Source organism: Crinia signifera, chromosome 3 (assembly GCF_055691185.1).
Source record: "Crinia signifera chromosome 3, ASM5569118v1, whole genome shotgun sequence".
Taxonomy (NCBI): Eukaryota; Metazoa; Chordata; class Amphibia; order Anura; family Myobatrachidae; genus Crinia; species Crinia signifera.
The window spans coordinates 332,773,082-332,911,791 of NC_139219.1; the positions used below are offsets into that span (position 1 = coordinate 332,773,082).

General features: G+C 51.2%; 1 protein-coding gene across 2 annotated transcripts; it reads left to right on the forward strand.

The window, feature by feature from the left end:
- The first annotated feature begins 12,810 nt into the window (after nt 1-12,810).
- ASXL2 (ASXL transcriptional regulator 2) lies at nt 12,811-100,849 on the forward strand. 2 transcript variants are annotated; one of them, XM_083178907.1, is made up of 12 exons: nt 12,811-13,004; nt 43,460-43,542; nt 43,893-44,001; nt 44,946-45,111; nt 69,841-69,956; nt 80,112-80,241; nt 81,912-82,052; nt 89,471-89,634; nt 91,480-91,576; nt 91,820-91,925; nt 92,140-92,824; nt 93,140-100,849. In XM_083178907.1, exons 1-12 carry the CDS (start codon nt 12,828-12,830, stop codon nt 95,363-95,365), a joined length of 4,200 nt encoding a protein of 1,399 aa, XP_083035033.1. In that variant the 5' UTR covers nt 12,811-12,827; the 3' UTR covers nt 95,366-100,849. The 2 variants fall into 2 exon arrangements, with proteins under 2 accessions (XP_083035033.1, XP_083035034.1); XM_083178908.1 differs by lacking the exons at nt 12,811-13,004; nt 43,460-43,542; nt 43,893-44,001; nt 69,841-69,956 and having other exon boundaries at nt 45,000-45,111.
- Nucleotides 100,850-138,710: the final 37,861 nt, after the last annotated feature.

Genomic DNA, 138,710 nt, shown 5'->3' on the forward strand with positions numbered 1-138,710 from the left:
TGTCCAGGATCTGCTCTAGATATACAGTATAATGACGTGTCCGGGTCACCTCTAGATATACAGTATAATGACGTGTCCGGACCTGCTCTAGATGTACAGTATAATGACGTGTCCGGACCTGCTCTATATACGGTATAATGACGTGTCCGGACCTGCTCTAGATATACAGTGTAATGACGTGTCCAGGATCTGCTCTAGATATACAGTATAATGACATGTCCGGGTCAGCTCTAGATATACAGTATAATGACGTGTCCGGATCTGCTCTAAATATACAGTATAATGACGTGTCCGGATCTGCTCTAGATATACAGTATAATAATGTGTCCGGATCTGATCTATATATACAGTATAATGACGTGTCCGGGTCAGCTCTAGATATACAGTATAGTGACGTGTCTGGATCTTCTCTAGATATACAGTATAATGACTTGTCCGGATCTGCTCTAGATATACAGTATAATGACGTGTCTGGGTCTGCTCCAGATATACAGTATAATGATGTGTCTGAGACTGCTCTAGATAACAGTATAATGACGTGTCCGGATCTGCTCTAGATATATAGTATAATGACGTGTCCGGGTCTGCTCTAGATATACAGTATAATGACGTGTCTGGATCTGCTCTAGATATACAGTGTAATGATGTGTCCGGATCTGCTCTAGATATACAGTATAATGATGGTGTCCGGATCTGTTCTAGATATACAGTATAATGACGTGTCCGGATCTGCTCTAGATATACAGTATAGTGACGTGTCTGGATCTGCTCTAGATATACAGTATAATGACGTGTCCGGGTCAGCTCTAGATATACAGTATAATGACTTGTCCGGATCTGCTCTAGATATACAGTATAATGACGTGTCCGGGTCTGCTCTAGATATACAGTATAATGACGTGTCTGGGTCTGCTCTAGATATACAGTATAATGATGTGTCTGGATCAGCTCTAGATAACAGTATAATGATGTGTCCGGATCTGCTCTAGATATACAGTATAATGATGTGTCCGGATCTGCTCTAGATATACAGTATAATGACGTGTCCGGATCTGCTCTAGATATACAGTATAATGATGTGTCAGGATCTGATCTAGATATACAGTGTAATGACGTGTCCGGACCTGCTCTAGATATACAGTATAATGACGTGTCCGGATCTGATCTAGATATACAGTATAATGACGTGTCTGGGTCTGCTCTAGATATACAGTATAGTGACGTGTCTGGATCTGCTCTAGATAACAGTATAATGACGTGTCCGGATCTGCTCTAGATATACAGTATAATGACGTGTCCGGATCTGATCTAGATATACAGTATAATGACGTGTCTGGGTCTGCTCTAGATATACAGCATAGTGACGTGTCTGGATCTGCTCTAGATATACAGTGTAATGACGTGTCCGGCTCTGCTCTAGATATACAGTATAGTGACGTGTCTGGATCTGCTCTAGATATACAGTATAATGACGTGTCCGGATCTGCTCTAGATATACAGTATAATGACGTGTCCAGGCCTGCTCTAGATATACAGTGTAATGACGTGTCCGGATCTGCTCTAGATATACAGTATAATGACGTGTACGGGTCAGCTCTAGATATACAGTATAATGACGTGTCCGGGTCTGCTCTAGATATACAGTATAATGACGTGTCCGGGTCAGCTCTAGATATACAGTATAATGACGTGTCCGGGTCTGCTCTAGATATACAGTATAATGACGTGTTCGGGTCTGCTCTAGATATACAGTATAATGACGTGTCCGGGTCAGCTCTAGATATACAGTATAATGACGTGTCCGGATCTGCTCTAGATATACAGTATAATGACGTGTCCAGGCCTGCTCTATATACAGTATAATGATGTGTCCGGATCTGCTCTAGATATACAGTATAATGACGTGTCCGGACCTGCTCTAGATATACAGTATAATGACGTGTCCGGATCTGCTCTAGATATACAGTATAATGACGTGTCCGGACCTGCTCTATATACAGTATAATGATGTGTCCGGATCTGCTCTAGATATACAGTATAATGACGTGTCCGGATCTGAACTATATATACAGTATAGTGACGTGTCTGGATCTGCTCTAGATATACAGTATAATGACGTGTCCGGGTCAGCTCTAGATATACAGTATAGTGATGGGAGCCAGGACCTGCTCTAGATATACAGTATAATGACGTGTCCGGATCAGCTCTAGATATACAGTATAGTGATGGGAGCCAGGAACTGCTCTAGATGTACAGTATAATGACGTGTCCGGATCAGCTCTAGATATACAGTATAATGACGTGTCCGGATCTGATCTATATATACAGTATAGTGACGTGTCTGGATCTGCTCTAGATATACAGTATAATGACGTGTCCGGGTCAGCTCTAGATATACAGTATAGTGATGGGAGCCAGGACCTGCTCTAGATATACAGTATAATGATGTGTCCGGATCAGCTCTAGATATACAGTATAGTGATGGGAGCCAGGACCTGCTCTAGATATACAGTATAATGACGTGTCCGGATCAGCTCTAGATATACAGTATAGTGATGGGAGCCAGGACCTGCTCTAGATGTACAGTATAATGATGGGGGCCAATAGAGTGTAAGTTGCTGGGTATTGTGTACAGCAGGGTGACACCACAACAGGACACTTATATTATGTAATGAGTAAAGGTAGGTATTTCGGTAGAATGGTGATGGATATTGCTGTATGTCCGATCCCGGTATCACGGCTGTATGCAGGGCCGGCGCCACCACTAGGCAGGTCTAGGCATTTGCCTAGGGCGTCGGCTACTGGAGGTCGGCAGTGCTCCCCTCGCCCCCCGTGCAAAGGAGGTACCTGCTGCTCCATCTGGGGAGCGGGCAGGGGGGTCCATGCCGGCTTCTGACAGGAGCCTGCAGTGGTGTCCTTGACGCATGGGTACCTGCTGCACTTTGTATAAAGCTGACGGCGGTGGGGGTCCCTGCAGTGAATAAGGAATAACTAGCGCTATCCACCGGCGCGGGAAACGCTGCCGGGTTTGAAAACACTGGCCGTACGCTGATTGGCTGAGATTCAGCCAATTAGCGTGAGGTCAGTGTTTTCAAAACAGAAGCGTTTCCCGCGCCGCCGCATAGCGCTAGTTATTTCTTATTCAATGCAGGGACCCACCGCCGCCAGCTTTATACAGCGCCGCAGGTACCCGCACGGCAAGGACATCACTGCAGGCTCCTGTCAGAAGATGGCATGGACCCCCCTGCCCGCTCCCCAGACGGCGCAACAGGTACCCTCTGCCCCCACCCCCCCCCCCCCCCCCCCCGGCACCGGGGCGCCCCCACCCCGACTCGCCTGGGGCGCTCCGGTGCTTTTCACCGGCCCTGGCTGTACGTGTAATAGCCAGGCTGTCTGCACACTACACCTGGACACTATAACATACTGTAGTACCATAGACAGCATGTACTCAGCAATTCTACAGGAACCGCCAGCACAGTGCTACACTGCCACCTGGTGGCCAGAACTCACAGTGCAGACACTTATATGGGATGCCGCCATGCACATGAAAAAGGTTGACATGAGTCTCTCGTGTATTTTTTTCTTTAAAAATTGTGTTGGTGGTCAACATAGACACCAAAAACATGGAAAACTCATGTCAATATTTTTCATGTCGACCTAATGACCATGTCGACCTATTTTATGTGTTTACCTAATGACTGTTGACATAGTGGTCGGCATAAGGACTATCACCCTAAGCTTTGAGGACCCTATGACCCATACCCCATGCTGTGTACAATAAATGCAGATGGCCACATGAAGTCAGGAATAGGGGTGACCATCAGAGCACCATACCTCAATGGTTAACATCGATGGTCATGGTTCAGTGGATGTGATGATGTAACACCAGCGATGGTAGTATTTGTCATCAGTGGTACACTGATTGGTGTAACGGCTGGTGCCAGCAGCTAACATGACAGGCTCAGCTATCTGCCAGCAGACCAGCTCCGCCCCCAGCGCTCACTCACTCTGCGTAGGAGGGGAACCATCCACTCCACGCAAACTATTCGGATGTCTGCCATCGATGGTTTGTGGTGAACCCTAGTACTGGGTCTAAGGCTAATCTCCGTCCATCCATTACTGCCTACCGAATGTGTTGTATTGCCCTCAGCTCACATTGTGCCAGACAGAGGCGCCAAGTCAGGTTATGGCACAGTACCCCCACGTTGTTGATGTAGCTATGAGAGAATGCAGCATTCTGGGACATCGGCCGGCTGAGTAACACTCAGGTGAGTGTAGATGAGCTGCCGCAGCTCGGTGAGGCCAGGAAATGGCTGCCAGATTCTGGACAACCTGGCCTCTCTGCTCCCACAAAGGAGACCATCCCATCCCTCAATATACAGAACACCAGGAAATTGCGACTTCACCAACCGGTCAGGCCCTATGTGTGCATGTGACATCACAAATGTGACTCAGTACGGGACGCAACTAGGGCACACTGGGAATGCTTGTGCGGTACAACATAGGCATAAAATCATACAACATTCAGTCTGTGTGGTCCAGGGCCTTAGTATCAGTCCTAGTAGACAGTGACAAAAGTTAGACAGGCATTAGTCAGACATTGACAAGAGTTAGACAAGCATTAGTCAGACATTGACAAGAGTTAGACATGCATTAGTCAGACATTGACAATAGTTAGACATGCATTAGTTATACATTGACAATAGTTTTTTTTTTTTTTTTTCAAAACATTTTATTTGAGAAAGTCACATAGTAAAACTTGACAAACATCAAGGCGACAAATCACTCCTTGTTAGACTTAAGTTACACCACGCAGGGTGACCACATTTTCATTATTTTCTCCTTCAACATAATACAAACACACAAAAATATAAACATACAGAATTGTGTAGGCTTATGCGTAAAGAAGTATGTAGCCACAGTAGATATATTTTTGTCAATACATACTGATTTTACTTTCCATAGTACCAAATATATTGCTCGCCTTCTATTCCAATTCCGCATAATATAAAGACTAAGATTCTAAATTGGACAGACTAGACAGGACAAAGGGAAAGTGTGGGGGGGGGGGGTGGGGAGTGAGGATACTGCTATTAGTTTCTAAGAGATACTTCTAGGCATGATGCTATGCTTTACTTAAACATTTCGGGCCACCTAATTCCATTTATCTTGATTGGGTGAACTGTTCATGTGTGACTCAGTTGTCGCACCAAATACCATGACGTGTTTTCATACAACTTTAGGATTTGTGATTGTGTGGTACTGGGTAAGGTCTCGATATAAGGGCCCCATTTACGATAAAACCTCATAACGCCTGTTTCTATGTCCGGTAGTGTGGCCTGTCTCTCCATGTATAAGATACTCATTATTGTGTTCTTTGTTTCAAGAATGGAGGGCGCTGATTTCTTAATCCAGTATTTCATAATTAATTTTTTTGCTATTCCTAAGATTACTGTTATCACAGGCAACAAGGATTTTTTCCGGCCTCCCCAATCCCATTCTGTCCACACTAGGAGTAGACATGCTGTAGGGTTTTTAATTATGTTCAATTGGAAGGTGTTATTTATGAACATTATCAATTTATTCCAATATGTGGATATCTTGCCACACTGCCAAAGACTGTGAAAGAAAGTGGCCCGTCTCTGACCACACCTGGTGCAAGAGTCTGGTGCATCAGGCATCATGTGTGCTCTTTGTATCGGGGCCACATATGCCCTGTTTAGTACTTTCCAGTTACATTGACAATAGTTAGACATGCATTAGTTATACATTGACAATAGTTAGACATGCATTAGTCAGACATTGACAAGAGTTAGACATGCATTAGTCAAACATTGACAAGAGTTAGACATGCATTAGACTGACATTGACAAGAGTTAGACATGCATTAGACAGACATTGACAAGAGTTAGACATGCATTAGTCAGACATTAGTCAGAAATTGACAAAAGTTAGACATGCATTAGTCAGACATTGACAAGAGTTAGACATGCATTAGTTAGACAGTGACAAGAGTTAGACATGCATTAGTTATACATTGACAAAAGTTAGACATACAATAGTTATACACTGACAATAGTTAGACATGCATTAGTTAGACAGTGATAAAAGTTAGACATGCATTAGTTATACATTGACAATAGTTAGACATGCATTAGTCAGACATTGACAAGAGTTAGACATGCATTAGTCAAACATTGACAAGAGTTAGACATGCATTAGACTGACATTGACAATAGTTAGACATGCATTAGTCAGACATTGACAAGAGTTAGACATGCATTAGTCAGACATTAGTCAGAAATTGACAAAAGTTAGACATGCATTAGTCAGACATTGACAAGAGTTAGACATGCATTAGTTAGACAGTGACAAGAGTTAGACATGCATTAGTTATACATTGACAAAAGTTAGACATACAATAGTTATACACTGACAATAGTTAGACATGCATTAGGTAGACAGTGACAAAAGTTAGACATGCATTAGTTATACATTGACAAAAGTTAGACATGCATTAGTCAGACGTTGACAAGAGTTAGACATGCATTAGTCAGACATTGACAAGAGTTAGACATGCATTAGTTATACATTGGCAAGAGTAAGACATGCATTAGTTAGACAGTGACAAGTTAGACATGCATTAGTTATAAATTGACAATAGTTAGACATGCATTAGTCAGACATTGAAAAGAGTTAGACATGCAGTAGTTATACATTGGCAAGAGTAAGACATGCATTAGTCAGACATTGACAAGAGTTATACATACATTAGTTATACATTGACAATAGTTAGACATGCATTAGTCAGACATTGACAAGAGTTAGACATGCATTAGTTAGACAGTGACAAGAGCTAGACATGCATTAGTTATACATTGACAAAAGTTAGACATGCATTAGTCAGACGTTGAAAAGAGTTAGACATGCATTAGTCAGACATTGACAAGAGTTAGACATGCATTAGTTATACATTGGCAAGAGTAAGACATGCATTAGTTAGACAGTGACAAGTTAGACATGCATTAGTTATACATTGACAATAGTTAGACTTGCATTAGTTAGACAGTGACAAAAGTTAGACATGCATTAGTTATACATCGAGAAAAGTTAGACATGTATTAGGTATACATTGACAAAAGTTAGACATGCATTAGTCAGACATTGACAAGTTATACATACATTAGTTATACATTGACAATAGTTAGACATGCATTAGTTAGACAGTGACAAAAGTTAGACATGCATTAGTTAGACAGTGACAAAAGTTAGACATGTATTAGTTATACATTGACAAAAGTTAGACATGCATTAGTCAGACATTGACAAGTTAGACATGCATTAGTGAGACATTGACAAAAGTTAGACATCCATTAGTCAGACATTGACAATTTAGACATGCATTAGTCAGACATTGACAAAAGTTAGACATCCATTAGTCAGACATTGACAAGTTAGACACGCATTAGTCAGACATTGACATGAGTTAGACATGCATTAGTCAGACATTGACAAAAGTTAGACATGCATTAGTCAGACACTGACAAGTTAGACATGCATTAGTCAGACATTGACAAGAGGTAGACATGCATTAGTCAGACATTGACAAGTTAGACATGCATTAGTCAGACATTGACAAAAAAATAGACATGCATTAGTCAGACATTGACAAGAGTTAGACATGCATTAGTTATACATTGGCAAGAGTTAGACATGCATTAGTTAGACAGTGACAAGTTAGACATGCATTAGTTATACATTGACAAAAGTTAGACATGCATTTGTCAGACATTGACAAGAGTTAGACATGCATTAGTCAGACATTGACAAGAGGTAGACATGCATTAGTCAGACATTGACAAAAGTTAGACATGCATTAGTTAGACAGTGACAAGAGTTAGACATGCATTAGTCAGACATTGACAAGAGCTAGACATGCATTAGTCAGACATTGACAAAAGTTAGACATGCATTAGTTAGACAGTGACAAGAGCTAGACATGCATTAGTTATACATTGACAAAAGTTAGACATGCATTAATCAGACATTGACAAGAGTTAGACATGCATTAGTCAGACATTGACAAGAGTTAGACATGCATTAGTTAGACAGTGACAAGTTAGACATGCATTAGTTATACATTGACAAAAGTTAGACATGCATTAGTCATACATTGACAAGAGTTAGACATGCATTAGTCAGACATTGACAAGATTTAGACATGCATTAGTCAGACATTGACAAGAGGTAGACATGCATTAGTGAGACATTGACAAAAGTTAGACATCCATTAGTCAGACATTGACAATTTAGACATGCATTAGTCAGACATTGACAAAAGTTAGACATCCATTAGTCAGACATTGACAAGTTAGACACGCATTAGTCAGACATTGACATGAGTTAGACATGCATTAGTCAGACATTGACAAAAGTTAGACATGCATTAGTCAGACACTGACAAGTTAGACATGCATTAGTCAGACATTGACAAGAGGTAGACATGCATTAGTCAGACATTGACAAGTTAGACATGCATTAGTCAGACATTGACAAAAAAATAGACATGCATTAGTCAGACATTGACAAGAGTTAGACATGCATTAGTTATACATTGACAAGTATTAGACATGCATTAGTTATACATTGGCAAGAGTTAGACATGCATTAGTTAGACAGTGACAAGTTAGACATGCATTAGTTATACATTGACAAAAGTTAGACATGCATTTGTCAGACATTGACAAGAGTTAGACATGCATTAGTCAGACATTGACAAGAGGTAGACATGCATTAGTCAGACATTGACAAAAGTTAGACATGCATTAGTTAGACAGTGACAAGAGTTAGACATGCATTAGTCAGACATTGACAAGAGCTAGACATGCATTAGTCAGACATTGACAAGAGTTAGACATGCATTAGTTAGACAGTGACAAGTTAGACATGCATTAGTTATACATTGACAAAAGTTAGACATGCATTAGTCATACATTGACAAGAGTTAGACATGCATTAGTCAGACATTGACAAGATTTAGACATGCATTAGTCAGACATTGAAAAAAGTTAGACATGCATTAGTCAGACATTGACAAGTTAGACATGCATTAGTCAGACATTGACAAGAGTTAGACATGCATTAGTCAGACATTGTCAAAAGTTAGACATGCATTAGTCATACATTGACAAGAGTTAGACATACAATAGTTATACACCGACAATAGTTAGACATGCATTAGTCAGACATTGACAAGAGTTAGACATGCATTAGTTAGACAGTGACAAGAGTTAGACATACATTAGTTATACACTGACAAAAGTTAGACATGCATTAGTCAGACATTGATGAGTTATACATACAATAGTTATGTCACAGCCCGTTCCTGTCGCTTACCAGTCCCAGTGGTACGGCGGGATCTGGTCCAGGTGCGTGGTATCTGATGCTTGAGAAGGGCGCCAGGGGAGTCTGGGCAGTCACCATTGTGCGTGGGTGACAGTGCCCGCTCTGACTGGTCGCCTTGTGCTAGCGTGGAGTGCCCTGGTCTGGATTCCGGCTCTGCCTCCTCGCCCTGGATGTCGGTAACGGCGGAGCAGCACTTGCAGTGCTTCCAGCCGCCTGTGGGGACTTCTCTAACTCAGGGCATACTACCTAAGCCGCAGCGTCTGCGCAAAGGCGCCATCTTGTCGAAGTCCTCCAATAACAATCCGGGCTGAAGTCAGCAGCCTATCAGAGACTCTCCAGGGGGATAAAAGACTTATGTTTGAAACAAGCTGGCGCCAGTGCTTCGCTTGTCACTCCTTTGGAAACACCAGCGTCCTGTGCTCTCCTGACTACCTGTGCACTTCCAGCGTCTTGCTCCAAGTGCAATCAGTCCTGATTACCTGTGCACTTCCAGCGTCTTGCTCCAAGTGCAATCAGTCCTGATTACCTGTGCACCTCCAGCGTTTTGCTTCAAGGTGCAATCAGCCCTGCTCATCTGTGTACCTTCAGTCCGGGTGCAACCTGCAAGCAACCTCCTGTGCACCTTCCATTTGGGTACAACCCCTGCTATCACCTGTGTACCTTCTGCCTGGGTGCAATCTGCAAGCAACCTCCTGTGCACCTTCCATTTGGGTACAACCCCTGCTATCACCGGTGTACCTTCTGCCTGGGTGCAATCTGCAAGCAATCTCCTGTGCACCTTTCGTTTGGGTACAATCTCCTGCTATCACCTGTGTACCGTCAGTCTGGGCGCATTCTGCAAGCAACCTCCTGTGCACCTTCTGTTTGGGTACAATCTCCTGCTATCACCTGTGTACCTTCAGTCTGGGCGCATTCTGCAAGCAACCTCCTGTGCACCTTCTGTTTGGGTACAATCTCCTGCTATCACCTGTGTACCTTCAGTCTGGGCGCATTCTGCAAGCAACCTCCTGTGCACCTTCTGTTTGGGTACAATCTCCTGCTATCACCTGTGTACCTTCAGACTGGGCGCATTCTGCAAGCAACCTCCTGTGCACCTTCTGTTTGGGTACAGTCTCCTGCTATCACCTGTGTACCTTCAGTCTGGGCGCATTCTGCAAGCAACCTCCTGTGCACCTTCTGTTTGGGTACAGTCTCCTGCTATCACCTGTGTACCTTCAGCCTGGGTGCAGCCTGCAAACAACCTCCTGTGCCTTCCGATTGGCTACAACTTGACACAGTCTCCTGCGTACCCCCTGCCTGGGTGCTATCAGCTACAGTCACCTGTGTACTCCGGTTTGGCTACAACTGGTTCCTGATTCCAGTCTGTCACCTGTTCCTTCATTATCTACCCCGTGGCTAACTTCTAAGACTCATTCTATACGTCAATGTCCTCAATCTCCGGGCTTCTCCCACGTCCCATATGAGAAGGACCTATATACGCCTTGCTATCCTTCAAGCTGCACCTGTTCCTGGTCGTCACCCGGGACCACAGAATTCCAAGGTACTGACAAGTTATACATGGACAATAGTTAGACATGCATTAGTTTGACAGTGACAAAAGTTAGACATGCATTAGGTAGACATTGACAATAGTTAGACATGCATTAGTTAGACATTGACAATAATTAGACAGTGACATTAGTTAGACATTGACAATAGTTAGACATGCATTAGTTATACACTGACAATAGTTAGACATGCATTAGTTAGACAGTGACAAAAGTTAGACATGCACTAGTTATACACAGGGCCGGCTCTACCACTAGGCAGCTTTAGGCAGCTGCCTAGGGTGCCAGGATCTGGGGGGGGTGCCACTGAGTCTGCATCCTGGGATAAAGCCATTTAACTATGTGGGTGCACCATAGAGCTCTAGTGGACGAGCAGTGGTCACACATGGATCCCGCTGTGAACCGCACAGGTGCTGCTGTACATGCACGTGCCCCTCCAGGGCTGTTAATCTGGAGGATGGCGTCTCCATTGGCTCTGGGAGTTATGTCCCTGAGGGGGCAGAAGGTTGATGTTTTGCCTAGGGTTCTGAGAAACCTTACACCGTCCCTGGTTATACATTGACAAAAGTTAGACATGTATTAGTTATACAGTGACAAAAGTTAGACATGCATTAGTCAGACATTGACAAGAGTTATACATACATTAGTTATACATTGACAATAGTTAGACATGCATTAGTTATACACTGACAATAGTTAGACATGCATTAGACAGTGAAAAAAGTTAGACATGCATTAGTTATACATTAACAAAAGTTAGACATGTATTAGTTATACAGTGACAAAAGTTATACATACATTAGTTAAACATTGACAATAGTTAGACATGCATTAGTTAGACAGTGACAAAAGTAACAACACAAGTAAAATGTCGCCATTGGAAATATGTGTACATGGACACAGTATAAGTGTTCTGCATTCCCTCGCTGCGCTCGCCATGCTTCCGTCACGATGCCTCGTTACGTGCAGCACAATATTATATTCTCCCTCTAATCCCACTGAAATGGTAAAGTATGAACAAGTCATTGTAAAAAAGGTTGGTTGTCCGGGCATTGAGTGCATTGGCATGTCTAACTGTCTGACTAGACATGGAACCCCCAGTGGCAAATGCAGGATTTCTAGAGGGGGGTTTTCAAATTCAGTCATACAATCACCCACTCTGCAACATTGGAGCAATGCGGTAGTCCGGGAGAGTGGTAGAAGAACCAAGTAACGATCTCCGTACATTAATGTACACAATGGTCTCTTTATACACGGGATACTGTATGGCATACACTAATAACACTATAGATCGTCTAAAGTAAAGGCTGTATCAAACATTTACATCATATAAGTGGTCAAGAAAAGGTTAAATATACAATTATAATAAATACACAAACATAATATAACTAGTACTGCACTTTCTAAGCTCACGTTCTCCCACCTCATGGCAAGGCTCCTGTCTCTTCTCCCTGGTAGCTGCTCTCTGGCCTACTGCACTCATGGAGGACTCAAATCAACGCACACAGGAAACGTGTTGGAAGCTGCTACCACTGGGCATGTGCAGCAGCGCCCCTCTGTCCCTCATACTGCATAATATTGCTATTGTTGTCATAGTTGTAGCCACTTGCCAAGAGGAGGGGGGCTTCCCCCTGGGTGGAGGCAAACCAGTGCATTAGAGTCCCCAGGTGACAGATACAGAACTATAGAACTAGGAACACTGCGCATGCGTACTAGGGGCGGAGACTGCGCACTGGCTGTGGCTTGAGGATGAGCGAAAGGATATTGCGCATGCGCCCTGGCACTGTATTGAGGATGAGTGACAGGCAGCGGCGACCCGCCCCCCCCCCCCCCTAGTCTGACAGCCGGTACAGTAGTGACGTCACCCCGCGTCACATGACCCGCGCCCTAAGTACAGTAACGGCTACAACATGGCGGCTGCGGGGAGCTGAGCGCGGAGACACCGAGCACCGGGCCCAGATGCCGCACACCATGAGGGACGCGGCCCGGAGGAAGCGGAGACGGCGGCGGAGGAAGAAGAAGGGCAGGACGTGGGCAGAGGCCGCCAGGACGGTGAGAGAGCCGGCTGTGTACAGGTGTCAGTGACGTGTCCGGCCCTGACCGGGGCATGGGGGGGTCAGAGCACCTGACCGGGGCATGGTGGGTCGCACAGGGGTAACAGCACCTGCCGGGGCATGGGGGGTCACACAGGGGTATCAGCGTCAGACCGGGGCATGGGGGGGTCAGAGCACCTGACCGGGGCATGGGGGGGTCAGAGCACCTGACCGGGGCATGGTGGGTCGCACAGGGGTAACAGCACCTGACCGGGGCATGGAGGGTCACACAGGGGTTAGAGCACCTGACCGGGGCATGGGGGGTCACACAGGGGTAACAGTGTCAGACCGGGGCATGGGGGGTCACACAGGGGTAACAGCTCCTGACCGGGGCATGGGGGGGGGGTCATAGCACCTGACCGGGGCATGGAGGGGGTCAGAGCACCTGACCGGGGCATGGAGGGTCACACAGGGGTAACAGCACCTGCCGGGGCATGGTGGGTCGCACAGGGGTAACAGCGTCAGACCGGGGCATGGGGGGTCACACAGGGGTAACAGCTCCTGACCGGGGCATGTGGGGTCACACAGGGGTAACAGCTCCTGACCGGGGCATGGTGGGTCGCACAGAGGTAACAGCATCTGACCGGGGCATGTGGGGTCACACAGGGGTAACAGCTCCTGACCGGGGCATGTGGGGTCACACAGGGGTAACAGCTCCTGACCGGGGCATGTGGGGTCACACAGGGGTAACAGCTCCTGACCGGGGCATGTGGGGTCACACAGGGGTAATAGCACCTGACCGGGGCATGGGGGGTCACACAGGGGTAACAGCTCCTGACCGGGGCATGGGGGGTCACACAGGGGTAACAGCGTCAGACCGGGGCATGGGGGGGTCACACAGGGGTAACCGCGTCAGACCGGGGCATGGGGGGTCACACAGGGGTAACAGCGTCAGACCGGGGCATGGGGGGTCACACAGGGGTAACAGCTCCTGACCGGGGCATGGGGGGTCACACAGGGGTAACAGCGTCAGACCGGGGCATGGGGGGGTCACACAGGGGTAACCACTCCTGACCGGGGTATGGGGGGTCACACAGGGGTAACAGCTCCTGACCGGGGCATGGGGGGTCACACAGGGGTAACAGCGTCAGACTGGGGCATGGGGGGTCACACAGGGGTAACAGCTCTTGACCGGGGCATGGGGGGTCACACAGGGGTAACAGCATCTGACCGGGGCATGGGGGGTCACACAGGGGTAACAGCTCCTGACCGGGGCATGGGGGGGTCACACAGGGGTAACCACTCCTGACCGGGGTATGGGGGGTCACACAGGGGTAACAGCTCCTGACCGGGGCATGGGGGGTCACACAGGGGTAACAGCGTCAGACCGGGGCATGGGGGGGTCACACAGGGGTAACCACTCCTGACCGGGGTATGGGGGGTCACACAGGGGTAACAGCTCCTGACCGGGCCATGTGGGGTCACACAGGGGTAACGGCATCTGACCGAGGCATGGGGGGTTACACAGGGGTCACAGCACCTGACCGGGTCATGGAGGGGTCACAGCACCTGACCGGGGTATGGTGGGGTCACACAAGGGTTAACAGCGTCCGACCGGTGCATGGTGGGGGGGTCACACAGGGGTAACAGCATCTGCCAAGGGCATGGCAGTCACACAGGGGTAACAGCGTCTGACCGGGCATGGGGGGGGTCACACAGGGGTAACAGCGTCAGACCGGGGCATGGTGGGGGGGGGGGGGGGGGGGGTCACACAGGGGTAACAACATCTGACCGGGCCATGGGGGATCACACAGGGGTAACAGCGTCAGACCGGGGCATGGGGGGTCACACAGGGAAACAGTCTAATTGGGGCATGGGGGGGAGTCACACAGGGGTCACAGCACCTGACCGGGACGTTAGGGGGTCACACGGGGCTAACAGGGTCTGACTGGAGCAGGGGGGGGGTAACAGCATTTGACCGGGGCATGGGGGTCACACAAGGGTAACGGGCGTGGGGGGGGGGGTCACACAGGGTTAATGGTCTGCTCTGTGGCTGGTTCTGGGACTTACAGGGTTAAACGGTGTGTGTGCTGTCAGTCAGGATGCACAGGGTTAATGGTGTGCGCGCTGTCAGTCAGGATGCACAGGATTAATGGTGTGTGTGTGTGTGTTAGTCAGGATGCACAGGGTTAATGGTCTGTTCTGTGGCTGGTTCTGGGATGCACAGGGTTAATGGTCTGTTCTGTGGCTGGTTCTGGGATGCACAGGGTTAATGGTCTGTTCTGTGGCTGGTTCTGGGATGCACAGGGTTAATGATGTGTGTGCTGTCAGTCAGGATGCACAGGGTTAATGGTGTGTGTGCTGTCAGTCAGGATGCACAGGGTTAATGGTGTGTGTGCTGTCAGTCAGTATGCACAGGGTTAATGATGTGTGTGCTGTCAGTCAGGACGCACGGGGTTAATGGTGTGTGTGCTGTCAGTCAGGATGCACAGGGTTAATGGTGTGTGTGCTGTCAGTCAGTATGCACAGGGTTAATGATGTGTGTGCTGTCAGTCAGGACGCACGGGGTTAATGGTGTGCGCGCTGTCAGTCAGGATGCACGGGGTTAATGGTGTGTGCTGTCAGTCAGGATGCACGGGGTTAATGGTGTGTGCGCTGTCAGTCAGGATGCACAGGGTTAATGGTGTGCGCTGTCAGTCAGGATGCACAGGGTTAATGATGTGTGTGCTGTTAGTCAGGATGCACGGGGTTAATGGTGTGCGCTGTCAGTCAGGATGCACAGGGTTAATGGTGTGTGCTGTCAGTCAGGATGCACAGGGTTAATGATGTGTGTGCTGTTAGTCAGGATGCACAGGGTTAATGGTGTGTGTGCTGTCAGTCAGGATGCACAGGGTTAATGGTGTGTGCGCTGTCAGTCAGGATGCACGGGGTTAATGGTGTGTGGGCTGTCAGTCAGGATGCACAGGGTTAATGGTGTGTGTGCTGTCAGTCAGGATGCACAGGGTTAATGGTGTGTGTGCTGTCAGTCAGGATGCACAGGGTTAATGGTGTGTGCGCTGTCAGTCAGGATGCACAGGGTTAATGGTGTGTGCGCTGTCAGTCACGACGCACAGGGTTAATGGTGTGCGCGCTGTCAGTCAGGATGCACAGGGTTAATGGTGTGTGTGCTGTCAGTCAGGACGCACGGGGTTAATGGTGTGTGTGCTGTCAGGATGCACAGGGTTAATGGTGTGTGGGCTGTCAGTCAGGATGCACAGGGTTAATGGTGTGTGCGCTGTCAGTCAGGATGCACAGGGTTAATGGTGTGTGCGCTGTCAGTCAGGACGCACGGGGTTAATGGTGTGTGCGCTGTCAGTCAGGATGCACAGGGTTAATGGTGTGTGCGCTGTCAGTCACGACGCACGGGGTTAATGGTGTGTGCGCTGTCAGTCAGGACGCACGGGGTTAATGGTGTGTGCGCTGTCAGTCAGGACGCACGGGGTTAATGGTGTGTGCGCTGTCAGTCATGACGCACGGGGTTAATGGTGTGTGCGCTGTCAGTCAGGACGCACGGGGTTAATGGTGTGTGCGCTGTCAGTCAGGACGCACGGGGTTAATGGTGTGTGCGCTATCAGTCAGGACGCACAGGGTTAATGGTGTGTGCGCTGTCAGTCAGGACGCACGGGGTTAATGGTGTGTGCGCTGTCAGTCAGGATGCACAGGGTTAATGGTGTGTGCGCTGTCAGTCAGGACGCACGGGGTTAATGGTGTGTGCGCTGTCAGTCAGGATGCACGGGGTTAATGGTGTGTGCGCTGTCAGTCAGGACGCACGGGGTTAATGGTGTGTGCGCTGTCAGTCAGGACGCACAGGGTTAATGGTGTGTGCGCTGTCAGTCAGGACGCACGGGGTTAATGGTGTGTGTGCTGTCAGGATGCACAGGGTTAATGGTGTGTGCGCTGTCAGTCAGGACGCACAGGGTTAATGGTGTGTGCGCTGTCAGGATGCACGGGGTTAATGGTGTGTGCGCTGTCAGGATGCACAGGGTTAATGGTGTGTGCGCTGTCAGGATGCACAGGGTTAATGATGTGTGTGCTGTTAGTCAGGATGCACAGGGTTAATGGTGTGTGTGCTGTCAGTCAGGATGCACAGGGTTAATGGTGTGTGGGCTGTCAGTCAGGATGCACAGGGTTAATGGTGTGTGGGCTGTCAGTCAGGATGCACAGGGTTAATGGTGTGTGTGCTGTCAGTCAGGATGCACAGGGTTAATGGTGTGCGCGCTGTCAGTCAGGATGCACAGGGTTAATGGTGTGTGCTGTCAGTCAGGATGCACAGGGTTAATGGTGTGTGTGCTGTCAGTCAGGATGCACAGGGTTAATGGTGTGTGTGCTGTCAGTCAGGACGCAGAGCCATATGCTGCTTGTTTACATAGTGTAGCTGTGTGGCTCCCTCTAGGTGGACTTGGTGTAACTGCTGTATACATTTTCTGCAGCACATTACATCACACCAGTCCTTGTCCCAGTGAGCTTACACTCTATGGGGCAGATTTACACCTCTTAAGCCCTGGCTTATTACCCCTTTTATGCAGCCCTTCATCCTGGGTTGAACTCGGGTCTGCATGACACTGAACCTGAGTCAACCGTGCTTTTCCCTGTATGGGTGACATTTTAGGGCTGATAAGCTGCCAGCCAACTTCTACTCAATGATTTTAAATAAAATGTAAATGAAAAGACCTGACGGGTTAGCACTGAGCAGCAGACAGCATCTCCCATGTGCTCCCCCAGCCCCCTTCCCCTGCAGCAGCAGACAGCATCTCCCATGTGCTCCCCCAGCCCCCTTCCCCTGCAGCAGCAGACAGCATCTCCCATGTGCTCCCCCAGCCCCCTTCCCGTGCAGCAGCAGACAGCATCTCCCATGTGCTCCCCAGCCCCCTTCCCCTGCAGCAGCAGACAGCATCTCCCATGTGCTCCCCCAGCACCTTTCCCCTGCAGCAGCAGACAGCATCTCCCATGTGCTCCCCCAGCCCCCTTCCCCTGCAGCAGCAGACAGCATTTCCCATGTGCTCCCTCCAGCCCCCTTCCCCTGCAGCAGCAGACAGCATCTCCCATGTGCTCCCCAGCCCCCTTCCCCTGCAGCAGCAGACAGCATCTCCCATGTGCTCCCCAGCCCCCTTCCCCTGCAGCAGCAGACAGCATCTCCCATGTGCTCCCCCAGCCCCCTTCCCCTGCAGCAGCAGACAGCATCTCCCATGTGCTCCCCCAGCCCCCTTCCCCTGCAGCAGCAGACAGCATCTCCCATGTGCTCCCCCAGCCCCCTTCCCCTGCAGCAGCAGACAGCATCTCCCATGTGCTTCCCCTGCAGCAGCAGACAGCATCTCCCATGTGCTACCCCAGCCCCCTTCCCCTGCAGCAGCAGACAGCATCTCCCATGTGCTCCCCCAGCCCCCTTCCCCTGCAGCAGCAGACAGCATCTCCCATGTGCTCCCCCAGCCCCCTTCCCCTGCAGCAGCAGACAGCATCTCCCATGTGCTCCCCCAGCCCCCTTCCCCTGCAGCAGCAGACAGCATCTCCCATGTGCTCCCCCAGCCCCCTTCCCCTGCAGCAGCAGACAGCATTTCCCATGTGCTCCCCCCAGCCCCCTTCCCCTGCAGCAGCAGACAGCATTTCCCATGTGCTCCCCCCAGCCCCCTTCCCCTGCAGCAGCAGACAGCATTTCCCATGTGCTCCCCCAGCCCCCTTCCCCTGCAGCAGCAGACAGCATTTCCCATGTGCTCCCCCAGCACCTTTCCCCTGCAGCAGCAGACAGCATCTCCCATGTGCTCCCCCAGCCCCCTTCCCCTGCAGCAGCAGACAGCATTTCCCATGTGCTCCCTCCAGCCCCCTTCCCCTGCAGCAGCAGACAGCATCTCCCATGTGCTCCCCAGCCCCCTTCCCCTGCAGCAGCAGACAGCATCTCCCATGTGCTCCCCCAGCCCCCTTCCCATGCAGCAGCAGACAGCATCTCCCATGTGCTCCCCCAGCCCCCTTCCCCTGCAGCAGCAGACAGCATCTCCCATGTGCTACCCCAGCCCCCTTCCCCTGCAGCAGCAGACAGCATCTCCCATGTGCTCCCCCAGCCCCCTTCCCCTGCAGCAGCAGACAGCATCTCCCATGTGCTCCCCCAGCCCCCTTCCCCTGCAGCAGCAGACAGCATCTCCCATGTGCTCCCCCAGCCCCCTTCCCCTGCAGCAGCAGACAGCATCTCCCATGTGCTCCCCCAGCCCCCTTCCCCTGCAGCAGCAGACAGCATTTCCCATGTGCTCCCCCCAGCCCCCTTCCCCTGCAGCAGCAGACAGCATTTCCCATGTGCTCCCCCCAGCCCCCTTCCCCTGCAGCAGCAGACAGCATTTCCCATGTGCTCCCCCAGCCCCCTTCCCCTGCAGCAGCAGACAGCATTTCCCATGTGCTCCCCCCAGCCCCCTTCCCCTGCAGCAGCAGACAGCATTTCCCATGTGCTCCCCCCAGCCCCCTTCCCCTGCAGCAGCAGACAGCATCTCTCATGAGCTCCCTTCAGCCCCCTTCCCCTGCAGCAGCAGACAGCATCTCTCATGTGCGCCCCCCAGCACCCTTCCCCTGCAGCAGCAGACAGCATCTCTCGTGTGCTCCCTCCAGCCCCCTTCCCCTGCAGCAGCAGACAGCATCTCCCATGTGGCCCCCCAGCCCCCTTCCCCTGCAGCAGCAGCAGACAGCATCTCCCATGTGCTCCTCCTGCCCCTTTCCCCTGCAGCAGCAGACAGCATCTCCCATGTGGCCCCCCAGCCCCCTTCCCCTGCAGCAGCAGACAGCATCTCTCATGTGCGCCCCCCAGCACCCTTCCCCTGCAGCAGCAGACAGCATCTCTCATGTGCACCCCCAGCCCCCTTATCCTGCAGCAGCAGACAGCATCTCCCATGTGCTCCCCCAGCCCCCTTCCCCTGCAGCAGCAGACAGCATCTCCCATGTGCTTCCCCAGCAGCAGCAGACAGCATCTCCCATGTGCTCCCCCAGCCCCCTTCCCCTGCAGCAGCAGACAGCATCTCCCATGTGCTCCCCCAGCCCCCTTCCCGTGCAGCAGCAGACAGCATCTCCCATGTGCTCCCCCAGCCCCCTTCCCCTGCAGCAGCAGACAGCATCTCCCATGTGCTCCCCCAGCCCCCTTCCCCAGCAGCAGCAGACAGCATCTCCCATGTGCTCCCCCAGCCCCCTTCCCCAGCAGCAGCAGACAGCATCTCCCATGTGCTCCCCCAGCCCCCTTCCCCAGCAGCAGCAGACAGCATCTCCCATGTGCTCCCCCAGCCCCCTTCCCCAGCAGCAGCAGACAGCATCTCCCATGTGCTCCCCCAGCCCCCTTCCCCTGCAGCAGCAGACAGCATCTCCCATGTGCTCCCCAGCCCCCTTCCCCTGCAGCAGCAGACAGCATCTCCCATGTGCTCCCCCAGCACCTTTCCCCTGCAGCAGCAGACAGCATCTCCCATGTGCTCCCCCAGCCCCCTTCCCCTGCAGCAGCAGACAGCATCTCCCATGTGCTCCCCCAGCCCCCTTCCCCTGCAGCAGCAGACAGCATCTCCCATGTGCTCCCCCAGCCCCCTTCCCCTGCAGCAGCAGACAGCATTTCCCATGTGCTCCCTCCAGCCCCCTTCCCCTGCAGCAGCAGACAGCATCTCCCATGTGCTCCCCCAGCCCCCTTCCCCTGCAGCAGCAGACAGCATCTCCCATGTGCTCCCCCAGCCCCCTTCCCCTGCAGCAGCAGACAGCATCTCCCATGTGCTCCCCCAGCCCCCTTCCCCTGCAGCAGCAGACAGCATCTCCCATGTGCTCCCCAGCCCCCTTCCCCTGCAGCAGCAGACAGCATCTCCCATGTGCTCCCCCAGCCCCCTTCCCCAGCAGCAGCAGACAGCATCTCCCATGTGCTCCCCCAGCCCCCTTCCCCTGCAGCAGCAGACAGCATCTCCCATGTGCTCCCCCAGCCCCCTGCAGCAGCAGACAGCATCTCCCATGTGCTCCCCCAGCCCCCAGCAGCAGCAGACAGCATCTCCCATGTGCTCCCCCAGCCCCCTTCCCCTGCAGCAGCAGACAGCATCTCCCATGTGCTCCCCCAGCCCCCTTCCCCTGCAGCAGCAGACAGCATCTCCCATGTGCTCCCCCAGCCCCCTTCCCCAGCAGCAGCAGACAGCATCTCCCATGTGCTCCCCAGCCCCCTTCCCCTGCAGCAGCAGACAGCATCTCCCATGTGCTCCCCCAGCCCCCTTCCCCAGCAGCAGCAGACAGCATCTCCCATGTGCTCCCCCAGCCCCCTTCCCCAGCAGCAGCAGACAGCATCTAACATGTGCTCCCCAGCCCCCTTCCCCTGCAGGTACAGTTGGGTATATATCCCTCATACAGTCACTGTAGTGGGAGGCACATCACGCACCCTCCTCCTTTAAGCTCGTGGTCCCGCTACTGCCTGTCAGCGCTGCTTCCTAGTGCAGGATAGGACTGTGGCAGGTGCCAGGTAGCAGGGGTGCCCGGATCCTGTGTGTGCTGTCCGCTCGAGGCCGCGTCCTTCCCAGCTACTGTGCAATGCACTGTGGAACACATGGTGCTGACTTCCGGAAAGTGCGTCCCACTCTTCCAGTATCCTTTCAGCGCTACCTGGATGTCCCAACCTGGGTTGGGGCAGTGTACAGAGAACACTACCCGGGTCCTACCAGGGATTCCCATGTATATGGACCTGGGTTGGCCCCTTTTTACACCACCGCTGACACAGGTCCACGAGGCAACAACCAGGTTTTTTCGGCAGTGTAAAAGGGGTGATATTAAGCATGGTGAAGTGATAAGGTAGCAGTCAATCAGCTCCTAATTGTCATTTTCAAACTTCTGATTGGCTGTTGCGTTATCATGTTCCACTTTATCAAGCTTAATACATCTGCAGCATATGTTCCCTACAGCACACACATACTAGGGGGCAGCTAACCTACCAGGGTATTTCTGGTGTGGGGGAGCACATACAAACCCCACACAGTTAGGACAGTGGTGGGAATCCATCCCAAGTCTCTAGTGCTGTGAGACAGTAATGCTAACCACTACACCAACCATGCTGGCAGCTTACACCCTGTCACACCGCACCTCTATGCCGGGTTATTGCCAGGTGAAGATGCTGTGTGAAAGCATCGGACATTATTTCCTGGGTTGACCAGTCCGGCAGGAGTCATAGATTACAGTGATGGAGACATTGAACAGCTTGGTGGTCGGGGATTAGACAGTATTATGTGCTGCAGATGAGACTCTCTCTGGGGGGAGGGCAGGGGGGGGGGTGTCTGGGTTATGAGGCTACAGTATACCAGGGTGCAGACACAGTTACCTGGGTTACATCTGTGTACACTGTGGTAGGGTGTATATATGTCCTACGGATTAATGCGGTGTGATTGCCGGCTGTATCCTTCCCTGTCTATGGGCAGACGTCAGCAGGTCAGGGGACGCAGAGCTCTGTGCTGTGATGTAGTCACATGACCCAGGTAGCTGTGCTGTCACATGACTCGCTCACCTGTATTACCGGCTGTATCCTTCCCTGTCTATGGGCAGACCTCAGCAGGTCAGGGGACGCAGAGCTCTGTGCTGTGATGTAGTCACATGACCCAGGTAGCTGTGCTGTCACATGACTCGCTCACCTGTATTACCGGCTGTATCCTTCCCTGTCTATGGGCAGACGTCAGCAGGTCAGGGGACGCAGAGCTCTGTGCTTTGATGTAGTCACATGACCCAGGTAGCTGTGCCGTCACATGACTCGCTCACCTGTATTACCGGCTGTATCCTTCCCTGTCTATGGGCAGACGTCAGCAGGTCAGGGGGCGCAGAGCTCTGTGCTGTGATGTAGTCACATGACCCAGGTAGCTGTGCTGTCACATGACTCGCTCACCTGTATTACCGGCTGTATCCTTCCCTGTCTATGGGCAGACGTCAGCAGGTCAGGGGGCGCAGAGCTCTGTGCTGTGATGTAGTCACATGACCCAGGTAGCTGCGCTGTCACATGACTCGCTCACCTGTATTACCGGCTGTATCCTTCCCTGTCTATGGGCAGACGTCAGCAGGTCAGGGGACGCAGAGCTCTGTGCTGTGATGTAGTCACATGACCCAGGTAGCTGTGCTGTCACATGACTCGCTCACCTGTATTACCGGCTGTATCTTTCCCTGTCTATGGGCAGACGTCAGCAGGTCAGGGGACGCAGAGCTCTGTGCTGTGATGTAGTCACATGACCCAGGTAGCTGTGCTGTCACATGACTCGCTCACCTGTATTACCGGCTGTATCCTTCCCTGTCTATGGAGAAACGTCAGCAGGTCAGGGGACGCAGAGCTCTGTGCTGTGATGTAGTCACATGACCCAGGTAGCTGTGCTGTCACATGACTCGCTCACCTGTATTACCAGCTGTATCCTTCCCTGTCTATGGGCAGACGTCAGCAGGTCAGGGGACGCAGAGCTCTGTGCTGTGATGTAGTCACATGACCCAGGTAGCTGTGCTGTCACATGACTCGCTCACCTGTATTACCGGCTGTATCCTTCCCTGTCTATGGAGAAACGTCAGCAGGTCAGGGGACGCAGAGCTCTGTGCTGTGATGTAGTCACATGACCCAGGTAGCTGCGCTGTCACATGACTCGCTCACCTGTATTACCGGCTGTATCCTTCCCTGTCTATGGGCAGACGTCAGCAGGTCAGGGGACGCAGAGCTCTGTGCTGTGATGTAGTCACATGACCCAGGTAGCTGTGCTGTCACATGACTCGCTCACCTGTATTACCGGTAGTATCCTTCCCTGTCTATGGGCAGACGTCAGCAGGTCAGGGGACACAGAGCTCTGTGCTGTGATGTAGTCACATGACCCAGGTAGCTGTGCTGTCACATGACTCGCTCACCTGTATTACCGGCTGTATCCTTCCCTGTCTATGGGCAGACGTCAGCAGGTCAGGGGACGCAGAGCTCTGTGCTGTGATGTAGTCACATGACCCAGGTAGCTGCGCTGTCACATGACTCGCTCACCTGTATTGCCGGCTGTATCCTTCCCTGTCTATGGGCAGACGTCACCAGTTCAGGGGATGCAGAGCTCTGTGCTGTGATGTGGTCACATGACCCAGGTAGCTGTGCTGTCACATGACTCGCTCACCTGTATTACCGGCTGTATCCTTCCCTGTCTATGGGCAGACGTCAGCAGGTCAGGGGACGCAGAGCTCTGTGCTGTGATGTAGTCACATGACCCAGGTAGCTGCGCTGTCACATGACTCGCTCACCTGTATTACCGGCTGTATCCTTCCCTGTCTATGGGCAGACGTCAGCAGGTCAGGGGACGCAGAGCTCTGTGCTGTGATGTAGTCACATGACCCAGGTAGCTGCGCTGTCACATGACTCGCTCACCTGTATTACCGGCTGTATCCTTCCCTGTCTATGGGCAGACGTCAGCTGGTCAGGGGATGCAGAGCTCTGTGCTGTGATGTAGTCACATGACCCAGGTAGCTGTACTGTCACATGACTCGCTCACCTGTATTACCGGCTGTATCCTTCCCTGTCTATGGGCAGACGTCAGCAGGTCAGGGGACGCAGAGCTCTGTGCTGTGATGTAGTCACATGACCCAGGTAGCTGCGCTGTCACATGACTCGCTCACCTGTATTACCGGTAGTATCCTTCCCTGTCTATGGGCAGACGTCAGCAGGTCAGGGGACGCAGAGCTCTGTGCTGTGATGTAGTCACATGACCCAGGTAGCTGCGCTGTCACATGACTCGCTCACCTGTATTGCCGGCTGTATCCTTCCCTGTCTATGGGCAGACCTCAGCAGGTCAGGGGACGCAGAGCTCTGTGCTGTGATGTAGTCACATGACCCAGGTAGCTGTGATGTCACATGACTCGCTCACCTGTATTACCGGCTGTATCCTTCCCTGTCTATGGGCAGACGTCAGCAGGTCAGGGGACGCAGAGCTCTGTGCTGTGATGTAGTCACATGACCTAGGTAGCTGTGCTGTCACATGACTCGCTCACCTGTATTACCGGCTGTATCCTTCCCTGTCTATGGAGAAACGTCAGCAGGTCAGGGGACGCAGAGCTCTGTGCTGTGATGTAGTCACATGACCCAGGTAGCTGCGCTGTCACATGACTCGCTCACCTGTATTACCGGTAGTATCCTTCCCTGTCTAGGGCAGACGTCAGCAGGTCAGGGGACGCAGAGCTCTGTGCTGTGATGTAGTCACATGACCCAGGTAGCTGTGCTGTCACATGACTCGCTCACCTGTATTACCGGCTGTATCCTTCCCTGTCTATGGGCAGACGTCAGCAGGTCAGGGGACGCAGAGCTCTGTGCTGTGATGTAGTCACATGACCCATGTAGCTGTGCCGTCACATGACACCTGTATTACCGGCTGTATCTTTCCCTGTCTATGGGCAGACGTCAGCAGGTCAGGGGACGCAGAGCTCTGTGCTGTGATGTAGTCACATGACCCAGGTAGCTGCGCTGTCACATGACTCGCTCACCTGTATTACCGGCTGTATCCTTCCCTGTCTATGGGCAGACGTCAGCAGGTCAGGGGACGCAGAGCTCTGTGCTGTGATGTAGTCACATGACCCAGGTAGCTGCGCTGTCACATGACTCGCTCACCTGTATTACCGGCTGTATCCTTCCCTGTCTATGGGCAGACGTCAGCAGGTCAGGGGACACAGAGCTCTGTGCTGTGATGTAGTCACATGACCCAGGTAGCTGTGCTGTCACATGACTCGCTCACCTGTATTACCGGCTGTATCCTTCCCTGTCTATGGGCAGACGTCAGCAGGTCAGGGGACGCAGAGCTCTGTGCTGTGATGTAGTCAGATGACCCAGGTAGCTGCGCTGTCACATGACTCGCTCACCTGTATTACCGGCTGTATCTTTCCCTGTCTATGGGCAGACGTCAGCAGGTCAGGGGACGCAGAGCTCTGCGCTGTGATGTAGTCACATGACCCAGGTAGCTGCGCTGTCACATGACTCGCTCACCTGTATTACCGGCTGTATCCTTCCCTGTCTATGGGCAGATGTCAGCAGGTCAGGGGACGCAGAGCTCTGTGCTGTGATGTAGTCACATGACCCAGGTAGCTGCGCTGTCACATGACTCGCTCACCTGTATTACCGGCTGTATCCTTCCCTGTCTATGGGCAGACGTCAGCAGGTCAGGGGACGCAGAGCACTGTGCTGTGATGTAGTCACATGACCCAGGTAGCTGTGCCGTCACATGACTCGCTCTCCTGTATTACCGGCTGTATCCTTCCCTGTCTATGGGCAGACGTCAGCAGGTCAGGGGACGCAGAGCTCTGTGCTGTGATGTGGTCACATGACCCAGGTAGCTGTGCTGTCACATGACTCGCTCACCTGTATTACCGGTAGTATCCTTCCCTGTCTAGGGCAGACGTCAGCAGGTCAGGGGACGCAGAGCTCTGTGCTGTGATGTAGTCAGATGACCCAGGTAGCTGCGCTGTCACATGACTCGCTCACCTGTATTACCGGCTGTATCTTTCCCTGTCTATGGGCAGACGTCAGCAGGTCAGGGGACGCAGAGCTCTGCGCTGTGATGTAGTCACATGACCCAGGTAGCTGCGCTGTCACATGACTCGCTCACCTGTATTACCGGCTGTATCCTTCCCTGTCTATGGGCAGATGTCAGCAGGTCAGGGGACGCAGAGCTCTGTGCTGTGATGTAGTCACATGACCCAGGTAGCTGCGCTGTCACATGACTCGCTCACCTGTATTACCGGCTGTATCCTTCCCTGTCTATGGGCAGACGTCAGCAGGTCAGGGGACGCAGAGCACTGTGCTGTGATGTAGTCACATGACCCAGGTAGCTGTGCCGTCACATGACTCGCTCTCCTGTATTACCGGCTGTATCCTTCCCTGTCTATGGGCAGACGTCAGCAGGTCAGGGGACGCAGAGCTCTGTGCTGTGATGTGGTCACATGACCCAGGTAGCTGTGCTGTCACATGACTCGCTCACCTGTATTACCGGTAGTATCCTTCCCTGTCTAGGGCAGACGTCAGCAGGTCAGGGGACGCAGAGCTCTGTGCTGTGATGTAGTCACATGACCCAGGTAGCTGTGCTGTCACATGACTCGCTCTCCTGTATTACCGGCTGTATCCTTCCCTGTCTATGGGCAGACGTCAGCAGGTCAGGGGACGCAGAGCTCTGTGCTGTGATGTAGTCACATGACCCAGGTAGCTGTGCTGTCACATGACTCGCTCACCTGTATTACCGGCTGTATCCTTCCCTGTCTATGGGCAGACGTCACCAGTTCAGGGGACGCAGAGCTCTGTGCTGTGATGTGGTCACATGACCCAGGTAGCTGTGCTGTCACATGACTCGCTCACCTGTATTACCGGCTGTATCCTTCCCTGTCTATGGGCAGACGTCAGCAGGTCAGGGGACGCAGAGCTCTGTGCTGTGATGTAGTCACATGACCCAGGTAGCTGTGCTGTCACATGACTCGCTCACCTGTATTACCGGCTGTATCCTTCCCTGTCTATGGGCAGACGTCAGCAGGTCAGGGGATGCAGAGCTCTGTGCTGTGATGTAGTCACATGACCCAGGTAGCTGTGCTGTCACATGACTCGCTCACCTGTATTACCGGCTGTATCCTTCCCTGTCTATGGGCAGACGTCAGCAGGTCAGGGGACGCAGAGCTCTGTGCTGTGATGTAGTCACATGACCCAGGTAGCTGTGCTGTCACATGACTCGCTCACCTGTATTACCGGCTGTATCCTTCCCTGTCTATGGGCAGACGTCAGCAGGTCAGGGGACACAGAGCTCTGTGCTGTGATGTGGTCACATGACCCAGGTAGCTGCGCTGTCACATGACTCGCTCACCTGTATTACCGGCTGTATCCTTCCCTGTCTATGGGCAGACGTCAGCAGGTCAGGGGGCGCAGAGCTCTGTGCTGTGATGTAGTCACATGACCCAGGTAGCTGTGCTGTCACATGACTCGCTCACCTGTATTACCGGCTGTATCCTTCCCTGTCTATGGGCAGACGTCAGCAGGTCAGGGGACGCAGAGCTCTGTGCTGTGATGTAGTCACATGACCCAGGTAGCTGTGCTGTCACATGACTCGCTCACCTGTATTACCGGTAGTATCCTTCCCTGTCTATGGGCAGACGTCAGCAGGTCAGGGGACGCAGAGCTCTGTGCTGTGATGTAGTCACATGACCCAGGTAGCTGCGCTGTCACATGACCCGCTCACCTGTATTACCGGCTGTATCCTTCCCTGTCTATGGGCAGATGTCAGCAGGTCAGGGGACGCAGAGCTCTGTGCTGTGATGCAGTCACATGACCCAGGTAGCTGCGCTGTCACATGACTCGCTCACCTGTATTACCGGCTGTATCCTTCCCTGTCTATGGGCAGACGTCAGCAGGTCACGGGACGCAGAGCTCTGTGCTGTGATGTAGTCACATGACCCAGGTAGCTGTGCTGTCACATGACTCGCTCACCTGTATTACCGGCTGTATCCTTCCCTGTCTATGGGCAGACGTCAGCAGGTCAGGGGACGCAGAGCTCTGTGCTGTGATGTAGTCACATGACCCAGGTAGCTGTGCTGTCACATGACTCGCTCACCTGTATTACCGACTGTATCTTTCCCTGTCTATGGGCAGACGTCAGCAGGTCAGGGGACGCAGAGCTCTGTGCTGTGATGTAGTCACATGACCCAGGTAGCTGCGCTGTCACATGACTCGCTCACCTGTATTACCGGCTGTATCCTTTCCTGTCTATGGGCAGACGTCAGCAGGTCAGGGGACGCAGAGCTCTGTGCTGTGATGTAGTCACATGACCCAGGTAGCTGTGCTGTCACATGACTCGCTCACCTGTATTACAGGCTGTATCCTTCCCTGTCTATGGGCAGACGTCAGCAGGTCAGGGGACGCAGAGCTCTGTGCTGTGATGTAGTCACATGACCCAGGTAGCTGCGCTGTCACATGACTCTCTCACCTGTATTACAGGCTGTATCCTTCCCTGTCTATGGGCAGACGTCAGCAGGTCAGGGGACGCAGAGCTCTGTGCTGTGATGTAGTCACATGACCCAGGTAGCTGTGCTGTCACATGACTCTCTCACCTGTATTACCGGCTGTATCTTTCCCTGTCTATGGGCAGACGTCAGCAGGTCAGGGGACGCAGAGCTCTGTGCTGTGATGCAGTCACATGACCCAGGTAGCTGTGCTGTCACATGACTCGCTCACCTGTATTACCGGCTGTATCCTTCCCTGTCTATGGGCAGACGTCAGCAGGTCAGGGGACGCAGAGCTCTGTGCTGTGATGTAGTCACATGACCCAGGTAGCTGCGCTGTCACATGACTCGCTCACCTGTATTACCGGCTGTATCCTTCCCTGTCTATGGGCAGACGTCAGCTGGTCAGGGGGCGCAGAGCTCTGTGCTGTGATGTAGTCACATGACCCAGGTAGCTGTACTGTCACATGACTCGCTCACCTGTATTACCGGCTGTATCCTTCCCTGTCTATGGGCCGACGTCAGCAGGTCAGGGGACGCAGAGCTCTGTGCTGTGATGTAGTCACATGACCCAGGTAGCTGTGCTGTCACATGACTCGCTCACCTGTATTACCGGCTGTATCCTTCCCTGTCTATGGGCAGACGTCAGCAGGTCAGGGGACGCAGAGCTCTGTGCTGTGATGTAGTCACATGACCCAGGTAGCTGCGCTGTCACATGACTCGCTCACCTGTATTACCGGCTGTATCCTTCCCTGTCTATGGGCAGACGTCAGCAGGTCACGGGACGCAGAGCTCTGTGCTGTGATGTAGTCACATGACCCAGGTAGCTGTGCTGTCACATGACTCTCTCACCTGTATTACCGGCTGTATCCTTCCCTGTCTATGGGCAGACGTCAGCAGGTCAGGGGACGCAGAGCTCTGTGCTGTGATGTAGTCACATGACCTAGGTAGCTGTGCTGTCACATGACTCTCTCACCTGTATTACCGGCTGTATCCTTCCCTGTCTATGGGCAGACGTCAGGGGACGCAGAGCTCTGTGCTGTGATGTAGTCACATGACCCAGGTAGCTGCGCTGTCACATGACTCGCTCACCTGTATTTCCGGCTGTATCCTTCCCTGTCTATGGGCAGACGTCAGCAGGTCAGGGGACGCAGAGCTCTGTGCTGTGATGTAGTCACATGACCCAGGTAGCTGTGCTGTCACATGACTCGCTCACCTGTATTACCTGCTGTATCCTTCCCTGTCTATGGGCAGACGTCAGCAGGTCAGGGGACGCAGAGCTCTGTGCTGTGATGTAGTCACATGACCCAGGTAGCTGTGCTGTCACATGACTCTCTCACCTGTATTACCGGCTGTATCCTTCCCTGTCTATGGGCAGACGTCAGCAGGTTAGGGGACACAGAGCTCTGTGCTGTGATGTAGTCACATGACCCAGGTAGCTGTGCTGTCACATGACTCTCTCACCTGTATTACCGGCTGTATCCTTCCCTGTCTATGGGCAGACGTCAGCAGGTCAGGGGACACAGAGCTCTGTGCTGTGATGTAGTCACATGACCCAGGTAGCTGTGCTGTCACATGACTCTCTCACCTGTATTACCGGCTGTATCCTTCCCTGTCTATGGGCAGACGTCAGGCGACGCAGAGCTCTGTGCTGTGATGTAGTCACATGACCCAGGTAGCTGTGCTGTCACATGACTCGCTCACCTGTATTACCAGCTGTATCCTTCCCTGTCTATGGGCAGACGTCAGCAGGTCAGGGGACACAGAGCTCTGTGCTGTGATGTAGTCACATGACCCAGGTAGCTGTGCTGTCACATGACTCGCTCACCTGTATTACCTGCTGTATCCTTCCCTGTCTATGGGCAGACGTCAGCAGGTCAGGGGACGCAGAGCTCTGTGCTGTGATGTAGTCACATGACCCAGGTAGCTGTGCTGTCACATGACTCGCTCACCTGTATTACCGGCTGTATCCTTCCCTGTCTATGGACAGATGTCAGCAGGTCAGGGGACGCAGAGCTCTGTGCTGTGATGTAGTCACATGACCCAGGTAGCTGTGCTGTCACATGACTCGCTCACCTGTATTACAGGCTGTATCCTTCCCTGTCTATGGGCAGACGTCAGCAGGTCAGGGGACGCAGAGCTCTGTGCTGTGATGTAGTCACATGACCCAGGTAGCTGTGCTGTCACATGACTCGCTCACCTGTATTACCGGCTGTATCCTTCCCTGTCTATGGGCAGACGTCAGCAGGTCAGGGGACGCAGAGCTCTGTGCTGTGATGTAGTCACATGACCCAGGTAGCTGTGCTGTCACATGACTCGCTCACCTGTATTACCGGCTGTATCCTTCCCTGTCTATGGGCAGACGTCAGCAGGTCAGGGGACGCAGAGCTCTGTGCTGTGATGTAGTCACATGACCCAGGTAGCTGTGCTGTCACATGACTCGCTCACCTGTATTACCTGCTGTATCCTTCCCTGTCTATGGGCAGACGTCAGCAGGTCAGGGGACGCAGAGCTCTGTGCTGTGATGCAGTCACATGACCCAGGTAGCTGTGCTGTCACATGACTCGCTCACCTGTATTACCGGCTGTATCCTTCCCTGTCTATGGGCAGACGTCAGCAGGTCAGGGGGCGCAGAGCTCTGTGCTGTGATGTAGTCACATGACCCAGGTAGCTGTGCTGTCACATGACTCGCTCACCTGTATTACCTGCTGTATCCTTCCCTGTCTATGGGCAGACGTCAGCAGGTCAGGGGACGCAGAGCTCTGTGCTGTGATGTAGTCACATGACCCAGGTAGCTGCGCTGTCACATGACTCGCTCACCTGTATTACCGGCTGTATCCTTCCCTGTCTATGGGCAGACGTCAGCTGGTCAGGGGACGCAGGGGACGCAGAGCTCTGTGCTGTGATGTAGTCACATGACCCAGGTAGCTGTGCTGTCACATGACTCGCTCACCTGTATTACCGGCTGTATCCTTCCCTGTCTATGGGCAGACGTCAGCAGGTCAGGGGACGCAGAGCTCTGTGCTGTGATGTAGTCACATGACCCAGGTAGCTGTGCTGTCACATGACTCGCTCACCTGTATTACCGGCTGTATCCTTCCCTGTCTATGGGCAGACGTCAGCAGGTCAGGGGACGCAGAGCTCTGTGCTGTGATGTAGTCACATGACCCAGGTAGCTGTGCTGTCACATGACTCGCTCACCTGTATTACCGGCTGTATCTTTCCCTGTCTATGGGCAGACGTCAGCAGGTCAGGGGACGCAGAGCTCTGTGCTGTGATGTAGTCACATGACCCAGGTAGCTGTGCTGTCACATGACTCGCTCACCTGTATTACCGGCTGTATCCTTCCCTGTCTATGGGCAGACGTCAGCAGGTCAGGGGACGCAGAGCTCTGTGCTGTGATGTAGTCACATGACCCAGGTAGCTGTGCTGTCACATGACTCTCTCACCTGTATTACAGGCTGTATCCTTCCCTGTCTATGGGCAGACGTCAGCAGGTCAGGGGACGCAGAGCTCTGTGCTGTGATGTAGTCACATGACCCAGGTAGCTGTGCCGTCACATGACTCGCTCACCTGTATTACCGGCTGTATCCTTCCCTGTCTATGGGCAGACGTCAGCAGGTCAGGGGACGCAGAGCTCTGTGCTGTGATGTAGTCACATGACCCAGGTAGCTGTGCTGTCACATGACACCTGTATTACCGGATGCAGACTATACGTTGCTGTTATATCTGTAATGGTAACTTCCTGTGACACGGTTACTGCCTGTGTACCGATGGCGGATACTCTGCGCAAGGTCCCCTACAAACTAAACAAGCGATGGTTGGCTTTATTCACAGGAGACCTTTAGGCCTTTTGCAAGCTGATTGACAGGCAGCGAATGTTTGTGGGCATCACCCCAGTGGTTTTTGGTAGTAGTGACGACGTCAGCAGCAGCCTCAATCTCCCAGCCCATCGCAGCGTAAGTCATGGCCTACACGTCCGCTGCACACAGGGGCTGGGGAATCCAATATGAATGGACCCCCCCGCCTCCCCCATCACATGGATCCTTCCTCCCTTCCTCCTTCAAACACGCTCTTGTCTCCCCAATTCTCAAAAAAAAAATCTGGACCCCAACTCTCCATCCAACTACAGGCCCATCTCCCTCCTCCCTTTTGCCTCCAAGCTCCTAGAACGTCTGACCTATAATCGTCTCCTAAACCACCTTACTGCTATCTCCATTCTAGACCCCCTACAATCTGGGTTCCGCCCTTTACATTCCACTGAAACTGCCCTGACCAAAGTCACTAACGATCTACTATCGGCTAAATCCAAAGGCCTCTTCTCTATCCTCATCCAGCTTGATCTGTCAGCTGCCTTTGACACTGTTGACCACCCTCTCCTGCTCAACACCCTCCGCTCCTTTGGCATCACTGGCACGGTCTTCTCCTGGTTCACCTCATACCTCTCCGATCGCTCCTTCTCCGTCTCCACTCCGAGCTCCTCCTCTCCTACTACCCCACAGCCAGTCGGTGTTCCCCAAGGGTCTGTCCTTGGCCCTCTCCTCTTCTCCCTCTACACCACCTCTCTGGGCACCCTCATCAGCTCCTATGGTTTTCATTACCACCTTTATGCTGATGATACCCTAATCTATCTCTCCTCCTCCGACCTATCCCCATCACTCCTGTCCAAGGTCTCCGAATGCCTCACGGCCATCTCAGCCTGGATGACCCAACGCTTCCTGAAACTAAACATGGCTAAAACTGAACTTCTAATCTTCCATCCCCCGAACATCCCCTCTTCTCCCACTATCTCCATCAGCATTGGTGAAACCGAGATTACCTCCACCAACCAAACGCTCTGTGTCATCATTGACTCCTCCCTCTCTTTCTCCCCCCACATTTGTGCTCTCTCACAGTCTTGCCGCTTTCACCTACGCAACATCTCACGCATCAGACCATTCCTCTCCACTGACGCGACCAAAATTCTCATTCACTCTCTTGTCATCTCCCGCCTTGACTACTGCAACATCCTTCTCTCTGGGCTACCTCTCACCCGCCTCGCACCTCTCCAATCCATTCTTAACGCTGCTGCTAGGCTCATCTTCCTCTCCCGCCGCCTCCCCCCTCTGTCTATCTCTTCACTGGCTCCCCATTCCTTTCCGAGTTCTCTTTAAACTCCTCACCACCACCTACAAGGCTCTCTCCTCCTCCACAGCTCCCTACCTCTCTCCACTGATCTCTATCCACACTCCCTCCCGTCCTCTTCGCTCCATCGCTGACCGCCGACTGACCTCTCACCTAATCACCTCCTCCCACTCCCGTGTCCAAGACTTCTCTCGCGCTGCCCCCCTGCACTGGAACAACCTCCCGCCACCCATCAGGCTATCTGATTCCCTTACCTCCTTCAAGCGCTCCCTCAAAACCCACTTTTTTTCGACTAGCCTATCCCCCCTCCTAACCTCTTTTGATCCTCCTATCCTGCCTCCTTTCCCCTCCGTTCCTACTTATCCTATTGTATTTCGTTCGTCCACCCACCTATTTTTAGTATGTTAACTCTTATGTGCAGGGCCCTCCTTCCTCACGTACTCACCCTACCTCTTTACCTCACCTGTGCTCCTGTCCTGTTCTTCCCTTCCTCTACTTTATCTTCAGTCTCCTCGACAATGTTGACACCTACTTCAGAACTGATGCTGATTTAGTTCTACCAGCTATACCCCTATTTATACTGTATTTTATCAACACACCCTGTACGTTACCTTGTCATTTGTTTTTTGTTTGCTATGTACAGCGCTGCGGACACTTTGCGGCGCCTTATAAATAAACGTACTACTACTACATGGATGCAGCCATGTGACGGGGTGGTGGATAACTGATCAATGCAGCAGCCCAGCGATCAGGTCTGAATCAGGCCCATTGTGCGTCTGCCCCAGTAGTGATACATGCCTCACTACTATACTAACAGTGCCCAATTCCTGCCCATTTAAGTAGGCACAGTGCCATGATACCTGGGAACGTCAAAGTGATATATGCAGTCACTGGGATCAGTCTGCTTTCCCTGTTTATGCCCACTGAGGACCACGACGGTGTCTCCACTCCATATCGCAGGGAAAAAATAAAATCTGGGAGAAGAAATGATTTCCTGCTATTGTGCCTCTCATTCTGTGGTAACATAGAGCACCCCGCGATGGTGGTGGTGAGGGGGCAGCAGACAGGGCTGGGAGGTACATACACACACTGAGGACATGCTGGCACTGCACACAGCTGACCCAGTGACGGGTTACATAGAATGCACAGAGGAGGGGGGGAGCTGGTAACAGCAGGTGGCCCTGCACAGATCACATCAGATTAGTTGCACTGGTATTAGTATACTGTAGGCGGGGTAATCCCATGTCTGTCCCAGCAGCAACGCTCCGTTATCCTGGGAATCTCTGCACTGGGGACCAAACAGAAAGTGTGACGTTCAGCACAGAGAGCCCTGCTTAGTACATAGCTGCTGTGTGTGACTTCTACTGTTATTATGGGTTATTTATATGGTGCCACAAGGGTTCAGCAGCGCCTGACAGCACATAGATGAGGAGAATACTGCGGTGTATATGTGTGTGTGTATATATATTATTATGGGTTATTTATATGGGGCCACAAGGGTTCTGCAGCGTCTGACTGTACATAGATGAGGGGAATACTACGGTGTATATGTATGTGTATATATTATTATGGGTTATTTATATGGCGCCACAAGGGTTCTGCAGCGCCTGACAGCACATAGATGAGGAGAATACTGTGGTGTATATGTATGTGTATATATTATTATGGGTTATTTATATGGGGCCACAAGGGTTCAGCAGCGCCTGACAGCACATAGATGAGGAGAATACTGTGGTGTATATGTATGTGTATATATTATTATGGGTTATTTATATGGGGCCACAAGGGTTCTGCAGCGCCTGACAGCACATAGATGAGGAGAATACTGTGGTGTATATGTATGTGTATATATTATTATGGGTTATTTATATGGGGCCACAAGGGTTCTGCAGCGCCTGACAGCACATAGATGAGGGGATACTACGGTGTATATGTATGTGTGTATATATTATTATGGGTTATTTATATGGCGCCACAAGGGTTCTGCAGCACCTGACAGCACATAGATGAGGGGATACTACGGTGTATATGTATGTGTATATATTATTATGGGATATTTATATGGTGCCACAAGGGTTCTGCAGCGTCTGACAGTACATAGATGAGGGGAATACTACGGTGTATATGTATGTGTGTGTATATTATTATGGGTTATTTATATGTGGCCACAAGGGTTCTGCAGCACCTGACAGTACATAGATGAGGGGAATACTACGGTGTATATGTATGTGTGTATATATTATTATGGGTTATTTATATGGCGCCACAAGGGTTCTGCAGCACCTGACAGCACATAGATGAGGGGATACTACGGTGTATATGTATGTGTATATATTATTATGGGTTATTTATATGGTGCCACAAGGGTTCTGCAGCACCTGACAATACATAGATGAGGGGAATACTACGGTGTATATGTATGTGTGTATATTATTATGGGTTATTTATATGTGGCCACAAGGGTTCTGCAGCACCTGACAGTACATAGATGAGGGGAATACTACGGTGTATATGTATGTGTGTATATATTATTATGGGATATTTATATGGTGCCACAAGGGTTCTGCAGCACCTGGCAATACATAGATGAGGGGAATACTACGGTGTATATGTATGTGTGTATATTATTATGGGTTATTTATATGTGGCCACAAGGGTTCTGCAGCACCTGACAGTACATAGATGAGGGGAATACTACGGTGTATATGTATGTGTGTATATATTATTATGGGTTATTTATATGGCGCCACAAGGGTTCTGCAGCACCTGACAATACATAGATGAGGGAATACTACGGTGTATATGTATGTGTGTATATATTATTATGGGTTATTTATATGAGGCCACAAGGGTTCTGCAGCACCTGACAGTACATAGATGAGGTGAATACTACGGTGTATATGTATGTGTATATATTATTATGGGTTATTTATATGGCGCCACAAGGGTTCTGCAGCGTCTGACAATACATAGATGAGGTGAATACTGCGGTGTATATGTATGTGTGTATATATTATTATGGGTTATTTATATGGTGCCACAAGGGTTCTGCAGCGTCTGACAGCACATAGATGAGGGGAATACTACGGTGTATATGTATGTGTATATTATTATGGGTTATTTATATGGTGCCACAAGGGTTCTGCAGCACCTGACAGTACATAGATGAGGGGAATACTACGGTGTATATGTATGTGTATATATTATTATGGGATATTTATATGGTGCCACAAGGGTTCTGCAGCACCTGACAGTACATAGATGAGGAGAATACTGTGGTGTATATGTATGTGTATATATTATTATGCGTTATTTATATGGTGCCACAAGGGTTCTGCAGCGCCTGACAATACATAGATGAGGGGAATACTACGGTGTATATGTATGTGTATATTATTATGGGTTATTTATATGGCACCACAAGGGTTCTGCAGCGCCTGACAGTACATAGATGAGGGAATACTACGGTGTATATGTATGTGTGTATATATTATTATGGGTTATTTATATGGTGCCACAAGGGTTCTGCAGCGCCTGACAGTACATAGATGAGGGGAATACTACGGTGTATATGTATGTGTGTATATATTATTATGGGTTATTTATATGGCGTCACAAGGGTTCTGCAGCACCTGACAATACATAGATGAGGTAATACTACGGTGTATATGTATGTATATATTATTATGGGATATTTATATGGGACCACAAGGGTTCTGCAGCGCCTGACAATACATAGATGAGGGGAATACTACGGTGTATATGTATGTGTATATTATTATGGGTTATTTATATGGCACCACAAGGGTTCTGCAGCGCCTGACAGTACATAGATGAGGGAATACTACGGTGTATATGTATGTGTGTATATATTATTATGGGTTATTTATATGGTGCCACAAGGGTTCTGCAGCGCCTGACAGTACATAGATGAGGGGAATACTACGGTGTATATGTATGTGTGTATATATTATTATGGGTTATTTATATGGCGTCACAAGGGTTCTGCAGCACCTGACAATACATAGATGAGGTAATACTACGGTGTATATGTATGTATATATTATTATGGGATATTTATATGGTACCACAAGGGTTCTGCAGCACCTGACAGTACATAGATGAGGGGAATACTACGGTGTATATGTATGTGTGTATATATTATGGGATATTTATATGGTGCCACAAGGGTTCTGCAGCACCTGACAATACATAGATGAGGTAATACTACGGTGTATATGTATGTGTATATATTATTATGGGATATTTATATGGGACCACAAGGGTTCTGCAGCTCCTGACAGTACATAGATGAGGGAATACTACGGTGTATATGTATGTGTATATATTATTATGGGTTATTTATATGGTGCCACAAGGGTTCTGCAGCGTCTGACAATACATAGATGAGGAGAATACTACGGTGTATATGTATGTGTATATATTATTATGGGTTATTTATATGGTGCCACAAGGGTTCTGCAGCACCTGACAATACATAGATGAGGGAATACTACGGTGTATATGTATGTGTATATATTATTATGGGTTATTTATATGGTGCCACAAGGGTTCTGCAGCACCTGACAATACATAGATGAGGGGAATACTACGGTGTATATGTATGTGTATATATTATTATGGGTTATTTATATGGCGCCACAAGGGTTCTGCAGCACCTGACAGTACATAGATGAGGGAATACTACGGTGTATATGTATGTGTATATATTATTATGGGTTATTTATATGGCGTCACAAGGGTTCTGCAGCACCTGACAATACATAGATGAGGGGAATACTACGGTGTATATGTATGTGTGTATATTATTATGGGATATTTATATGGTGCCACAAGGGTTCTGCAGCGCCTGACAGTACATAGATGAGGGGAATACTACGGTGTATATGTATGTGTATATATTATTATGGGATATTTATATGGGGCCACAAGGGTTCTGCCGCGCCTGACAGTGCATAGATGAGGGGAATACTACGGTGTATATGTATGTGTATATATTATTATGGGTTATTTATATGGCGCCACAAGGGTTCTGCAGCACCTGACAGTACATAGATGAGGGAATACTACGGTGTATATGTATGTGTATATATTATTATGGGTTATTTATATGGTGCCACAAGGGTTCTGCAGCACCTGACAATACATAGATGAGGGGAATACTACGGTGTATATGTATGTGTATATATTATTATGGTATATTTATATGGGACCACAAGGGTTCTGCAGCACCTGACAATACATAGATGAGGGGAATACTACGGTGTATATGTATGTGTATATATTATTATGGGTTATTTATATGGTGCCACAAGGGTTCTGCAGCGCCTGACAGTACATAGATGAGGGAATACTACGGTGTATATGTAAGTGTATATATTATTATGGGTTATTTATATGGTGCCACAAGGGTTCTGCAGCACCTGACAATACATAGATGAGGGGAATACTACGGTGTATATGTATATGTGTATATGTATATTATGGGTTATTTATATGGGGCCACAAGGGTTCTGCAGCACCTGACAATACATAGATGAGGGGAATACTACGGTGTATATGTATGTGTGTATATTATTATGGGTTATTTATATGGGGCCACAAGGGTTCTGCAGCGCCTGACAATACATAGATGAGGGGATACTACGGTGTATATGTATGTGTGTATATATTATTATGGGTTATTTATATGGGGCCACAAGGGTTCCGCAGCACCTGACAGTACATAGATGAGGGAATACTACGGTGTATATGTATGTGTATATATTATTATGGGTTATTTATATGGTGCCACAAGGGTTCCGCAGCACCTGACAGTACATAGATGAGCGAAAAATAACGAGTTACAGTACACGACAAGTATATGGTAAATAAAGACTGTTCCATCAGGGGACAGGACACTGACACCGTTATCAGGGTGGCAGAGATCTATTCTAAAAAAAGGAGAGAGGGCCCTGCTCGTGAGACATTCTAAAGGGGAGGGTCAGACAGACAGGAGTGCCACAGAAGGGGAGGGTCAGACAGACAGGAGTGCCACAGAAGGGGAGGGGCAGATAGACAGGAGTGCCACAGAAGGGGAGGGGCAGATAGACAGGAGTGCCACAGAAGGGGAGGGGCAGATAGACAGGAGTGCCACAGAAGGGGAGGGGCAGATAGACAGGAGTGCCACAGAAGGGGAGGGGCAGATAGACAGGAGTGCCACAGAAGGGGAGGGGCAGACAGACATGGGGTGCCACAGAAGGGGAGGGGCAGACAGACATGGGGTGCCACAGAAGGGGAGGGGCAGACAGACATGGGGTGCGACAGAAGGGGAGGGGCAGACAGACATGGGGTGCGACAGAAGGGGAGGGGAAGACAGACATGGGGTGCCACAGAAGGGGAGGGGCAGACAGACATGGGGTGCCACAGAAGGGGAGGGGCAGACAGACATGGGGTGCCACAGAAGGGGAGGGGCAGACAGACATGGGGTGCCACAGAAGGGGAGGGGCAGACAGACATGGGGTGCCACAGAAGGGGAGGGGCAGACAGACATGGGGTGCCACAGAAGGGGAGGGGCAGACAGACATGGGGTGCCACAGAAGGGGAGGGGCAGACAGACATGGGGTGCCACAGAAGGGGAGGGGCAGACAGACATGGGGTGCCACAGAAGGGGAGGGGCAGACAGACATGGGGTGCCACAGAAGGGGAGGGGCAGACAGACATGAGGTGACACAGAAGGGGAGGGGCAGACAGACATGGGGTGACACAGAAGGGGAGGGGCAGACAGACATGGGGTGACACAGAAGGGGAGGGGCAGACAGACATGGGGTGACACAGAAGGGGAGGGGCAGACAGACATGGGGTGACACAGAAGGGGAGGGGCAGACAGACATGGGGTGACACAGAAGGGGAGGGGCAGATAGACAGGGTTGACACAGAAGGGGAGGGGCAGACAGACAGGCGTGCCACAGAAGGGGAGGGGCAGACAGACAGGCGTGCCACAGAAGGGGAGGGGCAGACAGACAGGAGTGCCACAGAAGGGGAGGGGCAGACAGACAGGAGTGCCACAGAAGGGGAGGGGCAGATAGACAGGAGTGCCACAGAAGGGGAGGGGCAGATAGACAGGAGTGCCACAGAAGGGGAGGGGCAGATAGACAGGAGTGCCACAGAAGGGGAGGGGCAGATAGACAGGAGTGCCACAGAAGGGGAGGGGCAGATAGACAGGAGTGCCACAGAAGGGGAGGGGCAGATAGACAGGAGTGCCACAGAAGGGGAGGGGCAGATAGACAGGAGTGCCACAGAAGGGGAGGGGCAGATAGACAGGAGTGCCACAGAAGGGGAGGGGCAGATAGACAGGAGTGCCACAGAAGGGGAGGGGCAGATAGACAGGAGTGCCACAGAAGGGGAGGGGCAGACAGACATGGGGTGCCACAGAAGGGGAGGGGCAGACAGACATGGGGTGCCACAGAAGGGGAGGGGCAGATAGACAGGAGTGCCACAGAAGGGGAGGGGCAGATAGACAGGAGTGCCACAGAAGGGGAGGGGCAGATAGACAGGAGTGCCACAGAAGGGGAGGGGCAGATAGACAGGAGTGCCACAGAAGGGGAGGGGCAGATAGACAGGAGTGCCACAGAAGGGGAGGGGCAGATAGACAGGAGTGCCACAGAAGGGGAGGGGCAGACAGACATGGGGTGCCACAGAAGGGGAGGGGCAGACAGACATGGGGTGCCACAGAAGGGGAGGGGCAGACAGACATGGGGTGCCACAGAAGGGGAGGGGCAGACAGACATGGGGTGCCACAGAAGGGGAGGGGAAGACAGACATGGGGTGCCACAGAAGGGGAGGGGAAGACAGACATGGGGTGCCACAGAAGGGGAGGGGCAGACAGACATGGGGTGCCACAGAAGGGGAGGGGCAGACAGACATGGGGTGCCACAGAAGGGGAGGGGCAGACAGACATGGGGTGCCACAGAAGGGGAGGGGCAGACAGACATGGGGTGCCACAGAAGGGGAGGGGCAGACAGACATGGGGTGCCACAGAAGGGGAGGGGCAGACAGACATGGGGTGCCACAGAAGGGGAGGGGCAGACAGACATGGGGTGCCACAGAAGGGGAGGGGCAGACAGACATGGGGTGCCACAGAAGGGGAGGGGCAGACAGACATGGGGTGCCACAGAAGGGGAGGGGCAGACAGACATGGGGTGCCACAGAAGGGGAGGGGCAGACAGACATGGGGTGCCACAGAAGGGGAGGGGCAGACAGACATGGGGTGCCACAGAAGGGGAGGGGCAGACAGACATGGGGTGCCACAGAAGGGGAGGGGCAGACAGACATGGGGTGCCACAGAAGGGGAGGGGCAGACAGACATGGGGTGCCACAGAAGGGGAGGGGCAGACAGACATGGGGTGCCACAGAAGGGGAGGGGCAGACAGACATGGGGTGCCACAGAAGGGGAGGGGCAGACAGACATGGGGTGACACAGAAGGGGAGGGGCAGACAGACATGGGGTGACACAGAAGGGGAGGGGCAGACAGACATGGGGTGACACAGAAGGGGAGGGGCAGACAGACAGGCGTGCCACAGAAGGGGAGCGGCAGACAGACAGGAGTGCCACAGAAGGGGAGGGGCAGACAGACAGGAGTGCCACAGAAGGGGAGGGGCAGATAGACAGGAGTGCCACAGAAGGGGAGGGGCAGATAGACAGGAGTGCCACAGAAGGGGAGGGGCAGATAGACAGGAGTGCCACAGAAGGGGAGGGGCAGATATACAAGGGGTGCCACAGAAGGGGAGGGGCAGATAGACAGGGGTGACACAGAAGGGGTGGGGCAGACAGACATGGGGTGACACAGAAGGGGAGGGGCAGATAGACATGGGGTGCCACAGAAGGGGAGGGGCAGATATACAAGGGGTGCCACAGAAGGGGAGGGGCAGACAGGCAGGAGTGTCACAGAAGGGGAGGGGCAGACAGACAAGAGGTGACACAGAAGGGGAGGGGCAGATATACAAGGGGTGACACAGAAGGGGAGAGGCAGATAGACAGGAGTGACACAAGGGGAGGGGCGGACAGGTATAACACAGAAGGGGACGGGCAGATAGACAGCGGTGACACAGAAGGGGACGGGCAGACAGACTGGGGTCACACAGAAGGGGAGGGGCAGACAGACTGGGATCACACGCAAGGATAGGGGCAGACAGACTGGGATCACACGCAAGGGGAGGGGCGCTCATAGCTTGAAAAGAGTCACTCATAGACAACCATGGGATACGTTTCGATTTACAATGAAATGGTCATCAGGTTTCCACAATTTCAATTGCACCTGCACTGGGAGCTGCATTAGAGCCGCACATGTGGTAATACTGATCCTGTCTTCTCCCCAGGTGCTGGAGAAATACCACAACACACCTATGAGCCATAAAGAGATTCTCCAGGTCATCCAGCGGGAAGGGCTGAAAGAGATTAGGTGAGTCCCCCCCTTGTGTCTCTGTCCCAGCGTGCAGTGCTGGGCGGCGTTGCCCGGCGTGCGGTGCTGTGTGGTGTTGCGCGGCGTGCGGTGTTGTGTAGCGTGCTGGCATTGCTATGCTATAAAGGCTGCTGTCTGGTTTCCAGTGGCACGCCCCCCCCCCCCCTGTCCCAGCGTGCTGTGTAGTGTTTGCCCGGCGTGCGGTGCTGCCCGGCGTGTGGTGCTGTGCGGTGTTGCCTGGCGTGTGCTGGCATGCGGTGCTGTGCGGTGCTGTGTAGTGTTGCCCGGCATGCAGTGTTGTGTAGCGTGCTGGCACTGCTGTGTTATAATGGCTGCTGTCTATTTTTCAGTGGCACCTCCCCCCTGGCGTGCTTGAACGCCATGCTCCATACCAACTCCAGAGGAGAGGAGGGAATGTTCTACAAGGTGCCTGGCAGGATGGGGGTATACACGCTGAAGGTGAGATATTTATTGCACATTGTGTTCATGGATGGCACACCAGCGTAGGTGGCTCAGTGGCAGATGGGCATGTCTTTCTAATGGTGAGTGGGCTGGCCAACGTAGGGAGCCCGATGGAGGATGGGCTGGCCAATGTAGGGAGCCCGGTGGAGGGTGGGCTGGCCAATGTAGGGAGCCTGGTGGAGAGTGGGCTGGCCAATGTAGGGAGCCTGGTGGAGGGTGGGCTGGCCAATGTAGGGAGCTGGTGGAGGGTGGGCTGGCCAATGTAGGGAGCCTGGTGGAGGGTGGGCTGGCCAATGTAGGGAGCCCGGTGGAGGGTGGGCTGGCCAATGTAGGGAGCCCGGTGGAGGGTGGGCTGGCCAATGTAGGGAGCCTGGTGGAGGGTGGGCTGGCGAGTGTAGGGAGCCTGGTGGAGGGTGGGCTGGCGAGTGTAGGGGGCCTGGTGGAGGGTGGGCTGGCCAATGTAGGGAGCCTGGTGGAGGGTGGGCTGGCGAGTGTAGGGAGCCTGGTGGAGGGTGGGCTGGCGAGTGTAGGGGGCCTGGTGGAGGGTGGGCTGGCCAATGTAGGGAGCCTGGTGGAGGGTGGGCTGGCCAATGTAGGGAGCCTGGTGGAGGGTGGGCTGGCGAGTGTAGGGGGCCTGGTGGAGGGTGGGCTGGCCAATGTAGGGAGCCTGGTGGAGGGTGGGCTGGCGAGTGTAGGGGGCCTGGTGGTGTATGTGCTGGCCAGTGTTGGGGGACCGGTGGCGGGTGTGCTGACCAGTGTATGGGACCCGATGGCCGTTGGGCCAGCCAGTGTAGGGGGCCCGGTGGCGGGTGTGCTGACCAGTGAAGGGGGCCCGGTGGCGGGTGGGCTGGCCAGTGAAGGGGGCCCGGTGGCGGGTGGGCTGGCCAGTGAAGGGGGCCCAATGTCATATTGGCACGTTGTCATGTTTTGTTCCCTTACAGAAGGACGTGGCCGATGTGGTGAAGGATCTCTCGGACTTCTCAGAAGACAGCAGCGACCCTCAGTCTGATACTCAGAGCTCTGAGCACAGCAGCAGCACCAGCAGCAGCAGCACCAACAGTGCAGCCAGTAACAAGGACAGGACCAGGAGCTGCTGGAAGAGGAAAGGTAGGCGGGCCCCTCGCTCCCCACAGCTCACAGCCATTGGCTGGGAGCTGAGATCTGTGGTGTAGGATAATATGGCCACGCCTCCTTCTGTATGATGCCACCAACCAGTGATATAACCTGTATTATGGCATATAATGCCAGTCTATAATCCTGTAGTGGTAGGTTCCACCCAATGGCAGGATCTCCTGACTCCATCATAGGAACCATTACAAACCAGATGCCTCCTTTTACTGACCTGGACTGGGTATAGCCTATTGTCACACGGGAACATGGAGCCCCAAAAAAGCTGAGTTTTTAAGCAGCCAACGCTGTTGTATTTGGTAACGTGTTGCCGTTTTAACACTACACATGATTTGAAAGCTTTTAAAGCATAACAACTGCGCCGGACGAAATCACGCAGCATAATATCTCATGCTTACTAGTACTGAGCCTCGGGACCTGTACGTTTCCAGATAGCCGGGGTGCAGTGCTACCTTGCCTGGCTCCTGTACTGTATGTGTGTGCACGCTCCCTGCAGCAGCTGTGTGACCGGACCTGTACGTTCCCGGATAGCCGGGGTGCGGTGCTACCTTGCCTGGTTACTGTATGTGTGTGTACATTCCCGGATAGCCGGGGTGCGGTGCTACCTTGCCTGGTTGCTGTACTGTATGTGTGTGCACGCTCCCTGCAGCAGCTGTGTGACCGGACCTGTATGTTCCTGGATAGCCGGGGTGCGGTGCTACCTTGCCTGGTTACTGTATGTGTGTGTACATTCCCGGATAGCCGGGGTGCATTGCTACCTTGCCTGGTTGCTGTACTGTATGTGTGTGCACGCTCCCTGCAGCAGCTGTGTGACCGGACCTGTATGTTCCCGGATAGCCAGGGTGCGGTGCTACCTTGCCTGGCTCCTCTACTGTATGTGTGTGCATGCTCCCTGCAGCAGCTGTGTGACCGGACCTGCATGTTCCCAGATAGCCGAGGTGCGCTGCTACCTTGCCTGGTTGCTGTACTGTACGTGTGTGCGCACGCTCCCTGCAGCAGCTGTGTGACCGGACCTGTACGTTCCCGGATAGCCGGGGTGCGGTGCTACCTTGCCTGGTTGCTGTACTGTATGTGTGTGCACACTCCCTGCAGCAGCTGTGTGACCGGACCTGTGCGTTCCCGGATAGCCGGGGTGCGGTGCTACCTTGCCTGGTTGCTGTACTGTATGTGTGTGCACGCTCCCTGCAGCAGCTGTGTGACCGGACCTGTACGTTCCCGGATAGCCGGGGTGCGGTGCTACCTTGCCTGGTTACTGTATGTGTGTGTACATTCCCGGATAGCCGGGGTGCGGTGCTACCTTGCCTGGTTGCTGTACTGTATGTGTGTGCACGCTCCCTGCAGCAGCTGTGTGACCGGACCTGTATGTTCCTGGATAGCCGGGGTGCGGTGCTACCTTGCCTGGTTACTGTATGTGTGTGTACATTCCCGGATAGCCGGGGTGCATTGCTACCTTGCCTGGTTGCTGTACTGTATGTGTGTGCACGCTCCCTGCAGCAGCTGTGTGACCGGACCTGTATGTTCCCGGATAGCCAGGGTGCGGTGCTACCTTGCCTGGCTCCTCTACTGTATGTGTGTGCATGCTCCCTGCAGCAGCTGTGTGACCGGACCTGCATGTTCCCAGATAGCCGGGGTGCGCTGCTACCTTGCCTGGTTGCTGTACTGTACGTGTGTGCGCACGCTCCCTGCAGCAGCTGTGTGACCGGACCTGTACGTTCCCGGATAGCCGGGGTGCGGTGCTACCTTGCCTGGTTGCTGTACTGTATGTGTGTGCACACTCCCTGCAGCAGCTGTGTGACCGGACCTGTGCGTTCCCGGATAGCCGGGGTGCGGTGCTACCTTGCCTGGTTGCTGTACTGTATGTGTGTGCACGCTCCCTGCAGCAGCTGTGTGACCGGACCTGTACGTTCCCGGATAGCCGGGGTGCGGTGCTACCTTGCCTGTTGCTGTACTGTATGTGTGTGCACACTCCCTGCAGCAGCTGTGTGACCAGACCTGTATATACCCGGATAGCCAGGGTGCGGTGCTACCTTGCCTGGTTGCTGTACTGTATGTGTGTGCACGCTCCCTGCAGCAGCTGTGTGACCGGACCTGTATGTTCCCGAATAGCCAGGGTGCGGTGCTACCTTGCCTGGTTGCTGTACTGTATGTGTGTGCACGCTCCCTGCAGCAGCTGTGTGACCGGACCTGTACGTTCCAGGATAGCCGGGGTGCGGTGCTACCTTGCCTGGTTGCTGTACTGTATGTGTGTGCACGCTCCCTGCAGCAGCTGTGTGACCGGACCTGTACGTTCCCGGATAGCCAGGGTGCGGTGCTACCTTGCCTAGTTGCTGTACTGTATGTGTGCGCATGCTCCCTGTAGCAGCTGTGTGACCGGACCTGTACGTTCCCGGATAGCCGGGGTGCGGTGCTACCTTGCCTGGTTGCTGTACTGTATGTGTGTGCATGCTCCCTGCAGCAGCTGTGTGACCGGACCTGTATGTTCCCGGATAGCCAGGGTGCGGTGCTACCTTGCCTGGTTGCTGTACTGTATGTGTGTGCACGCTCCCTGTAGCAGCTGTGTGACCGGGCCTGTATGTTCCCGGATAGCTGGGTTGCGGTGCTACATTGCCTGGTTGATGTACTGTATGTGTGTGCACGCTCCCTGCAGCAGCTGTGTGACCGGACCTGTACGTTCCCGGATAGCCGAGGTGCGGTGCTACCTTGCCTGGTTGCTGTACTGTATGTGTGTGCACGCTCCCTGCAGCAGCTGTGTGACCGGACCTGTATGTTCCCGGATAGCCAGGGTGCGGTGCTACCTTGCCTGGTTGCTGTACTGTATGTGTGTGCATGCTCCCTGTAGCAGCTGTGTGACCGGAGCTGTACGTTCCCGGATAGCCAGGGTGCGGTGCTACCTTGCCTAGTTGCTGTACTGTATGTGTGTGCATGCTCCCTGTAGCAGCTGTGTGACCGGACCTGTACGTTCCCGGATAGCCGGGGTGCGGTGCTACCTTGCCTGTTGCTGTACTGTATGTGTGTGCACACTCCCTGCAGCAGCTGTGTGACCAGACCTGTATATACCCGGATAGCCGGGGTGCGGTGCTACCTTGCCTGGTTGCTGTACTGTATGTGTGTGCACGCTCCCTGCAGCAGCTGTGTGACTGGGCCTGTACGTTCCCGGATAGCCGAGGTGCGGTGCTACCTTGCCTGGTTGCTGTACTGTATGTGTGTGCACGCTCCCTGCAGCAGCTGTGTGACCGGACCTGTATGTTCCCGGATAGCCGGGGTGCGGTGCTACCTTGCCTGGTTGCTGTACTGTATGTGTGTGCATGCTCCCTGCAGCAGCTGTGTGACCGGGCCTGTACGTTCCCGGATAGCCGAGGTGCGGTGCTACCTTGCCTGGTTGCTGTACTGTATGTGTGTGCATGCTCCCTGCAGCAGCTGTGTGACCGGACCTGTATGTTCCCGGATAGCCGGGGTGCGGTGCTACCTTGCCTGGTTGCTGTACTGTATGTGTGTGCACGCTCCCTGCAGCAGCTGTGCGGTAAACATACGTGTCTGAAACAGGAAACAGATATGTAGAAACCACCATTTCCTTGTATGAGCAGAGAACATAACGTATAGATCCAGCAGCTGTGTGAGCATCTAGCGGGCGGCGCTGTGTGATTTGGGGTGACTATTACACTTTATGGTGGTGCCCGACCCCCGGGGGCTGCAGTGAGTAACATGAGGGGAGACCGGCACCTACCAGGTAAGAGATCAGATTTAGGCACAGCTGATCGGCCATCATCTGGTTCTGTCTTATCTCTGCTCCCCAGCCAGACCTGACACCTCCAGCTTTTGTCACAGCAGCTGGTGTAGTAATAGGCATTTACTAATGCAGCAGGGAGAGGGTGACATTACATTCTGTGCTGCATATTGTCAGGAGGGCAGGACCACTGCTGTCATGGTAACGTCATTATACTGTGACTGTACCTGACCCTGCAGCACAGAGTATATCAGGAGATGAGGGATGTGTCCGTGAGGACAGGGCTGCATGTGGCAGTGACATGATGTGAGGAGGGGAATGGAGGCAGCAGGAAGCCACAGACTGAGAGTTATATAGTGGAAGGAGCAGGATCCCCAGCAGCACAGAGTGTATCAGGAGATGAGTGATGTGTCAGTGAGGACAGGGCTGCATGTGACAGGGGAGTGACATGATGTGAGGAGGGGAATGGTGGCAGCAGGAAGCCACAGACTGAGAGTTATATAGTGGGAGGAGCAGGGTCCCCAGCAGCACAGAGTATATCAGGAGATGAGGGATGTGTCAGTGAGGACAGGGCTGCATGTGACAGGGGCAGTGACATGATGTGAGGAGGGGAATGGAGGCAGCAGGAAGCCACAGACTGAGAGTTATATAGTGGGAGGAGCAGGGTCCCCAGCAGCACAGAGTATATCAGGAGATAAGTGATGTGTCAGTGAGGACAGGGCTGCATGTGACAGGGGCAGTGACATGATGTGAGGAGAGGAATGGAGGCAGCAGGAAGCCGCAGACTGAGAGTTATATAGTGGGAGGAGCAGGGTCCCCAGCAGCACAGAGTATATCAGGAGATGAGGGATGTGTCAGTGAGGACAGGGCTGCATGTGACAGGGGCAGTGACATGATGTGAGGAGAGGAATGGAGGCAGCAGGAAGCCACAGACTGAGAGTTATATAGTGGGAGGAGCAGGGTCCCCAGCAGCACAGCGTATATCAGGAGATGAGTGATGTGTCAGTGAGGACAGGGCTGCATGTGACAGAGGCAGTGATATGATGTGAGGAGGGGAATGGAGGCAGCAGAAAGCCACAGACTGAGAGTTATATAGTGGGAGGAGCAGGGTCCCCAGCAGCACAGAGTATATCAGGAGATGAGTGATATGTCAGTGAGGACAGGGCTGCATGTGACAGGGGCAGTGACATGATGTGAGGAGGGGAATGGAGGCAGCAGGAAGCCGCAGACTGAGAGTTATATAGTGGGAGGAGCAGGGTCCCCAGCAGCACAGAGTATATCAGGAGATGAGGGATGTGTCAGTGAGGACAGGGCTGCATGTGACAGGGGCAGTGACATGATGTGAGGAGGGGAATGGAGGCAGCAGGAAGCCACAGACTGAGAGTTATATAGTGAGAGGAGCAGGGTCCCCAGCAGCACAGAGTATATCAGGAGATGAGTGATGTGTCAGGGAGGACAGGGCTGCATGTGACAGGGGCAGTGACATGATGTGAGGAGGGGAATGGGGGGCAGCAGGAAGCCGCAGACTGAGAGTTATATAGTGGGAGGAGCAGGGTCCCCAGCAGCACAGAGAATATCAGGAGATAAGTGAAGTGTCAGTGAGGACAGGGCTGCATGTGACAGGGGCAGTGACATGATGGGAGGAGGGGAATGGAGGCAGCAGGAAGCCACAGACTGAGATATATATTTGGAGGACCAGGGTCCCCAGCAGCACAGAGTATATCAGGAGAGTAGTGATGTGTCAGTGAGGACAGGGCTGCATGTGACAGGGGCAATGACATGATGTGAGGAGGGGAATGGGGTCAGCAGGAAGCCACAGACTGAGAGTTATATAGTGGGAGGAGCAGGGTTCCCAGCAGCACAGAGTATATCAGGAGATGAGTGATGTATCAGTGAGGACAGGGCTGCATGTGACAGGGGCAGTGACATGATGTGAGGAGGGGAATGGGGGCAGCAGGAAGCCACAGACTGAGAGTTATATAGTGGGAGGAGCAGGGTCCCCAGCAGCACAGAGTATATCAGGAGATGGGTGATGTGTCAGTGAGGACAGGGGTGCATGTGACAGAGGCAGTGACCTTATGTGAGGAGGGGAATGGGGGCAGCAGGAAGCCACAGACTGAGAGTTATATAGTGGGAGGAGCAGGGTCCCCAGCAGCACAGAGTATATCAGGAGAGGAGTGATGTGTCAGTGAGGACAGGACTGCATGTGACAGGGGCAGTGACATGATGTGAGGAGGGGAATGGGGGCAGCAGGAAGCCACAGACTGAGAGTTATATAGTGGGAGGAGCAGGGTCCCCAGCAGCACAGAGTATATCAGGAGATGGGTGATGTGTCAGTGAGGACAGGGGTGCATGTGACAGAGGCAGTGACCTTATGTGAGGAGGGGAATGGGGGCAGCAGGAAGCCACAGACTGAGAGTTATATAGTGGGAGGAGCAGGGTCCCCAGCAGCACAGAGTATATCAGGAGATGGGTGATGTGTCAGTGAGGACAGGGGTGCATGTGACAGAGGCAGTGACCTTATGTAAGGAGGGGAATGGGGGCAGCAGGAAGCCACAGACTGAGAGTTATATAGTGGGAGGAGCAGGGTCCCCAGCAGCACAGAGTATATCAGGGATTGAGTGATGTGTCAGTGAGGACAGGGCTGCATGTGACAGGGGCAGTGACATGATGGGAGGAGGGGAATGGAGGCAGCAGGAAGCCACAGACTGAGATATATATTTGGAGGAGCAGGGTCCCCAGCAGCACAGAGTATATCAGGAGATTAGTGATGTATCAGTGAGGACAGGGCAGCATGTGACAGGGGCAGTGACATGAGGTGAGGAGGGGAATGGAGACAGCAGGAAGTCACAGACTGAGAGTTATATAGTGGGAGGAGCAGGGTCCCCAGCAGCACAGAGTATATCAGGAGATGAGTGATGTATCAGTGAGGACAGGGCTGCATGTGACAGGGGCAGTGACATGATGTGAGGAGGGGAATGGGGGCAGCAGGAAGCCACAGACTGAGAGTTATATAGTGGGAGGAGCAGGGTCCCCAGCAGCACAGAGTATATCAGGAGATGGGTGATGTGTCAGTGAGGACAGGGGTGCATGTGACAGAGGCAGTGACCTTATGTGAGGAGGGGAATGGGGGCAGCAGGAAGCCACAGACTGAGAGTTATATAGTGGGAGGAGCAGGGTCCCCAGCAGCACAGAGTATATCAGGAGAGGAGTGATGTGTCAGTGAGGACAGGACTGCATGTGACAGGGGCAGTGACATGATGTGAGGAGGGGAATGGGGGCAGCAGGAAGCCACAGACTGAGAGTTATATAGTGGGAGGAGCAGGGTCCCCAGCAGCACAGAGTATATCAGGAGATGGGGTATGTGTCAGTGAGGACAGGGCTGCATGTGACAGGGGCAGTGACATGATGTGAGGAGGGGAATGGAGGCAGCAGGAAGCCACAGACTGAGAGTTATATAGTGGGAGGAGCAGGGTCCCCAGCAGCACAGAGTATATCAGGGATTGAGTGATGTGTCAGTGAGGACAGGGCTGCATGTGACAGGGGCAGTGACATGATGTGAGGAGGGGAATGGAGGCAGCAGGAAGCCACAGACTGAGAGTTATATAGTGGGAGGAGCAGGGTCCCCAGCAGCACAGAGTATATCAGGAGATGGGGTATGTGTCAGTGAGGACAGGGCTGCATGTGACAGGGGCAGTGACATGATGTGAAGAGGGGGAATGGAGGCAGCAGGAAGCCACAGACTTAGAGTTATATAGTGGGAGGAGCAGGGTCCCCAGCAGCACAGAGTATATCAGGAGATGGGGTATGTGTCAGTGAGGACAGGGCTGCATGTGACAGGGGCAGTGACATGATGTGAGGAGGGGAATGGAGGCAGCAGGAAGCCACAGACTGAGAGTTATATAGTGGGAGGAGCAGGGTCCCCAGCAGCACAGAGTATATCAGGGATTGAGTGATGTGTCAGTGAGGACAGGGCTGCATGTGACAGGGGCAGTGACATGATGTGAGGAGGGGAATGGAGGCAGCAGGAAGCCACAGACTGAGAGTTATATAGTGGGAGGAGCAGGGTCCCCAGCAGCACAGAGTATATCAGGAGATGGGTGATGTGTCAGTGAGGACAGGGCTGCATGTGACAGGAGCAGTGACATGATGTGAGGAGGAGAATGGGGGCAGCAGGAAGCCACAGACTGAGAGTTATATAGTGGGAGGAGCAGGGTCCCCAGCAGCACAGAGTATATCAGGGATTGAGTGATGTGTCAGTGAGGACAGGGCTGCATGTGACAGGGGCAGTGACATGATGTGAGGAGGGGAATGGGGGCAGCAGGAAGCCACAGACTGACAGTTATATAGTGGGAGGAGCAGGGTCCCAGCAGCACAGAGTATATCAGGAGATGAGTGATGTGTCAGTGAGGACAGGGCTGCATGTGACAGGGGCAGTGACATGATGTGAGGAGGGGAATGGAGGCAGCAGGAAGCCACAGACTGACAGTTATATAGTGGGAGGAGCAGGGTCCCCAGCAGCACAGAGTATATCAGGAGAGTAGTGATGTGTCAGTGAGGACAGGGCTGCATGTGACAGGAGCAGTGACATGATGTGAGGAGGGGAATGGAGGCAGCAGGAAGCCACAGACTGAGAGTTATATAGTGGGAGGAGCAGGGTCCCCAGCAGCACAGAGTATATCAGGAGATGAGTGATGTGTCAGTGAGGACAGGACTGTATGTGACAGGGGCAGTGACATGATGTGAGGAGGGGAATGGAGGCAGCAGGAAGCCACAGACTGAGAGTTATATAGTGGGAGGAGCAGGGTCCCCAGCAGCACAGAGTATATCAGGAGATGAGGGATGTGTCAGTGAGGACAAGGCTGAATGTGGCAGGGGCAGTGACATAATGTGAGGAGGGGAATGGAGGCAGCAGGAAGCCACAGACTGAGAGTTATATAGTGGAAGGAGCAGGGTCCCCAGCAGCACAGAGTATATCAGGAGATGAGTGATGTGTCAGTGAGGACAGGGCTGCATGTGACAGGGGCAGTGACATGATGTGAGGAGGGGAATGGGGGCAGCAGGAAGCCACAGACTGAGAGTTATATAGTGGGAGGAGCAGGGTCCCAGCAGCACAGAGTATATCAGGAGATGAGTGATGTGTCAGTGAGGACAGGGCTGCATGTGACAGGGGCAGTGACATGATGTGAGGAGGGGAATGGAGGCAGCAGGAAGCCACAGACTGAGAGTTATATAGTGGGAGGAGCAGGGTCCCCAGCAGAACAGAGTATATCAGGAGATGAGTGATGTGTCAGTGAGGACAGGGCTGCATGTGACAGGGGCAGTGACATGATGTGAGGAGGGGAATGGGGGGCAGCAGGAAGCCACAGACTGAGAGTTATATAGTGGGAGGAGCAGGGCCCCAGCAGCACAGAGTATATCAGGAGATGAGTGATGTGTCAGTGAGGACAGGGCTGCATGTGACAGGGGCAGTGACATGATGTGAGGAGGGGAATGGAGGCAGCAGGAAGCCACAGGCTGAGAGTTATATAGTGGGAGGAGCAGGGTCCCCAGCAGCACAGAGTATGTCAGGAGATGAGTGATGTGTCAGTGAGAACAGTGCTGCATGTGACAGGGACAGTGACATGATGTGAGGAGGGGAATGGAGGCAGCAGGAAGCCACAGACTGAGAGTTATATAGTGGGAGGAGCAGGGTCCCCAGCAGCACAGAGTATATCAGGAGATGGGTGATGTGTCAGTGAGGACAGGGCTGCATGTGACAGGAGCAGTGACATGATGTGAGGAGGGGAATGAGGGCAGCAGGAAGCCACAGACTGAGAGTTATATAGTGGGAGGAGCAGGGTCCCCAGCAGCACAGAGTATATCAGGGATTGAGTGATGTGTCAGTGAGGACAGGGCTGCATGTGACAGGGGCAGTGACATGATGTGAGGAGGGGAATGGGGGCAGCAGGAAGCCACAGACTGAGAGTTATATAGTGGGAGGAGCAGGGTCCCAGCAGCACAGAGTATATCAGGAGATGAGTGATGTGTCAGTGAGGACAGGGCTGCATGTGACAGGGGCAGTGACATGATGTGAGGAGGGGAATGGAGGCAGCAGGAAGCCACAGACTGAGAGTTATATAGTGGGAGGAGCAGGGTCCCCAGCAGCACAGAGTATATCAGGAGATGAGTGATGTGTCAGGGAGGACAGGGCTGCATGTGACAGGGACAGTGACATGATGTGAGGAGGAGAATGGAGGCAGCAGGAAGCCACAGACTGATAGTTATATAGTGGGAGGAGCAGGGTCCCAGCAGCACAGAGTATATCAGGAGATGAGGGATGTGTCAGTGAGGACAGGGCTGCATGTGACAGGGGCAGTGACATGATGTGAGGAGGGGAATGGGGGCAGCAGGAAGCCACAGACTGAGAGTTATATAGTGAGAGGAGCAGGGTCTCCAGCAGCACAGAGTATATCAGGAGATGTGTGATGTGTCAGTGAGGACAGGGCTGCATGTGACAGGGGCAGTGACGTGATGTGAGGAGGGGAATGGAGGCAGCAGGAAGCCGCAGACTGAGAGTTATATAGTGGGAGGAGCAGGGTCCCCAGCAGCACAGAGTATATCAGGAGATGAGGGATGTGTCAGTGAGGACAGGGCTGCATGTGACAGGGGCAGTGACATGATGTGAGGAGGGGAATGGGGTCAGCAGGAAGCCACAGACTGAGAGTTATATAGTGGGAGGAGCAGAGTCCCCAGCAGCACAGAGCATATCAGGAGATGAGGGATGTATCAGTGAGGACAGGGCTGCATGTGACAGGGGCAGTGACATGATGTGAGGAGGGGAATGGAGGCAGCAGGAAGCCACAGACTGAGAGTTATATAGTGGGAGGAGCAAGGTCCCCAGCAGCACAGAGTATATCAGGAGATGAGTGATGTGTCAGTGAGGACAGGGCTGCATGTGACAGGGCAGTGACAGGATGTGAGGAGGGGAATGGGGGCAGCAGGAAGCCACAGACTGAGAGTTATATAGTGGGAGGAGCAGGGTCCCCGGCAGCACAGAGTATATGAGGAGATGAGTGATGAGTCAGTAAGACAGGGCTGCATGTGACAGGGGTAGTGACATGATGTGAGGAGGGGAATGGAGGCAGCAGGAAGCCACAGACTGAGAGTTATATAGTGGGCGGAGCAGGGTCCCAAGCAGCACAGAGTATATCAGGAGATGAGTGATGTGTCAGTAAGACAGGGCTGCATGTGACAGGGGCAGTGACGTGATGTGAGGAGGGGAATGGAGGCAGCAGGAAGCCACAGACTGAGAGTTATATAGTGAGAGGAGCAGGGTCCCCAGCAGCACAGAGTATATCAGGAGATGAGTGATGTGTCAGTGAGGACAGGGCGGCATGTGACAGGGGCAGTGACATGATGTGAGGAGGGGAATGGGGGCAGCAGGAAGCCACAGACTGAGAGTTATATAGTGAGAGGAGCAGGGTCCCCAGCAGCACAGAGTATATCAGGAGATGAGTGATGTGTCATTGAGGACAGGGCTGCATGTGACAGGGGCAGTGACATGATGTGAGGAGGGGAATGGGGGCAGCAGGAAGCCACAGACTGAGAGTTATATAGTGGGAGGAGCAGGGTCCCCAGCAGCACAGAGTATATCAGGAGATGAGGGATGTGTCAGTGAGGACAGGGCTGCATGTGACAGGGGCAGTGACATGATGTGAGGAGGGGAATGGGGGCAGCAGGAAGCCACAGACTGAGAGTTATATAGTGGGAGGAGCAGGGTCCCCAGCAGCACAGCGTATATCAGGAGATGAGTGATGTGTCAGTGAGGACAGGGCTGCATGTGACAGGGGCGGTGACATGATGTGAGGAGGGGAATGGAGGCAGCAGGAAACCACAGACTGAGAGTTTTATATAGTGGGAGGAGCAGGGTCCCCAGCAGCACAGAGTATATCAGGAGATGAGGGATGTGTCAGTGAGGACAGGGCTGCATGTGACAGGGGCAGTGACATGATGTGAGTAGAGGAATGGGAGGAGCAGGAAGCCACAGACTGAGAGTTATATAGTGGGAGGAGCAGGGTCCCCAGCAGCACAGAGTATATCAGGAGATGAGTGATGTGTCAGTGAGGACAGGGCTGCATGTGACAGGGGCAGTGACATGATGTGAGGAGGGGAATGGGGGCAGCAGGAAGCCACAGACTGAGAGTTATATAGTGGGAGGAGCAGGGTCCCCAGCAGCACAGAGTATATCAGGAGATGAGTGATGTGTCAGTGAGGACAGGGCTGCATGTGACAGGGGCAGTGACATGATGTGAGGAGGGGAATGGAGGCAGCAGGAAGCCACAGACTGAGAGTTATATAGTGGGAGGAGCAGGGTCCCCAGCAGCACAGAGTATATCAGGAGAGTAGTGATGTGTCAGTGAGGACAGGGCTGCATGTGACAGGGGCAGTGACATGATGTGAGGAGGGGAATGGGGGCAGCAGGAAGCCACATACTGATAGTTATATAGTGGGAGGAGCAGGGTACCCAGCAGCACAGAGTATATCAGGAGATGAGCGATGTGTCAGTGAGGACAGAGCTGCATGTGACAGGGGCAGTGACATGATGTGAGGAGGGGAATGGAGGCAGCAGGAAGCCACAGACCGAGAGTTATATAGTGGGAGGAGCAGGGCCCCCCAGCAGCACAGAGTATATCAGGAGATGAGTGATATGTCAGTGAGGACAGGGCTGCATGTGACAGGGGCAGTGACATGATGTGAGGAGGGGAATGGAGGCAGCAGGAAGCCACAGACTGAGAGTTATATAGTGGGAGGAGCAGGGTCCCCAGCAGCACAGAGTATATCAGGAGATGTGTGATGTGTCAGTGAGGACAGGGCAGCATGTGACAGGGGCAGTGACATGATGTGAGGAGGGGAATGGGGGCAGCAGGAAGCCACAGACTGAGAGTTATATAGTGGGAGGAGCATTGTCCCTAGCAGCACAGAGTATATCAGGAGATAAGTGATGTGTCAGTGAGGACAGGGCTGTATGTGACAGGGGCAGTGACATGATGTGAGTAGAGGAATGGGGGGAGCAGGAAGCCATAGACTGAGAGTTATATAGTGGGAGGAGCAGGGTCCCCAGCTGCACAGAGTATATCAGGAGATGAGGGATGTGTCAGTGAGGACAGGGCTGCATGTGACAGGAGCAGTGACATGATGTGAGGAGGGGAATGGGGGCAGCAGGAAGCCACAGACTGAGAGTTATATAGTGGGAGGAGCAAGGTTCCCAGCAGCACAGAGTATATCAGGGGATGAGTGATGTGTCAGTGAGGACAGGGCTGCATGTGACAGGGGCAGTGACATGATGTGAGGAGGGGAATGAGGCAGCAGGAAGCCACAGACTGAGAGTTATATAGTGGGAGGAGCAGTGTCCCCAGCAGCACAGAGTATATCAGGAGATGAGTGATGTGTCAGTGAGGACAGGGCTGCATGTGACAGGGGCAGTGACATGATGTGAGGAGGGGAATGGAGGCAGCAGGAAGCCACAGACTGAGAGTTATATAGTGGGAGGAGCAGGGTCCCCCAGCAGCACAGAGTATATCAGGGGATGAGTGATGTGTCAGTGAGGACAGGGCTGCATGTGACAGGGGCAGTGACATGATGTGAGGAGGGGAATGGGGACAGCAGGAAGCCACAGACTGAGAGTTATATAGTGGGAGGAGCAGGGTCCCCAGCAGCACAGAGTATATCAGGAGATGAGTGATGTGTCAGTGAGGACAGGGCTGCATGTGACAGGGGCAGTGACATGATGTGAGGAGGGGAATGGGGGCAGCAGGAAGCCACAGACTGAGAGTTATATAGTGGGAGGAGCAGGGTCCCCAGCAGCACAGAGTATATCAGGAGATGAGGGATGTGTCAGTGAGGACAGGGCTGCATGTGACAGGGGCAGTGACATGATGTGAGGAGGGGAATGGAGGCAGCAGGAAGCCACAGACTGAGAGTTATATAGTGGGAGGAGCAGGATCCCCAGCAGCACGGAGTATATCAGGAGATGAGTGATGTGTCAGTGAGGACAGGGCTGCATGTGACAGAGGCAGTGATATGATGTGAGGAGGGGAATGGAGGCAGCAGGAAGCCACAGACTGAGAGTTATATAGTGGGAGGAGCAGGGTCCCCAGCAGCACAGAGTATATCAGGAGATGAGTGATGTGTCAGTGAGGACAAGGCTGCATGTGACAGGGGCAGTGACATGATGTGAGGAGGGGAATGGAGGCAGCAGGAAGCCACAGACTGAGAGTTATATAGTGGGAGGAGCAGGGTTCCCAGCAGCACAGAGTATATCAGGGGATGAGTGATGTGTCAGTGAGGACAGGGCTGCATGTGACAGGGGCAGTGACATGATGTGAGGAGGGGAATGGAGGCAGCAGGAAGCCACAGACTGAGAGTTATATAGTGGGAGGAGCAGGGTCCCCAGCAGCACGGAGTATATCAGGAGATGAGTGATGTGTCAGTGAGGACAGGGCTGCATGTGACAGAGGCAGTGATATGATGTGAGGAGGGGAATGGAGGCAGCAGGAAGCCACAGACTGAGAGTTATATAGTGGGAGGAGCAGGGTCCCCAGCAGCACAGAGTATATCAGGAGATGAGTGATGTGTCAGTGAGGACAGGGCTGCATGTGACAGGGGCAGTGACATGATGTGAGGAGGGGAATGGAGGCAGCAGGAAAACACAGACTGAGAGTTATATAGTGGGAGGAGCAGGATCCCCAGCAGCACAGAGTATATCAGGAGATGGGTGATGTGTCATTGAGGACAGGGCTGCATGTGACAGGGGCAGTGACATGATGTGAGGAGGGGAATGGAGGCAGCAGGAAGCCACAGACTGAGAGTTATATAGTGGGAGGAGCAGGGTCCCCAGCAGTACAGAGTGTATCAGGAGATGAGGGATGTGTCAGTGAGGACAGGGCTGCATGTGACAGGGGCAGTGACATGATGTGAGGAAGGGAATGGGGACAGCAGGAAGCCACAGACTGAGAGTTATATAGTGGGAGGAGCAGGGTCCCCAGCAGCACAGAGTATATCAGGAGATGAGGGATGTGTCAGTGAGGACAGGGCTGCATGTGACAGGGGCAGTGACATGATGTGAGGAGGGGAATGGAGGCAGCAGGAAGCCACAGACTGGGAGTTATATAGTGGGAGGAGCAGGGTCCCCAGCAGCACAGAGAATATCAGGAGATGAGTTATGTGTCAATGAGGACAGGGCTGCATGTGACAGGGGCAGTGACATGATGTGAGGAGGGGAATGGGGGCAGCAGGAAGCCACAGACTGAGAGTTATTTAGTGGGAGGAGCAGGGTCCCCAGCAGCACAGAGTATGTCAGGAGATGAGGGATGTGTCAGTGAGGACAGGGCTGGATGTGACAGGGGCAGTGACATGAGGTGAGGAGGGGAATGGGGGCAGCAGGAAGCCACAGACTGAGAGTTATATAGTGGGAGGAGCAGGGTCCCCAGCAGCACAGAGTATATCAGGAGATGAGTGATGTGTCAGTGAGGACAGGGCTGCATGTGACAGGGGCAGTGACATGATGTGAGGAGGGGAATGGAGGCAGCAGGAAGCCGCAGACTGACAGTTATATAGTGGGAGGAGCAGGGTCCCCAGCAGCACAGAGTATATCAGGGGATGAGTGATGTGTCAGTGAGGACAGGGCTGCATGTGACAGGGGCAGTGACATGAGGGGAATGGAGGCAGCAGGAAGCCACAGACTGAGAGTTATATAGTGGGAGGAGCAGGGTTCCCAGCAGCACAGAGTATATCAGGGGATGAGTGATGTGTCAGTGAGGACAGGGCTGCATGTGACAGGGGCAGTGACATGAGGGGAATGGAGGCAGCAGGAAGCCACAGCCTGAGAGTTATATAGTGGGAGGAGTAGGGTCCCCAGCAGCACAGAGTATATCAGGAGATGAGTGATGTGTCAGTGAGGACAGGGCTGCATGTGACAGGGGCAGTGACATGATGTGAGGAGGGGAATGGAGGCAGCAGGAAGCCACAGACTGGGAGTTATACAGTGGGAGGAGCAGGGTCCCCAGCAGCACAGAGTATATCAGGAGATGAGGGATGTGTCAGTGAGGACAGGGCTGCATGTGACAGGGGCAGTGACATGATGTGAGGAGGGGAATGGGGGCAGCAGGAAGCCACAGACTGAGAGTTATATAGTGGGAGGAGCAGGATCCCCAGCAGCACAGAGTATATCGGGAGAGGAGTGATGTGTCAGTGAGGACAGGGCTGCATGTGACAGGCGCAGTGACATGATGTAAGGAGGGGAATGGGGGCAGCAGGAAGCTACAGACTGAGAGTTATATAGTGGGAGGAGCAGGGTCTCCAGCAGCACAGAGTATATCAGGGGGTGAGTGATGTGTCAGTGAGGACAGGGCTGCATGTGACAGTGGCAGTGACATGATGTGAGGAGGGGAATGGAGGCAGCAGGAAGCCACAGACTGAGAGTTATATAGTGGGAGGAGCAGGATCCCCAGCAGCACAGAGTATATCAGGAGAGGAGTGATGTGTCAGTGAGGACAGGGCTGCATGTGACAGGCGCAGTGACATGATGAAAGGAGGGGAATGGGGGCAGCAGGAAGCTACAGACTGAGAGTTATATAGTGGGAGGAGCAGGGTCTCCAGCAGCACAGAGTATATCAGGAGATGAGGGATGTGTCAGTGAGGACAGGGCTGCATGTGACAGTGGCAGTGACATGATGTGAGGAGGGGAATGGAGGCAGCAGGAAGCCACAGACTGAGAGTTATATAGTGGGAGGAGCAGGATCCCCAGCAGCACAGAGTATATCAGGAGAGGAGTGATGTGTCAGTGAGGACAGGGCTGCATGTGACAGGCGCAGTGACATGATGTAAGGAGGAGAATGGGGCAGCAGGAAGCTACAGACTGAGAGTTATATAGTGGGAGGAGCAGGGTCTCCAGCAGCACAGAGTATATCAGGAGATGAGGGATGTGTCAGTGAGGACAGGGCTGCATGTGACAGTGGCAGTGACATGATGTGAGGAGGGGAATGGAGGCAGCAGGAAGCCACAGACTGAGAGTTATATAGTGGGAGGAGCAGGATCCCCAGCAGCACAGAGTATATCAGGAGAGGAGTGATGTGTCAGTGAGGACAGGGCTGCATGTGACAGGCGCAGTGACATGATGTAAGGAGGGGAATGGGGGCAGCAGGAAGCTACAGACTGAGAGTTATATAGTGGGAGGAGCAGGGTCTCCAGCAGCACAGAGTATATCAGGAGATGAGGGATGTGTCAGTGAGGACAGGGCTGCATGTGACAGTGGCAGTGACATGATGTGAGGAGGGGAATGGAGGCAGCAGGAAGCCACAGACTGAGAGTTATATAGTGGGAGGAGCAGGGACCCCAGCAGCACAGAGTATATCAGGAGATGGGTGATATGTCAGTGAGGACAGGGCTGCATGTGACAGGGGCAGTGACATGATGTGAGGAGGGGAATGGAGGCAGCAGGGAGCCACAGACTGAGAGTTATATAGTGGGAGGAGCAGGGGCCCCAGCAGCACAGAGTATATCAGGAGATGAGGGATGTGTCAGTGAGGACAGGGCTGCATGTGACAGTGGCAGTGACATGATGTGAGGAGGGGAATGGAGGCAGCAGGAAGACACAGACTGAGAGTTATATAGTGGGAGGAGCAGGGTCCCCAGCAGCACAGAGTATATCAGGAGATGAGTGATGTGTCAGTGAGGACAGGGCTGCATGTGACAGGGGCAGTGACATGATGTGAGGAGGGGAATGGGGGCAGCAGGAAGACACAGACTGAGAGTTACATAGTGTTAGGAGCAGGGTCCCCAGCAGCACAGAGTATATCAGAAGATGAGGGATGTGTCAGTGAAGACAGGGCTTCATGTGACAGGGGCAGTGACATGATGTGAGGAGGGGAATGGGGGCAGCAGGAAGCCACAGACTGAGAGTTATAGAGTGGGAGGAGCAGGGTCCCCAGCAGCACAGAGTATATCAGGAGATGAGTGATGTGTCAGTGAGGACAGGGCTGCATGTGACAGGGGCAGTGACATGATGTGAGGAGGGGAATGGAGGCAGCAGGAAGCCACAGACTGAGTTATATAGTGGGAGGAGCAGGGACCCCAGCAGCACAGAGTATATCAGGAGATGAGGGATGTGTCAGTGAGGACAGGGCTGCATGTGACAGGGGCAGTGACATGATGTGAAGAGGGGAATGGAGGCAGCAGGAAGCCACAGACTGAGAGTTATATAGTGTGAGGAGCAGGGTCCCCAGCAGCACAGAGTATATCAGGAGATGTGTGATGTGTCAGTGAGGACAGGGCAGCATGTGACAGGGGCAGTGACATGATGTGAGGAGGGGAATGGGGGCAGCAGGAAGCCACAGACTGAGAGTTATATAGTGGGAGGAGCATTGTCCCTAGCAGCACAGAGTATATCAGGAGATAAGTGATGTGTCAGTGAGGACAGGGCTGTATGTGACAGGGGCAGTGACATGATGTGAGTAGAGGAATGGGGGGAGCAGGAAGCCATAGACTGAGAGTTATATAGTGGGAGGAGCAGGGTCCCCAGCTGCACAGAGTATATCAGGAGATGAGGGATGTGTCAGTGAGGACAGGGCTGCATGTGACAGGAGCAGTGACATGATGTGAGGAGGGGAATGGGGGCAGCAGGAAGCTACAGACTGAGAGTTATATAGTGGGAGGAGCAAGGTTCCCAGCAGCACAGAGTATATCAGGGGATGAGTGATGTGTCAGTGAGGACAGGGCTGCATGTGACAGGGGCAGTGACATGATGTGAGGAGGGGAATGAGGCAGCAGGAAGCCACAGACTGAGAGTTATATAGTGGGAGGAGCAGTGTCCCCAGCAGCACAGAGTATATCAGGAGATGAGTGATGTGTCAGTGAGGACAGGGCTGCATGTGACAGGGGCAGTGACATGATGTGAGGAGGGGAATGGAGGCAGCAGGAAGCCACAGACTGAGAGTTATATAGTGGGAGGAGCAGGGTCCCCCAGCAGCACAGAGTATATCAGGGGATGAGTGATGTGTCAGTGAGGACAGGGCTGCATGTGACAGGGACAGTGACATGATGGGAGGAGGGGAATGGGGACAGCAGGAAGCCACAGACTGAGAGTTATATAGTGGGAGGAGCAGGGTCCCCAGCAGCACAGAGTATATCAGGAGATGAGTGATGTGTCAGTGAGGACAGGGCTGCATGTGACAGGGGCAGTGACATGATGTGAGGAGGGGAATGGGGGCAGCAGGAAACCACAGACTGAGAGTTATATAGTGGGAGGAGCAGGGTCCCCCAGCAGCACAGAGTATATCAGGGGATGAGTGATGTGTCAGTGAGGACAGGGCTGCATGTGACAGGGACAGTGACATGATGGGAGGAGGGGAATGGGGACAGCAGGAAGCCACAGGCTGAGAGTTATATAGTGGGAGGAGCAGGATCCCCAGCAGCACAGAGTATATCAGGAGATGAGTGATGTGTCAGTGAGGACAGGGCTGCATGTGACATGGGCAGTGACATGATGTGAGGAGGGGAATGGAGGCAGCAGGAAGCCACAGACTGAGAGTTATATAGTGGGAGGAGCAGTGTCCCCAGCAGCACAGAGTATATCAGGAGATGAGGGATGTGTCAGTGAGGACAGGGCTGCATGTGACAGGGGCAGTGACATGATGTGAGGAGGGGAATGGAGGCAGCAGGGAGCCACAGACTGAGAGTTATATAGTGGGAGGAGCAGGGGCCCCAGCAGCACAGAGTATATCAGGAGATGAGGGATGTGTCAGTGAGGACAGGGCTGCATGTGACAGTGGCAGTGACATGATGTGAGGAGGGGAATGGAGGCAGCAGGAAGACACAGACTGAGAGTTATATAGTGGGAGGAGCAGGGTCCCCAGCAGCACAGAGTATATCAGGAGATGAGTGATGTGTCAGTGAGGACAGGGCTGCATGTGACAGGGGCAGTGACATGATGTGAGGAGGGGAATGGGGGCAGCAGGAAGACACAGACTGAGAGTTACATAGTGTTAGGAGCAGGGTCCCCAGCAGCACAGAGTATATCAGAAGATGAGGGATGTGTCAGTGAAGACAGGGCTTCATGTGACAGGGGCAGTGACATGATGTGAGGAGGGGAATGGGGGCAGCAGGAAGCCACAGACTGAGAGTTATAGAGTGGGAGGAGCAGGGTCCCCAGCAGCACAGAGTATATCAGGAGATGAGTGATGTGTCAGTGAGGACAGGGCTGCATGTGACAGGGGCAGTGACATGATGTGAGGAGGGGAATGGAGGCAGCAGGAAGCCACAGACTGAGTTATATAGTGGGAGGAGCAGGGACCCCAGCAGCACAGAGTATATCAGGAGATGAGGGATGTGTCAGTGAGGACAGGGCTGCATGTGACAGGGGCAGTGACATGATGTGAAGAGGGGAATGGAGGCAGCAGGAAGCCACAGACTGAGAGTTATATAGTGTGAGGAGCAGGGTCCCCAGCAGCACAGAGTATATCAGGAGATGTGTGATGTGTCAGTGAGGACAGGGCAGCATGTGACAGGGGCAGTGACATGATGTGAGGAGGGGAATGGGGGCAGCAGGAAGCCACAGACTGAGAGTTATATAGTGGGAGGAGCATTGTCCCTAGCAGCACAGAGTATATCAGGAGATAAGTGATGTGTCAGTGAGGACAGGGCTGTATGTGACAGGGGCAGTGACATGATGTGAGTAGAGGAATGGGGGGAGCAGGAAGCCATAGACTGAGAGTTATATAGTGGGAGGAGCAGGGTCCCCAGCTGCACAGAGTATATCAGGAGATGAGGGATGTGTCAGTGAGGACAGGGCTGCATGTGACAGGAGCAGTGACATGATGTGAGGAGGGGAATGGGGGCAGCAGGAAGCTACAGACTGAGAGTTATATAGTGGGAGGAGCAAGGTTCCCAGCAGCACAGAGTATATCAGGGGATGAGTGATGTGTCAGTGAGGACAGGGCTGCATGTGACAGGGGCAGTGACATGATGTGAGGAGGGGAATGAGGCAGCAGGAAGCCACAGACTGAGAGTTATATAGTGGGAGGAGCAGTGTCCCCAGCAGCACAGAGTATATCAGGAGATGAGTGATGTGTCAGTGAGGACAGGGCTGCATGTGACAGGGGCAGTGACATGATGTGAGGAGGGGAATGGAGGCAGCAGGAAGCCACAGACTGAGAGTTATATAGTGGGAGGAGCAGGGTCCCCCAGCAGCACAGAGTATATCAGGGGATGAGTGATGTGTCAGTGAGGACAGGGCTGCATGTGACAGGGACAGTGACATGATGGGAGGAGGGGAATGGGGACAGCAGGAAGCCACAGACTGAGAGTTATATAGTGGGAGGAGCAGGGTCCCCAGCAGCACAGAGTATATCAGGAGATGAGTGATGTGTCAGTGAGGACAGGGCTGCATGTGACAGGGGCAGTGACATGATGTGAGGAGGGGAATGGGGGCAGCAGGAAACCACAGACTGAGAGTTATATAGTGGGAGGAGCAGGGTCCCCCAGCAGCACAGAGTATATCAGGGGATGAGTGATGTGTCAGTGAGGACAGGGCTGCATGTGACAGGGACAGTGACATGATGGGAGGAGGGGAATGGGGACAGCAGGAAGCCACAGGCTGAGAGTTATATAGTGGGAGGAGCAGGATCCCCAGCAGCACAGAGTATATCAGGAGATGAGTGATGTGTCAGTGAGGACAGGGCTGCATGTGACATGGGCAGTGACATGATGTGAGGAGGGGAATGGAGGCAGCAGGAAGCCACAGACTGAGAGTTATATAGTGGGAGGAGCAGTGTCCCCAGCAGCACAGAGTATATCAGGAGATGAGGGATGTGTCAGTGAGGACAGGGCTGCATGTGACAGTGGCAGTGGTGGTGACAACATCATAGCATCATAGCAGCTACAAACAATTAAGTTGATTTTACTTTGCAATCAACTTAATTGGTTGTAGCTGCTATGATGACGTCACCCCCCTCCTACGATTCACGTGCCCCCCTCCCCTCCGAGCCCCCCTCCCGCGATTCGCGGACACCTGCGCCCCCCCCCCCTTCCCGCGATTCGGAGAGAGCATTAGTGATGTAGCCGTGGCACCCTGTGATCACCAGTGTGGCTCGGGGAGTTGGGGATGTAGCCGTGGCACCCTGTGCTCATTAGCGTGGCTCGAAAAGTTGGGGATGTAGCCGTGGCACCCTAAGCTCACCAGCGTGGCTCGTACAGAGCACTGGTGATGTAGCCGTGGCACCCTGTGCTCATCAGCGTGGTTTGGAGAGTTGGGGATGTAGCCGTGGCACACTGTGCTCACCAGTGTGGCTCGGGGAGTTGGGGATGTAGCCGTGGCACCCTGTGCTCATTAGCGTGGCTCGAAAAGTTGGGGATGTAGCCGTGGCACCCTAAGCTCACCAGCGTGGCTCGTACAGAGCACTGGTGATGTAGCCGTGGCACCCTGTGCTCATCAGCGTGGCTCAGAGAGTTGGTGATGTAGCCGTGGCACCCTGTGCTCACCAGCGTGTCTCAGAGAGTTGGGGATGTAGCCGTGGCACACTGTGCTCACCAGTGTGGCTCGGAGAGTTGGGGATGTAGCCGTGGCACCCTGTGCTCACCAGCGTGGCTCGTACAGAGCACTGGTGATGTAGCCGTGGCACCCTGTGCTCACCAGCGTGTCTCGGAGAGTTGGGGATGTAGCCGTGGCACCCTGTGCTCACCAGTGTGGCTCGGAGAGTTGGGGATGTAGACGTGGCACCCTGTGCTCACCAGCGTGGCTCAGAGTTGGGGATGTAGCCGTGGCACCCTGTGCTCACCAGCGTGGCTCGTACAGAGCACTGGTGATGTAGCCGTGGCACCCTGTGCTCATCAGCGTGGCTCGGAGAGTTGGGGATGTAGCCGTGGCACCCTGTGCTCATCAGCGTGGCTCGGAGAGTTGGGGATGTAGCCGTGGCACACTGTGCTCACCAGTGTGGCTCGGGGAGTTGGGGATGTAGCCGTGGCACCCTGTGCTCATTAGCGTGGCTCGAAAAGTTGGGGATGTAGCCGTGGCACCCTAAGCTCACCAGCGTGGCTCGTACAGAGCACTGGTGATGTAGCCGTGGCACCCTGTGCTCATCAGCGTGGCTCAGAGAGTTGGTGATGTAGCCGTGGCACCCTGTGCTCACCAGCGTGTCTCAGAGAGTTGGGGATGTAGCCGTGGCACACTGTGCTCACCAGTGTGGCTCGGAGAGTTGGGGATGTAGCCGTGGCACCCTGTGCTCACCAGCGTGGCTCGTACAGAGCACTGGTGATGTAGCCGTGGCACCCTGTACTCATCAGCGTGGCTCGGAGAGTTGGGGATGTAGCCGTGGCACCCTGTGCTCACCAGCGTGGCTCGTACAGAGCACTGGTGATGTAGCCGTGGCACCCTGTGCTCACCAGCGTGGCTCGGAGAGTTGGGGATGTAGCCGTGGCACCCTGTGCTCACCAGTGTGGCTCGGAGAGTTGGGGATGTAGACGTGGCACCCTAAGCTCACCAGCGTGGCTCGTACAGAGCACTGGTGATGTAGCCGTGGCACCCTGTGCTCATCAGCGTGGCTCGGAGAGTTGGGGATGTAGCCGTGGCACCCTGTGCTCATCAGCGTGGCTCGGAGAGTTGGGGATGTAGCCGTGGCACACTGTGCTCACCAGTGTGGCTCGGAGAGTTGGGGATGTAGCCGTGGCACACTGTGCTCACCAGCGTGTCTCGGAGAGTTGGGGATGTAGCCGTGGCACCCTGTGCTCACCAGCGTGGCTCAGAGAGTTGGTGATGTAGCCGTGGCACCCTGTGCTCACCAGCGTGGCTCAGAGTTGGTGATGTAGCCGTGGCACCCTGTGCTCACCAGCATGGCTCATAGAGTTGGGGATGTAGCCGTGGCACCCTGTGCTCACCAGCGTGGCTCGGAGAGAACGTTGGTGCAGCAGCTGTGGATTGGGGACACGAGCCGGTACGAGGTTATTCTCAGCTGCTGACTGCACAGTTCCGGCCTGGAGCAGAATAGTGAGGTATTTTTAGTCCCTGGAAGTGGGGCTGGCAGCGTTCCTAGGACAGGCCACCACACAACGCCGTCACCTTTCCAGGAGCACCGTGTGTGTGATACTACCTGCTCCGCGCTCCCTAGAGGCATTGTCCTTCCTACTCCATGGGTTGGCTACAATCACGTGGGAGGGGCCTTGACAACCCCATGACGGTATTGGTGTGATCCTCCTCATTAGTTGATAATCCCAGGTACAGTAATACCCTGTGTCCTGCTTCTGTATATTGGTTAGTTAGGGGATTACACTGGCTTCATGCTGGGGGAGGGGGGGGGGGGGTAGGGTACCCCTATACACTTAGGCTTTCCTGGCAGTAAGCTCATTGGATAAGATGTTTGGTGAGCTCTGACTGCACATCACTAGGGTGTGTATGATGTCTCATTACCATTACTTACAGCCTATGTACATACCGTGAGCTGTACATTACTGACTTCCATAATGTTAGAGAGATTGAGTATACCCAGCTGGCCAGTGGCGTTATGTGCCAGTCGGACACCTCTCTCCAGAGCAGTGGGTCAGGTGACATACGGTATATGATGACATGATCAGGTGTCTGCAGTGTAGTTGGCTATGGAGCTATATTTACTATTTATGTATTGGGGAACTGGCGCCATCTTGTGTACCAATAAAGCATTGCAAGCAGGCACGCCTACCTGTATATCATTGCCATCAGTTTTCATTGTATTATGTATTGTGGTGTATTCCATCGAAGTGTTATCTGTATGGTGGTTATTTCAGGTCCCCTAACACTGTCAGTACATAGCGTATACAGTTCCTGATGCCTGCCGTGGTGCACCTACATGACCACTGAGCATCACCTCTGCCATGTTTGTGCATGCTGGGAATTGTAGTTCAGCCGGAGACCTGCTAGAGCCGTCACGCTGTTGTCATTGCAAGCTTAACACATGTGTTGTTTCTCATTTGATTTATAGTTCCATCTAGACTGTCCCAGCCATCCTCCCCCCAGTCCAGCTGTCCATCACCCCCCATCCCTGTGGGTAAAGTCATCTCTCCATCTCAGAAGCTCAGCAAGAAGGCACTGAAACAGGTAACAGGGAGGCGGGGTCATATCGCATAGCTGGGGGGAGGGGGAGGGGTCACGCAGCTTTTCTTGCCTGTTATATCACCCTTATTTGATGGTAAAATCGATGACTCCACTTTGGAGGATAGGGTACCGGAATGGTGTCCGGTTTTTAGGTAGGTGGCATTCCTCCCAGAAAGCGTGAGCTGAGCGGATGATGGTCCCTTGGGTTAATAAGGACAGATAGGATGTCTTCTTGTGGGTTCAATGGGGTACTGGTTCAGTCACAATGCTGCAGATTCCTGGTCTGTGTTCTGCACCTAATAGCCACCAACGCGTTTCGCTGGTCCTCAGCTGTATCAAGGTGATGCATACTGGTCAGCAGTCAGGGTTATATCCCCTCCATGATTAGACACCTGTATATCTACTGCTAGAAACACTTAGCACAATATTATATACAGGGGACAGATCCGTTATTCTTAGCCCAGTGGAAGTTACAAACGTGTGAATATGAGAATTTTATAAGAAAATATAGATGGGAAGAAGGCGCGTTTCCGGAAATCTCGTTACGTGGGTCACTTCCGCCCTATGGAGCGCAGGTGACGCGCGTTTCTATGTGACGAGGCCGGAGGTGTAGAACTCGTGCCTCCATATATTTGTTAAGCTGGTGGTTGTAATCAGCCGTAATGGGGGAGCACAGTAGTTCGCTATCCGGTGGCCGACTATGTCCCATCCGGGAGGCGGCTACCCTCTCCATGGACTGAATATGCGTTCCAAAGGACCGGACGGCGGAAGTAATACAAGCAATACATTAGAATTGGAGCTTCCTGTGTCCTGGAAAGGTGCCGGATGGGGTCCCAACAGTCGGGATCCCCACAGATATTTACCCGACGTCGGTATACCGACTGTTAACACACCCACAGACGGGTTCCAGACAGTTTCCGGCTATTCTCCCTCGTGGGTGTCCACCGCCCCCATAGGGGGAGAATAGAATAGGTGGTGAGCATAGCGAGCCACCGTGCCTGCAGCGTGGCGAGTGCAGCGAGCCCACAAGGTGCTTTGTTGCGCTCACTGTGCTGTCTGAGTCTGGGCAGTCGGGATCCCGACTGTCGGAACCATATACCACATCCGTCCTCTAACGAATTTGCGTTCCACATAGCATATAAGACACTACATCAGACTGGTGTAGTCAATATTCGGATATAGGCTGCCAGGTGAATAGAAGTTAATCAGGCTGGACAGATCAGAATTGGTCAATACATCATCGTATGAGAATATAAAGGAGGGAATAAAATATATATATATATATATATATATATATGTGTATATGTGTATATGTGAGTCACCCTCTTGAAAAAGGTGCTGGAAGCGCCGAAACGGCCGTCGAGGAGACGTTGCCTAAAGGCTAGATTGCAGCCTGAAATTATGCTGAATTGATGCTAAGTATAGCCTGACGGGTGTTGTATGCTGACATGATGACATGTTCGTTTGCTGTTCACTTATGTCCTCTGTGACAATAAATATGTATTGAATATACTGGACTGGTGCTGGTCTTCCTGTGACATGGGACTCTCTGCTATATATATATATATGTATATATGTAGATATATATAGATATGAAGTGAAGGAAATTTACTGAATATATAAGAATTTTTAAAAATGTAAACATAACTTATTCTATACAGAAAAATAAAATAATATCACAAAACAACAGAATTCATATAGATCGCAAAAACATATCTCTCAAACTAAAGTTTATAATATTAATATGGAAATAGGGAATAAAGTATATCACAAATGTTTTATTTATTTTTTATATAATGTACCGATAACTTATCTTTTATTCTTAATCGCCTATAAAACAAGAGACAGATATTCAGTTGTATGGAGAGGGATTGGAGAGAAAAGAGGATGAGGGTCAGAATTTAGATTACTGTGTTTAATTCAACGGACTCATCTTCTTCTCTTTGATTGAACAACTTTTTATACCGGTCTCCCCTCTATCTGTATTAGGTATCAGATCCCCAGCATGCACATCTGAAAAGTGCCTTGAGACACTGATGGGACATAACACCGGATAGCGAACTACTGTGCTCCCCCATTGCGGCTGATTACAACCACCAGCTTAACAAATATATGGAGGCACGGGTTCTACACCTCCGGCCTCGTCACATAGAAACGCGTGTCACCTGCGCTCCATAGGGCGGAAGTGACCCACGTAACGAGATTTCCGGAAACGCACCTTCTTCCCATCTATATTTTCTTATTAAAATCTCATATTCACACTTTTGTAACTTCCACTGGGCTAAGAATAACGGATCTGTCCCCTGTATATAATATTGTGCTAAGTGTTTCTAGCAGTAGATATACAGGTGTCTAATCATGGAGGGGATATAACCCTGACTGCTGACCAGTATGCATCACCTTGATACAGCTGAGGACCAGCGAAACGCGTTGGTGGCTATTAGGTGCAGAACACAGACCATGAATCTGCAGCATTGTGACTTAACCAGTCCACCATTGAACCCACAAGAAGACATCCTATCTGTCCTTATTAACCCAAGGGACCATCATCCGCTCAGCTCACGCTTTCTGGGAGGAATGCCACCTCTCTAAAAACCGGACACCATTCCGGTACCCTATCTCCCCCCCCCCCCCCCATCACATAACTGACACTAAGGAAATGACATAAACACAATTTACTTATTTAGTGTTCATTCTAGCACCACCAACTTTGAAAAGCCATGCAATTCCTGTTCCCTGCCTGGGGTGTTGCTGTCTGCTGTGGTGTTTCTTGCCCAGGTCTGGTTTGCGTATCAGTGCTGCTATACAGACCACACTGTGCTAGAATCACTACAGTAGACAGCGACACCCCAGGCAGGGAAGAGGAACTGCATGGCTTTTCTGGCGGGTGCTAGAATGAACACTATTACTTTAATATTTATTATTTTCTCAATTAGAAATGTTTGGGCTAGGGGTGCTGTGAAAAATGTTCTGATAGGGGTGCCTTGATTGAAAAAAGTTTGGGAACCACTGTCCTAAGGACAAGTCGGACCTGATTGTCCCGGCAGCTCCCCGGGAGGGATCACATGCGATTAGGCACTTCATATACCAAGTTTTGCATTTGATAAATCGCATGAGATTTATCACATGCAACTCCTGGGGAGGTGCAGGCAGCGGACGCTGGCGAGGGGACCAGGGAGTGGGGGGGGGGGGGTGTAACCGCGACCGCAGAGCTGGGCGGAAGGAGCAGGGGGGGCGGTGGCGCAGGGAGCCGGGCAGGAGAAGAAGCTGCCGGGCAGTGGCGCAGCGCCAGCGGCGGTAGCAGAGCAAAAAAACCCATACAAAGGAATGGGCAGCCTTCGGGTGAAATCAAGCCCAAATCGCATAGTGCATGGGGGCCTTAAGGGTGACTATCAATTTAGGCCGATGCACACCTTAAAAATTTTCTTTAAAAGTTATATATATATATGCTATTTAGCTATTTTATTATTTTTTAGTATTATGTCAATGTATTCAATTTTAGGTACTTGTTTCCTAGCACGGCCACAATCGCGGGCATAGTGTGTCATTTTTAGTGGTATACGACGTGACCGACGCGATGCCCCCGATTTTCCCATTGAAATGCATTGAAAATAGTCAAAATCGCGTCGGTCGCGTCGTATGCGGCTAAAAAAGCCTTAAATGGTCCAGACGCGATGCCCACGATTTCCCCATAGGAAACAATGTTAAATGGCTCAATGTACCCGCGATGCCCCCGATTTCTCATAGGTAACAATGTTAAATACCTCAATTTCACCAAATCATCATAGGGAACAATGTTAAATGGGCCAGAAAGCCCCAAAAACACCCCAGAACAGTGAAATGTCCCTCCAAAAGTACTTTACGCCACCCCACGATCAACGCGAACCCGAAGCGTGGCGAGCGGCGGCGGTACGCGTCCTCCGACCTTTTCATACCCCCACTATCCACGTCGGCGTGGAGTTGAGAATAGAATAGTGTGGCGAGCCACCGAGCCCGAAGCGTGGCGAGCGGACGCGGATACCTTCACAGGTAAACATGTGCCTTCGCGGGCTTCACAGGTATCCGCGTCCCCTCGCTGCGCTCGCCACGCTTCGGGCTCGGTGGCTCGCTGCGCTCGCCACACTATTCTATTCTCAACTCCACGCCGACGTGGATAGTGGGGGTATGAAAAGGTCGGAGGACGCGTACCGCCGCCGCTCGCCACGCTTCGGGTTCGCGTTGATCGTGGGGTGGCGTAAAATACTTTTGGGGGGACATTTCACTGTTCAGGGGTGTTTTGGGGGGTTTATGGCCCATTTAACATTGTTCCCTATGATGATTTGGGTAAATTGACCCATTTAACATTGTTTCCTATGGGAAATCGGGGGCATCACGGCTAAATTGAGGCATTTAACATTGTTCCCTATGGGGAAATCGCGGGCACCCGATTTTTTTAGTGCTTGCGATGGCCGCGATGCCCCCGATTTTTCCTCACGATGCCCACGATCATGATCATTGTGGCCGTGCTAGGAAACAAGTACCAAATTTTATTATCCTCACCAGAACCACTGCACACTGTTCTTTCAGTGCATAAACACCCCCTTTTCCTTGTTTGCTTATATATGTGGGTTTGACCCCCACCCTTTTGTGCTGCTGCTCATATTTAGCGCACTCTGGATAACTTGTTATCCTTTTCCTGATCACCCCTCTCCCTCGCCTGTCAGGGGGTACCCCTCTCCCTCGCCTGTCAGGGGTCACCTGTCACCCCTCTCCCTCGCCTGTCAGGGGTCACCCGTCACCCCTCTCCCTCGCCTGTCAGGGGTCACCCTTCTTCCTCGCCTGTCAGGGGTCACCAGTCACCCCTCTCCCTTGCCTGTCAGGGGTCACCCGTCTCCCTCGCCTGTCAAGGGTCACCCCTCTTCCTCGCCTGTCAGGGGTCACCCGTCACCCCTCTCCCTCGCCTGTCAGGGGTCACCCGTCACCCTTCTCCCTCGCCTGTCAGGGGTCTCCCTTCTCCCTAGCCTGTCAGGGGTCACCCGTCACCCCTCTCCCTCGCCTGTCAGGGGTCACCCATCACCCCTCTCCCTCGCCTGTCAGGGGTCACCCATCACCCTTCTCCCTCGCCTGTCAGGGGTCACCCTTCTCCCTCGCCTGTCAGGGGTCACCCGTCACCCTTCTCCCCAGTCTGTCAGGGGTCACCCTTCTCCCCAGTCTGTCAGGGGTCACCCTTCCTGGTACTTGTGTAGTTTCACGGCGGCAGTTACGTAGTTAGCGTAGCATCCCTGTCAGAATCGGCGTAGTGTTCCCGTGGCCAGTGTAGTCACCGTCCCTGTCAGAATCAGTGTAGTGTTCCCATGGCTCGCTTAATTTAGTTAGCGCAGTCAGCAGAGCGTGTTCCCGCGGCCGCTTAAGTAGTTAGCATAGTCAGTCAGGCGTCCCTGTCAGTATCTGTTCCTGCCCATTCGCGGCTAGCCGGAGCTTACATAGTTAGCGTAGCCAGTCATCGTAGTCAGTCAGCGCTTATTACATTGTGTGGGAACCATTGACCATTTTAAACTGCCTGATATGGCAGGTGTGAATGTGTTCCTGAAACACCCCCACTATCCACGCCAGCCCGAAGCATAGCGAGCACAGCGAGGGGCGGCGGTACGCGTCCTCCTGACTTGTTCATACCCCCAATATCCACGTCGGCGTGGAGTTGACTTTATAAAGTGTGGCAAGCGCAGCTCGGTACGCGCCAATCAGCTCCTAACTGTCCCTTTATAACCCCAGCCTGTTACTTAACAGTCAGGAGCTGATTGGCCGGTGATAAAGTACCAGGCACTTAATCACTTCTCCTCCCTTATCACTGCTTCCTACATCTACCCCAATGTAACGGTTATCTATCCTATGGGCGAAACGCACGTGACTGCGGTGTGCGGCATGTGCATCACTCTGAGTATCAGAATACATATCTGTTTCTTTGTGACGTCCATTTATATGAATTTGCAAGTTGGCTTTTAGTTGATGCTGGACCATGCTATGTGCCTTCTCTGGTGATATGCCACCTAATAAACCCTTTTCTCTTTCATCCATCCTGGTGACACAGCTCAACCATGGGATGTAGGAGGGTCTGCCAGGAGCCAGGCACCTATGCTAAAACTTTGATAGAGGCCGGCTCCTCCCTTCTGCATCCCAGCATTCCTCAGTTCGTTTTCGGTGCCCACCGGGGTGGGTGCTATGCTGAAGGGCTGCTGAAGCAGCCATGCTTTAGAGTAGCTAGGGGGTTTGTTTTTTATTAATATTCACCTAGTTAGTGCAGGAATACAGTGTGAGGCTTCCAGGGGAATTTCCTCACACTGACAGCGCGGCAGAGGCTGACAGAAGCGCGACCCGTCAGCTGCCTGTGTGCTGAGAGACGCTGTCTGGTCTCTCAGCACAGCGCTTGGACCTCACTACAGAGAGCAGCCAAACGGGGAACGTCTAGGTTTGCTGCCTTTCGCTCGTCCTTTCGTCTCTCCTTTAGAGGGGGTGCTTCCACCAGAGGGCAGTCTGGTAGAGGAAGATTTGCCTCTGGAAAGGGTAAGGCTCCTAAGTCCCGTTTTGGTGCCTTCACAAAAAAGCAGGTTACCAAGGGTGAGGAGAAGCCCTCCTCATGACGGGACGGAAGCTCCCTGTTCTGGAAACAGAGTGGAGGGTTGCCTCCTGCTATACCGGGATGTTTGGGCTTTCTCCGGCCAGGATCCTTGGGTTCTAAATGTGGTTTCTCAAGGATACAGGATCAGCTTAAAGGGAGTTCCTCCAAAGAGGTTTCTTCCTATACGTTTACCAAGGGAAGCACGCTTAAAAAAGGCGCTTTTGGGTGTGGCGAAGTCTCTCCTAGAGAAGGCTGTGGTGATTCCGGTACTGCGAAAGGGAAAGGAAGAAGGCGTTTTACTCCATTCTTTTCTTGGTACCCAAACCAGACGGTTCTTTCAGGCCTATCCTGAACCTTCACTTGTATGTGGACCACTTCAGGAAGGACAGGACTTTTGAGCTTGGAACCAGGAGAATTCCTAGCATCTGTGGACATTCAAGACGCCTATTTGCACGTGCCTATATGCAAAGGACATCAGTCTTTGCTGCGTTTCGTGATAGGCGACTTACATCTGCAATTTCGGGCTGGCGACAGCTCCAAGGGTGTTCACGAAGATAATGGCGCTCATGGCAGCAGCTCTCAGACTTTGGGGAATTGTAATCATTCCGTATTTGGACGATCTTTTGTTCAAGGCGGAGTCAGCGGAGAAGTTGCAGGAGAATCTTTCAGCTGCAATTAATTTCCTGCAGAGCCATGGGTGGATATTAAATCTGCCGAAGTCCCAGCTGTGCCCCACTCAGAGGCTACAGTTTTTGGAAGTAATTCTGGATACACACCTTCATCGTGTGTTTCTTCCAGAAACAAAGGCCAGAGACATTTGTCAGTTAGTATTGACCATTCTGCAGTCGCCCGGTCCTTCAGTATGGCATTGTTTAAAACTACTGGGGAAGATGGTGGCGACTTTCTAGACCCTTCAGTACGCAAGGTTTCATTCAAGACCTTTCCAATGAAACATTCTTGCCAGTTGGTCGGGGAATCCGAAGTCCATGAAACAAGAAAGGGTTCCCCTGACTCAAGACACTCGGAATTCATTACTGTGATGGACGGATCTGGAATCCCTTTAATTGGGTCGCTCACTTTGGTCATGGGACTGGTTGGTGGTCACCACCGACGCCAGTCTCAGGGGCTGGGGAGCAGTAACCCTGATCCTGAGGTTGCAGGGTCTATGGTCCAGTGTGGAGACGTCCTTGCTGATCAATGTGCTGGAGCTGCGTGCAGTCTGGAAGACTCTTCTGCAGGTGGAAGAGTTTCTGAGGGGGTCTCCCATTCGAATCCAATCGGACAATGCCATGGCTGTGGCTTATCTGAACCACCAAGAAGGCGCTTGAAGCAGGATGGCGATGCAGGAAGTGTCTCGGATTTTTGGGTGGGCAGAGGCCAATATTAGGCTCTATCGGCTGTATTCATTCCGGGGTTTCGGAATGTGGAAGCAGATTTTCTCAGCAGAGCAGATCTCCTGGAAGGAGAATGCGTGTTACATCCGGAGGTGTTCCAATAAATTGTGGCTCATTGGGGACTCCCAAAGGTGGACTTAATGGTGTCCCGGCACAATCGTCAGGTATCCAGGTTCTGTGCGAGAACCAGGGATCCGTTGGCGTGGGCGGTGGATGCCATGACAGTGCCTTGGTGTTTCATCATAGCATATGTCTTCCCATCATTTCCCATGTTGGGATAGGTCCTCGAGAGTGAGGACGCAGGGAGCAACCATCATTCTAATAGCTCCGGATTGGCCAAGGAAATCTTGGTATTCTAACATTCTGAGCTTGTCGACCGCGTCATGGTGTCTTCTACTTCGACCAGACCTTCTCAAGCAAGGTCCCTTTCTTCATCAGGACCTAGCTCGGCTCAATTTGACGGCTTGGCTCTTGAAACCTTCATCTTAAAAAAGAAGGGTTTCTCGGACGCAGTGATCCGAACTAGGATTAGTGCAAGAAAACCAGTTTCTGCAGCTAATTATTATAGAGTTTGGAAGACTTACATTAGGTGGTGTGAGAGACAAAAAGTTCACACATCTAGGTTTAAAGTTTCAAGACTTCTGGAGTTTCTCCAGGATGGATTATCCACAGGCTTAAGCCTTCAATCCTTGAAGGTGCAGTTGTCGGCCTTGTCTATTTTCTTTCAAAAGAAAGTGGCCTTGTTGCCGGAGGTGAAACTTTCCTCCTTAAGCCTCCGTATCGACAACCAGTTGCACCTTGGGATTTATCTCTGGTATTATCTGTTCTGCAGAAACCACCTTTTGAACCATTAAGGTCGGCTGACCTTAAGTTTTTGACTTGGAAACTGACCTTTTTGTTGGCTATCGCTTCAGCAAGACGTGTATCTGAATTGGGGACCTTGTCTTGCATGTCTTCTTTTCTGGTGTTCCATGAAGATAGGGCTGTGTTGAGCACAATTCAAAAATGTTTGCCAAAAGTGGTATTCACTTTTCATTTAAACCAGGAAATTGTGCTTCCGGTGTTTAGTCCTCCAGAGGAGGTCAGGAATAGGGACAAACTAAAGAAATTGGATGTTGTTCGCGCCTTGCGCATTTATGTGGACAGAGTGAAGGAGTTTCGTAAAACTGACTTGTTATTGGTTCTGTATGATGTACATAAAAGAGGCTGACCAGCTTTTAAGCAGACCATTGCTTGGTGGTTAAGGTCGGTAATTGCCTTTGCCTACAATAAACAGACCAGTGCCCTCCAGAATTAATGCTCATACCACCAGGTCGGTTGCTGCCTCTTGGGCTGTGCGTCATGGGGCTACAGCGGAGAAGGTATGCAGGGCTGCCACTTGGTCATCTGTTCACACATTCACCAAATTCTCCAGGTTCCATGAGTTCACGTCGGAGGACGCTTCATGTGGACGAGCAGTGATGAGAACTGCAGACCTGAGCGTACCCTCCCAAAGGACCGGCTCTTGAACGTCCCATGGTTGAGCTGTGTCACCAGGATGGATGAAGGAGAAAAGGGGATTTTTGTAAGAACTTACCGTGCGAATCCCTTTCTCTGAATCCATCCTGGTGACACAGTGATCCGCTCAGTAAGTTATAGCGTTCATGTTTGTCATGTTATAATTACTGGATTGTGCATATTAATATGTTCAGGCGTTGTACTGAGTAATGTATCCTAGTGTGCTCTGGAAGTTGTACTGAGGAATGCTGGGATGCAGAAGGGAGGAACCTGCTCTCAAAGCTTTAGCATAGGTGCCTGGCTCCTGCGGACCCTCCTACATCCCATGGCTGAGCTGTGTCACCAGGATGGACTCAGAGAAAGAGATTCGAACGGTAAGTTCTTAGAAAAATCCCCTGATCAGTGCACTTGGTCCTAGTTACTGTGACGCCTCCTCTTCTCCTCATCCGACTTATTGCAGTAGTACACGCTGACCTTATACCCAGTGTACAGCTCTACACTGCTCAGCCTTGTAACCCCGTATAATCACTGCTGGTACAGTGCCAGGCTGGCAGCGCTGGGTATCAGGCCAGTACGGCTTGTGTGTGGGGAACCCCTGTACCCCCAATTCTGATGATGTATGTGTCATCGTGCACACACTCAATGTCTCTGCCGTCTGTCTCCACTCTGCAGGCTCTGAAGCAGCAGCAACAAAAGAAGCAGCGCAGAGCCGGGATGCCGGTCTCCTCCAGCCAGCACCTCCTACTGAAAGCTGTGAAGACCCCCAGCAGCGTCAGCCCTGCCAAGCCCACAGCACCTCACAGTATGTACACAGTGTAACCCCCCAGATGATCGGCTCCGCTCAGTGCGAGGGTAGGCGGCGTGGTAAGGAGAGGTGACCGGCTCCGCTCAGTGCGAGGGTAGGCGGCGTGGTAAGGAGAGGTGACCGGCTCCGCTCAGTGCGAGGGTAGGTGGCGTGGTAAGGAGAGGTGATAGGCTCCGCTCAGTGCGAGGGTAGGCGGCGTGGTAAGGAGAGGTGACCGGCTCCGCTCAGTGCGAGGGTAGGCGGCGTGGTAAGGAGAGGTGACCGGCTCCGCTCAGTGCGAGGGTAGGCGGCGTGGTAAGGAGAGGTGACCGGCTCCGCTCAGTGCGAGGGTAGGCGGCGTGGTAAGGAGAGGTGACCGGCTCCGCTCAGTGCGAGGTTAGGCGGCGTGGTAAGGAGAGGTGACCGGCTCCGCTCAGTGCGAGGTTAGGCGGCGTGGTAAGGAGAGGTGACCGGCTCCGCTCAGTGCGAGGTTAGGCGGCGTGGTAAGGAGAGGTGACCGGCTCCGCTCAGTGCGAGGTTAGGCGGCGTGGTAAGGAGAGGTGACCGGCTCCGCTCAGTGCGAGGTTAGGCGGCGTGGTAAGGAGAGGTGACCGGCTCCGCTCAGTGCGAGGTTAGGCGGCGTGGTAAGGAGAGGTGATGTGCTCCGCACCATGTAATGCGATATGCTCCGCTCTGTGTAATGCGATATGCTCCGCTCTGTGTAATGCGATATGCTCCGCTCTGTGTAATGTGATATGCTCCGCTCTGTGTAATGTGATATGCTCTGCTCTGTGTAAGGAGGGGTCACATGCTCTGCTCCGTGTAATGTGATATGCTCTGCTCTATGTAAGGAGGGGGTCACGTGCTCCGCACCTTGTAATGCGATATGCTCTGCTCTATGTAATGCGATATGCTCTGCTCCGTGTAAGGAGGGGGTCACATGCTCTGCACCTTGTAATGCGATATGCTCTGCTCTATGTAATGCGATATGCTCTGCTCCGTGTAATGCGATATGCTCTGCTCTATGTAATGCGATATGCTCTGCTCCGTGTAAGGAGGGGGTCACATGCTCTGCACCGTGTAATGTGATATGCTCCGCTCTGTGTAATGTGATATGCTCTGCTCTGTGTAATGTGATATGCTCTGCTCTATGTAATGCGATATGCTCTGCTCCGTGTAAGGAGGGGTCACATGCTCCGCACCGTGTAATGCGATATGCTCTGCTCTATGTAATGCGATATGCTCTGCTCCGTGTAATGTGATATGCTCTGCTCTATGTAATGCAATATGCTCTGCTCCGTGTAAGGAGGGGGTCACATGCTCTGCACCTTGTAATGCGATATGCTCTGCTCCGTGTAATGCGATATGCTCTGCTCCATGTAATGCGATATGCTCTGCTCTATGTAATGCGATATGCTCTGCTCCGTGTAAGGAGGGGGTCACATGCTCTGCACCGTGTAATGCGATATGCTCTGCTCCGTGTAATGTGATATGCTCTGCTCTATGTAAGGAGGGGGTCACATGCTCCGCACCGTGTAATGCGATATGCTCCGCTCTGTGTAATGCGATATGCTCTGCTCCGTGTAAGGAGGGGTCACATGCTCCGCACCGTGTAATGCGATATGCTCCGCTCCGTGTAATGTGCTCAGCTCATGAATAGCGTTGTGTCTGTGTCTCTTGTGTTTTAGCATGGGCAGCAAAGCGCACAGAAGTGGCATCTCGGACCCCGCCGATCACTGCGCCCACATCCACGTTGCCAGTGAAAGCGAATGACTCCGCACATGGGCTGGGGAAGAAAGCTCTGCAGCGGTCGGACAGGCTGCAGGCCAGTAAGTGTTCTGTAACATTGCGGAGCACACAGAGGGGTGGACAGCAGGATTCCTATAGAGTGTAGTATCGGGCGCCTTAGGATTGGGTGTAAGGTCGAGACGCTAACTCCAGGGAAGGTCAGGTCACCAAAAAACTATACAGTCCAATAAACAAGAGCGGCGCTAACAATAGCAATAGGTAGAATAATTCTATCCACGTTTGTTCCTGCGAAGGTTAAAACGCAGTAAAAATTCCTGTCATACTGTAAAACCATATTATTAATGGGACACACATCATACAATGTAAGCTGCTTGTTCCAGCATTGCTCAGTTCCTCACACAATACAAGTGTTGTAAGGGGCTCCCAGAATTGATGTTGGTATACGTCCCCACTGTCTCTGGTCCCGAATAAGATGGGAAGTGCCGCCGGAGGATTAGATCGGACACGAATAGCAGAGTCCGGTAAAGGAAGCTGGAGTCACAGGGTGGAGTCCAACGTACATGTAGGCCAATTATGTCTGTGTCTGGGGACGGCCCCTCGGGGAGGGGGGACTATGTCACTACTAGCCAGGAGTGTGTACGTCTGTGTCTGGGGATGGGGATTATGTCACTACTAGCCAGAAGTGTGTACGTCTGTGTCTGGGGATGGGGATTGTGATGATCCCGGGATCATGCAGCAGCGCAGCGCGACTTATGCCTCACGCAGAGCCCCGGGGTCACTCCGAGTTCCAAAGATCGCACAGGAATACACAATAGCAAAGGTACAAAAGTATTACCTTTATTTTACACACGGGTTATACATGTAAAATCAGCAATTACAGTCTATATACATTATATACAGAAAGGCCATCAGTATTAGTCACGTTATCAGAACCTTACCACGTTACCTTCAGATTAAGCTCAGATGGGCAGGACACGCTAGTCCACGACTCCCAGCGCTGGCTCTCATTCACATCTCTCCCCTCTCTCCCTGCAAACACCTACTTACATCCCAAAAGCCCCCCTCTCCCCCTCCCTCAGGAATTCTTAACCCTTCCTATGCTGGGTGCAGTTGCATGAATGTAACAGGGTCTCCTATTACCTGTCCAGGGGCTGATTAACTCGCTCCCTTCATCTGGCTTTGAAGCTTGTGTATGTGAGGGATTTCACACCTTCATGTAAACAGATCTCTTCTCTGGAGACTGACCCTGGTGTTATCCATCCTTTAGCTTCTTGTTATTTGGGGGGGAAGTGTATGTCTCTGCCACTACCTGTTGTCTCTGTTACTAAACAGCCTATAAAGAGGCCCTTTGATCCCTGAACCTAAGACTACACAAAATAAACACATTCCAATCTAATCATTTGGTCCATTCTAGCCAGACCATTTGTCTCCACATATACAGTTGCATTATTTGAGTAATATACATTTGGGAAGACTGCCATAATTAACTTCATAGTCACAAATCCCTTATTCATGATACCATCGCAGTTTACTAAGAACAGGACCTGGAGGCAGTGACGTAACCACGGGCAACGCTGATCCTCCCTCCCAGTTTCTCCTGTGCCCAGAAAACTATCTTCTTGCCTTCATATGCATATGTAACAGTATGGGATACAGTATACAAAGCTTTGGGAGCATATTACAGTCATTTACATAACATGAGGGAATATTTCCCTCCAGTAGCACACATACTCGGCCTAATGGAATAACCTATTTGGATTATTCAGTATAACATCCTATTATTGTCCGACATACAGCCCTGTGATGTCCCCTGTATACAGCAGTCTGGGGAACACAGCTCAGATATGAATACAGTCAGTGATAATATCCGGTTATCGCCGGCATTTCGCAATTCTCTTTGCTGAAGCGCAGAAAGAGGCGGGAGAACAACATATGACGGAAAGGGGCGTGGCCTGGTTCCGTCACACAGCACCCCTGTTGTTTACCGCCGCTGCGATTCACGGCTACACAATGTCCCTGCGTATTGCTTATCCCTGGCCCTCCTGGGCTCAGCCATTCACAGTTTGGCGCACAACCTCCAGTACTCCTGGTACAGGGTTTTCCACTGTCAGGTGGGAATGTTTCCTCCCCGCCTTCCCTTTTGGTTGTTCCTCCTCCCTCCGCCTCTGGCGCAACTGGGAGGGGCCCGATCTGTGCACGCAGACCAGCATCCGGGAACCTGGCCACTCTTAACAATAGTGCTGATGTTAACTGCAGAGGAGCGGCGGGTACCGACAATGTCCCTCCCTCAAACGCCTTCACATCCACCCCACTTGGGTCTGAAACCTCCCCCAGCCCCTGAAGCTGCTGGGCCTCCCCTGGGCAACCTTCCATCCATGTCTGTTCATCCACCTTGCAGGGCCTAAGCACACTCTGCCCCCACCTGCCCTCAGCAGTAGGCAGTGGCCCAGGGAATTCTCCTTCACACCATGGCTGCAGAAGAGCAGGGGGTATCCGCAATCCTTCCCTGGCTCTTCCCTCAAAAGCCCCCACAAACACCTCCCCCAGTTCTAGATGGTCCTCTGGACCCTTACGTGATGCTTGAAGGGCCTTGCTGGTGGGATCCTTCTCCCCCACCTCCCAGGGCCTGAGCACACCCAGCCTCCACCTGCCCTCAGCAGCAGGCAGCGGTCCTGGGGATTCTTCTTCACACAATGGCTGCAGAGAAGCAGGGGGTATCCGCAAGTCTCCCCCTGATTTACCCACAATCCCCCCCCTTGGGTCGAACACCTCCCCCAGCCCTTTGAACAATAACTGCTGGGCCTCCCCTGGGCAAACTTCCATCTTCCCCAGGGTGCACTGCTTCCCCAGCCTGGCTATGAGAGGGACTGGTGTGGTGGCATTGTACGGCAGCACTGCTGGCATCTCCCTTACAGCCCCAGGTGCAAACTCACATTCTCTTGCTCGTGCCATGCTGGGTGGTGAGGTGTCTTCCTCTGAGGCGCAGGGGGGTGATGAGCTATGCCTCTGACCATCCCCTCCATGTTTGCTTGCTTGGCTGCCTGTTTGCTGCAGCGGCTCCCCGGGCACATAATTACAGTCAGTCACTCTCGCAGGGGATTCACAGAAGCGCTGCACCCCAGCCTCGGCTCCCTGCTCTGGCACCCCGGTCACATACCTGCCTTTTGACTTCAGCTCCTCCTGGCTCTGATGGCTAAGTGGGAACAGTCCTGGATAATCCTCCTGGGGTGGTAGAGTGGCAGAGCACACACCAGACACATTTCCTTCCATCTCCCCCTGCTGAATATGCTGGGGCTCCTGGGGCAAGATGCCCTCATTCGCTGGGCCACTGGTGGTCATGTAGGGGAGAAGTACTGCCCCCTCTGCTGGGGCACAATCATTGCAGACCCCCTGGCCGCTAGTTTCAAAGTCTCCATCTCCCACATCTGCAAAAGGGAAGATGTACTGCCATTCTTCCTGGGGTGCCATTTTTGGGTGCACCCCCATCCGTTGGCTAGCTGCTTGGAGTAGTGGCTGACCATTGGTTTGTACCTCCTGTGGCGAGGACTCAGCCATCCCAGTCCCAGCCTCCAAGATCTGCTCTGCTCTGGGGCTATTCTCTGGGGCAGCCCCTGCACTGTATACTGGCACTGCTCCATCTATCATGGGCTCCATGTGCACCAGTCCGTCACCACCATGTGGGGCCACAGTGCCCAGCTCCGCCACACTACTTGGCACAATGCAGGGGGAATAAATATCCTCTTCCCGATATCCATCTGCCACAATCACAGTCCATGATGTTAGGGCTCCTTTAGAGTCCGGGGTCCCTGGTGCGATATCACAGGGACACTCCACAGCTAGTTCCTCATTTCCCAACTCACTGAATGGGAACAGTTCTGTGATTTCTCCCTGTGTCAGTGGGGGATCTAGTTCTGTGGCTCTCTGAGGATGCATGAGCCGCAGCAGCCGACGTTCCTCTGCCTCCACCCTCTGACACTGGTCCAGCCACTCTGGTGAATTCAGCTGTCCCTGTGCCAGGGCGACCCTCTCTGCATTCTCATAACAGTGCAGGAGACGCTGCAACTGCTCCTGGACACTTCTCAGTTCTCCTGGACACAGGACCCAGTTCCTATACGCGCTGAATGCATGTAGCGGGTCCTCTTGTTGCTCGTACACCCATTGGATAAGAGCGCAGTGTGAGCGGCCTTCAGGGGGTGTGCTGCATCGTAGCCTCCATTCGTCAGTTAGGTCCTCCAGACTCATTCTTGCTAATGGAGCTCCAGATTCTGCAGGCCACAGTTCCTCTGCCTCCCCCCCTGGGATCTCGGTAGTGGACCCCTCGGTCATCCACCCCGGTGGCACCATCAACTCCTCCTCCCTTTGAGTTCTCTTCGCGGGCTCCTTCCCAGGAACCACTTTACCCGGTGCTGGCACGCTGGCCTCAGCGATCCGGCTTCTATGCATTAGCTGATGCGTGGCGTTACTTACTTCTGTGACAAAAGCCTTCCACGCCACCGTATGCAGCAGGTTTCCTGCAGCAGCCTCAGATACATACTGCTCAAATTCATCGGTCAGGTAAGCTGCTTTCTCCTCTGTAGTAGCACCTGTCCATACATTAATCCACCGATATGCTGCTTCCCAATCCTCCCAGAGGGGCTGCATCAGCGTGGATGGGCTTCTCCAGTCCCATTCCTCAGCCAGACGACTCCATGACGATTCCTCATCTATGAGCCTCACTGCTCTGGGTGACTGTGGGCACCTCTTGCCTCTCTTTGGACGTCTCTGTCCTTTTCCTGGAGCCATTCTCCACACGGGCTGCACTCGTAGAGCTTGGTCAGCGTCACTTGCTGGACCCCCTTACGTCAGCTTCCGCTTCTGGGCCACGGCACACTCCGCCGTTCCCTCGCTTGCAGGGATTGTCCCCTGGACAAGCCGGCACTTAAGCGGAATTCTTCCCTCGCTTAATGCCCTCGCAAAGTATACTTTTTCTTCTCACCGGCATCCTTGTTAGGAACAATGGTTACCAGGTCCCTCAAACATGAGCTAATACTGGCCAATTACTGGCTATTGTGTTTCCAGAGCCTGGTCGCATCAAGATACGAGCCCCTAGCTCTCCCTCCTTTGGGTGTGCGATCCCCACCGCTTGCCACCAATTGTGATGATCCCGGGATCATGCAGCAGCGCAGCGCGACTTATGCCTCACGCAGAGTCCCGGGGTCACTCCGAGTTCCAAAGATCGCACAGGAATACACAATAGCAAAGGTACAAAAGTATTACCTTTATTTTACACACGGGTTATACATGTAAAATCAGCAATTACAGTCTATATACATTATATACAGAAAGGCCATCAGTATTAGTCACGTTATCAGAACCTTACCACGTTACCTTCAGATTAAGCTCAGATGGGCAGGACACGCTAGTCCACGACTCCCAGCGCTGGCTCTCATTCACATCTCTCTCCTCTCCCCCTGCAAACACCAACTTACATCCCAAAGGCACCCCTCTCCCCCTCCCTCAGGAATTCTTAACCCTTCCTATGCTGGGTGCAGTTGCATGAATGTAACAGGGTCTCCTATTACCTATCCATTGGCTGATTAACTCACTCCCTTCATCTGGCTTTGAAGCTTGTGTACGTGAGGGATTTCACACCTTCATGTAAACAGATCTCTTCTCTGGAGAGTGACCCTGGTGTTATCCATCCTTTAGCTTCTTGTTATTTGGGGGGGAAGTGTATGTCTCTGCCACTACCTGTTGTCTCTGTTACTAAACAGCCTATAAAGAGGCCCTGTGATCCCTGAACCTAAGACTACACAAAATAAACACATTCCAATCTAATCATTTGGTCCATTCTAGCCAGACCATTTGTCTCCACATATACAGTTGCATTATTTGAGTAATATACATTTGGGAAGACTGCCATAATTAACTTCATAGTCACAAATCCCTTATTCATGATACCATCGCAGTTTACTAAGAACAGGACCTGGAGGCAGTGACGTAACCACGGGCAACGCTGATCCTCCCTCCCAGTTTCTCCTGTGCCCAGAAAACTATCTTCTTGCCTTCATATGCATATGTAACAGTATGGGATACAGTATACAAAGCTTTGGGAGCATATTACAGTCATTTACATAACATGAGGGAATATTTCCCTCCAGTAGCACACATACTCGGCCTAATGGAATAACCTATTTGGATTATTCAGTATAACATCCTATTATTGTCCGACATACAGCCCTGTGATGTCCCCTGTATACAGCAGTCTGGGGAACACAGCTCAGATATGAATACAGTCAGTATAACATATTATTATTGTCCGACATACCGCCCTGTGATGTCCCCTGTATGCAGCAGTCTGGGGAACACAGCTCAGATATGAATACAGTCAGTATAACATCCTATTATTGTCCGACATACCGCCCTGTGATGTCCCCTGTATACAGCAGTCTGGGGAACACAGCTCAGATATGAATACAGTCAGTATAACATCCTATTATTGTCCGACATACCGCCCTGTGATGTCCCCTGTATACAGCAGTCTGGGGAACACAGCTCAGATATGAATACAGTCAGTGATAATATCCGGTTATCGCCGGCATTTCGCAATTCTCTTTGCTGAAGCGCAGAAAGAGGCGGGAGAACAACATATGACGGAAAGGGGCGTGGCCTGGTTCCGTCACAGGGATTATGTCACTATTAGCCAGGAGTGTGTACGGTCTGTGTCTGGGAATGGGGACTATGTCACTATTAGCCAGCAATGTTTGTACGGTCTGTGTCAGGGGACTGAAGCTCGGGGAGGGGGGACTATGTCACTATTAGCCAGGAAAGTGTACGGTCTGGGGATGGGGACTATGTCACTATTAGCCAGCAATGTTTGTACGGTCTGTGTCAGGGGACTGAAGCTCGGGGATGGGGACTATGTCACTATTAGCCAGCAATGTTTGTACGGTCTGTGTCAGGGGACTGAAGTTTGGGGAGGGGGGACTATGTCACTATTAGCCAGGAGTGTGTACGGTCTGGGGATGGGGACTATGTCACTATTAGCCAGCAATGTTTGTACGGTCTGTGTCAGGGGACCGAAGCTCGGGGTGGGGGGACTATGTCACTATTAGCCAGGAAAGTGTACGGTCTGTGTCTGTGTCTGAGGACTATGTCACTATTAGCCAGCAATGTTTGTACGGTCTGTGTCAGGGGACTGAAGTTTGGGGAGGGGGGACTATGTCACTATTAGCCAGGAGTGTGTACGGTCTGGGGATGGGGACTATGTCACTATTAGCCAGCAATGTTTGTACGGTCTGTGTCAGGGGACTGAAGTTTGGGGAGGGGGGACTATGTCACTATTAGCCAGGAGTGTGTACAGTCTGGGGATGGGGACTATGTCACTATTAGCCAGCAATGTTTGTACGGTCTGTGTCAGGGGACTGAAGCTCGGGGAGGGGGGACTATGTCACTATTAGCCAGGAGTGTGTACGGTCTGTGTCCAGGGTCTAAAACATGGTTCCCTTCTCGTTTTTAGGACACCTAAAAAGAAGTAAATGTGCGGAGATTGATGTAGAGACCCCGGAGTCGATCCTGGTGAACACGAACCTGCGGGCGCTGATAAATAAGCACACTTTCTCCCTGCTCCCGCAGGACTGTCAACAGAGACTCCTCCCACTGCTGCCGGAAGTGGACCAACCGGTGAGCTGCTGCCCCCTGCTGTCTGCAGCTTATAGTGTACTGCCTCGGGGTGGTTCAGCTGGGCTGGTTTTGGGGATATCCTACACTGTAGACTTGAACCCTTAGAATGTTAGGGACATACATAATGTAGGAATAGTGCAGCTGCATCGTCTTTCTGTGCGTGTGTGTGGCACTACAAGTCTCAGCAAGGTTGCACCTCATTACATAGGGCGGGCAGACTAGCACCTGCCCCCCCCCCCCCATGTAAATAGTGATTAACCCCCCAGTAGAGAGCCTGACTGGACCTAGTTACTTAAAAGTGGGTGTGGCCTAATTGTGGGAGGCGTGGTCATGCACACATATATTTATTAACAGTTTCTTATATAGCGCAGCATATTCCATTGCACTTTACAATAGGAGACAGTGATACAACAAATGGTATTTACAGACAGTCAGAGGTATGAGGGCCCTGCTCGCAAGCTTACAATCTATAGGGAAATAGGCATTAATTCCACCTTAGAATAAAATACAGAAAAATAGTCCTGTAAGCCCCTCCCGAGCCACACTCCAGCCCAACACACGGCAGCATTTGCTGGGGAGAGGAGAGCTGCTGCAGCTAACAGGTAACTGGGCCCCAAAATCACACCTGTGCCCAGGTGATTGGTGCCATTGCCCCCCTCCCCCCAAAATCCTTCTACCTCCTCTCCCCCTGCTATCCGTCTTACTCCATATTCCCTATTGTACTTCTCCCCCTCTCCCCGAATTGCTACCCCTGCCCTCGTACCCCCTATTTCCGCCAGCTGATCTCTTATTTTCTCTCTCTCTCCCCCCCATGCTATGCCTCTTTTCCATCTTTCTGTTCTTCCTCCATGCCCAGTAGGGGAAGTGTGAGGGTGTAAGCGGTAAGAGTATTGGATTTGTGAGGGTGTACAGGTGGGGGGGGGGGGGGGGGGGGTGTAAGGGTGTACCAGTGGGAGTAGGAGGATGCAAGGGTGTAACTGGTGGGAGTATGGGAGGCACGGTTGTAACCGGTGGGAGTATGGGATGTGTGTGAGAGTGTACCATTGGGAGTAGGGGAGGTGTGAGGGTGTACTGGTAGGAGTATTGAACTGTGAGGGTGTAACCGGTGAGAATGCGGGGGATTTCTGAGAGTGTACCGGCGAGAATGCGGGAGGTCCAAGGGTGGAACAGGTGGGAGTAGAGGAGGTGCGAGGGCGTCACAGGTGGGAGTAGGGGAGGTGCGAGGGCGTCACAGGTGGGAGTAGGGGAGGTGCGAGGGCGTCGCAGGTGGGAGGAGGGAAGGTGCGAGGGCGTCGCAGGTGGGAGTAGGGGCTGCGCGGGGGCGTCGCAGGTGGTAGTAGGGGAGGCGCGGGGGCGTCGCAGGTGGGAGTAGAAGAGGCGCGGGGGCGTCGCAGGTGGGAGTAGAAGAGGCGCGGGGGCGTCGCAGGTGGGAGTAGGGGAGGCGCGGGGGCGTCGCAGGTGGGAGTAGGGGAGGCGCGGGGGCGTCGCAGGTGGGAGTAGGGGAGGCGCGGGGGCGTCGCAGGTGGGAGTAGGGGAGGCGCGGGGGCGTCGCAGGTGGGAGTAGGGGAGGCGCGGGGGCGTCGTAGGTGGGAGTAGAAGAGGCGCGAGGGCGTCGCAGGTGGGAGTAGGGGAGGTGCGGGGGCGTCGCAGGGGAGGTGCGGGGGCGTCGCAGGTGGGAGCAGGGGAGGTGCGGGGGCGTCGCAGGGGAGGTGCGGGGGCGTCGCAGGTGGGAGTAGGGGAGGTGCGAGGGCGTCGCAGGTGGGAGTAGGGGAGTTGCGGGAGCGTCGCAGGTGGGAGTAGGGGAGGTGCGGGACAAGGTGTAATGCCGGCTCTGCTCTCTCACAGGCCGGGCCCGATGGAATCCTGAAACTGAGCAGCTCGGCCCTAAATAACGAGTTCTTTACCTCGGCATCCCAGAGCTGGAAGGAGCGGCTGGCGGAAGGTGAGGTGATGAGGTGTGAGGTATGGGGCTCATTCTCTAGCTGTATCCTCCGCAAATATCTCTGTCCAGTGTTTCTTAACTGGCTATATAGTCATCATTTTCTTAAATATTAAACTATGACCTACTGCCCGAAACCAGAGCTGAAATCCCTGCACCTGTCTGAGTTCCTGCCATTATACCTGCCTGCTGTCTGTGAGCTTTCATGTGATGCGTCCGTGTAGTAAATGGTGGTGTCTGCCGCAGGTGAATTCACGCCAGAAATGCAGCTACGAATCCGCCAGGAGATTGAGAAGGAGAAGCGGGTGGAATTGTGGAAGGAACAGTTCTATGAGGGTTATTACGGAGAGAAGTAAGTACCAGGCCCTGCCGCGCCACGATATGGTGTGTGTGTGTTACTACTGATTGCCAGCTCTCTGTGATAATACCGGCAGTATACAGACAACCATAAGCTGTGTGACTTGGCCGCGCTATTCTATGCTTTCCTAGACATTGATGTTCACTCTCCATTCTTCTGAGCTTTGATCCATCGTATCTCATTGTTCTTTTTCCTTTTTCTGTTGAAGTTCTGGGCTGAGCATTGAGGACTTCAATGAGTTGACAGCAGAAGATGAAAACCAGGGCCCAATCTCCTCACCCAAAGTACACACTACACCGGAGCCTGAGAATGTGAGCCACAGGTCCCCAGCCTGTACCCCTGTGGATGACCACTTCTCTGTGAAGGCTGAAGATCACCAGCAGAAGATGATCCCACCTGAATTACCAGAGACTACAGAAGCCATAGCACAGCCAACAAAGCCTGACGAAGACATCACAGATGAGGTCATTTCTACTGACCGCACTCAGAAGTCAGCAGAAGCTAAACCAGATGGTACCACTGAGGACAAGGTGGAAGCAAAGGCCGAAGCACCCCCAACTTGTGAATCCAAAGATGTGGATGAGAAGAGTTATATTTGTTTGACACCAAGCACACCAAAGAGCCCGTCCCTCATCCAGTCGCACAGAGCACTTTCCAGCAAGGACGACCTTCACAAGGACTCAAGTGAGGCCGAGTCACCAGAAAAGGTGGATGCCGCAGTCAGTAGCGGGGCCAAGAGACGGTTGGACATTAGTGAAGACTTTCTGGCTGGCACTGAGAAGAGTCCACGTTTGATGGGAGATAGCCAGCCCCAGAAGTCATTTCGTGCCTTATCTCGGGCCTTCTCCGAACCGGCACAGCGGGCACCGGAGCAGAAGCTATCTCCACCCCAGGTAACCTTTAGGTGGCAGTTCTATTTATTATTCGTTATTAGTTTGTCGTTTCACTCACATATGGGGGGTTACATTAATTTCTAGGATTTAGATACGTGCACAGTTGGATGCTTAGTAATCTACCCGCCCACCTGCAAATGACCCCCCTTTTCTAAACCAAAAGTGCCCATATCTGTTTGTTACAAGCTGTAGATGGGATGGGAATTATGAAGTTGGGTCTAAGACATAACAAGCTTTGTGTTCATCTTCTTGTCCTCTCCTCTTCACCCAGTGAAGACGTGAATGCTTAACTTTGTTTTTTTTCTTCTGGTTTAGATACCGTGGACGTACCCCAAGCCATTTCTTAGCAGCCAGGTCTCTCACAGGCCTATCTTTCCCATCACCGGTACCAGTCCTGGCAGAACCGGAGCCCGTACACTGGCAGACATCAAGGCCAAAGCTCAGTTGGCCAGAGCACAAAGAGCAGCAGCCATTGCTGCCCATGGTGGGTCCATCCCTGGTCCTGGCCCCGGGGGAGGAGCATGCTCTGTGGGTGGAGCCAGGGTTCACCCAGAGCAGAGCAGAAACAGACTCCTTAGCCTGGGAAGTACTGGAAGAGGGAGAAGTGAAAGGGGAACTCCACCCCCTACATCATGCAGCCAATCTCCAGCGGAAGTCAAGAGCACAGTGCAGGCACCGGCTCACAGTGCAGCAAGAACACAGCTACTGCAGAAACTCAACATGCAAACCACATTAGCCAATACAACAACTGGAGCCACGAGAAACCTTCTGCAAGCCCCGGAAAGGGACTGCTCTCTCCTCAGTCCAAAGGTGAACCTGCCATCTCAAGCAGCAAATGCTCCTTCAAAGCCCTCCGGGCCTGCAAAAGCCATGGTCCACTGTGAAAGTCCCCTCCATGCCGACAGAGTCTCATTTCCTCAAAGCACAGATATCTCATCCATGTGGAGCACAAAGGGACCTGGTGACCAATTTCCACCAATACCTGCCACACCAGGTTCCTCCGCCCCAGGCAAGCAACAAGCAGAAGCTTGTTTGGTCAAGGCTAATAACACAACACAAGGGATGAGTAAGTTGCCATCTGGCCGAGCCCCGGACCCCATGCTTAAACCTCTGCAGTTGGAGACTCCTAGCGAGCAGGCAACGAAGTCCAGCTCCAACATTCCTGCAAATAACCCGCTGGTTACCCGGCTATTGCAAGGCCAGAACGTCCCATTAGAGCAAATTTTACCCAGGTCTCTAACTAAAGTGGAATTGAAGACTTTGCCCTTCTCATCAGAAAGACCACCCAATGTTAGCACAGTGACTGTTCCTCAGGGGCTGGACTCTAGGGAAGAACTGGAAAGACCATCACAAATGGCTGCTCAACAGCTAGAGAGATTTTTTTACCACAACCGGCAACTTCCATCAAGCCAAAGGATCTGGCAGCTGTTTTCAGGAAAGGACTTGGCACGCACCAGTAACAATCAAATGCAAGTACCAGAGGCATCCACCACAAACCAGGAGCAACTTCTGCAGTCTCTGATCAGAAAGGTGTGGCAGGAGAACTCCACGACTCCGCAACAGGCATCCGCCTTCAAAGTGACTGAGTGCACACCCCCGACGGAGACTCTCTCTCAGAGGTTCATGCTTGGTTTTGTCTGGAGACGGACATCAAAGCCAGCCATGTCTGGCCACTATCTTCTCAACATCTCCACATATGGAAGGGTTCCAGAAGCCTTCAGACGAGCTCAGTATGGAAACACAGAGCCCAATGTGTGCGTGAATGATCCTGACCACCTAGACAACATGGGTGATGATATGGACTCTGTTACGGAGAGTGGTGAGGAGGACACTGAGTCTGAGGAGAGCACGGAGGAATGTGGCTCCCCTGCCACTAAACCAGACATTCGCTCTGAAATCTCCTGGTCTCCAAAATCTGAATTTCCCTCTAACAACCAAGTTCCCAATGAGACGGCAAAAGCCAAACTTCCCCAAACATTGAATGTGAAGGAGACGGTCCAGATTGTTACCAAAGGTAGCATCTATAATGAGTCCACGATAGCCAGAGATCTGATCCAGGCTGCCCAAGCTAAAATGGCCAACGTCCTGGGTGTAAGGTTGAAACACGATGCCTCTGACGTGTTTGGAAGGCCCGCATCTTCTTCGCTCCACCACCCAGCGTTGCCCAGGACTTGTGGCAATACCGCCGGTCTCATTGGATCCAGTTATGGCGGCACCATCAACATCTCCACCGCACCGGACGGACTGCAAAGGCCCTCTCTTCCCACAGGTGTGAATTTTAGCTCATCCAATGCCGACAATGTGGTGTCCTTCTCTGTGACGGTGACAACTATCCCTTCCAGTCAGAGTGTAAGCTCCGGTGGCCAGGAGCAGCCCATTTCTGTCCAGACTTACACAGAGGACACGGATATAGAAATGGCCCCTTCCAAATGCTACTGCCGGCTGAAAGCCATGATCGTGTGTAAGGGGTGTGGTGCGTTTTGCCATGACGATTGCATCGGCCCCTCCAAACTGTGCGTCTCCTGTCTGGTGGTGCGGTGACCCCGTCACAATAAGGCTTTCTCCCCGGGCTACCAGAACTGGCTAGCTTTTCCTTTTTGCATAATGATCAGGGTTGTAGTCAGACCCCAGCTTTGGGGCAGATCTACGCCCACTGGAACTCTTATGATCTTGGCGGGTACGTTGTAGGGTTCTAGGTGACCCTAAAATTGATCATGACAAACGTTTGCACTTAATTCTGTAAATAGCATTGAAAGTTTTTTTTTTTTATAGAAATTTTAATTTCATGACCAGATTTCCAAAGACTGAGACACAAGAAAGCAATATTCCTCAGCCCGCCTTCCCCTTCTGTTCCCCATCATGCACTATGGAAGATACGGGATCCTCCATTTAAGCAATAATTTGAAACTACCTAAAGTTTGCACCAGATGTGTACCCCATGTTATATACAGGTAGGATAGGGAAAAGTGTACTTGTTCTGCGACCAGCCTGCCCACCAGTGTATATATAATGTGGGGGGTGCGTGTGTGGGACATTGCCACTTGACCACCATCGGTTATAATACAGTGGCATTGTTTGTTTGTGTGTGTGTGTGTGTGTGTGTGTGTGTGTGTGTGTGTGTGTGTGTGTGTGTGTGGGAGGGACATTGATACACTATCGGGGTAGGCAGACCCTCACCTGTCATCCTCCAGTATTATCACTATGGAAATAGAATAATACATAGAAGATATTTATAGCTTTTAAATATCATTATTCCTAAAATGTATCTAGTCTTAACCCAATATATCTGCATTGTGCCCGGTTGGAATTAAAGGGAGTGACCAGAGGGGAGGTAGCTCTGAGCTCCGCCTCCCCTCGGTGGGGGCTTGGATTTACTGTAGCCAGTAAAACTGCAAACCACTGCACAAGGGGAGGAGCTATCAGATCTGCCTCACTGAGGGGGAGTGGCTTGCTGCAGAGTCAGGTGACATCCCTGGAAGTTCCCTGGCACGCAACCAGGAGGCGCTAACATGAAGGAGAAGCTGGTGACCAACACCGATAACATGTGGGTGAGTGAGTGAATTGTGATATATAGAGATATATAATGTAACAAAGTATATAACGCTCACATGACCCCTTGGGCTCGTGTGTGTAAATCTGGTGCCACCATTGCTCTCACCGCACGTCACTGGTGTAGACCTATTACTCCTGGAACCTGAGATTATTCTATATCCCATTAGAGTCTTGGTGGTCCGTGAGTGTAATATATAATAGGAGAGCTGTTGGTTTGGGATCAGGGTACAGGGAGAAGGTTATATAACGTTATGTATATAATGACTGATAGGATTTGGCCAGCACTGTGATAATTATTTTCCTGCCAACCCTGCTCAGTCAGGTTGATGAAAAGCCATAGTACAGAGCCTTGCAGTACCTCCACCTGCCCAGTGAGGGGCGCCATACTGACCTGTTTGGCTTCTGTATAAGTGTCACCTCAGGGTGGTTACTGGGTCAGTGGTATTTGTTAGCCCATCTCCACCACGCCCCATACACCAGGTCTGTAAGATACGTACCCCAGCGGTCTCTGGGAATTCTCATCGGAGTGACCAATTTCCTCACCTCCCTCTTGGTTGCATTGTGCGGCCATCAGCTGGGTCCATGTGCCCGGGGTCAGGGCGAAGCTTGGATCCACATGCAGGTGAATGAGATGAACCCTAATAACGTGATCCCATCTGTCTGGTCCAGCAGCGCAGTGTACGTGTATTACCTGTGAAGTGCCTTTATAACCCAATCCACACCTGTCCGGGAGGTGTGGGGTGGGGGGTACGTCTGCTCCAATGGGGGAATTCTTCCTTCATTTGCTGAATATTGCCCCCAAAAAGAGCGTTTGTTGCTAGTGATGGTTTTCCGATGACATCCTGCATGTGGACCAATGGCTGCCATAGTGAGGATAGGCACGCCTCGGTCAATATGGAAAGCACTTCATAATGAGCGCATTCATTCACTGCAGTGTAAACTTTCAATATTCAGCATAATTGCAATATGAGAAGATAAGTACTATATTAAAGTGGCCTATTCACTGTAGTGATTATGAGGCGCTCCTGTGAGGTTTCAGGGCAGTACACACAATGCAGGGAGATGTTGGGGTGCTTGTCTGAGGTTCCAGAAACGTACACACAATATGGGGAGATGTTGGGGTGCTCCTGTGAGGTTTCAGGACAGTACACACAATGCAGGGAGATGTTGGGGTGCTTGTCTGAGGTTCCAGAAACGTACACACAATATGGGGAGATGTTGGGGTGCTCCTGTGAGGTTTCAGGACAGTACACACAATGCAGGGAGATGTTGGGGTGCTTGTCTGAGGTTCCAGAAACGTACACACAATATGGGGAGATGTTGGGGTGCTCCTGTGAGGTTTCAGGACAGTACACACAATGCAGGGAGATGTTGGGGTGCTTGTCTGAGGTTCCAGAAACGTACACACAATACGGGGAGATGTTGGGGTGCTCCTGTGAGGTTTCAGGACAGTACACATAATAAGGGGGGGGGGGAGTTGGGGTGCTTGTCTGAGGTTCCAGAAAAATGTACACACAATACAGGGAGATGTTGGGGTGCTCCTGTGAGGTTTCAGGACAGTACACTAATATAAGGGGGGGGGGGGAGTTGGGGTGCTTGTCTGAGGTTCCAGAAAAATGTACACACAATACAGGGAGATGTTGGGGTGCTCCGGTGACGTTTCAGCACAGTACACACAATACAGGGAGATGTTGGAGTGCTCCTGTGAGGTTCCGGAACACATCTACACAATATAGGGAAGTGAAGATTACAAATGGTTTAGTAAATAAACAGTTTTCCCTTTGATTTCAATGGGCCCATCCATTTCCTTGGTCATACATTTCCCTTGTGTATCACTGACAAGTGGGCCATTTCTGCAGTTTGGTGTCCGGCACATTGTAGGTCAGATGCTGGGATAAGGAAATCTACCAGTAATGACAGTAACCTAATGTCTGCCAGTCACTATATAGGTGATATCCCGGGAATATCACACCCAGACGAGTACAGTACTAATGGTATCCGGACTGATCATAGATTGACTCTAGGTCGACAGTTGTAAGATTGTCCACTATTGGTCGACAGTGAACAGGTTGCCAGCCTAAAGGTCGACATTCATTTTTTTTTACAAAATTTTGAGCCGACCTGTGCCGAAAGTTATTTCATACCCTACCATCCACAACGGCGTGGAGGGAGAATATACGAGTGTGCCGAGCGCAGCGAGCCATGCACGGGGACGCGGTGCACTAAAACAGTGTCCATGTCGACAGACATGAAAAACTCATGTTGACCTTTTGACCCCGTCGACCATTAGTGGAGGACCATATGACTGTAGACCTAGAATTGTAGATGTAATGTACGGTAACCTTGCTCATTGGCCGTTATCAGAGATATCTCCAGTATGCCGGATGCAATATTCCACTGCCACTGTCACTAGGTCCGGCATCTAATCACAGTGGTGATCAGTTACATCTGCCCCCCTGCAGTGCAGCATGGCGGTACCCCGGTGCTCAGTTACTGGCTGCTTCTGCATGTAGCCCACACATGCTAGGCAGCTTCATTGTCACACTGCAATGTAGATCTGAGCTAGGACACCACCTCCCAAATCCAAACCTCTCCTCCTTGCATGTTACATCTGCCCCCTTTAGCTGCAGCCAGTGCTGTCATTGTGAGGAGGTAACGGAACGCTGGTAACCATGCAGGCTGCATCGTGATCTCGTGCGCACAAAATGGGCGCTGTACACATTCTGCAATATTGTACACGATTGTTACGATTTATATCCGTTCCGTACGATACTGTATAATGTGTACACTCCGTGCATCTTCTGAGACGGCAGGATAGTGCTCTGCACATTGTATAGTGTGTACATGAGACATCACATGTCCGGGAGAGAAGGGGAATTCTGTACCGTGTCTGATCACATCCCATCCTTCTAATGTGTATAGAGCCATGCTGCGTGATTGTTACTCAGGGATTATGGGCGGACCGGTAGGCAACACTGTACGCTGATAGTTATATATGCCAGGCTGCCAGCGGGCGGCTCCGTTGCGGTTGTGAATTGGCGAGCACATCAGAATCCACAAGTACTGGTCCTCTCTGACATCGCCCACTTCCTGCTGCGTATCGTTCTGGGTACGTGGGAATAGACACAGGGCAGGAGGAACCCGGGCACGTGTCGGGACACTTTTTGTGCACTTAAAGAGTTTTTACATTTTTTTTATTACTATAAAGAATTTTATATTTTAAATGGTATTCTCTAATCCCTGAAAACCAGGGCGGATATTGTGGTATCCAGGCATTAATCTATACCACAGCTTCTCAAACTCGGTCCTCAGGACCCCACGCAGTGCATGTTTTGCAGGTCTCCTCACAGAATCACAAGTGAAATAATTAGCTCCACCTGGGGATCTTATAAAATGTGCCAGTCAGTAATGAGTGCACCTGCCGGGTGACCTGGAAACCGAGGACTGTGTGGGGTCCTGAGAACCGAGTTTGAGAATCACTGATCTACAGGAATGTACTGGGAGTCTGTCGCTACGGTGGGCTCTTCCTGCCATGTGCGTTACACTACAGGCCAGACCGGACCCTGACACATGCCAGAGGTTTAGAGCTGCCCGTAGAGGGGTCAAGGCCGGCAGGCCCGATGTACCATGCCCAGATTGGCACACTTGTGTGGAATCGAATTTCCCCATTGAATCATGTTGCTGATACAGGCCATGGTGTTCTCTTCTGTATGGGGAATAAAAGTTACATGCCAGCAATGTGACACTGGCATATACAGCGGCCAGGCTGCTACCTACTGACCTGTGCCACTCGCCTTGGGTCCTGCTGATGGCCACCCGTTATCTCACAGCCTTCAGGAACATGGGTGTAGCAAGTGGGACGCAGAACCTGCGCTCCGCTGTACGACGGAGCCATACGAGTAATGGGGGGAAGCAGGGGCTCCCTTCGGGTGACCGACTTTATATTAGCACTATGTATTCGGCTGCAAAAAATCTATAAAATAATATTGAATCATGCGTATAATAATATATTTGGTGTAATATATATTTACATTTCTATAAGAGGATTAGAGTTTATATAGAGGGTAACGTGCTGATTATTAGCCAGGTGAATCTCATAGAACTATAAGCTCTTAGTTTACAAGGGACACGACCAGATTTGGGGTTTCCCAGCCAGGAGGACGGTTCCGCCCTCTCTGGGGTCTGTGAATGTTTTTAATAAAGGGACTGTTATAAATGGGAAGCGAGGGTATGTACAGAGGCGCGGCCGAGCGCCTTCCGCAGATAAAGCCTATTTTTTCATACTGTAGAGAGAGACAAACAATCATGTATGTAATATAATAATACGTTATAAGGAGGGTGTTATGTACCTGTATATTATATATATATATATATACACACATACAATTATGTGCATTTCTAACTTTACATATTCTTTATTTTAGAATGTATTTGTAAGCAATGATGAAATAAAAAGTTGAATTTTGTTGTGACGATGTGTGTGTGTGTCATTGGTATGTGTCTCTCTGGTCATACATAGGGTACAAGGGGGACATGGTCACCACTAATAGTATCCCACACAGCCCACCTACATAGGGTACAGGGGGACTGCGGTCACCACTAATAGCATCCTACACAGCCCACCTACATAGGGTACAGGGGGACCGCGGTCACCACTAATAGCATCCTACACAGCCCACCTACATAGGGTACAGGGGGACTGCGGTCACCACTAATAGCATCCTACACAGCCCACCTACATAGGGTACAGGGGGACTGCGGTCACCACTAATAGCATCCCACACAGCCCACCTACAGAGGGTACAGGGGGACTGCGGTCACCACTAATAGCATCCTACACAGCCCACCTACATAGGGTACAGGGGGACTGCGGTCACCACTAATAGCATCCTACACAGCCCACCTACATAGGGTACAGGGGGACCGCGGTCACCACTAATAGCATCATACACAGCCCACCTACATAGGGTACAGGGGGACTGCGGTCACCACTAATCGCATCATACACAGCCCACCTACATAGGGTACAGGGGGACCTCGGTCACTACTAATAGCATCCCACCTACATAGGGTACAGAGGGACGGAGATCACCACTAATCGTATCCCACACAGCCCACCTAAATAGGGTAGAGGGGGACCGCGATCACCACTAATAGCATCATACACAGCCCACCTACATAGGGTACAGGGGGACCTCGGTCACTACTAATAGCATCATACACAGCCCACCTACATAGGGTACAGGGGGACCTCGGTCACTACTAATAGCATCCCACCTACATAGGGTACAGAGGGACAGAGATCACCACCAATCGTATCCCACACAGCCCACCTACATAGGGTACAGGGGGCCCGCGATCACCACTAATAGCATCCCACCTACATAGGGTACAGAGGGACCGCGGTCACCACTAATAGTATCCCACACAGCCCACCTACATAGGGTACAGGGGGACCGCGATCACCACTAATAGTATCCCACACAGCCCACCTACATAGGGTACAGGGGGCCCGCGATCACCACTAATAGCATCCCACCTACATAGGGTACAGAGGGACCGCGGTCACCACTAATAGTATCCCACACAGCCCACCTACATAGGGTACTGGGGGACCGGGATCATCACTAATAGCATCATACACAGCCCACCTACATATAGGGTACAGGGGGACCGGGATCACCACTAATAGTATACCACACAGCCCACCTACATAGGGTGCACTACACTTAGCTGCTCTGTGGCGGCAGCTGTAGCGGGGTGAGGAGCAGACCTTCTGCTGTTGCCGCTCCCTGGCGGAGGAGAGATCTCGCTGCTGCTCAAAGCTGCACTGTTTATGGGGGGGGCAAAGGAGCGATGACGCGCAGCTGCCTACCATGCCACTCCGTGCAGGAGGGGGAGGGAGATAGGACCCGCTGCTGCTAGACTGTGTTTCGAGGTGGTGGGGGAAAAGGGAAGAGGACCCACTGCAATGAGCCACTTCCTGGAGGGAGGAGGAGTCACTGCTGCTGCCGCTGACTAGGGATGGCCATCGTTGCCTTTGCCAATTCTGCAACTGGCCATCGATAGTGCTAAACTATGCAATGGATGACCATCGATATTTTTACATATCAATGGCCATCCATTGTGTTTGATTGATAATCAAAACACGTGGGCGGGGCTTCACGGGTGTCGGGGGCGGAGCTATGCTCCATGTCCCGGCACTCTGACAAAAAAAATGCAAAACATAATTTTGCTGTTCCATCGATGGAGGGAAACCATCTGGTTCTCCCCGTCGATGGCAAAAGTATTCAACATCGGCCATGAACCATCAATGATTTTGAATCATCGATGGTCGATGGCCATCCCTACCGCTGACCCAAGCCACCCCATGTAGTAAAGGAAGTGGTGAGAACAATCTTCCCCCCGACTTTCTGTCAGGCTGCCCCACCATGGTGCTGTGTTTGTCTGCCCCCCCCTCCTCTTTCTGTCAGTTTATGCTCTCTAAAATGAGATTTATGTCTTACCTGGTAAATCTCTTTCTTCAAGGACATCAGGGGCCGCAGCCATTACAGTGGGTAATAAGTGGGAGAGCACCAGCACCCTAGAGGTTAACTTTAACTGCCTCCCAGGCAGCCAGGCTCCTCCCCTCCTTTACCCCGCCTCCAGGCCATTACAGTGGGAAGTCCTAAAGCAGCCACCTATGGGTGGGGACGCGTCTGTGCCCGAAAGCCGAGTCCTGGGAGGCAAACGTATCAAAAGCGTAAAAACGCAAGAAAGTAGCAGATGACGACCAAGTCGCAGCTCTGCTAATTTGCTCAGCTGTTGCACCGCCCCTAACAGCCCAAGACGCCCCCACAGACCTAGTGGAATGTGCCCGGATACCACCCAGAACCGGAAGGGAGGCGCCCAGGTATGCCTGCCTGATGACAGAACGAATCCAGCGGACAATAGTTTGTTTAGTGGCCAGCCATCCTCTCTTTTGAAAGCCATACAACACAAAGAGAGAGTCCGACTTGCAAAAAGACAGAGAGCGGCGCACGTAGATGCGCAACACACGGACAACATCCAAAGAGGACTGATCCGGAGACGCATCTGACCCCTGAAAGGCCGGAACCACAATTTCCTGGTTAACGTGGAAACTGGACACCACCTTCGGTAAGTGAGAAGGGACGGTGCGAAGAACCGCCCGGTCAGTGTGCAAGACCAGGAAAGGGGACTTGCAAGACAGAGCAGACAGATCTGACACCCTCAGGGCTGATGCTATGGCCAATAAGAAAACCGTTTTCCAGGTGAGCCAACACAGGTCCAAGGACCGCAAAAGCTCAAATGGTGGTTTCTGAAGCGCAGATAACACCAGGGAAAGGTCCCAAGGAGCAACCGGAGGGACAAAGGGAGGCTGGATATGCAAAACACCCTGCAGGAATGTGCGGACATCCAGCAAAAGCGCTAACCTGCGGCGAAACAAGATGGACAAAGCCGTGTTAAAGTCGAGTTACACACACGCCATTTTAGGATAGTATGGCCGCCATTTTGGTTCGCAGAGTTGCGCAAATAAAGTATACATACCCTAGTCTGTGTGACAAAGTGGACCAGAAGCGCAGCCATACTATTACACATAAATTCATAATACCATACTTACACCAAATAAAATATAGTTAATTAAAGGATTAGTGCACTACACATAGTTTAATTAGAAATACACGATTGTTTCTGTACATGTTTGGTATCTTTATGTTCAGTGTCCCGTGCGCAGCATTCCGGTCGCAGCCAAATATTCGCAAGTCCTATGGTCTGATAATTACGGACAAAATACCTATATGTACTTTTTATCATGTGTCCTGTGAGAGACAACGGAATGCAGTTGTAACTAGTTTGTGTTGCTGTTTACGACCCCCGACGACGATGCCAGCAAACAAAAGGACACCAAAATACCCTTCCCCCCCCTGCACTTCTCCAAGCCAGATGTAATACCTTGCCCAATCACTGAGGACTGGACATTCGAACCCTGACCAATAGGAATGGCCTTTGTCCTCCCCCTTCTGACCCTATAAGATAGTCATCCCTGAGCTGGCTCGCTCTCTCTCTCACTTTGGCACTGCTGATAATCAGCTGTATCCCCTCACCATTGACCCAGGCTATAGTTCAATTTGAATATAGCGAGCTCCGACCGGACTGCGCTGCGCATATTCCATGACGGTAACATTTGTGTTCCCCTTCTGTGTAACGTGGCTGATTATAATTGTATTCTGTATATGTTACTGTTCCCCTGTTTAGTTTAGAGTATATTAGTATTGTTAAGGACATTGTATCACGTGTTATCCTGTATTTCTTCTTTCTGTAACCCCCTTTTGTCCGCTAGGGACTAAATACACTATTTTGGAGAATCTATCTCCGCATTTGTTATATCGTGGTCTCGTCTATTATTCGCATCTAGCGATAGCGTATATTACGGACATTGTCCTTAAAAGGTATTCGCAGATTAGAGACTAAGTGCTGCTAAGGTATCTCCTATTACTGCAGTGATTCAAGCGTGTATAATACATGGTAAAGGTACGCTACGCTGCGCTACGCTTTGTTCGCACATAGCTAGGAATAAAGGGTAAGCAGAGTTACGGAATGATTACGTAAACTGCACATTTCACTTATTGTTCTTTGGTCATATAAATATCAGGTATTGATAGGTGGGGGCTGGCGTCCGAGCATTTCATACTCTAGAACACGGTAACAAACGCGCGGCTTGAACCTATACCAGCAAAAGGGTGGAAGTGATTATTTAACCATTGCTGGATAGGCCAAGTCCGCTTCGGTGCAGGGTTCGAGAGGTGCTAGCGTTTGAACCCGGAGTACAATAAGTGAAATTCAAAGAGAAATCAAGCCACGTGTTTTAAAGTATATTAAGTATTTAGTCATCTGTACTTTCTGCCTGCCACAAGTAGTTTAACGGGGTATAGTGTCTTGAGTTGCTTGTTTCGCACACGTGGAGGCAAAGCGATAAGGTTCGCACACGTGGAGGCAAAGGCTTGTGTTTATTATAGTACATAGAGGATCCCTTCTGTGCAAAACTATAACTTTTATTGTTAGTTACTGAAGGGCCAGGGACTCCGCCACGTGGCGATAAGTTCTGGGCCTTTTACAGTAACGTGAAGCGTCTATTGTGTATTACGCAAGGTGCGCACACACGTGCTTACGTTGGGAAATTTTCGCATCTTTGTACGTAATTTACGGATTAAGTGCGGGATTTATTTCGCATCTTTATACTTAACTTTCGGACTGAGTTAAGGGATTTATTCCATATTTATACGCAATTACTGCGTGTAGCGAAACCCGATCGCGACCTTGCAAATACACTGTAGAACACGTGGGTGGCCGATTCATCGGCGGCCTGTGAACAGGTTTAACAAACACACGTGCACACGTGGCTGTTCGCTGGCACTGCACATGCAGCACACATAGGAGCCCAGCTTTATTTAAACGGTATATTAACATACTGTGGATAAAGCGGTAATTAATAAAAGTAAATACGTTTTTTTGTTTGTTTATTTTTCGCAAAAAAAAAAAACAAGCAACTCAAGCATTATTTTAATAGATTCCTATAGCCATTTAAGGGATTTATACCTGCATAAGTATCTAGTGAGAAACTACCAACTAGGGAAGATTTTCTGTACAGAAATATTTCAAGTTTAAGCGTAAGACCAAGGTGTAACTAGCACCCAGTGTGAAACAATCATTGAGGTGAACGGGTGTGTGATGACATGACTCAACGCAGTCCAGATCAGGATATTATTTGTGTGTTGAAAAAAGACATATAGGTGCACGTGACGACGGGCCCATAGGAACTGCCCCTTTCCTGGATCTACCTATTTTGATCCATAGGGAGGGTACAAGAAGCTAAATCGGAACCCAGTGATCTGATCAGCTGCTTTAGAAATACCGGTTTTGAGGATACAGGAAAAACAAGTTTTGTTGTGTTCTGCAAAACTTGGCCGCACCCTGCAAGTCGAACTAGCATTTCGCTGCTAGCCGAAGGCGAGTGGTGATTGAGTACAACCACGTAGACTGCGCGCCTCGCTTAAGTGTGGGAACGTTGCAGGCTGCTGAGGAGGAGTGTTTTGGGTATTGCTCACTGATAAATTACCCACCGGCCCTTTAAAGTGAACCTATCATTCCCTTAATGGGGAACTGTAGCTCGCACCAAGGGGCCGTGCTACCTAGGGAAGAATTACGCCGACCACAAGGATCGGCGGCATTCATAATGTGCAGAAAGCACGGTGAACGAGCAGTTGTTTACTTAAATAAATGGAAGTAAATGACACAAGGCAGCAAAGTAGAATTTCCCAGTGTTGGTAGTTTCGATCCAGAAGTCTTATCAGCAGTTAGAGATCAGATATGTTTGCTCTTGCCACTCGAGGAAAGAGTTGAACAGAATGAATGTCTAAAATTGTGGCAGAAGGAAAGTACAATTCAAAGGGAACATAGTTACCTGTCAGATGCAAGTATAATCAGCCACAGGAATACAAATGTTTCTACTCCCCAATATGTAAAAAAGGGAACAATTCAAGTCCAAAGTGAAACCAAAAATAACCTGAAAATGAATAACCTGTATACTGTGTTTACCCCCTATAAGCAAGATACAGATCCACAGGAGGGATTCCTGACATCAGCCATCCCTTGCGAAGCTAGCGGAAAGGAGAGAGAGGCTGAGACAGCCCAAGCTGCTGCTGCCATCCTGGTCGAGGAGATGGCTGATGCCAGGAACACAATTGGAGACACAGGTAAGCACACACAACACAGCACAGAGATCGTTATTCCTGGGATGTTGTCCAATGGTGCAGGGGGGGACACAAATCCACCCTCTGCACACAGTGGAACCTCCTTGTGGACGGGGAGGCAGGGATGAGGTAATGCCTGTAAGGGATAGCGACATGCACAATACGTGGACACGATTGGAACGTCGTTCAATCATCAAAAATTTCCCTGATCCCAGCAAAGATCTGGCAAAGTGTCAGAAATTTGTAAGGGAACGAGGAAATTCAGATGAGCCCACCAATAAGGATTGGCGATACATGTTGAGAGCTTGCCTCCCTTCACACATAGATGTCCCGAAATTCATTCGGGACAGTGGTGTGGAGGGCGATAAGATTTTAACTGAACAGGGCAACCAGGAAAATATACGCCTAATAAATATACAATTGGGTGTATATTTCCCAGCGACGGTTGAAAATACTCTGATGTTTACCATCGAACAAAAAGATGGTGAGTCTACCAGCGGATATTTCAACCGTGCTTTGCAGGCGTTGCCAAAACACTCTGGTATCCCCGACCCCAGGGACAACATACATCTTAAAGGAGTGATTGTCTCTGTGCTGATACAAGGTCTTAGGGAAAATTTGAGAACCAGCATAGAAACCAACCATTTTCCCCAACTGCAGACAGATGACAATACATACTTTAAAGAAATCTGCTGTTGATCTGGACAAACGATTTATGACAGAAATACAGACAAACGGCTTGCAGAAACTGATAACAGCCGATAGTCACACTTTTAGTAAGGATCCAACCAAAAACATACAACACCCAAGGCAAGGCACGGTAAGACGGAAACAAACCGTATGTTTCAACTGTGGAAACAAAGGACACCTAGCCAGACATTGCAGGGTAAGTAACCATAGGAAACATAACACATATGTAAGTGACTGGGAGACACAATGGGAGGAGACAGGTAGGTCTCAACACATAGCCATAGCCCCACCTAGTAGCCAACGCCGCCCTAAGCATGACACATATATGCAAACAGGGAGTAGGACACACATACACCCCACAACCAGATAACGTGACACAATATCTGAGGGAGGAGCCTCAGATATGGGTAAGTGTAATGGTTTAAACGCAAAAGTTTTTTTTTAAAATCAAACCCGTTAACAACATTCCCTCCTGATCTAGGTTGTGCCAAGCAAATAGCGGTTACAATTGGGGTAACAGGAAAAGTGCAGCATTACCCATTGGTAAAACAAATAGAGATCATAATCGGGCCCTTGCATATCAAATGCTCTGTCTTATTGACTGCAGCGGCTGCGATTGACCTTCTAATTACAGAACTACCTTGAAAAATAAGTTATGTCTGCTTCTGGGCTCCAGAGAATTCATAACTTAGAAACAACAAGACCAGTATGCACGAACTAGATGCAAAATTGTCAGATATACCCCCATGACTAATGCTGCACTGTACTGTTATAGATTTTTTTTTAACCCATCTAAGGTAGCTAAAAACTACAGCACAAATACCGAGTTCCCTTTGAACTAAAGATGGGCAGGACACATGATTAATGGCAACGATAGCTTCAATAGAAACCCATTTAAAAACAGAGAGCATAGCGCCCCAAAATACAGCTTCACCATTTGAAACCTGAGGTCGAGCTGGAAAAATACCCAGTGAGATAACAAGGTTCCCAAAAGAGAACTTTTTAGCTAATACCCCTAGACACAGCCCATAGTCACAACCCCACTGGGTAAGAGAAAGGAGGGAGGGCTTACAGATTAGAACAGGAGTTGAAAAGGGTGAGAACCAAATAGTTGAGAGCCAATTCCCCCATAGTGCCAAATCCTGGTGTCATCAAAATAAAAGAGAAATTTCTGTTTCAATAAATGTACACATTGCTGTCATTAATTTTTCTACTCTTTTGATTTTTTTTCTCTCTTTTTCCATTTTTTTCCCCTACCCTTCTTTTCCAGAAACTTTAGAGAGCCACAAAGCCCCTCCCCCGGGTCTTGCGGGATTGCACACTGTCCTTACAGCCCACAAATGGTTTGATACCGATACAATGGGTCAATGATCTATTGTTATGTCCTTTCTCATCCACAACACCAGCAGATGGCGATAGACAACTTCTGGTGTATCCTCCTGAGGGAGGACATAAGGTATCTCAGGACAGATTGCATTTGTGCCTGAACGGGGGGGGGGGGGGGGGGAGGGGGAAATCTGGGACACATTAGTAACCACAAACCCACAAATGATAGAAAAGTAGTTCGAAAGATCTGTCGCACACCCAGCAGAGAAATACCTATTATGAATATGCAGTACCCCATAAAGCATCACGAGTGGACAAGAAAGTAGTCACAATATTTTTCAGTAAATTTTGAACAAAGTCCCAGTAACCTTAAGCATTGCTCCTTATGTTACCCAGGGCAACCACAGCCACCATCTTGTGAAAAGCAGTCTAAGTAGTGCACAAAGCATTCCCCTTCAACAGAGAATGAAAAGGGTTGTAAAATGCATTTACATATGAATAGGTGCAATCACAAAACCCATGTCCTCACAGACAGATGTGGATAGTAAAGAATGAGAAACAGGCCTGATCACAGCCTTTGCCCTGGGTATAACTGACACAAGAGACCATGTGATTTGGAATACTAAATATCTGCTGAGTGTGCGACAGATATAGTGACTTAAGAAACCTGGTGATGCCAGCCTGACCAATGTCGTACTGCAGTGTACAATTAAACCCAGTTACTCGAGCACTTCCTACTTGTCTACACAGTGTAGTTGCCATAGCACTACCGGTAAACAAGACTGAGAATGTGGTGTTGGGGTGTGTTTTAACTGGTTAGCGCTCCTCATATAGTCTGGACACTCCTAAAATTCTGCCTAAACATGAGAAAAATATTCACCAGCCAAGTTCACTAAATGGGAACTTGCATTGATGAATTTTATAAATGTTACCAGTAACATGCGTAATATTGTAAACCCAGCAACACTCTTACCAGGTGTGCCCTTCAAGGCACAAAGGGTGGGGGGTTGATGCTGAGGTTGCTGGACTGGTGGAAGTTAGTGGGAGCCGAGACGAATATGATTGCATGACATGTTTGAATCAGACCTTTGCAGCATGCCCCCAAAGGGTGGTAACAACCCATTGGAAGAGGTAATTCATTTTTTTTTCTTCTCCCTCGTTCTTCCCACAACACTGAGATGGGAAAATTGTACACTGGCTATACCGTAATAGATGGAGAAGGCATAGTAGAGGCTGGACCCCTTGGACGTCTCACTCAGCAACAGCAGCCTCATTAGTAGTGCTGCGGGCTGAGAGAAAAACAGCCAATATTTATGCCAACTTCAAGTACGTTTGTTGGTGTAATGCAGAAGATCTTGGGCCCTATGGCGCCTCAGAGATGTTTGTTTCAGTAGCTGGCACTCCAGTGGCGCAAGCGTTGTAAGTTCAAAAGATTCCTGACAGCTGCACAGCTGCCAGACAGAGTGGCTGTTATCAAGTGTAAAGCCCACACCTTCGATAAGGATTCAGTGTCACTTGATAATGAACATGCTGACAAGGCAGCTGGGTGAGCCATGCGCTCTGCGGATAATGTTTGTGTTCCCCCTGTAAATGTCAGTGTATTCACATAGAAATGCAAGATTTGTGTCCCCTGCAGGAGAAAGCAGTCTGGAAGCCGAAGGGATGTGGACAGGAATAGAAAGATGGACAAGGAAAACCAGTGACTCTGAGAACATGCCAAACTGTCAGGGCAGAGATAGCCAATGGCCTGACTTGCCTTGGCAGGGAAATTAGTCTGAAATTACTGGTGTGCCCACAGACAGGTAAGACGACAGGGTCATGCCTTACTTGTCTGGGGAAAGATACTGGAACGGCTGTTCCCACAGAGCCATCTCCACATCCCTCCTCCAGCAGGATCCTCTGCAGGTAATACAAATTGACTTTGTACAGTCCACTCTAGAAGCGTTTTAGTTATTTATTTACTTATTTTTTTTATATGTGTTGATGTTTGTGTGTATAGATATGGTAGCCCAGAAGCACCCCTGAGTACGCAAGTGTATATGAAAGGTTTTAAGTCATGTGTAAACCTCTAGGGACTGATGGTACACCCCACACTCTTTTTTTGTAATAGTAGAATCACTCTCAAAACTCCACCTCAGTTGTCCCCATCGAAACATTGCTTGGCGGGCAGCCACACGTTATGGTAATCCCACAAGAAGATCCTAGACCACACCACGAACTGACCCATGTTTCAAATATAATGCAAATGATGTATCCACACCTGGGAAAACTGCAGCAAAAGGACTTTGTTGACACCTGTTGTGAACTGTCATAACCATGAACCAGGAGATGTTGTTGTTTCCCATGCTTTGCCATATACAGGTTGCTTGATAGACGTTTAAAAGGAACCACCCCAAGTCTTGTTGACCAGCACTACCTCAATAACAAAGTCGCAGAGCGAGAGATTCGGGTACGTTCGTCCTACTGCCAAAAGACCAGAAACCCAGAAGGTCCTTACATTCAAGAGCGAAAGAAAGAAATCACTAGAGGCACCATTTCGAGAGGACTGGAGAGCAGCTAAGGTCAAGCAACCTGTACAAGCTACAAAAAGGACTGTGACACACCCCACTGGTAACAGGTTGGAAGGATCACTAACAAGTTTTTTTTTCCTTTCTCAGTTTTCTCCATTATTTTGGGTCCTATTTTTGTCTCCCCCCCCCACTATCCGTTCTTATCCCCAAAGTCAAGGATACTGCTTTCGCACTGCTGCCAGGTATTGGGCAGACGATACAGAGTTCTGAGAGTGTGTTACCCGTCCCAGGTTAGGTCAAGATAGAATCTCTAAGCTTGACACGTTACCCAGGACCGGATGTTTGATAGTAATAATACCAGCATACTTAAAAGTATACCAAAAAGAGAGACAACCAAGAATTCAAGGGTCTGTTGTCACAAACAATGCCTACCAAAGGATGCCATATCTGAAAAACAATTGTATATAGTGTAACCTCCCCTGTTTTTATTTTTATCCCAAAAAAAAAAAATTGTATATTATCCTTCGTCACCCTGAGTAGATTGTTCGATAAATGTGGCCCCTCATTTATCCATAATCCTGGATTGGCCTAGCGCAGATGGTTTACTCCCCTTCTATGTAAAATTCAAGGATCCCCAAATTATTGTTAGGATTATGAATTTCTGTGTTTTAGGAAATATTTTTGTACTGTGACAGTTTTGTATATACTGTCAAAGGGTGGACTGTTAAAGTTGAGTTACACACACGCCATTTTAGGATAGTATGGCCGCCATTTTGGTTCGCAGAGTTGTGCAAATAAAGTATACATACCCGAGTCTGTGTGACAAAGTGGACCAGAAGCGCAGCCATACTATTACACATAAATTCATAATACCATACTTACACCAAATAAAATATAGTTAATTAAAGGATTAGTGCACTACACATAGTTTAATTAGAAATACACGATTGTTTCTGTACATGTTTGGTATCTTTATGTTCAGTGTCCCGTGCGCAGCATTCCGTTCGCAGCCAAATATTCGCAAGTCCTATGGTCTGATAATTACGGACAAAATACCTATTATATGTACTTTTTATCATGTGTCCTGTGAGAGACAAAGGAATGCAGTTGTAACTAGTTTGTGTTGCTGTTTACGACCCCCGACGACGATGCCAGCAAACAAAAGGACACCAAAATACCCTCCCCCCCCCCCCCTGCACTTCTCCAAGCCAGATGTAATACCTTGCCCAATCACTGAGGACTGGACATTCGAACCCTGACCAATGGGAATGGCCTTTGTCCTCCCCCTTCTGACCCTATAAGATAGTCATCCCTGGAGGGGCGTGGCTTCGCTATGGAGGAGAGCGGGCGCACATAACCGGAGCTCCTGCCCGAATCTCTCCCACCGGACGACTCCCGGCTGCCTCCCCGCACCCAGAGCCCTGTCCTCACCTCTCCACCGCCCGGGCTGCCTGCCTGGAGTGTCCGGGTGGTTGCTGCGGAGCCGGGGAGCGCTACACGCGTTCTCGCGGGTTGCGGCCTACCCGGGCCTCTGAAGCCGGGGACTGGATTTGGGCCGGCCGCTGGCTGGAAACGGCACGGACGCACGCAGGGGGCTGCGCCCGGGCTCGGCCCCCCCACAGAACAGCAGCTCGGCGGTCTCGCTGCCGGCACAGAGGCACCGAGTCCCCCTCTAGGGCTCAGCCGGAGGCTGCTCTACACCCGCAGCCAGAAGCTGCGTCGGGCGGCCGCCATTTTTGATTGACGGCGGCTCCGGTCTCAGACTCCTGCCGCCACTGTGGGGTGAGTTGAGACTCCGGCCCCCTCCCTATCTCATCGGCCGCATCTGAGCCCCAGCCACCCACACTGAGCCTCAGTGACCACTCAAGCTCCATACAACGCAGCCCCTGGATCCTGGCTCCTCACACTGCAATTGGGGGTCAATTAGGGAGCCCTCCCTTCACCCCACCTCGGGGTGCAGCTCATGGGATAGAAGCCAGTGGGTGGCACAGTCCCCCCTGGGCCGGCCTGAACACATTAGGAGCTGCAGAGTAATACCCCCTGATAAGAGGCCTATTCTGAGAGCTCCACAGCTAGCAGCCTTGCCTGGGCCCCATAAAGGTGGAAAGTAATACAGAGCCCCAAACGTGGAGGCTTCTCCAACAGTGTAGCTTTTGTTCCCGGCCCCTCCCCAATATTTATATTATATTCACTCCGCTACAACTCCCCCCCCCCATCTGGGGCCCACTTCCCCTCCCCCCGGATCGATAAGCAACACCTCCTTTTGGGACTTCTTTGTAACATCAAAGGTGTGAATTTATCCCATAAGCTGTCTCTGGGGCCATAAGACCCCCCACTCATCCTGCCACTCCTCCATATCTACATAACCTGGCGCACATCATGGTAGCCTGAAGATACCTTTTGACCTGCCGGGCCCGGGACCTCCCCTCTCTGCTGGCATTCCTAGCTACGCTAACATCGCCTATACAATTCCTCTGCCCTGGATGCTGACTCCACACCATGTCTCAAAGAAATAAGAAACCCTCACAGCCTTCTGGAAATTTCTTTGGCTCTAGATCCAAGGGCTCTTCAAGTAGTATGCAATCGTCAGACTCCCCTACCCGCCCCGACATGACAGACACGGCAATAGATCCTCAAATTCAAGCAGTCATGTCTGGCCTCCTGGAGGGGGTTCAATTCGCCTTCAAACAAGAACTAGCCAAGGCTGTTGCAGAATTCCAATCTGATCTCACTGCTCTAGGAAATAGAACTGATGCTTTGGAGTCTAAAACGGACGACATTTGCCGCTCCCAATCCCGTTTAGATAAAGAGCTCTCCAGGCTCCATGAAGAAATAGAGGCACTCAAAGAGAGGCAGGAGGACCAAGAAAACCGCTCACGGCGGAATAATTTACGCATGCGAAACTCGGCGGAATCCACCCTCAGCACCACCCTACCGGCGTTTCTGAAAGGCCTCTTTCAACAAATAGTTCCATGTCTCTCCGACGAAGATTGCCTTTTAGACAGGGCCCACAGAGCACTCCGCCCGAAACCTACTGGGACTCAACCACCTAGAGACGTCATTGTCAGATTTCACTATTATCAAACAAAATAAAAGATTCTTGCATCCACCAGAGACTCCCCAACCATCCAATTCCAAGACATGCAACTGCAATTGTTTCAAGATCTGGCCCCCTCGACTATTCAGAAACGACGAGACCTACAACCCATTACCAAAATCCTTCGACAACACAAGATTCGCTACAGATGGGGATTTCCCTTCATGCTTCAAGTTTCAGCTAACAACTCCGTGCACAACGTCAAATCCCTATCACAAGGACAAACCCTACTGGCAAAACTGGATCTCCTTCCATCTCCCTCTACTGGGACCGACATGAGATCGTCACCTCTGGAACCGCAGCGACCGTCCCCTCCATCTCCGGAATGGTCGAGGGTTTCCCGCCACAGAACCGAAAACAGTGAGCCCAACTGAACTTTCCGGTTCCACTTAAGTAGGACTGTATCCATATGGGCTCACGGTTTGAGCCTATAGCAACGACCTTCGTTGGGTGAGATGCACTCCAGTCGTTTATTCTAATTACCTGTTTTCATACTGTTTTGAATTAGGGTTGAATGTATAGCTACGTAACGATTTACTGCATGTTATTACAGTTAGTATAGATTTCTAATGCTAGGGGATCCCCTGGGTCCCGGCGGTCTTAATTCTGCCCGTATCTCCCACTCCCCTCATGCTCCCTTTAGAAATGTTTAGATTATATGCTAAGATGTTCTTGTTAGTAGCGGTCCCTGATAGGGATCCTCTTTTACAGGGTTGTTGCCCGCCCGGGCATTCTCTCTCTCTCTATCAGACACTTTTTTCTTTCCTTTGCTCTCATCTTGGTGGCTACCATTTCCCCTTCATCTCTTTTCTTCTCCCCCCCTTGGGACGGCCCCCACCTTCACCCCCTCCCCTCCCTAATGGTAATTTAGATTCCCTTCTAACTTGCTCAGTGACAACCCACCATGGCACTTAAACTACTGTCAATAAATGTCAATGGTTTGAATTCCCCCAAGAAACGAGCGGTCCTTCTGGGAGCTTGTAAGCGTGAGGACGCAGCTATTGTGTTCCTACAAGAAACGCACCTTTCTGGCCCTCACTCCCAATTAAAGGGCCGTTTATACACCCAGACCTTTTTTGCGTCTGCGGATTGCAAAAAGAGGGGAGTTGCTATCTTAGTTCGCAAAGATGTGCCTTTTGTTCCGCTTAAAACAATTGCCGACCCAGATGGGAGGTTTGTTGTGGTGATCGGAACTATACGCTCATTAACCGTGTCCTTAGTCTCCCTGTACGCTCCTAATCAGGACCAGTCTCAATTTTTTGACTCCTTTTTCAAGCGCCTAAACAGATCTGCACAGGGACAAATAATTATGGGAGGGGACTTTAATACTATCATTGACCCTCTCTTAGATAGCTCCTCCCCGCCCCCCCATTCCTCAGTGTCAGCCGCTCCCAGGGCATCTCGCACTCTCATTGCAGCTTTAAAACTTTATGGTCTGTGTGATTCCTGGCGGCTGAGGCATCCACACTCTAAAGATTACACTCATTTTTCAGCCCCCCACCAACATTATTCCAGAATAGACATGCTTCATATCTCTTCCTCCTTAATCCCTCGTGTGAAGGAGGCAGGCATAACCCCATTTTCATGGACGGATCACGCAGGGACATACATACACATAAACCTTTACGAAAGTCCCCCCAGGGCTTACAGATGGCGGCTAGACGACTCCCTACTGGTACACCCCTCCTCTGTAGCAGAGGTCAAACTAGCTATCACCAATTACTTCAAAGAGAACTCCTCCACAGCCCTCTCCTCGAGCACGATATGGGAAGCTCATAAGGCGACGATCAGAGGCATGCTAATATCCAAAACCTCCTCCATTCGTAAGAAATGGGCGACGCAGATAAACTCCTTAGAATCTCAAATTACCTCATTATTAGACCAGCATAAACTCAGGCCCACCCCTGCGCTGCTGGCACAGATAGACGCTCTGAGGGGCCAATTAAACGCGCTTCTATCTCACCATGCCGCCAACACCCTTAAAAAATTGCAACAACGCTTTTATGACAAGGCAGATAAGATTGACTCACTCCAAGCCAACAAGTTGCGTCGTCAACAAGCTATGAGGGCCATAGACAAAATACACTCTCCAAAGTTGGGCTCACTTACCCACGACCCCCAAGAAATTGTGGAGGAATTCCGCGAATTCTATAGTTCTCTTTACAATTTAAACGAGGCACCTTGCACACCTGACCCCGAAAATATTGCATTGGCCTCCTATCTGGCTGACACCCCTCTACCCACTCTCTCAGAATCACATCTTACTACACTGAATGCGAAAATAACAGAAGAGGAGATCGTGGCTGCAATCCGGTCGATGCGATCCCCAGCTGCCCCGGGTCCTGACGGTTTCTCTGCCCAATATTATAAGCTCTTTGCGAAGGAACTGGCTCCTCATTTAGCATTACTATTTAATGACATCCTGGGGGGTGCTTCCTTTGCCCCCGAGGCCACCCGGGCGGATATAGTGTTGATTCCGAAGCCGGACAGGGACCCGACCAGATGTGCAAATTATAGACCAATATCACTATTAAATGTGGACTTGAAGATCTATGCTAAGATTTTGGCCAATCGACTCGCCTCCCTTCTCCCACTCCTGGTGCACCCAGACCAAGTTGGTTTTATCCCTGGCCGCCAGGCATCGGATAACACGAGACGAGCGATAGACCTCATTCATATTATCCAGAAGCAAAAGTGTCCCTCTCTGGTCCTGGCGTTGGACGCGGAGAAAGCTTTCGACGGTATATCTTGGTCCTTTACTTTTGCAGTCCTAGATAGGATGGGCTTCACTGGAGCCTTCCTCGAAGGTATTAAAGCACTTTATCGTGCGCCGTCTGCTCGGGTCTCTGTCAATGGCACAGTGTCTGGTCACTTCGGGATATCGAATGGTACCCGCCAGGGATGCCCCCTCTCCCCCCTCATCTTCGCCCTTGTTATGCAGCCCTTGGCAGCGAGGATCCGCAGCAATACCTCCATCCATGGCATAAGCTCTGGCACTTCAGAGCATAAAATCGCACTCTATGCGGATGATGTGCTTCTGACCCTAGCAGACCCAATCAACTCCATTCCCCCTCTCCTTTCTGAAATACAGCAATATTCTTCTCACTCTGGTTATAAAATCAATGTGGAGAAGACCGAGGTTCTTGACTTCCATATCCCGGGGTCTGTTAGGCCCAGGTTGGCAGACCTGCTCCCATGCAGTTGGGGTAGAAGGAGGATCAAGTACCTCGGTATATACCTGACTCACCATCACCACCAACTTTTCCAGGCTAATTTCCCCCGTTTATTAGACAATATTAAGGCTGATCTGACCCTATGGTCCTCCTATTTCATTTCTTGGATAGGTAAAATCAACTCCGTTAAGATGACCGTCCTCCCGCGCCTTCTTTATTTATTCCAAACTTTACCAATATACATCCCTCTCAATGTCTTTAAATCGTTACAACAACAGACCTCCCAGTTCATATGGGACAAAAAGCGCCCCCGAATAAGGCTAAAACTACTCCAACGTCCCTCCAACCAAGGTGGTCTGGGAATCCCAGACTTCCGGAGATATTACCATGCCACCAGGTTATCCCAGATTGTCCAATGGTGCAATCCTTGGGGAATACAGAAGGTGTGGGTGAACATCGAGGCAAACGACCTGGGGCTTTCTACCCTCTCTTCCTTATTATGGTTACCTAAGCCCAAACGCCCTCGTATAGCTAGATCCCACCCGGTAGTCTCCCATGCCCTAACTGTTTGGGACAGGATTAATAAGAACTATAAGCTCGCCCCACTTCCTTCCCCACTAATCCCATTGTTTCATAATCCAGATTTCCCCCCTGGTTTAGGCCGGTCCTCCCTTTCAAGCTGGCTAAAAGACAATATCTACTTTTTGAATGATATCACAACTGACACAAACTTCCCTCAATTTTCTGAGGTCCGGGGGGACACGGCAATCCCAAACGCGGATTTTTTTCGTTTCCTGCAGATAAGGCACTTCCATGCTAAAACTACACCTACGCTCACATCCAGACCCCTCACATCGTTTGAATATATCTGCTGGAAACGAGATTCATCCAAGGGCCTAATCTCCATAATTTACTCCCTTCTAGACGCTGGACCGGCTTCCTCACGGGCTCCGCACGAAATAGCTTGGGAAAGAGACCTAGGTCTCTCTCTGGATGATGAGGACTGGGAGGAAATACGGGACAATGCATCCTCCAGCTCCATCTGTGTTAGAATCAAAGAAAACGTTTACAAGCTTCTCTATCGCTGGTACTATGTTCCAACTAGATTACATAGGATGTTTCCTGACACTTCGGATAGGTGCTGGAGGGGCTGTCCCCCAGAGGGCAACTTCCTCCATATCTGGTGGACATGCCCAAAAGTTGCCAGCGTCTGGAGGGAAGTAGTGGCCTTAATCTCGAACATGATGGGTGTAGCTGTCCCCTTGGAACCGAGATACTTCCTTCTCCCATTAAAACCACCTATGCTAACGCACCACCAGCATAAATTACATCGACACATCTCCTCAGCTATGACCTGCCAAATAGCGGCTGACTGGAAAAAGCCCTCTCCCGCCCCATTACAAGCAGTACTAGCCCGCGTATGGTACACATACAAAATGGAATACATGACTTCGATCATTCGCCACTCCTCTAAGTCCTTCCACAAGGTGTGGTCACCATGGCTGGCCTCTCAGAATTCTCTCTCTCCCTTCAACTCCTGATCCCAGAGGCCGTCCTCCCCCCCCCCTTTTTTTTCCCTCCTCCCTGTTTCCCCTCCCTTTAATTCTCTCTTATTCGCCTCTTTTACGGCTCAATATATTGTGATTTGTTGTTTACACACCTCCCTTGCCGGGGCACCCTGCCACCCTGCCCTTGCGAGGTCTTCTTTCACCCTTTCCTCCTGTCTTTTCTTTCTACTTTCTCTCTCTCTATTTTTCCATATATACATGAAAAATACCTTTGTTGGACCACGTCACTCATGTAATGTAGACCTGACTTTTGCTCATATCTCTTGTACTGATTTTTGTCTCCATACCTGATAATGTACCTTATGGTTGCGTTCCAACTAATAAAATGAGTTTAAAAAAAAAAAAAGATAGTCATCCCTGAGCTGGCTCGCTCTCTCTCTCACTTTGGCACTGCTGATAATCAGCTGTATCCCCTCACCATTGACCCGGGCTATAGTTCAATTTGAATATAGCGAGCTCCGACCGGACTGCGCTGCGCATATTCCATGACGGTAACATTTGTGTTCCCCTTCTGTGTAACGTGGCTGATTATAATTGTATTCTGTATATGTTACTGTTCCCCTGTTTAGTTTAGAGTATATTAGTATTGTTAAGGACATTGTATCACGTGTTATCCTGTATTTCTTCTTTCTGTAACCCCCTTTTGTCCGCTAGGGACTAAATACACTATTTTGGAGAATCTATCTCCGCATTTGTTATATCGTGGTCTCGTCTATTATTCGCATCTAGCGATAGCGTATATTACGGACATTGTCCTTAAAAGGTATTCGCAGATTAGAGACTAAGTACTGCTAAGGGATCTCCTATTACTGCAGTGATTCAAGCGTGTACAATACATGGTAAAGGTCCGCTACGCTTTGTTCGCACGTAGCTAGGAATAAAGGGTAAGCAGAGTTACGGAATGAGTACGTAAACTGCACATTTCACTTATTGTTCTTTGGTCATATAAATATCAGGTATTGATAGCCGAGACTTGAACCTTCAAGGTAGATAAGCGCAATACAGCCTCCAGGCCCTTCTGTAAGAAAGATAGAATCCGAGTCAGTCGGTAAGTCCTAGGATTGAAGTGGCGAGTTTTACACCAAACAAAGTAGGCCCGCCAAACACGATGGTAAGCCCTCGCCGAGGAAGCCTTCCTCGCTCTAAGCATGGTGGCGATTACTTGTGCATTAAACCCCCTGGCTCTCAACAGGGAGGTCTCAATAGCCACCCCATCAAAGCCAGGCGCCTCAGATCTGGATGCAGATACGGACCCTGAGAGAGAAGGTCCGGGCGCAATGGAAGGTGAATCGGGGGAGCCACCGACAGAGCCTGAAGATCTGAGAACCAGACTTGTCTGGGTCAATGCGGAGCCACCAGGATCAATGTGCCCCCCTCCACCTTCAGTTTGCGAACCACTCACAGGAGGAGGGAGAATGGCGGGAAGGTGTACATTAGCCTGAACGTCCACGGGGTGGACAGGGCGTCCACCAAGATGGCAGCCGGGTCGCGAGCCCTGGATCCGTAAATAGGGACCTTGTGGTTGTGTTGAGAGGCCATTAAGTCCACCTCGGGTAGACCCCACCGTCGTACCAGCATCTGAAACACCTCCTGATGGAGGGACCATTCGCCGGCATTCAATGTTTGACGGCTTAGGAAGTCCGCTTCCCAATTCTGGACTCCTGGGATAAAGACCGCTGGAAGAGCCGGAATCTTCTTTTCCGCCCACTGAAAGATGCGGGATGCTTCCACCATTGCAGCCCGGCTGCGAATGCTGCCCTGGTGGTTGAAATAAGCCACCGTGGTCGCATTGTCAGACTGGACTTGCACCGGGTGACCCCTCAGCCAGGGTTCCACCAGGCAAAGAGCTCGGAAGACCGCCCTCAGTTCGAGGACATTGATTTGAAGCTTGGCCTCCAAGGTAGACCAAAGGCCTTGGAACGACCTCTGGCAAGTGACCGCTCCCCAACCGCGGAGACTGGCATCCGTGGTGAGGAGGGTCCATTAGTGGATCCAGAATGGCCGTCCCATCGTGAGGTTCTGGTCCAGGAGCCACCATGAGAGAGACGGACCGTCGGCGATAAGGTTATCACCTGAGATCGGAGAGAAAGGTAGGATCCCGACCACTTGGAGAGGATCTCCTTCTGAAGGGGGCGGGAGTGGAACTGGGCATATTCCGCCATGTCAAAGGCCGACACCATGGAACCCAGTATCTTCATGCAAGTATGCATGGACACTTGTCGAGGAGAGAGGAGCCGACGAATTCGGGACTGCAGAGTCCGACGACGGTCCTCCGGCAGGTAGATCCTCTGATGGATGGTGTCCAACCTGGCCCCCAGGTGAACCATCGACTGGGCCGGAATCAGTGAAGACTTGTCCCAATTGATCATCCAGCCGTCTCATTCCAGGAACTGTATCACCACAGTCAGGTGGTCCCGGAGAAGGTCTGCAGAATGCGGAGAATCAACAGGTCATCCAGATATGGGAGTATCCAGATACCCTGGCTGTGCAGACTGCTGCCCATCACTGCCATCACTTTCGTGAAAACCCGGGGGGCAGTGGACAGACCAAATGGTAGGGCCGGGAACTGAAAATGCCGGTCCAGGATGGCAAAGCGCAGGAACCGTTGATGTTCCGGACGGATGGGGATGTGCAAATACGCATCCTGTATGTCCAGGGATGCCATGAAGTCCCCTGGCTGAAGGGCCAAGACAATGGAGCGTAGGGTCTCCATCCTGAACTTGGGAACGCGTACAAACTTGTTAAGCTTCTTTAAGTTGAGGATGGGCCTGTAGGATCCGTTTGGTTTCCTGACCAGGAAAAGGCTTGCGTAAAACCCTGAACCCCTTTGGGCCATAGGAACGGGTATGATGACTCCTGTTTGAAGCAAACATTGAACTGATTGTTCTAACGCTCTGCGCTTTTCCAGGTCTGATGGAAGACTCGTGGAAAAGAACGATCTCGGTGGGCGATGCCAAAAAGTTAAGGAGTAGCCCCAAGAGACCACCTCCTGAACCCAAGCGTCTGTGGTGGATTCCAGCCAGATGTCCGAAAACCCCAACAGACGACCGCCCACCTTGGGATCTCCCAGGTGGGGGCCCACCCCGTCATGCGGAGGGCTTGTCCGCAGGCTTGGGGTCGGGGCGTCTGGTGGCCCAGGGACGCTTGCCTCTAGGACGGGAAGATCTGCCCCCCTGGGAAGATCTGGAGGAGAAGGCCTGTCCCCTACCACTAGAAAGAAAAAGGGGTGTGCCGGCGCTGGCTGCTTCAATAAGATATACTCAACGGTTTGAAAAAGTATAAATTTTTATTTTTCACAATATTCTATCAATATAAAAGACAAATATGTATGCATACATCAATAATAAAATTTAAGGATAATAAAAATGATTCACTTGGTGCTGTAGAATTTTGTTGTGGGCAATTTTGCGCAATAAAAGTCTAGGACTCCATAATAAAATGTAATATTACCATCCTTGTTTGTGTCACCTGGATATGGGGCTGATCCAGGGAAGGTGACTCCAGATTGTCCTTGCCTTGAGTTGTATAGGCTCCCTATTTGGCGAATGTCCTCCTTTTTGCTGGATTTAGGAATATGGCGTGTATCCCAGAAGAAGGTCCAGTTTTGGAATGAGGTTTTTGTCGTCGTCGTCGGGAGTAAAGGACTGGTCACTTTTGAAGTGGATGGGGGGTCCAGACACAAGAAATAAGCAGGCTCAACGCGTTTCCCCGGCTGTATCAGTGGCCGGCTTCCTCAGGAGCAAGTGTCCCCTACCACGGCCCTGTAAATGAAAGGACTGAAAAGCAGGCCGGGCCCGTGTAGCCAGGGTGGATGGTAGAAAGGCAGTTTTTGAAGCTGCCACCGTAGCAACCATTTTATCCAGTTCAGGACCGAATAAGAGGGAACCGTCGAATGGAAGAGCCTCCAAAGCCTTCTTCGAGTCAGTGTCAGCCTTCCAGGAATGCAGCCATAGGGATCTGCGGGCGGCCACTGCTGAAGTTGACACCCTAGAGGAGAGAGTAGCGGAATCAAGAGCCGCCTCGCCTAAGTAGAGAGCAGCATGATGTATCAACTCTATAGTGGTTAGTATAGTTTCTGCTGGGGCTCCCTCAGACACCCCTGCCGCCAGGACAGCAGACCATTTAGTTAGGCCCATAGCCACCCAGGCTGACGCCAGGGCAGGCCTGCCTGCTGCCCCAGCTGTGGTGTAAATAAGCTTTAGGAAGTTTTCCAACTTCCGGTCCGCTTGGTCCTTAAGAGACGCTGTAGGAATTGGCAACAGAGAGGCTTTTACCAGTTTTGCCACATGAGCGTCTACCCTGGGGGCCGTCTTCCAGGGGGTCCTATCCTCCTGGGGGTAAGGATAGAGGGAGGAGAAACGCTTGTGAATAACAAACCTCCTATTGGGAACCTCCCAAGCCTCTCTAATGACCTTGTCAAGGTTATCAGACTTTGGAAACAAACCCAAGGAGCGTTTAGGGCGCTTAAATATAGGGCCCGACTCCACAGGCGGATCAGCGTGGTCGTCTATTAGAAGGACCTTCTTAACCGCTGTAACCAGGCCCGGCACATCGAGACGAGACGGGGGGTCCTCTCTAACGCAGGCGCCCCCGTATGTCAATGGCGACGTTAATGGCTTCATCGACGGCCTCCTCCAAATAATCGTCATATAGCAGCCCCTCTTTTGGGTGCATCTAGCTCCTGCCAGCACCCTAAAAAACTGAGGTCCTTGGCCTAGAGGCGGGGTAAAGGAGGGGAGGAGCCTGGCTGCCTGGGAGGCAGTTAAAGTTAACCTCTCTCCCACTCCTATTACCCACTGTAATGGCTGTGGCCCCTGATGTCTCCCGAAGGAGAAAAATCTCCTCATGTTAAAAATGTCCACAATGTTTCAGGCACTTTCCTGAGTTGTTAATTTAGTGAGTAAGGGTAATTTCACTGCACCAATCTCACTGTTCCTCTCCCCTGCCTAGACCCCCCCCCCCCGTCCGGGTGTGGTATAGGGATCCCGACAGTCATTATCCCGACGTCAGGATCCCGAATGGCCGGACCCAGACAGCATGGCGAGCGCAACTAAGCCCCTTGTGGGCTTGCCACACTGCAGGCACGGTGACTCGCTACGCGAACCACCTATTCTATTCTCCATCTATGGGGGTCATGGACCCCCACGAGGGAAAATAGTAGGTGGCCGTCGGGAACCCGGCTGTCGGTGTTTTGACAGTCGGGATCCCTACTGTCAGGACCCCGTCCGGCACCCCCCCTCTGACCCCCATCTCCATACTTCCTTCCCATGTTGGCCCCATTCACAAAGTATCCGCCTCCATCTCACTCACCTTCCCATCCCAGTGTATCCCCTTTCTCTTTCCCAACCAGCCAACTGCCCCTCTGCTAGAACACCCCCAGCCAGTCCAGTCACAGTGTTTCCCCCATTCTCCAGCCTAGTGTCCCCCTTCATGTCAGCCTATTGTCCCTATATATTACCCTCTCCCTACCATTTCCCACTACCTCTCCTTATGACCCTCTCCCAGTTACTTTCTGCCTTTCCCATCACCTTCTCCCTGTCACCCCCTGCCTCTCCATATCTCACTATCTCTCTCAGTACCCCCCCTGCATTTCCCCTGTCTCACTATCTCCCCAACACCCTAACTCCTATCACACCAAACTCCCCAAGAGATCACCCCCCCCCCCCTCGCAGCCTCTACATGTCACTTACATTCTCATTAGACGACATGCTCTGAATATATGCTTGTATGAGTGGCAAAGTATTAATGATTGAGTGCCATCAGACGAGGATATTTATATATCTATATATCTTAACTCCATGCAGGAACCGATTCGCCTCACGCACACGTCGATCAGGAAACAATTGTGTTTTTGGACGTTCAAGTCTTTAGGGATGGCAATCGGTTCGGCTATACGCTGTATAGAAAAGCAACCGACCGAAATAAGGAAAGTTATGGTAGAACCTACCTTTGTTAACTTTCTTTCCTTGAAGTCCATGGGAACCACAGGGGACATTGGGGTTGTAGGTGGATCCAGGGGTTCCGAGGCACCAATCAGCGAAGCTTCTTAAGATTTCCCAGGATGCCCGGGCCCTCTCCCCTATAACCCCGCCTCCAGGCTCACACAGCTCAGTTTTGGTAACAAGCCGTAAGCAGGAAGCGGAGAAAAGAAGAGGACAGAGGAACACATGTCCAAGTACACATACATACATATCACGGTACATGAACAAGACTATGGTCGTAAAAGGTCACAGTGCAGAATATCACACCTAGGGATACCTCAGGAACAAATTGAAGGGAGGGCGCCCTGTGGTTCCCATGGACTTCAAGGAAAGAAAGTTAACAAAGGTAGGTTCTACCATAAGTTTCCTTTTCCTTTTCAGGGTCCATGGGTCCCACAGGGGACATTGGGGATGTCACAAGCCGTATTTCAAGGGAGGGAATTTGTCAGAAGTACCCGACGACCAAAGGAGGATCCTGGGAGGCGAACGTGTCAAAAGCATAGAACTTAATGAAGGTATGAACAGATGACCACGTTGCAGCCTTGCACAGCTGTTCGGCCAAAGCACCTTGGCGTGTTGCCCATGATAGGTCAGCCGCTCTGGAAGAGTGTGCTTTGGTGGAAGGAGGAAAAGGCAGATTATCCTGCCAATAAGCATCTTGAATAGCCATGCAGATCGAGCGAGCAATAGTCTGTTTGCTCGCTGGCCAACCCTTTTTGTGGAATTCATAAACCACGAAAAGGGAGTTCGATTTTTCTGACCGTCTTAGTACGGTCAATGTAAATGGTCAGAGCCCTGACCACATCCAATAAGCGTTCCTCTGTAGAGAGATATTCCGTGTTAAATGCCGGAATCACAATCTCCTGATTGATGTGGAATCTGGAGACCAACTTTAGAAGGTGCAATGTTTTAGTCCACTACATCCCTATTGGGATGAAATATGAGGAGAGAAGCTTACATGAAAAAGCTGACATATCTTGCGGAAGCAATGACCAAGACAAATACTATCTTGTCTGTCAACCTTTTGAAATCCGCCGCTTGTAGCGGCTCAAAAGGAGGCTTGATTAAGGCCTGCAGTACGAGTGACAAATCCCACTGAGTTGTAGGAGGAACATATGGAGGTGAAATGAATCACTCCTTGTAGGAGTGTACGTACCTCCGGTAAGAAGGTTAATTTCATCTGAACCCAGATGGATAAGGGTGAGACTTGGATTTTCAGAGACGGCAGTCTAAGTCCAATGTTCAGACCCTTTTGTAGGAATGCCAGAATTCTGGCTACCTTGAAAACCTTTGGATCAAACTTCCTAGCCGTACACCACATACAGTAGGTGTGCCATATTTGGTAATAAATTCTGAATGATGCTGGCTTGCACGCCTGAATCATGACCTTGGCTTTTTTTGGAAGAAAAACTTTTACTTTACAGTAAAGTAGTTTCAAGCGCCACGCTATCAACGGCAGGCGCTGACAAGGTCCTCGAGTATGAGACCACCCGGAAGGTCCACATACCAGTGCTCAGTGGCCAGGCTGGAGCTATCAGGACGAGATTCCCGCCTCCCTGTTTGAATATCCTGATTACCCTGGGAATCATGGATCTTGGTGGGAAGGCATACGGAAGATGATAATTCCTTGAAAGTGCTAGGGCATCCATGAAGCTAGCTTGAGGATCCCTGTACCCTGACCCGAATGTTGACACTTTTGTTGTGTCTGGACACCATTAAGTCCACGTCTGGTAGGTCCCATCGGTCTTTGAGGAGGGCGAACAACTCTGGATGGAGTGACCACTCCCCCTGATGGAAGTCGATTTAGGGATCTGTTTCCCAATTTAGAACTGCTGGGATGAAGATCGCAGACAGAGCCAGAAGACACTGTTTCGCCCAGGAAGAGATCCTAGAGACTACTTGGAGAGCAGCAGCGCTGCGAGGGTCTCCTTGGTCAAGTATGTACACCACAGCCGTGGCCTTGTCTGCTCTGATCAGGACCGGGTTCTTCTGAAGAAGGTCCTGAGAGCGGATTAGGGCATTGTAAGCTGCCAGAAGCTCGAACACGTTGATGGAGAGTCGTGTTTTTGGATTGGTCCACACGCCCTGCAAGGCTTGGGAGTAAGCTAATGTCCCCCAGCCTCGAAGGGTTGTGTCGTAAGTGAGGACCATCCATTCTTAGAACCAGAAGGGACATTGACTTGAGAAATGTGGACCTGATATTATCCATCCGTTTTGCCAGAATGAGGTGTTGAGAGGGCAAAAATGAAACTGTGCCCACTCCACCATGTTCAAACATTGACATCATCAATCCCAAGATCTTCATTGCGCCCAGTGGCTTAAGACTCTGGGACTCTGCAAAAAAACACCCATATGTGGTGTTGCCGAAAATTGTCCTTGTCCCTGAGAAGAGACATCCTCCATGACTGAGTGTCCAGGGTAGCTCTCCAAATGCCACATTTGTTGCGAGAGGAGCCAACCGAGATGTTGGAGTGTCCTGATTGTTATCTATAGGTGAGATAACAGCAATAATAGGGACTTGGCCACCAGTATATATATATATATATATATATATATATATATATATATATATATATATATATATAGACTTCGTGGGGTAGACACAGCACTCCAGACGCGTGGAATCTCAAAAGTATAAAGTTTTATTGAAGATGGCAACGTTTCAATGCGGATGCATTTTCGTCAGGCATTGAAACGTTGCCATCTTCAATAAAACTTTATACTTTTGAGATTCCACGCGTCTGGAGTGCTGTGTCTACCCCACGAAGTCTACATACCCCCCTGACACCGGCACCCGACCAGCAACGCTCTAAGGGAAGCAGTGCCCGGCATACCAGAAGTCTATATATATATATATATATATATATATATATATATATATATATATATATATAACATGGGATTTAGCCCTGACGTTTCAATGCCCACACTGGCATTTTCCTCAAGGGCCCATGTGATGCTATAACAGTTCAAACTGTTATAGCATCACATGGGCCCTTGAGGAAAATGCCAGTGTGCCAGTGTGGGCATTGAAACGTCGGGGCTAAATCCCATGTTGTTTGTACTTTTTTGAGCGAAATTCTTTGAATATATTTATATGAAGACCCTTTGAGTGCCGCATCTTTTTTCTACTTGTATCCATTTTCCATTGGAGGCACCTGGGCAGCTATCTTTAAACAAGGAGTGCCGGCTCACACAAGCAACCTATATATATATATATAGAAAGACTCGGATAGCCAGACGGTGGAGATGTTCAGCTATAATTGCCATGATTTTTGTGAAAATCCTGGGGCTGTGGCTAAGCCAAGTAGAAGGCCTAGAATTGAAAATGGCTATTTTAAATAGCAAACCTGAAATATTTCTGGTGTGCTGACAGAATTGGGACATGCCAGTAAGCGTCCCGAATGCCCAGGGTGACTATTTAATCCCCCGTTCCATGGGTAGGAGTATTGTCCTTAAAGTTTCCATCCGAAACTTTGAACCCTGCACCACCTTAAAGAGACTTCAGTTTTAGAATTGGCCTGTAAGTTCCGTTTTAGAACCAGGACCAAAGACGAGTAGTAGCGGAGTCTTCTGTAGTGGTGAGGGATGACCCGAGACCGTAGCAGACCGTTTTATTTTCAATAATTGTTCTGCTTAGTCTGAATTGTGAGGTAGACCCGTGCAAAGACCTTACGTGAGAGAGGTCTTTCTGAACGAGATGGTGTATCCCTGTGACACAACTTCCTTTACCCAGGCATCCTTTTTATGTATAGTCACTGGTGTTCCTACAGCACCTGGTGTTCCCATGTTGACTCCGATCCACTTAGTAACCAGGTCCAACACTGTTTTCCAGGATTGGACGAGATATGTCTTATCCAGTGTGGTATGGCTGCAGGTGAGGAAGACGAGAAGTCAGCCTCCCGCTTGGGGTTCCCCCTGCGGAGGGGCCGTTATGCAGGTGGTTGCCGGGATTGGCAGGAGCCTGTAGCAGCCCATGCTTGGGCTTGCCTTAATGGCATGATCGGTCCTAGAATATTGCTGTTTAATGTGAAGTACACATAACTTAGCATCCTCAGAGGAGTCTTCTAGGACCTGTATAAAGTGGCTTTAGCCATGTCAATAGAGGTCCTTCCCAGTGAATGGGGATATGGCCCTTAAGGAGTGTTTCAAACACCTTGGTAGGGTCTTTTAATATCAATCCTGAAGTGACCAACAGTATTGAAGGATACCTTAGAATAAACCAAGGGAGTAGTCGTGGTTCACAAACCTGATTAGCCCCTTAATCCCTCCTGACTACCATCAAGTGGTCTGAATGAGGGCATTAGGGTTAGTTTCTGCTTTTATTAAAAACCATCTCTGGTTTTAGCAATAGGTTCAGGCTTCACCAAGTCTGACATTAACACCTCACGGATTGTATGAGTGAGAGCTGCCACATCAGTTGTCCCTGCTTTGAAGCAGGAGTGCTGTAGGCATAGCATCATCATATTGTCATTATGAATATTGATGACATCCTCAGCATTAACATTATTTTCCCCCTTATGATCTGTGTCATCCTGTGCTACAGAAAGCAATTGTTAACAGGAACCTATTAGGTAGTGCAGCATCAGGTAGCAGGTGTTGCCTAGCTACCGAAAACTGCTGCCAGATCTGCACAGAGGTAGACAGGGCCTCCCACCAAGGTGGAGGGGGCTGGACTACAGAGGGTGCAGTAGGGGGTCAAAGGCAATCCAATAGGTTGCCTAGTGACTGTTGTTAGGCTGCCCAGGGAGGTTGTGGGAAACCACCGTGGCAGAGGACTGGCCAGGGGGGGGGATAAAGTGAATAACACATAACCCATCCTGGAAGACATCCTGTTAGACAGGCCTGCAGCACAGCTCTTGCAGGACAGGAGCTTTGTAAACACTGTCTGGTTGCACCCCCGTTTGAATATAATGCAAACAAAACCAAAGTGGGAGGTTACAGTGCACAATAGGTATATACAGATGGGTCAGGTCCCATCTTTGCAGGGGATGGCGCTGGCGTCGCCAGCCGCCATCCCCCGCCAGTGCCATGGCGATGGTGAGAAGGGGACGCGCGCGCACGAGCGGCGCGCGCGTCCCCTTCCGACGGCGCTTCGATCCGTTCCCCCGGGTCCCCGCCGGCTTGCCGGCGATAACCCGGGGTCCCCGCCGCCTGCCCGCACCCCCCCTAACCCTGTCCGTCTCCCTGAGGCGGAGACGGACAGGGTTTCCGTCGCGCTAGCGACGGAGACTGAGACGCGCGTGTGCGTGAGACGCACGCGCGTCTCAGTCTCCTCGCTGGCGAGGCTGCTGGCGGGTCGCCAGCGCGTACGTTCTGGCGACCCGCCAGCAAGGATGTAAAACATGACATACTGTACCACAGAGGAAAACCTAGAGTGATATCACTGAGTGTATGTGACCCTAGAGGATTAAACCTCTGTCATCCTCCTCAGAAGATGAGAGAAATACAGTGGACAGTGCAGAAGTACTGACAGAAAGTGAAAGTAAAAGAACTAGCACATTGCAGTCACATACACAAGCATTTACATACAGCCATTTTACAGCCTATAAAACCGCTTGAACTCTAATGGAGTAAGGGGGATTTAGGGTGTCTGTGAAAGCGATCACTGGTCTGAGAGAAGGGGGCGGGCACAGGGTTAATGCAGCTAATGGAACGGCAGATCCCTTGCGAGATTGGCGCCAAAGCTGGGGCTGAAAGAGGGGCTGCAGGCCAGACGCCACCTCCCCTTGCTGGACTTCCCCCACCGGGGCTATGTGGAGCCTGTTAAATAATGGGGTCCCTCTGCCCCGGCCTGCGCTCAGTCCCCGGTGGTCTAGTGGGGTCCCGGGCCTGTACCCACGCCAGCTACCGCGTGCGTCTCCCACGCTAGCGCGGTACAGCAGCGGTTTGCTTTCCTAATGGAGCCTTACCTGCCCTCGATTCCGGCCACGCTGCCCGGGGGAGACTGTCGGCGGTGCTAGGCGTCGTGGTCTCCCCCACCGAGGTCCTCCATGACAGGCGTCTTTGGATGGAGCCGGCGCCGGGAGGGTGACGTAGCTGCTCGCTCCGCCGTCAGTGATTGACGGCGGTGAGCAGCCTCAGCCGCGAAGCAGCTTCTGCCGCTGAGGCGGCAGATTTAAAAAGTGTAAAAATAGAAAAGTAAAAATTTAAAATAAAAATAAGCTTTTATGGGGTTACCTCAGTGAGGTAACCCCCGCTGATATAAAGGTGCGTCTGCTTCCTGCAGGCACCAAACAAAAAACTGAGCTGTGTGAGCCTGGAGGCAGGGTTATAGGGGAGAGGGCCTGGGCATCCTGGGAAATCTTAAGAAGCTTCGCTGATTGGTGCCTCGGACCCCCTGGATCCACCTACAACCCCAATGTCCCCTGTGGGACCCATGGACCCTGAAAAGGAAACATTGTTACAAGCATCGAGCCAACATCCTGTTAAATTGAAGGAAAGTCTCCCGATATCCCATTTCCTCAGAATACTGAGGACAAACTCGAATGAGGAACAGGCAAGTCATCAACTACAAGAGATGAGTGGAAGATTTTTAAATAGAGGGAACTCACTTGAAGTTGTGAATAGGTGTCTGCAAAAAGCAAGGCACAGATATACACCTATCCCGCAGAGGATGAAAGAGAATACCAAAGGGATGATCAGGGTTGACACCTTTGACCATACGTCTGACACAACAAAAGCTGTATTTAAGAACTTATGGCCAATGATTCAAAGCGATGTAACATTGAAAATGACCAAGGTGAGGCCACCAATGATGGTATACCGTAAGAACAGGAACATCAAGCAAATATTAATGGGGCCAACTTTACTGCCAGTTAAGAGTGGAACACACTGGCTGAGGTCCCTGAAAATGGGATATATTCACTGTAAAGGATGTACAACATGCAATGGAATGCTTGTGGGCGACACCATTGCCCATCCATACACAGGGCGATGCCTGAAAATAAGACACGACTAACATGTACAACGGCCTTTGTAATATACGTCTTGCAAAATGGGGGAAGAGGGAAAGAGGACTCTTTTTGTGGGGCACGCTTGTATCTGATTATATAATAAAATTTAACTTTTAATATTTAGTAGTTAAAATAGAATGGACATGCACTGTCAAAACAAACAAACGCACAGACAGACAAATAACATGAAATTTGCAGTGAGCTTGTTAATTATATGCTATGCAAAATTAAGTTCTGGGTCAGAACCAGAGGTTAATGTCGATGTGCCTAGCAAAGCTAATAGCTTTTATCAGCTAGGATTCGTATGAAGGGAATATAGACAATATAGGGGATAATTCCTTGTTCAGACTGCAGCTGTGCAGTTTCCAGAACAGTGATCAAATACAGTTTCCAATATGATAAATAGTACAATTTCCAATACACTGGGTCATGCAGTTTCCAATCAACTGAGTAACACAATTTCCAATCTAATGTTGCCGTTTATAAACTGTCGGTTGCTCTATCACCAATTATGCAACTTTACATATCCAATAATTTCTTACCAACCCAAGATGGTTGGATACATGTTCGGCAGAGTGAGAGAAAAATATACAGATTACTTATGGTATTATGCTCAAAAGAGACAGGCAGCTCATGGGAGTAAATCACCCCCCAATTTATTGTCTGTCAGACTGAGGTTTGCAGTTGGACACCCACCGATGCAGTTGCTAGTTTCAAGAACCACGGTTCGTAAATTATAGTGTCACCAGTAAGTTTGTATATTATTGGTTCATATCAAAAATAGGTTGTGATGACAAATGAACATCGCATACATAAGTTGTGGTAGTTGGCAGAATGCCATACGGTTAGCTTAGACCTGGGTCTAAGCTGGGTCAAGTATTTGGCAGATCACCGCACAATTTGCCTGAAAACGGGTAGGGTGTATGCCCCCCTAAAGAGTGATCACAGTACAGACAGGTATTTCACACCATGCTGTTGGGTGTGACTTGTAGTCCTGCTATATTATTTTGAGCTCCTACATAAATCTATACATTTTTGATACATGCAGAAATGTTTAAGCAAGTGCTCTGCTGCGTATCTGGTTTAAGCAGTGAGTGTAGCTGATTGCTAAGAATCAGTGTGGTAAATTGTTGCAAAAGATTGTATCCAATCTCAGTGTGTAGCAACTCTGATGGAAATGTGACCTTTTAGCGAGTCAGATTTGGACCTACTGCTATCACTGAGTCTTACAAACGTGTATTGGGCTCAGGATGAGAGAGTCTTCTTCTGTGCTATAGGGTCGGAGAGATAAAGTAGTGACACTTCTGCTGTTGGAAATAATGGGGGTAGATTGCCTTGTTGTTATATTAACATTGCAATGCAATAAATTCGCAGTTTAACCAATGAGAGAGTGTCAGAAATATTATATATATTTTATATATATATATATATATATATATATATATTATGTAGGAGCTCAAAATAATGTAGCAGGACTACAAGTCACACCCAACAGCATGGTGTGAAATACCTGTCTGTACTGTGATCACTCTTTAGGGGGGCATACACCCTACCCGATTTCAGGCAAATTGTGCGGCGATCTGCCAAATACTCGACCCAGCTTAGACCCAGGTCTAAGCTAACCGTATGGCATTCTGCCAACTACCACAACTTATGTATGCGATGTTCATTTGTCATCACAACCTACTTTTGATATGAACCAATAATATACAAACTTACTGGTGACACTATCATTTACGAACCGTGGTTCTTGAAACTAGCAACTGCATCGGTGGGTGTCCAACTGCAAACCCCAGTCTGACAGACAATAAATTGGGGGGTGATTTACTCCCATGAGCTGCCTGTCTCTTTTGAGCATAATACCATAAGTAATTTGTATATTTTTCTCTCACTCTGCCGAACATGTATCCAACCATCTTGGGTTGGTAAGAAATTATTGGATATGTAAATTTGCATAATTGGTGATAGAGCAACCGACAGTTTATAAACGGCAACATTAGATTGGAAATTGTGTTACTCAGTTGATTGGAAACTGCATGACCCAGTGTATTGGAAATTGTACTATTTATCATATTGGAAACTGTATTTGATCACTGTTCTGGAAACTGCACAGCTGCAGTCTGAACAAGGAATTATCCCCTATATTGTCTATATTCCCTTCATACGAATCCTAGCTGATAAAAGCTATTAGCTTTGCTAGGCACATCGACACTAACCTCTGGTTCTGACCCAGAACTTAATTTTGCATAGCATATAATTAACAAGCTCACTGCAAATTTCATGTTATTTGTCTGTCTGTGCGTTTGTTTGTTTTGACAGTGCATGTCCATTCTATTTTAACTACTAAATATTAAAAGTTAAATTTTATTATATAATCAGATACAAGAGTGCCCCACAAAAAGAGTCCTCTTTCCCTCTTCCCCCATTTTGCATTTAAACCGGACTCAGGGGAGCACCACCAACACACAAAGACTCTTTACCCGGTCAGAGACATTACGTCTGAAAAAAGTTGGTACCAGGTCACTCAGGCCGAATCCCACCAAAAGGTGAAACAGGTCTCTCTTGACTTACTTCACTATAGGTGGGTATAACCTTGTGCGGTTCCCAAAACCCTTCCTTCTCTAATATACGTCTTGGTCTGTTCCTACGGCATGTATTATGTCGGGCTAAAGAAAAGACCGTTCCGAGATCGTATGGAGAATCACAGGAGCAGATAAGCCAGTGGCCAGGCATTGCCTGGAGAAGGGAAATCAGGTTGCAACAATAAAAAGTATGCTCGTTGATCACATTCCGAAACCACCTCGAGGGGGAGATCGATTGTTGGCACTCCGAAAATGTGAGGTGAAATGGATCTTTAATCTGGACACATTGGCCCCCAGAGGGCTCAACGAAAATAAACCTCTATATATTTTTCTCTAAATATATTTTTTCTGATCATAGTTCCCCCGTAAGTAGGAGTTTTTGCTGATCGATGAGAAGAGTGAAATGAAATGCATGTAATGTTTTTGTCATAATATGGAAAACATGCCATATTTAAAAAGAATTGACCATAACAATGGGGCACATTGTACGCTATCTCCAACTGCCTATTCTATATTATTACACGCAAACAATAGAATTGTCCTATAAACCTTAACCTATATTGGTAATGTTTAAATCTGACACGCATGGTCATATTAATTGTTACTATATAAGGGAACGCGCAGCCATTTTTGAATGAATGGAACGCACTAGGCAAATGTATGGAGCCGTGACACGCACGGCCATATAAACAGCTGGCATTAGGTGGACCGCACGGCCATCTTGGAAACGAGTGAAATACACTCGGTGGCTGGGGGGATGCCAGCAGTTATGCCGCGATGGACTAAAGGGCCCTACATACGCAGAGATGTGTGCCAGAGATACATAACGGGAGATTCAGCACAAGAGATTTCACTCTTGTGGCTCATTTCAGACAATGAGCCACATACAGAGAGATTTATGTCAGAGATTCAAATTGGGAGATTCAGCACGGGAGATTTCAAATCTGTCACAGAAAGTGAAGTAAAACACTGCACTTCATCACAAAAATGTTATTATTACTGAACATTACTTATAATACTTTAATAAGTATTCTTTCACCTCCCCCTAATTTTGCCCCCCCCCCCCAAAAAAAAGTTTATCATTGGTGGCTAGTGGTTCCCCCTTCACCGACCGACCCCCCCATATGCAAACTTTTAAACATTGGTGGTACAGTGGGAACGGACATAAAAAAAAATACTTACCAAGTCCGGGGTCCAGCGTCTCGTCCTGTCATACAGACAATCATTTTGTAAAATAAAAAAATGGCATGGGGTCCCCCCCCCAGGCATGACCAGCCCCGGGCTTTTTGAGTGGTCCTGGTTCCCAAAATCCAGAGGACAAAGTGCGTGGGGTCCCCCGGATTTTGGGGACCAGCACCAGGCTCTTGGGCTGGCCCTGGTTTCCAAAATACGGGGGACAAAATGAATAGGGGTCCCCCCGTATTTTGGAGACCAGCACCAGGCTCCACTAGCAGGGGGTGTAATGCCATAGCCAGGGGACACGCTTGATGGTGTCCCGTGGCCAAAGCATTACCCACCCTAACTAGTCAGCCCAGGCCGGGAGTTTTTGGGGAGGTGGGGACCCCCCAAATAAGGGGGTCCCCCCTCTCCAGGGCACCCCAGGCCTGGGCTGCAGCCCGGGGCTATCCCCTGCACCCCTGGGCGGTGGGTGCAGGGTTGATAGCTTGTTTTAACAGTAATATTGTCTTTAACAGTAGGACTACAGGTCCCAGCAAGCCTGCCCCACATGCTGGTACTTGGGAGAACCACAGGTACCAGCATGTGGGGCATTAAAGGCCTGCCGGTACCTATAGCCCCCCTGTAAAGGAAATATTAAAATAAAACACACAAACACTGTTTTTAAAATATGTTATTAATCTGATTATTCTTTTTTCACCCAGGGGAGCTCAGCCCCCCAGGGCTTCTGCGGCATCTTCACCTGGGGGCGGCAGCCGCCTAAGCTCTTTTGCATGGCTGCCGCCTCCCAGGGCTTCTGCCTCTTCATCTGTGTTCTTCACCTGGGGGCGGCGGCCTTTTAAGCTCTTTTGCATTGGCCGCGCCTCCCAGGACTGCAGGAGCTCTTCTCTCCTTCTCCGCCGTCGGACTGACTGCTCCTACCCCGTCTCAAGCTGGCTAATATAGCCAGCTCTAGGGGGCGGGGCAATGACGCGGCGAGCCGTGATTGGCTGGCCGCGGCCATTTTGAAATTATTATTTTTTTTTTTACATTTCCGCCGCGCTGCCGCCCCGCTGCCGCCGAGAGGAGAGGTGAGGTGGGGGTGGCGATGGGTGCTACTGCTGGTGGGGGAGGGGGGTCAGGGGTGGCGGCGGCGGGTTCTGCGGCGCGGGGTGCGGCGGGTCTGCGGCGTCCGCAGTCGCTCGGCCCTGCTCATCTGCCCGCAGCCACACATGCGGGAGATGAGCAGGAGCTTTCTGAGCGACTGCTCTGAATTGAACAGCCCGTCCGTTCTGAATCTATGACAGATTCAGAACGGCGGGTGCGCGCATGTAAATCGCTGTGTGGGCTATATACACAGCGATTTACATGCATCTTCAGGCATTTTCTGAGCGATTTGTTAGAATCGCTCAGAAAATGCCTGAATATCGTGCTGTATGTGGGGGCCTTAAGTCCTAGGCAAGCCACCGGAACTGGGTATCCTTTTATAACCTTACTAATCAGGGTTCCTGCTGCTGCAAAACAGTACAAGAGTGGCGGAGGTTAGGCCACGTTCTGTCCTCTGATCCTGTTATGACCGCTCCACTGTGGAGAGTGTCGATGGCCCTCATTAATGATGTGGTGCTGCCCGAAAGGCAGCAATGGCCTGGGTCATGAAAGGGTGCCATCCAGTCACAGCTGTATTCCTGTACTCTTTGGCTGAGATCAGAGCACCAGCACAGTGTGAGTGAAGCAATGTTTTATTTGTATGCTGAGCCAATTACTTATTTATTAGGGGGAGGGGGGAGCATGCCCTTGCTCCGGGCACCGTGGCACCTAGGTACACCACTGTATGGGACACGCAGGAGACAGGAGGGAGATTACACGGCTGTGACATGTATAACTACGGGACATGCAGCAAGCAGGGGGGTTACACGGCTGTGACATGTATAACTATGGGACATGCAGCAAGCAGGGGGGTTACACGGCTGTGACATGTATAACTACGGGACATGCAGCATGCAGGGGGGTTACACGGCTGTGACATGTATAACTACGGGACATGCAGCAAGCAGGGGGGTTACACGGCTGTGACATGTATAACTACGGGACATGCAGCAAGCAGGGGGGTTACACGGCTGTGACATGTATAACTACGGGACATGCAGCAAGCAGGGGGGTTACACGGCTGTGACATGTATAACTACGGGACATGCAGCAAGCAGGGGGGTTACACGGCTGTGACATGTATAACTACGGGACATGCAGCAAGCAGGGGGGTTACACGGCTGTGACATGTATAACTACGGGACATGCAGCATGCAGGGGGGTTACACGGCTGTGACATGTATAACTACGGGACATGCAGCATGCAGGGGGGTTACACGGCTGTGACATGTATAACTACGGGACATGCAGCAAGCAGGGGGGTTACACGGCTGTGACATGTATAACTGCGGGATATGCAGCAAGCAGGGGGGTTACACGGCTGTGACATGTATAACTACGGGACATGCAGCAAGCAGGGGGTTACACGGCTGTGACATGTATAACTACGGGACATGCA

Bases quoted from the DNA above. Each gene is read 5' to 3' on its own strand.
- ASXL2 (XM_083178907.1), top strand. From the start codon at position 12,828: ATGACCCGCGCCCTAAGTACAGTAACGGCTACAACATGGCGGCTGCGG. The intron at 45,112-69,840 runs GTAGGCGGGCCC...TTTGATTTATAG, and splicing joins GAGCTGCTGGAAGAGGAAAG to TTCCATCTAGACTGTCCCAG. The intron at 91,577-91,819 runs GTGAGGTGATGA...TGTCTGCCGCAG, and splicing joins GAAGGAGCGGCTGGCGGAAG to GTGAATTCACGCCAGAAATG.